General features: G+C 41.4%; 1 protein-coding gene across 8 annotated transcripts; it reads left to right on the top strand.

Moving 5' to 3' along the window:
- The first annotated feature begins 28,550 nt into the window (after positions 1–28,550).
- pbx3b (pre-B-cell leukemia homeobox 3b) lies at positions 28,551–87,194 on the top strand. 8 transcript variants are annotated; one of them, XM_035167003.2, is made up of 10 exons: positions 28,551–30,102; positions 30,744–30,817; positions 73,832–74,073; positions 74,944–75,134; positions 76,205–76,340; positions 77,127–77,156; positions 81,256–81,421; positions 82,024–82,101; positions 83,547–83,636; positions 85,515–87,194. In XM_035167003.2, the coding sequence occupies exons 1-9, from the start codon at positions 29,855–29,857 to the stop codon at positions 83,591–83,593; spliced, it is 1,212 nt and encodes a 403-aa protein (XP_035022894.1). In that variant the 5' UTR covers positions 28,551–29,854; the 3' UTR covers positions 83,594–83,636; positions 85,515–87,194. The 8 variants fall into 8 exon arrangements, with proteins under 8 accessions (XP_035022894.1, XP_035022893.1, XP_035022901.1 ...); XM_035167002.2 differs by having other exon boundaries at positions 30,738–30,817; XM_035167010.2 differs by lacking the exons at positions 77,127–77,156; positions 82,024–82,101 and adding an exon at positions 82,555–82,667.
- Positions 87,195–144,179: the final 56,985 nt, after the last annotated feature.

Below are 144,179 nucleotides of genomic sequence, written 5' to 3'. Positions count from 1 at the left end.
CAAATATATAAACTACACCATTCATAAATAATTCATTACGAAACGGCACAAAGCTTGTGTAGAAAGACAAAAACCTTAATGCTGAATAACAATTTCTTTTGAAACGTCTGTATTTAATGTCAAATGAAAAAAGAGCACAAAAAACAATGTAAAACCTGCAGCCACTGTGCTCTATATAGTATAACATTTTAATAAAAGCTTGCAGTCACCTGTAAACATGCTAACAGCTTAGCTTATTAGTGCGAGCTCAGCTACACCATAGGTCCTAAAGATGGACGGCATGAAGGCTCCATAAAAGTGAAGACAAAGCATCATAATCGCCGCCTGGTGGCTGGCTGCAGTATGGGTCAGAAATCCTGCCTCCTCCATGTTAGTGGATGGGACATGGACCAAACTAAAGGGTCAAAGTACACGTTTTCTGATATATTTGGTTTTAATTAGTTTAGTGTATAAGAAAACTGTGAAATGTCTTAATTGACAGCTCAGACTACTACACAGACTCCAAATGCACAAGATGGCAACATTTGTATTAGGGATATTTTTGCTTCATTCCTGGATAGTGGGAATAGGTGGAGAAGTGTTTTGCATCTTTATTTACAGTCTTAACCTTTCATACAAAGCTACATTTTGAAATAATATTTCCTTAGCCTTATAGCCATAATGTAATTCCCATGTGGATTGTGGAAAGAAAATTTGTTCACAAAGATGATTAGTAAATTGGACATCAGTTTGTATGAAAACATCCCTTTAGTCTTTCTTCTGAAGGGTGAGGGTACGGGGTTAAGAGCGCCAATGGGTTGCCCATAAAACGTGGGTTTAATGTGAGGGATAGCGTGGCCCCTTTCACATCACATGCTGAGTGACAGGTCAGCGTAGCCCTGGAATTCCCCTCGGCTCCTCCTCATCCCGGGACATGGTCGCCTCACTTGAAGCGGAGCGGGGAATAAAGGATCACCTTCTGTATTTTTTCATTAGACTTTTCTTTTGTTACTGAATACATAAATCCATTGTGGCAAGATGCAATATGTATCATGGCGCTCCACCTGCGGACGTCTCATAATGGCTGCCATGTCCCTCCAGTCAGGGATGATAAGTGAACCCCCTGTGAATGTTAATGATAGTGATCATTCTGAACCAGCCCGCCTCTCCGTCTTCGCTCACAGCCTGGGTGTCACACACAGGGTGGCAAGGTTCAAGGGACTAAAATGAAAACAAACACTCAGGGAGATATATAAATAAGTAAAGACGGAAATGAATGAATGAGGGACTGAATGAATGCACACAACAGCGGCACCTGAGAAAAACATACGGTAGCGTGGACAGATTCGCTTTTTTTCTTTTCTTTTTTTTTTTGTACATTACCTTAACTTATAAATTTGCAATTCCTGGCAGTATTTTGTTCCACGGTGCTGATTAATTATTGTGTCAGTTAATGCAAAAAGTCCATGCGGCTGTAATATTTTTAATTCACTGAGACTTATTTCATTATTTACAGGGCCGGTAAACACTGGGGAGCAGGTGGGTTCAAACAGATGTGGCTGTTTACATGACCGCAATAGTCTGGGCTTCATATCTGGTCATTGCTCGTAAACAGCTTTGACAACATGCACACTTGCAGGGCCAGACAAAGGCTTGACTCGGCTAATCAAAACTGACAATACTGAAATCACAATGAGCCCTTTTTCTATCAAGTGTTATAAGTCTAATGGGAGATGAGCTTAAGTATCCCAATAATCTTGAACAGCACCCGTGCAGCGCAGATAACCTGCAAGAACCGGGGAAGATTCTGCTGCCGGTTAACGACACAGGAAAAAACGAAAACCATTTGGGGGCTCGCAACCAATTTAATCACATTTCCCTCCGCAGCCGACGCTCTGAAACTTTTCTCCGTCGTGCGTCTGCCTCCTTCAGCGTTCAGCGGATTGTTTTGACCAACACAGCAGCCTCTCCAAGCAACACACCCAGCTCAAGTAACAGGCAGGGGGAGGAAAGCAAACACAGAGTCCATGCCAGCTCATCCCCCTCTCTGAATCTCACCGCTTCCTCCTTGTCTAACTTTGCCAAAGTCCTTGGAACTTGCCAAATCCGGTCATGCCTGCTTAGCTTGCTGGACTGATTGTGCCAGAAAAGAAAATAAGACACAGATGTATACAAACTCTTGGTGGTGCCAGTGGAGAGACAGCTAATGGCTTCATCTCGACCCTCCCATTGTAGCCGGGCACAGGTGGGGATAATTAGAGATCTCTCGCTCTCTGTTCAAAGGCGAGTTTTTTTCTTCTTCCAGTCGTAACAACCGTAAGGAGGCTATAGGGCGCTGGGCTGCACCCCCCCCCGCCCCTATCATCAACCTCCTCTCCCATCCAAGCCTTGGCTACTACTTCAAAAACATCACCAATACAGCTTCTCCTTTATAGTCAGTGACAACACATGAACCATGCCCACTAATGGTTTGTGTTGGCAACCGCGGAGGAAACTAAGTTTTCTAAATAGACACCAAAAAAACGTTCCACTCAGAGAAAATAAAAATCTCCATTGAGGACTTTCTTGTGTCATAGCAGAAGAGGAAACCGCAGGCAGAGGGACTCAGGGACTGTTTCATGGCCAAGACCCGTCTACTGCTCAAAACATCTTAAGAGTAGTGGAGATGTAAAGCAAAACAAATGTAAAGAAATAAAAAAACTTCTTTATATGCTTTTCAGCTTTTGGAAATCCAATACCTCTGAGTGCACCGTGAGAAACAGTTAGGTGTCTAACTCCAGATTGCTGCCTCATTTAATAATTTACGTTCCTGAATTCCAGATGTTTGAACAAGCGCCAGAGTGTGACCTCCGTGCTCTCGGTGGGAGACTCGTAATGAAATAATCCCGCATGAGAAATTCCTGACGCCCAGGAGAAGTACTGTGATGTAGCCTGTGTGCTTCAAAAAGGCTCGAAAAGCCCCCCTCCTCTGTTAGCCTGAGTGACAGCAGAGAGACATGTGTCTTCAGATGAGAGGAGGCGAGTCTCATTACGCCGTATTTGGTTGACACTGAGTGATTCAAGTGTTCCCGGACAATTCAGACACACTGATATAAAACACATTAAATGTCTTTCACAGCACTTTACCTGACACTGTTCATCTACGCTCATCTGTTATCCCTGACGAGCCGGCTTTAGTCGCTGCTTCAAGTCTGGGACCAGGACGCCGTTGAGGGGGGAGTATGAAGGAGCTGCCCTGAAATACACAAAAATATAAAGATAAATAGAAACTATCAGAAGATGAGATCTTTGGATGTGAAATATCAACTTTCAATTTTTCTTTTTAACTTTTATGATTTTCAGACTGATAATGTAATTTGGCTCATAAATATAATCAATTGTTGTCGTATTATAGAAATACACAAAAAAAATTAAAAGATTAAAAATCTGAACATTAAATCTTAAGATGGGAAATAGCATTTTTGAGATTTTTCTTTAACTTTTATGTGTTTCAAAGTTAAAATATAATTTGGCTCATACACATAAGGTCAGTGATGTAATGGCAATTTTAGAATACACAGCATTTATCAGTATGTTTTGGTGAACACTTGACAGACCACATGCAGATAAAATCAAACATCTTGTAAACGTAACGAAACACATCTGAGTGTCTGACATGGTAAACTCTCCCAAAAAACGATATTTGACTAATCATACATGACACGCCGTAATATTATTTTGACATCCTGCATTGAAGAAAAGGAAAGAAAAAAAACTGGCACAGCATCACAGACGGGCGTGTAGACGATGTACAGTTCCTGCAGGAGTGACAGGCATAGAGACGAGATGACACAGTGAACTGAGCAACCTGAACGACAATCACTGTGACACGGAGCATCTGCAGCCCAGTCGGGAGGAAGTGGAGGCTCCACCTTCTCTATACATATTCAGCGCAATGAACACGTAGCTTAAACAAACCGAAGAACAAGGGTTGCATTGTTCGTTTGCAATTTGTTATAATATGTGACAGTGCAATATACATGCAATTACAAATAATGTAAACAAAATAATCAAAAAATAAGAAAACTAAACTTCCCCCGAAAAAAACAACATCTCTGTGATTTAAAGTAAGTTCAACCATATTCATCACTTACACTTCAACGGAAGGTTCTGTCCCTTTTTGTCAGACGAGGAATATTCTCAAAACCCAGCCAACCGAAGCCAGCACCCGGAACCGACACTTGTAAGTCCGCAGTCAGGATTTGTTAGCCTACATCCCCTCTCTTTGACACCGAGGCGTTGATCCTCATTCCTGCTGCAGAGACTTTGAGGTGAGAGCGAGACAGGGATAGAGATACGGTGGAGGCGGTGATAGGGCAGGTGAGCGGAGAGGATGCCAAGCCCAGTGGTCAGCGGGTAACAGAGAGAGGGCGGCTGTCACATCCTGCTGACTTAGCCAAGACAGATGAGACAATCAGCAGCCCAAGGCCCGGACAGCTCTTCAACCCTGCCCGCATCCAGGGTTTGAGGGCAGCTTTTCCACAACAACTCAAAGCCGAGCGCCCCTCTCTCCCTCCGCTGCAGGGTGGAGGTGAGGCCACAGCTCGGAGACGTTCTCCAATTCTTGACATGTTAAAAGATGTCATGCACTCTGGGGCTGATACTAATTCTCAAACCCGTGTCAATATCGTTTGAGAAATAACAATGACTTTGTGTAACTGAAGCTGCCCTCGGACCTGTAGATGCCTGAGTCAGTTGCTGCAGACGCTCCCCAGAGTTTCTCCTGCCGACCCCTTTCGTAAAATTTCCAGATAGAGTCAAAGTGAGACCACATGAGAAAACAGCATATTATCAGGAGGATTCACCGCGAGCAAGTGGTTGATGAAGTTTCTAATACAAATATCTCGGGATGAAAAAGAAGAGTCATACATGTGACACCAACGAAGATGTCACACCTTTGGGAATTTGCTGTGAACAAAAACCTGTGATATCCGCAGTGGAATTCAAACATTCCTGTTGTTGTGTCTGACCGGAAAATCTCCTGCTGCGCTCTTCATATGTGAAAGGTCAGAACCCAAATGTGTGGACATTCTCCGGAGTTCATGTCTGAAAACGGCTTTAGTGACAAAGCCACAGAAAATTATCGCCAGCCTGCAGTGTTTTTTTTAGCCCAACAGAGAGTTTAGATTTCTTTCAGCTCATTGTTTTGGCTCATCGGCCCACAACTTAACCGTTTGATAAATGCTTGTCATTGACTCGATTTTCAGCCACAGCATGAAGCTTTGTCATTAGACCTCTGATAAACCCAGTGATTGCTTCCTGTTTATCACCACAACTGGAGAATTAAGTGCTTTATTTTTTCAGGATTTGGTGGAAACCAAAAGCAACAAAACTGGACGTAATCAAGAATTATTTGGTAATGTGACTCTAATGTAGTTTACATTAATCACTAATGTTAGTTTATTTGTGTTTTTGTTTGTTCCACCCATATTTGTAACCCCTTCATCACTTATGTCTATGATCTAATTTGAACCAGTGACTTCCTTTCTCATGGCAACAAGTACAACACATGTGCCAGAGCTGAAAATCATAAGCAAATGAGGTTTATGGGAAGGCTAGTCTTACATTTGAGAAACACAAAACATCCATAAAGGTGTTTGGACACAGCAGCAATGAGCGATTATCTAAAACTTTATCACATTCGATTTGAAAGTGACATATTGACATTTGAATAAATCGCACCTTTAAACAACTTCAGATGTATTACTTAGTACTTAATGGACAATTGGCATCACTGCAGCAAATGATGAGTATGTCCAAAATGGAAAAAAAAGTAAATAAAGTTTTGCTGTGTGTGTGTGTGTGTGTGTGTGTGTGTGTGTGTGTGTGTGTCAAACATTTCCTAAAGACCATGCTGGACCCCAGGCCAGTTTCCAGCCTCTCTCCTAATTGCATTGATTTTTAGCACAGTAAATCTCGTTGTGTCACAATCTGCACTCCCCAGGCATGATGAACGGCTCCGACGCCAGCCTGCACGTCTGCTCCCAAATTTGCTGGCTTAAAGTTTGAACTGTAATGGCGTGATTAATGATTAAATTAATTAATTGCTTAATGTATGCTAATTGTTTAATTGGTTGCCTGATCTATATAAGATCATTTATAAATGAAATGAGTAGATTTACAAAGTTTATTGATTAAATGTGACAATGAGTTATACGGCTGACTACCTGATTTGCAATTTTCCCAATTAAATTCACAAAGCTCTATAAAGTGTGGTTTTGCAAAGTGTGCTCCTGCTCAAGTGATCTACACCGGAGCTGACACTGCTGTACTTATTTATGAAATCAGACAGCTGATAATGATGCATTAATATTAATGCCAACTGTAAATTTTCATATTGCTCTGCAGAAACCAATCCAAGAACATTTGTCACTGTAAATCTATCTGTTTCTCACATTTTTAATGCAAATGAAAGTGGAAGTCCTCTGTAAGGTCAGGTATCTGCAGAGGAATCTTTTTTTGGTTCCGTGTGCCACAGGTGAATTATCTCGGGAAGTCGCCTGAAGGACAATTTTAAGGAAACACTCATGAATAAGCAGAACTACTATATGTATATTGACATTCCTGTTAAGTCTTTAAGATTTCTAAGGAATGGTTTTGCGTTTCCAGCCCATGAAGAGCATTGTGATGAGCTTGTTTTCTATTAAACACAAGCCGATAAAATACATCAGAGCATTTTAAACAAACTCACTATCCATATTCTCATCTTTATCATACAGGCAATGATGTACATTTGGTTTTCACAGCACTGATTCATAAGAGTAGTTTTATGACACCGCACTGATACACTCAAAGTGCTTAGTTCCTCTCAATAAAATAAAGGAATCCACAGAAACAATCACCTGTAGTCCACTATGATGACAATGTGCTACACTCCACTTCCTGTCTGTGAATTACCATTTCTGTTGTTTCTCCCCTGGGGGGGCTGCAGGACACGCAGGGATGTGGTGAAATATGGCGCTATGGCAACCAATACAACTGCCCCTTTGGGTGTGATAGTGGGGGGTCGTGTACGTGTTGCAACTTTATGTTCCAAGACTGTTAATGAACCACTGACCTCTGGCTCCAAGTGTTGCACATCCTGTATTCTTATTGCAGTAAAAACAGCTGTTCACTGCAGTGGTTGATGAATATACAATACAGTATATACAATAAATAAATACAAGGATAGTTAAAATATTCATGTATTAATGAGCTGTAATGTATCTTTATATTTAAAATATGATACATTTATTTATTATGTGTAATGATTATATATATTTTATCATTTGTAATTATTTGAATCATTGATGAATTACTAAATACAATTCAGTTTGTTCTTCTTCACAACCTCAGCACATTTATAAACAGCATTTAGATGTGATTACAGCAACATCCCTCAATAACAGTTTTTACACAGATGAGTCAGTGATAATACAGGTTTTTTAAACTAGCTGTTTATAAATATATGAATAAACATTAATCAGCACAAAGGAAGTGTTGATATACGGTTTATAAAGTGTTATCTGTGGAAAAAGTGCTGTAGCAGGGGATGGGATAGATTAACAGATATTTCAAGGCTAATTCCTATGACTCTTATTTTCAAAGAAAAAAGGATCAAAAACCCCAAATAAGCAGAAGCAATCATATAGTAGTAGATAGTGTGGGAGAACATGTGAACACTCACAGGTAACAGTGTGTATCATCTTTCTAAATCCTGCTCTTATACAGCAACAAATCTACAGCGTGATAAGATGAAGAGAAGCTGTCACTTCCCTGTCTGAAGTCAGATTCAGTCAGTAAATGACTCATCTTACTTTTTTACTGATGTGCACACATGTAAGCTTTTGAAATAAATAATGCAGGTGATAAATACAATGGTGGTCCAATCGAATTGTTCTAAACTCAGCACCAAATTGATGGTAAGGGTAATTTACAGAACTGAGCTGCAGTAGAACTGTTGACTCTGTGTGCGGGTACAGGGAAACTAGTGTCTGCTGGTGCTGTGGATGTGGATGGACGACAGAGGCCAAGTTTGCCAATCAGATGCAGGGACGGAGACTAAAACTGAAATTAGTGAGATTATCAAATTTGTAATAATCCACTGCTCAGGCTCTACAGGCACATTTATGTCATTCAAAGTAGTTATTCAACTTTGTGCACTCAGTTATATACAACCATTTATTAACATACTTGAAAAAATGTCTTTGACCTTCATCATACTCAAAGTGCTCAAAGCTGTGGCACTTCTGTACTCAAACTGGCAGGAAAAGCAAATATGATAAAGAAAAACACATGCTCAAAGGGAGAGAGAGTGACAGAGAGACCCAGACAGGATGAAATCACCACTTTGGCCAATTTGCAGAGAGTTGAGGCCAAATCGTTTGTGCACAAGGCAAACAAAGAATCCGTTTGTCTGGACAAACACTGCAAGTCTTTTTTCACGCGAGCGGATGAATTCCAAAAATGAAATCCAGGTTTTTCCTCTGAATTCAGAACTGCCAAGAATCCTACCTTTCAGACACATTCATCTTCCTCTTTGTCTTGTCTCTCACCGTCTGTTTGTTCTGGCATTCGTCAGCGCCATTTCTGCCATGGCCGTCACATCTCTTTGAGGGCAATGAAAAGCAGCAGTCGTTGTAAGGTGGAGGCTAAAGGTTAGTTCATGGAGAGAGAGTCTGGCACGTCACTGCCTGTGCGTCTCTCCTATAAACCGGTGTGTTCTGTATTGCATTGTGAGTACCGTCGCTAACGTGCAGCCAAGAAGTTCAGAAAACGACTCTGAATTTGGTGTCTGGATTTGGAAAAAGCTGACCGCAGAAAAAAAAGAAAGAAAAGAAAGCAAAATGTGCTGAAAACTGCGGCAACGGATCTGACACTAACACACCAACTGGGATTTGGTTTTATGGGATATAGAAAGCTTAAAGGCTTCAAGTTCATGAAGCTAAAATAACTGAAGAAATATAACCAAAAAAATACAAAAAAAAGGAATGACAGACATCCCTTTTGTACTTTTGCACTTTTAAATAGATTTACCTTTGCAAAGATCTGTCCATGTGAGAAATGTATTTTTTCTGTCTCAAATGCCTCATTAGATTATATCCATCCCGGGCGAGTAAATGAAGAGCAATTAGCTCCGTTAAATTCTCCAAAAGGTCACGATGGCAATAAAAAGGAATGATTGTGCAGGTAGCAAATGCTGCCTTGTCTTCATGAGAGGAATGTACATTTGCTAATGGCACCGTTGGTTCCAGGGGTTACATGGGTAGCTTGTGGTGAATTTTTTATTATTTTTTATTTTTTTGTAGCTTTTTGTAGTTCCTCGGAGGTGATGAATGGCAATGGGTATAGTGCCAGTAGCGATGTCTCTAGAAGTAGCTTATTCTGTGCTGCCAAGCATGATTTATGACAAGAAAGGGGAGTGGGGAATCTCTGACTTCACCATTTGCCCCGCTGCACTTTTCCATATCGTCCGAGAAGAGTTTGGGGGTATTGGATTGACACAGCAACTGCACACATCTGGTTTGGAGATATAGCCAGACCCCCTTTCAAGCCAACAACCGTTTTAAGGAAATAAGTGGAAATGGGAAAATGGAAATATGATGTGGCAAAAGAGGGAATAGTTTCCATGACAAATATTATTATTCCTCCTTTTTTAAAGGTCTCACTTTGTTTGCTTTTGAGAGTTTTGTCAACTTTTCCCCACCTCAGGATAAGAATAATGTGCCTGTGGGCTTTTCCAACGAAATGAAGATTAAGGGGACGATAGATCTTCTCAGCATATGATCTCACTCAAAGAAATACTGGTTGCTGACTGGTGGATATTATCAGCGACTAGGCCTGATTGAAATAACACAGCACTGCTGAGTGCAGGTTTTCTGTTGGGTGTGTCGACTGAAATATAACTGCGAGCTGACTGACGGAGAGATTTAAGTCACCTTTTCATTTATACAGCTTTTCAGATGGAAATCGTGTCAGAATGTGATGCATTTATGGCGACGGGAGCTAATCTAAATCATTATCGTTTTTTACAGGAAAGCATACATAAAGTGCAATTTCAAAATGAATATGTTTACCATTTCCATGCAGTAACCTTATTTCCACCATATACACACCAAGACAAAAAGCAACGGGCATTTCCCATGGCACTTTATTTTATTTTATTTTTACAATAAATTACTTATAATTTAAAGGACCAGATTGTAGGTTTTGCAGAAATTGAATGTAGTCATCATATTTAGGTTGTCTTCAGTGCATAATCAGCTGAAACTAAGAAGTGCTGTGTCGGTCTTACCTTTAGAATGAGTCCTTTATATCCGCTTTGCACAAAATCTACGATCAAATAAGCACAGTTATGCAGAAGCTTGAGTCAACAGAGACCTACAAAATTACAGTGATGAAATAAACAGGTAATTTGTTGTAATTGAAGTAAACTTTGTATTATTACTGCTACTCATATAAAACTTATAATAGAATATTTTACGCTTGCTTTTTTTGAAATTGCACTCACTCACTCTAAAGAGAAAAAAATATATGATAGAGAGGTAAAAAAAAAATACCTCAGGTGAAAGGCCTGATTCAAACTCATAAACATATGGTAAATAGAGGAACCTGCCAAAGAGCTCCGTGTCTGCTCCATAAACTTTGCACTTTAACAGATTTGTAGCATCACAGGGGAAAATGTAACCTCAGGCCATTAGTCCGTTCAAACAAGAGTTCAAGTTTTACTCTGGTTTGTTTTTCCCTCAACCAAGAAGCTCACACATCAACTGAAAAAGCTACAAACAATAATAAGGAGCGGTTATGATGAATTCAATGCTAATGATGCAACTTCAGTCCCAAGTAATTTCCTGTCGAGCATTTTATTGTTCAGACCTGCTTTTAAGGACCTCTGTCTTCCTAAATAATATTCATTTAAAATCAATGTGGCTAAAATGTTCAAGGAGGATTTTACCATCAGAGGAATAAATTAGGCATTCAGAAACTCTATTAATTTCAGTAGTATGCGGCGTCATATTTAGATTTAATAGAAAGTTTTTAATGAAGCAGATTGGAAAAGGGATCCTTGCCTCCATTACCACATGATGGATAACTGAGAAAGGTTAGCAGCCACTAATTAACACTCTCTTAAATTACGAAAGTACTTGCCGCTTTTTTTCCCTCCACCTTTCATTTTTTTCCCCTTAAATGAGATAAAATAATATTGAGGGGATGAGCGCTGAATCAATCCCAACCATAATTAAATATACTGATGGGGTGAAAGTGTTCTCCAGCTCGGGTGCTGTTTGAAAATGTTGCTCTGAGTTAAGCTCATGCGAGACACTTCTTCTCTCGATCCACCGGGACGTCTGTGTGATGGATACGTGCAGACGACAGATAAACGTGGGAGCAAAGAAATGTTTTTTTTCTCCCCCCAGCAGAATTTGCTTGTACACATTTAATAATTTTTGACAAAACAAAAAAAAGGCCCTTTTCCTTTTCAACTGACCAAACAATTTTCATGATCCTTTATCAAACACAAAATCAATTTTCAGTACTTATAAGTTCAGGATCTATTTCATTAGCTTGAAATATGCTTGAATGTTTTACTGAGTTTTATTTAATGGAACTAGTCACATTCATGATTTATGATGGATTATGCACCAGAGGTAGATTTTAGCTTTGTAGCCAAATGTATTTTAGCAGAATGTCAAATATAATGACTTCGTATCAGAAGTAATTATTGACATATATGAGGGTTTTTTTTCTGTAAAACTGGCAGGAAAGTATTTGATCACAATTGAGTCGTTATCAATAATTAAGTTGGCAAAGCTAACAGGGTAAAACGTCTCCAGGTCAATCGACTGTTTACTGTTTCTCCATAGAGGTCAAGGGTCAACTCCTAGAATATGATACATAGAAAAACATCACAGCAACTAATTGGAACAGGCAACTTATGGGCAGAATGGAACCCAACCAAACCTTGATGCTCGGTTTTGGATTTCCATAATTAAACTTAAGATGGTCATGGGTAAGCATGATAACTCATTTCGCCATGTGTTAGCCATATAACACTGGGTTAGAGTAAAATAAAAGACATCGAAATGTTGATAGTTACCCATCAAATTCAGAAATCAAGAAACAATATGCCAAACAAAAATATATTACATTTATTGAAGATTAACTTATAAACCAGTGTTTCCTATGTAACCCGTTACACCCGTTACCACCAAATTATCTGATTAGTGGCTGTATCTTCATTGAACATTTCTACAAAATAAAATAATAATAATTCAGATGCAATAACTTATATACATAATAAAATCTCATTAGGTTTATTACAATGACACCACACTATAATCAGAAGTCTTTGTATTCCATGGCAACTCTCCCTTTTATACCAAATGGGTAGAAGACCATTAAAGAGATTAACAGCGTGGCATTTTGAGTCAGCAAAGTCATCTGCTCCAAATTAATGTAATATGCAGAAAAAGAGAATGAGGCTTTAATGATTTCTATTTGTAAACTTTCGGAATATGCACTTTGCATAAATTTAAACCCGTCATATTGATTCTCCTGCAAAGTTAAGAACCACGCCAGAGACAGAAACGGCAACGGGGGTAACAGAGCATCTGATAAAAATAGAGGTCATAAGGTATTCTTCATTTCGCTGAGTACTACAGACTCGGAACCACTTGGGATGTTGGTATATAGGACACCCGCTGCTAAAACACCGCCATGCAGCACCATGATTACGACTTGATCCGTCCTCCGCTGAAAGCTCACGCTGGTGGAAATCAAGTACCCTGAGGCTTACAGCTTGCAGCCCAAGGCCTAAAAGGTAATAGCATGAAATATAGATACGGAGGTGACAGATGTTTACAGTGCGTCGTGAGATGGCATTGAGACACAACACAGTGGCTCCCTCCATTGGAGAGGAACCTGATGAGTGGTATAGAGAAGAGATGGAGTGATATAGGAGGTGCTCTGGCAGTGTTTGCAGGCAGATCATTAGGGCCCCTCTTTAACTCAACCCCCAGTGACAATCTATTGCTCTCCTCCCCTGTCAGCGAATCATTATGGTCTGATCATTAGTGACATCGCCACATGCCCATCACTCAGGCTGGTGCCATATTGGCAGATGAACAGCCTCTGCCCCAGGCCCACTAATCTGGAGTCTTCAGACAGCGAGGATGAAGGAATGTTCGCCGGGCGTCAAAAAGCACTGGACTCACTCTTTTCACTCACATCAAAGCTCAGAATCAGCATTCATAAAGGGAGCAATAATTAGTGTAATGAATGAAATGCCCAAATATTGTTTTGCATTTTAAAAACACATAAAGTCTCTTGTGTTTCACTCAGTGTGATCATTATGTGATACTGAGAATATGAGCATTTGATCCATCTGTAAAGCTACTTGAAGGAGAAGTTATTTGGTCTTTTATTTTAGTATTTACAAAAACTGTTTGACCATTTATCAGTAGTTTGAGAGTTCATCATTTAGCATTTGTACAGGGCAAAATAATGTTGCATGCTGCACGGTTCTCCTGGAGGACTTGGTTTTCAAGAGCTTGGAAAACTGGCATCTTTGCTTTACTTAACTAAAGTTTCCTTAGTTTTTCATCTGTGTGTCATCGTTACATTGATGGTCTTCATTCATTTGACTGGTGAAATACAAACAGACCCAAAAGAGAGAGATCAAGTTTAAGAGATAACTTGAGGACTGGTTTTAAGCCAGGTCATAAACTTGTGGTTTATGACACATTACACACACTGAAATAATAAACCCCCACACCACTGTAAATGCTGCCTTATATGGTAACCATGAATTATTATGTCATTGTTGTTGATTCAACTTTTTTGCAGTTAACGTGCAAAGAAATTGAAATCTTTGGTTACAGCTACTTCACACTTTTAACAACTTAATATGACTATCCTACTCAAAAATGAATATTGCACCTACTTCATTGTGACTGTCCGACAGAAATAAAGAAACATGTAAATTATCTCTGACAACTAACTGGTATTATGGTTTTCTATAAGCGAATAGGAAGCAGCACAGCTTTAATTGTCTATGCATTGTTTGGCTGCTTTTGTCTCTTATTGTTTCATATGTAACATTTGAAATAATGAAACAGTTACATGAAGAAAAAGCCAAACCATGCATCGCTGTTCATCGTGTGTTCTAATGCCAGAACAGAAAAAGTCATTAGTTTTCGACATAATATGCACGTCATGATTGATGTCATGTGGAGAAGCTGCAGAGATGCTCCCAGCTCGGTACTGTACGTTTGAAGATGATGATGCAATGAAAACAGAAATGCATGACCTCTGCTCCGTGACCTGTAAATAATTGATAAATCAATTTTCCTGACTGGAACACCAAATAATGAAGCAATGCAATTCTTATCAATTACGTTTTTGTCTTAATTGTTGACTTCACTTAGCACAAAGCAGCACAGCGAAACACCACGCCATTTTTCAATTAAAAGGTCCAGATGTTTTCGGAGGCTTCAGTAGACACAGGCAGTTGTGAGAAATGCTTTATCTGCATTGTAATAATCACTAGAACATCAGCTCCAGGCTGCATTTACATACTCATGTTTTATTCCAGCCCTCTTTCTAATGCACCGCTTAATTATACTGAGCGCAGACAGTGTCAGACCCCCATAGTCCCAAATTTATTATTGTTCTATGTGAAGCAGCAACCATCAAACCAAGCGCCCCTCACCACAAAATACCACACTCGTCACCGCTCGCACACGATGAAATACACATCGTGCTCTCAGCGCGGAGCAGATATCAACATCTCTGATTTTATGATCACTGGTCTGTAGTTTCTCATTTTCCTTTCTTTTAGATGGAAATGGAATGTCTGTGATATTTATCTCTCTATAGCAGAACAAAAAATATACACGTGTGGGCGTGTGAGTGTGTGCGGTAACTAATTATTCTTATATTATTGCAAGACCCACAAAATCACATGTTTTATTCACATTTCTCCACTAGCATATATTTTGAAAATACTTCCAACATCAGGAAAATGCGTTTAGCAGCACTAACGAGAGATGTTAGTCAGTATTGAGTATCAGTGTCTACTAGTAGTAAAAATGCTGGAAAATGACTTGTGTTAATGCTGTTTGTTTTTCTCTTTCACTTAATTGTATTATTCCTTGTGCATTACTTCAAGATACAGCAAAGTTCACTCTTGGGATGTTCAATCTATTCTATAATCTAACTTCACTATAATAATCTTAATCTACAAAGTAACTAAATCTATTAAATACGTAGTGGGGTAAAAAGTACGACATCTTTATCAGGATAGTGTAGTAGTGTAAAGTAGCATGAAATGAAAAACACACAAATTCCCCATTGGAATGAGACACAAATCAAATAGACTGAGCATTTAAATTAATTAAAAGAAAAACTCCTCATCCATTTGCAGAGTATCAGTGCAAGTCTAATTCAGGTACAAGATGGATTCTCACTTTGGTTTAATGTGCGAGATGATTACTCATATTTTCGGATAAAATAGACATATTGTGCACAGTACATAAAAAAACAAAAACAAACAACAAATAAATCCTGGAGCAACACAAGCCAACATCTCCAGTCTGCTAAGGTCACATGTTCCGTTACAGCGAGCAGACCCCCCACCCTGCACACCAATCCTACTGAGAACAGCCGAGCATGGAAGAAATATTCTTATTTAGATGAGGGCTCTGCGAGGGGCAGCGTATGGCATAACAGAAGAAGAATGCAATGTAGTATGGCATGCACCCAGAGTGACTCCAACACAGCCCCCTTTACACAAGGCAATCAAATCTGGCAGTCATGTGTAAAGATACTTATCTTCCTGGAGAGGATTTCAAGACCATATTTCGGGGCGAAATGGAAATCAATGCTGACAGCAGCTTGTCAGTCTTGTACACTCAGAACATCTGATCTCAATAGAGAAACTTCCTTGAGAGAAGAGGGAGTAATGAAGAGATATTTGGCGGCGAAAAGGTCAATCCCATATTGTAGAGTAAAGTTAAAACACAGCGCAGGAAAGATTTGCTCACGCTGTAAGTATTCGGTATCCTGATGAGGATGGAGGATTTAAGAAAACACACATCTCACCAGCATGTTTTCACAGACTTCACATTCTATATCGCCTCGGGCACGCTATTGCTTTTGTTTGAGATTTGGCACATTACATCGCTGCACAAATGAGACCCAACGCTGGTGAATTCATAAACAAATACCTCTCTTCTGATAGGGTTCCTGAGATATGCTGTTGCGCGGTATTCCCTTGACGTTTCTATAAATTTAGTGTCAAATCTAAGCACATTGTTGCCTCCTGGAGACTGATGAAATATGACAATACTCCAGTAATGAGAGACTTTGGCACGGACAAAGGCACTTCATCAACTGGTATTTCTGCAAATGTGGAATTATCACCCGACCAGCGAAACAACTTCACAATTCCGGCAAGCGGCGTTAATCAGATTTTCCCTCAGCAGAGCTGTAGTTCATTGTCATTGCTAATGGAGCCTCCTCTGCAGGTTGTTGCTCTTCACTAAATTAGCGTGAAGTCTTATCCCAAAAACATTGACTAATACTGCACTTAATCTTAGAAACTCTCAACTCCTGTGAAAAATCTCATCCGGACTGACACTGATGCATCGGAGCGTTGCCCCGCATTGCATTCATCATGTTCCTGACAAAATTAATCTTGATAGACTGAAACCAAATTACACCTGAGCTCGCACCCATTGCTCATCACAAACACTGAATAAATATTTATCGATGAAATGTGTGGTTTCTTCTTCTGCACGTGGTGGAGTTGTTTTTGTAAATAAAGATGGAATTAAAAAAAACTTTCAGAGCAAAATGCTGAATATTTTTTGCTGGTTGGACTCAAATTAGAAAATAAGCTCGTTCAGTGTAAAAATGTGGAAAAGGCCTGAGGGCAGTTTGTCAAGGTGGAAAACTTGAAAGTCTTTATTGAAGTGAAACAATTAAAAACTCAAACAATCTTTAAGCAAGTGTTTTGACCACCCTGGATGTCGAGTTATGAGTTTATTTATTTTTTCTTACTATTGTTCCTGTGGTTGCAAAAAAAGTGCTGCTTTTAAAATGTACCTGTACTGACATATTGTAGATTTACTCACTGTAACAGTAGAGGAAAAGGATAATTGTTTACTATTAGTGGCTGTAAGGATCCATTCATTAATATCTAATTAATATCTAACATTTCATTTGAGTTAAATGACACTGAATGGTGGGAATGGACATGATTGAAGTCTACAGGACAATATCTTTTTAAAGCTGGTTAACAACAAACATTGCAAATGTGTTATTTCTACTATATGAGTTAATATAATTCTAAATAATGATTAACCTCAGCCTTTCTGTTTATGTAGCATGCTATGTAAATGGTGTCTCTCTCCTCCCATGTGCGAATGGGGTGGAAAACACTCATCTTTAGCCCTGCCAACCAAAAACCGCTCACGTTATTTGTCTTCCAAATGAACTCATTTTTCACGACTAATTAAAACATGTTGAGATGAGGAGGAACATGGAAGAAGGGATGCATTTGTTTGAGAACTGCACAGTCATTCATTCCGACACGTATGTTTGGCTGCTGTTTAAAGCAAAGTGATGTACGAACACAGAGCAAGTTGTTGTCACTAATAGCGAGAGGGAGTCGTTTGTATTGTTGCGGCGATGCTGACGCGCCACACGGATTGGCAGGTCTTAAAAATATTGGGTGGTTGCCAACCTGCTCTGGCGCCACGTTTTAAAATAGATCATCCCGTCGCTTCTTTAATGTACCTTAATCTATTAGGTACACAGCAAACCAACAGGAATATTTTTAGATGATGGGTTTTATGGCTTTGTGTTTGTGATTAATTAAATAAAATGATGGCGTTCCACAAATCATCCCTTTAATTAGTCTGCGAGCGTCAGAGTGACGACGCTGCCTCTGTCTGAAGGCACGGAGACAGGGGTGGGGGTACCAGCCAGAGCTCCAGCAGGGGCCGGGGGCCGTTGGAGGGTTTTACAGAGGCGGGGGTGCGAGATGAGGGGGAGAGCCAGTGCAGCCCCAGGCAGCCCGAGCTGCACACCCAGGTGCTGCTGTCAGCTGGAGTCCTGCCCCAGCTGCTCGCCAAAGATTGATTTAATTATTTCCATTCCCTCCGTCCCTGCATTTCTTTAATTCTTTGTCTTACCCACTTTGTCCCCTTTTGGCTCCTCGCTCAGTCTCACCTCCGTGGTGATATGAGAAAGTAAAAACCCATTGTTGTCCAAACAATGCATCGTATATATATTCAGCTCCATACATGTGGTTCCATGCAAACACAAAAGCTCCCAGCAGCAAAATTGAAAAACCAACTCAATGACTCACGTTCCCTCACCCGGATTTTTTGACACTCGCATCACTTAATCTACTTCTTTTCATTCGCCTCATTTTCATACATAATGACGCAGATTCATTTTATAATTACAGATGTACTGTATTGTTACAGCCCATAAGTGCTGAAGGAGAATTCGGCTTCGCTCGCCGAGTTTGAGGTCGTAAGGACTTGTGTTATCAATTCTCAATGATTTAAATGAGTAAAGTTCTTTTTCTCTTATCTGATCTTTTAAAGGGCAATGAAAAGTCCCATCTTTTCACTGAACCCCGTCCTCAATCACTGTTAATGTTAACTCCATGTACACATAAGAGGGCTGATAAAGAATCATTAGTCTCGTTAATGGAATCGCAGGTCCAATCCCTCCATCCTTTCCTATTGAAAAGCGCTCCTCATTTCAAAGTTGTTCTGCTTTATTAAAGCTCATTACCATTTCTCTTTTAATAAGCACTCTTTAAAGTCATTACCTGCAGTGGAGTTAAAGGCTCAGCTATTAAAAGGTTACTTTAATGTGAATAATGGCCTCCTGATATACTCAAGTTAATTACTATTGGACACTGGTTCTGGTTTAATCTAATGCTTAAACCTTAATGAAAGATATGTCACCGTACAATGAAATGGCAAAAAATTGTTCCCGATCAACAGAACTATTGGTGCTATCTCTCCTCACACAGGCAACGTTCCTCCATCTTCAGGATCCAATACATTGGATTGCAACGTGCACCATTTTCTCAGAATATCAATAGACACACAGTTAGCATGGTTAATTGCAATTGAAGTCCATCTTATTAACGCCGTCTTCATCAATCTCTTTTTCTAACGCTACGTTGCAGGCAGTTCTCTACTTTTATTTCTCGGGCAATAATGTTAATAAGTAAAAGGTCCTATACTTTACACTTTACTGTTTTATGGGAAGTTTTGATCTCCTCAAGTCAATAAGTTCCACAAAAAAAGAAAAATCGCACTATAGGAGGAAATGAAATCGTACCTATACCCTTCAACCATGGTGTTAGCAAAAATAGATCTGCCCATAATAGAAATGTGTGCAGTCTACCTGGTAGCCTTATCACCTTTAATTGAGAATAGGAATAAATGTAACTATTTTAACCCTAATAGAACAAAGCCGACAGGGCATCATAACACAGACAAGTCATCCAAAATGAAACCACACCAACGACTTCTTTGACAATGGCTCAAAGCCCAGCACCAAACCCCACACATACAATTTCAGTGACTATATAAAGGAAATTAAGTGACATTCATATCCATCAAAACTTAGTTGAGAGTAAATCAGATGTAAAAGAAGAAGGAATGTTTGACTTGTATTCACGTAACTCTAAATAAATTCTATTTTTGCTCTGTGTCTGCCAGATTTGTAAATACTCAATGCTGCTAACAAGTTAGCCATTTAGAATGGAAAAGTCTGCTCTGCTCTGCTGTGTAGATAATCCTTGCAGCTATTGTATTAAATGTTACAGGGAATATAAATCAGTGGTATAAGGTATTTGTAATTTCTAGGGGACTGTGTTGCATCCAAGGCAACACATTAATGAAGAAATAAAGGTTTGTTCAGCACACATTTGCAATAATAAGTCAAAACCCTGAATGTGCCCCTTAAATTATTCACCACTCACAATTCACTCTAATCCTCACCCTGTAATATGACACCTTTGAACCCGGTGTTATCTCCCTCTTCGTGGCAGCGGGGTCAGATGATGAAAGCTGACCTCTTTGTTTCGGATTCAGTTTTTATTCACATGTGAAAAGCCTAATTGCGGTGATCTGCACAGAAGACCAGAGGTAAAGGCTCCTGAGAAGCATTAACCTTGAGATCTTGCCGTGCAGAACACTTTCTAGAGAAATCAGGGCTGCAACTTGGAGAAAAAAAATCAAGCTCTAATGTGTTTTTTCTTTTTTTACCAAGCATATATCAGGTGCTGTTTAATACAAGTAACCCACATACCTCATGATGCCATCAAAACAAAACCTGAGCACCTATCGTCTCTCATGCTCACCAACCTCCCGCCGCCCCTCTGAGGGGCTGACATACATAGACAGTAATTACTGAGTTTCGTGATGACACACTGGAAACCCCTCAAATCAGCATCTTTCTCTAATTCGCATATCATCACAAGAAAAATAATAATAGCCGCGATGATATCGCCCGTTAACAAATTGCAGCTCGTCCTAATTGCAATAGAGCAGATTCCTTTAATGTTTAAGATAGAGAAAAGAGAGCACATTATTCTCAAGCTCCATTTTATTTTTTCCTGCAGTGAAATATGTCTCTTATTCATGCACAGAATTAATGTGCGCCAAATGCACCACATTAGCATTTTCCTGTGATACGTTTCCCTCTTTCTTAAGGTCATGTGGCTTTAACGGGAGGCTTAAGTAAGACTCATGTGCATGTGTATGACCCATTTCATAAATCCCATTGCCTCCTCCGTGAGATAGTGGATACTAAATGTCACAAACCAGTGGGTCATCTAATCCCTTTCCCTCAACAAACCACATTGAAACAATTGTAAGGAATGAGCAGCGGTTGTGTTGGAGGGCTTCACTGTGCTAAAATACTCTGATGACAACAAACATTCTCCATCATGTCAACAAGAAACATCCGTGAATAGGTCTGTGGAGATGTGGTGGACAGATGTTGTTGCAGTCGTTGGTCTACGTTGGTTTGACAGATTATTTGCAGAACTTCAATGTATCTTTGAAGCCCAGGGGTCGCCCACTGCCAGCCGAACAGAAATGGCACTGTCAGACAGCGGATGGACAGGAGACGCGACCGGCAAAGAACGGCATGATGAAAAGACGCAACATTATTTCTTGATCAAGAGCACAAGGCTTCTGTTGAGCATCAGCTTTTAAGATCAAATATCGCTCTTGAAAACTGGCTGTAGCTCTGCTTGTGTGGACTTCATAAATATTGTACCGCGTGTTTCACATGAATGCCTTGCTAACAAGACGAACGGGACACAGAGAGACATGTTCACCTGGAGACGTTTGAAGAAAGCTGACAAATCTTGAGACTTCAGAGACACTAAAAATAAAGAATTTAGCTTTTAGCATTTATTATAATGCTCCTGATTACAGGGACCGGGGTTGACTGCTGAGATGAGCTCCCTCTTGCTTTCTTTTTGTTTTCATTTGCCTTTTTCTTTGAGCTCTCCATACACTTAAGAGAAAGACAGTTACTGGTGAATACAGTCACATTCGCACCGCTGCTTGTCACCACTCCAACATTACTCACCGTTGAGTCGTTAGGTACAATGGTATCATTTTCAATCTGGCATGTTTTTGTGGGAAACAAAGGATGACACGTGTTTGGAGAAGGGAAAAACAACTGTCTTGACTACTGACATGTGTGTCAGCGTGTCACAAAGAAAACATTAAAAAGTAAATCTACTTAGTTCAACAAAGGGACATTTCAGCTCATCTATTAAAGGAGTCTCTCCTTAAGAGTCTGAAAAGCAGTCTGTGCTTTGTTGATTTTTATGCAGCAGAAATATGTGAAAAATTTGAATCTAAATACGTTTGGATTCCACTTATTCGCATTCTTTCCTAAGACTTCGCAATCATTAAAGCTCAATGTTAGTCTTGACTCTGCGTTCATTTCAGCTGTATTTCTGACATCTGGAAGCTCACACATGCGGAGCAGTACCACTGAAAATCGTCAGGGGGCACTGTAGCAAAAAGGTCAAGCAAGACGACCAAGAATTAGCATGTCCACATGTTGCGATGTATTTAATGGCGCAACAGATCGCTTTTGCCTGTTTCATCTATGTCATGTTTGTTGTTCTCGTAAACTCTCAAGTGAATGTATTGATTATATTTTGATTGTGTGTGTGTGTGTGTGTGTGTGTGTGTGTGTGTGTGTGTGTGTGTGTGTGTGTGCTCTTGTACAGATATCTTTGTGAGGACCACTTTGAGCCTGCAACCAACGGAGTGAGGACATTATGGGAAAGTTAGGACATTTTGGCCGGTCCTCACTTTCTGACCCACCTTGAATGGACTGTTTGGGGGTTAAGACTTGGTTTAAGGGTTACAGTTAGAATTAGGTTTAGGTTAGGGTTAGGGTTTGAGTAAGGCATTTAGTTGTGGGTTAGGGTTAGGGGTTAGGGTGTGTGTGTGTGTGTGTGTGTGTGTGTGTGTGTGTGTGTGTGTGTGTGTGTGTGTGTGTGTGTTATTTTGTTCATTTACTTAGTTATTATTGATGATGTTGGATCATGCATCCGGATCATTCTGGCTATGTTTCCTCTCGTTTTGTGTAGTGTTGGTGTTTATTGTTAACATGAAAAGTGAGCGCAGGTCAGCGGAGGCGTAAGGACGGAGGACATGCGGCACAGTACAAGGATACCCATGTGTGTCTACCCCAATCCTGAAGCAGTGTAATAAACGTAGCATTAACTCTGCCTACACTCATACTGGATGAGCCTTAAAATGGAAAGAATAATTCCAGTGTGTTATTGGTACAGTCCGAATGATGCCTGTTAGCTTAGCTTAGCACAAAGACTTTAAACAGGCAGAAATGGCTCTGTGCAAAGGTGCAGTACCTAAGCTCAATAATCAACTTGTTATATTTGTTCAATCCTCACACAAAACCAATGTTTAAAAATTGAACAATAAACCATTCTGTCAGACTATTACTAATACTAAGATACTGTAAGCTAGCTTCATGTTTACCGCAGATGTGAGTTGTACGAACCTTTACATTTAACTCTCTTTACCAAAGTGAATAATTTACCAAAGTATAAAACTTTAGTTTTGAACTTTGTCACTGCTAAAAACATTGTCAGGCTTTAAAGTGAAATATGCATTGTGCCTCTTTTTGCTGCTGCTTCATTCATTTTTATCCAGATGTGGTGTTTGTTCACACGACACTATTTATTCATGCACCAAAAACCATTTTAGATAAGACGAGCTATTTCTGAACATTATACTGATACTGCTTATGCACTCCACTGAGAGAAAAAAAAGACAGTAGCAGCGTGCGTCCGTAAGAGCCTCATAAAAATAATGAAACCGACTCCAGAGGCTCTCCCTGCTTTCCAGCAACACTACATTTGAACTGTATGTCGACGAGGCAACAAAGTCATCACTATCTACAGCGAGAGCTTGCATTATGCTGATGAATGGAGAGCCCTGCCAGATTACTTGATTTGATAAGCAGTACAACCCATCGGTAACATAATACATCACAAATTGTTTTGTCAACAATTTATGATACCATTTATCAAATGACCATCGCAGTGGGCTGAGTTATGGTGTCATAGCTGGCATAACGTCAATACTCAAGCTGAGTTGAGGGCAGTCTGGCCACATTGATTTAGACACGCTACACTCTGACCTCTTCGGAGATTTTCTCTTCATTACCAGACAAATTGATGTTGAAACGAGAAAAAAGTTGTAAAATTTAATGTTTAAATCTTTACAATTAAATATATGAAGGAGATAAAGCAAATGAGATAAAGCCCCGAGTCAGTGGTGGGTACGGCTGCTGCAGTTCAATGAAGACAGCACATTCACATAACGGGGCCAAGGTTTTAGCTTTAGTTTAAATTTTGATTTTTATTATAAAGCATCTGATGCTCAAAATAAATTAACAATTCAATATTTATTTAAATACTTGTTGATAATTATGGTTTTAATGAAAATCGTGAATTTTTTCCTTCAGCTTCCCAGCTGTTTATCCACATCAGTGTCACATCGGTGACAGAGAGACCACCGTCCTCCACTTTTTTTCTCGCATGTAAAGTTTAACAAATCTGTCAAACGACAGGGAATTCTGCAGCGAAAGCACCGCAATTAAGGTCTGATTTCATTCAGCTCCCAGGAATCAATTTGGACTCCGGCCCTGGATGACAATTAAAACGTAAGACCTTAAAATGCCTCCCCCAAGTCAATCCGCGTCTCTGGTATTGACCAGAATATATGGCCCGTGTCCAAGCCACCACCACTCGCTGGCCAATCTTAAAGGTTACTGCAACCACTACATGTACCCACATTAACAGGACACTCACCTCTCTGGGTTTATGGCCTGTGTAATAATTTTAAGCAAAGAGAGAAGTGCAGTCAGTGGAGACAGTAACAGCGGGAGAGTCGAGGGAGGACAAGTATAGTATGATTGATCGCGGTGAGCAGTATAGCTGTGTACCTCTCACCTTCCCCCCCGATTACTGCCTGCTCCTGATCTCTCACATCTGTCTTGACTTCCTAAAGACACAGATTCCTCATACTCCTGGGATTAAAACTTTATCAAAAGGGTTAGGGTTTCTTCTTTTTTTTTTTTTAAGGAACATCCTGCTTTGTGTTTGTGCCGCTATACATGTGAATGAGGCGTCCGTTGGTGGCCAGAAGGGGACACACAGTGGGTGTAGTGTATTGATTTGGATGGTTATGGTTTAGGGAGTTTAAGCTTTAGTTATGTTCATCACCCGGATTTGCAAAGTCGCTGCATGTTACATTCACTCCTTGTCCCGTGAACGTGTCGGAGGTGTATCAACTCTCTAATTGTGCGTTTAACATTCTTAACAGTTTATTAGTTTACCTCCCGCACTAACACGAAGGGATTTAATAACCACAGAGGGAGTTAACAACACTTGTTAGCAGATACAATATTTCTGCATAATTATCTTATCTAAGCACACAAGTGTACGTGCATGGTGTTATATAACAAAGTCAATTTAGTCAAGTATTACCCCTTTCTTTGCAGATTAACAAACAAAAACATATGATATATGAAACATTGCTGCAGATTAAATTAATCTACAGTATATAGTGTTTAAAATGAGGTCATCCACAACCTACAGCAACGGGAACATGCTTATTATATATGCATGCATCAGTATTATTAAGTCATGTAAATATATATTAATTAGGCCATTTTAAATCTGCTGCATATGTTTAAAATAGTTGGAACTTTAAATACCAGCTCTGACCCAAACATCAGAATCTTTGAAGGCACCACTGGATATTAGTTTACTACAGGAAACCAAAGAGCAGATTCAACGTATATTCATATTACCGCTCTGTGCTTTTTTTTACCTGTTTGGCCGTAATCAAGACAAAGTGCATGCATGATACCAGCGAGGAATACCAGGAAATAAATAAGAATAAAGTATCCAAACCGAATAAAAGACTGTTCATAATTGGGTTAGTAATGTCCCTGGCACCGTCTGCTTCCTCCGATCCCCCCGAGCATCATGGGGGATCGTACAGGCGACATTCAGACCAGGAGCTACTGTGTCCCGCTGCCGCCTGACAGTTTGTACCTTCACCGGGGCTGCAGCGTCCTGTCACCCTCTTCAAGAACCAACTCCGAGGAAGGACTTCACGTCGTCTGCAAATGTTTAACACGCAACCATTTCGCAAATCTTTTAATGATTTGTGACCCCCTTTGTGGACAGCAAAATTGTGAAATCACGCACCCATAACTTCTCACTTAATCTGTATTACTCTCATCACAACAGAGCAAGCCACTCTATCAGTAAATGCTAATCTCCTAATTAACAAGCTAATTAGGCAATTACAGCTTTGCAGAAGGATGCCTAAATGAAATATGACAACACAGTCACTTTCTACAGCACCTGTGGGTCTTTTCAGATGTCACAATGAGAAGCATGATGACAAAGTGTTGTCTCTGCACTCATAGGTGCTTATTTCCATGCCTGGCTTCGCTCGTTTGTACAAATATTGTCATTTTATTTAACCTAATGCTCGGCACATGTGGAAACAACCTGTCAGAGGGTATGTAAATGATCCCTCGTCAAAGAAACTGAGCATTTTTAAGGACTTTTTTCCCCCTTTTTTTTTTTTGCAGCAGTGCGATTTTGGAAATGAAGTGCACAGTGGATGGCACAAGCCCTCGGTTGTGTAAACATGGTTTTTGTGAACTAGCAGCACCGCGGTGTCTTACTGTAAGGAGCTGTCACATACGGAAATGAATTATGTTGACATATGGCTGAAAACAACGGTGAATAGGGCTGCTATGCAATGCAATGAAGAATCATGCACTGCAACAGAGGAGAGGAGCCCGAGCTGTACCTTTGAGCCCTTCTTGACAGGTATGTAGTGTGACTTGACAGCTCAGTATTTCAATGATAAATGCAGTAGTCCTGGGACTCCCATTCACTGAACTCAAGAGTGTGGTGCTCCAATGCTTCAAGGTCAAATGAATGAGCAGAAACCACACAGACTGCTAAAGACAATCTGTAGGGTTATTTAAAAACTCTTGCGATATTAAGATTTCTGAATTTAGATTACAACACAGAGTCATGTAAACTTTGACGATTAAATAAACGTCCTCAAGTTTCCATTTTAATGGCAAACTGGACACTTGAGTTCTAATCTACAATTTTAATTAATACAGCATAATATATTCATTTATTTCCCTGTGCTCCTGTATCATAAATGTCCTGAATTAATGTTACGCATCATTTATTCTGGGACTCTGTCGTCAGTTCCTGGTCTGCAAATTGAAGAACAGACAGGGGGCAGCAGGGTGATGCTCTCTCAATTGTCTGCTGAGATAATCAGAAGCTGTGAAGGGTTATATGAAGCCATGACTCACTGTATCATGACTTCAATTAGACTTCTTTGAGTAAAAGTGACTTCCTTTTCTATAGATAAATCCTCTCACTCACTTCTGACTCGAGACGATGATTCACTTCCTAATGATCTATACATCACCTTGCACGAAACAAGACAAACCTTGTATCAAGGGAGCAATATTTTCAATGTGAACAATTTAGATTATTACTAATTAAATACCGAAATTAAATGGGAATTGAAATGAAGTGAGCCATGAGTAACGACACAGTTAAAACACAGTATACCTTATAATTACCGTGGAGGAATTAAACCGAGAACTTTCATATCAAAGATTTGGTTTGTTTTGAACAAATTAAACCCACATTTTTCATAAAACCAGGAGCTTTCTAACACAAAGCCTGTTCTCTTCATGTCTCCATGTGTGGGTTTGTTTTATTTTCATATTTTAATTGAGTTGATGAAGAACACTGATCACTGACAATACTGCACAGTGAAAACATTACATCCTTGTGTGTTGTATGCAATAGTAATGATTAGGATAATTTAATCTTCACCTCTGGATATGTTTTTTTTTTATTATATTTAATATTTCCATAAAAAGTGTGCTTCCCTCAGTGACTGCAAAAACTATATATGTATATCAGTCTGTATTTCTTTACCAGCAGATCAGCTTCCTCAGAACAAACGTTTCCCTTTGTCAACTACATCTGGATTCTGGTCCCTGTGTGTCTCGTCAGTGAACAATTTCAAAAAGAGAGTAATGAGACTGAAATTTAAAAATAGTGGAAAGTGCAGTTTCCATCCACATTTTCCAGTGATAATTCTGACGGTGTCTTCAAATGAAATCTTAATCTTTTCAGCCTAATTCAAAGTAAATTATCTCTCAATTACACCTAAGTAGCTATTTACGCTTTAACACACGTTTGATTACCTGGGGCCTGGAATTAGAAATTACATCCATGGTGGTTATTCTAATTCAAACACTATAGGACACTTCACGTGAAGCAGCACAGTTGTCCTTGTTCATGTTGACTTTATTTATCTTTATGATCATCATCAAACTCAAATACAACAAACCCCCCCTTCAGTCAAAAGTTCTGCCCCGAGGCCTGGAATGCCACTCCTCCTCCCTCGCTGTCTCTCTGTTACACACCAGCACCGGAACATCTAACTCCACACACTCTTTATCCCTGGGTTGTTATCATAAAATGTCCACGAGATGAAGCAAATCCCCATTTTCTTCCCCCTTGTCTTTACGAATCCACGATCTAAATGCTCATGGTGGAGGGGGGGGACACACACAGTATATTTGCTGCCTCGCATCCAGCTCAACAACTTGTCTGCTGCCATAGCAACTGCGGAGGAGCACCGAGCAGCGCCGCCTGCTTGTGCAATGGATGTCACTCGTGGCAACGGCCAATCAGAAGTTCCCATCCTTTTGTAGCAGCAGTGTGAAGATGGAGGGGGACGGAGGTGGGTGGGCCTTCGCCCTCATGCATCTGCCAGTAATAGGACGCCGGGATCGTCAGTCTCCGTCACGCAGGCACCTGATTGGTCGAGGAGCTTTACTTTCCAATAATATAAACATGTCTGCTGCTGCTGCTCGCCTGGCTTGAACCAAGGCTCGTTTTTTTTCTCTCTTCCTACAGGGGACTGTGCACTTCCACATCAAACTGTATAAAAACTCTCATTATGTATTTGCCTGAGCTGTTGCAAGGGCTAAATCTTCATCACTGCTTGTAGAGAATATGCACATAGCTGCACGTGCACGCGCGAGGAGACGAGGATACCCTGCTGCAAGCTGCTGCTGCAAGACACAGAGAGGGGGACCGTGCCGCGCGCTTTCATCAATATAATCACCATCCTGAGTACTAGCTCTTAACATTTTGTTTTTCGGTTGTTCAGGCGAGAAGTGACAAGAATATAGACCCCTCCTCTGCAGGGCGGAGCGTGCATTTTCATCTCCTATTTTGTATTCTTTTCTATTTTTTTTCCTCCTACCCCTGTTCCCTGCTCTGACACGTCTGCACTGAGTGAGTGGCATTGGCACACTGTCAATCGCTCACTACCGCTGCCATCAAACAACATAAAACACACACAGGCAAGAGGCTGGAGCTCATAAATTTCAGCAGGGCAAGATATTTTTTTGCGCATCGCCTTTTACGCACAGCGCTGTATCCTAATTAATTTCCTTCTTCTCGCTGTTGCTGTTTTTTTTTTTTGTTGTTTTTTTTTCTAAAACAGAAATCTCCCAACTTTTTTTTATTGCACATTTCATATTTTTATAGCCGCCTTGTATGCAGCGAGAATGTGTATTTTTCTAAATGCTGCCGGAGTGATTTCTGCACATTTATAGTTGGCAACACCTGCAAAGCCTAAGATTTTTTTTCTTATTTGTTTTTTTCCAACATTGGATATTTTTTTTTGGTTGCCGGTGCTTCACGAGGAGGATTTGGACATTTTTTTTTTTTCCTGGAAGAGGAAATGCGACCGGGATCCCTTGCAGAAGAAGAGCGCAAATAAATGAGAGATCACCCAAAAGGAGCGTTTCTGTGTGTGGCTGCCGTCAAACCCCAGAGAAAACCACAGACCGGCGTGAGGATTGCTGCGGGAAGCGATGGACCGACAGTTTTGACAAAGAAGTTTTAATAAGAAGAAGACGCAAACACGAGATTGATGCGTTTTTCTACTAACACAACCGCGCGTTTTGGCACTTATTTGGACCGCGCGTAAAAAAACAAAAAAAAACAAAGAGGACAGCGAGAACTTGGACACAAGATTTACGCGAAAAACATCCCTGCTGTAGTCTTCATTTAGAGAAAAAAAAAAACACAGCGTGTGTGCTCCTGTTTCGCTGAAGAAGCCCCACAAGCCGCGCACATCCCTCCAGTCTGCGGCACATGTTGTAGCCCATTTCGTATATGAGTTTTTCAATTTGCGTGGCTCAGTGCACAGACTCTTTAGCGGCTACTATGGACGATCAAGCCCGGATCATGCAGTCGATCGGCGGCGTGAGTCTGGCCGGCCACTCGGTACAGGGAGGCATGGTACTGCCGCCTCCCCACGGACACGACGGGTCGGACGGGGACGGAAGAAAACAAGACATTGGTGACATTCTCCATCAAATCATGACCATAACTGATCAGAGTCTGGACGAGGCGCAAGCAAAGTTGGTTGATTTATATGTTTTATTAACTTCGCTCTCTCTCCCCCCCCCACCCCCCAACCCCCCTAACCTCCATCCCCAGCAAAAAACGCTGAACGCATCATTGTTGAGTTGTGGCCCCTCTTTAGCTTTAACTCCACCATGTGTTACAATAGACTGGAAGTGGCTTTAATGATAATCTTACACCGAGGTGCATTTAGAGCTGAGGCACATGGAGAAAGTTGTCAGTGAGGGGGGCAGCAGCTGTTTATTTCAGCTGCATGTGTGTGTGTGTGTGTGTGAGGGGATGTTGTTCAAAAAGTTTACACACGTCCTATAGTAAATTCTTCACACTGCTGCAAAAAACTATAGAGGCTCAGTGAAAAGAAAGGAAATGAATCCCTGTAAACTCATGATGTCTTTTATTTTGTCATTGGCACTGTATTTATTTTGAAGCATTAATATTCATATTAACACACATGCTACTTTTATTTCCCTATGAAACTTTGTGCAAATACTCCTGAGAGGCCTGTGTGTTGGAACGTTGCAACTTACAGTGACAACTACATTTGATATGTTAAATAATCAATGCGGTCCTTAATGTTTAACATGTGATTGATCAGTGAACTTATTTCACTATTTTATCTTGTCTTATACTGAAACAGGAAACATGGACTGAACTGTCACAGAATGAAACCAGCACTCTTCAGCGTTCTCTGTGAAATCAAAGAAAAGACAGGTAAGGTCTTTGTTTTAAAATAAATAAATATATCATTTCACATGAACTTGGAGGAAATTTAGTATTGGAGCCTCGACGCGATACAGCACACAGACGTTTTAACCCCCCAGTGATGTGATGGCAGCCTGCATCCAGGTTACAGGGGACCTCTGCCCAAATGAATCAATCACTTTTTTTTTTTTTTTAAATATGTCATTGTGCCACATTGGAACAGTCCCGGTGTGACAGTAGAGGTATTTCTTTTGTCCCCCCACACTGAAGATGCTCATGTTTCAGTTTTGCGAGCGGTGGTTGTTTGGATTTGAAACAGAAAGTCGACTCCAGCTCTCAGCCTCTCTCTGCCCTGGCACTGAGCAGGATGGGGAAATCCCGCAGCATATGTTCTACATAGCTGAGATCACACACAATTCATGCTTTATAACCGCACGACGATTTACACGTCTTCAACATGTGAAGGCAGCTATACACCCCCTGTCAGGGATTGTATTGCTGTCGAATGCAGACCCTCTGTCTCACAAATGGACGGTGGATGCTTGGAAAATTCAAAATGCTAGAATCAGCTTGTAAAAAAAAATATTCTTTTATAATTTATTTATATTGAATATTGCACAGTTGCTCTGTATAAGCATCTGCAGATTTTTATGACGAAGGCTGAACACTTAAGGCCAAGTGTGTGTGCACGTATACACACATACACCACGAGACACCTGGAATTTATAGTTAATGCTATAAAGTGTGTGTCTTGTACTTTTGGTCGTACCTCAAACTTTGCTCCTGTATGTTTTTTTTCTACAATTTCCCACAGTGTTTATGGGGCATCTGATAAACTCCATCCCTTTAAATTCTTGAATACAAACATTGTTATAGTGTTAACATCTTTTTACAGATGATGTTAATTTCACTTCATATTATGTGATTGCTCTGTTCACTGAACAGATGTTTCGAATATTCTGGTGGCCACTATTTATTTTTACGTCACATGTAGCCTACATTTCTCAGCTAAAGAATAATGCGAATATGAAGGAAGTAACGCTCTGCCTTTCTGTGTAATTTTAGCAAACGTGACACCTCGTCAGATTTGTGACCTTTGTGCAGTTTATGAGCAAATTGGTTTGGGGCAGATCATAAAAGTTTTATGAACTTCCCCAACACAGGTGGCGTTCACATGGGCAGGCAGAGCGTCCACCGTGGAGCCGAGGTGCTCTGCTCTGCTTGTCCGCCTGTTGACTTGAGACAGAAACACAGAGGATGCAGCTCACACCTCTCGCAAGATGCCAGCTTTTACTTTGCGTCGTGGATTTTAATGCAAAATTGTTTTCCAGTGCAGAAGCATTAATTCATCTGCTGAACTTTAGGATAAAAAATACTGAGAGAAATGATTTATTTTCAAACTTAAGCAAAATGAACGTCCTGCTTTAATCTCTGCACGTTACTTAAATCGCTTGATTTAAAACTTAATTTGAATGTTTCTGCTGTGAAGTATACAGTGAATTAAGGAAAAAAACATAATCAAAATTAGAAAAAAAGTAATTTATGTCAATGCATGTTCATGTGTGACAGAGTGTGTATGTGCCGGGGAATGAGAGTGTGTGAGAAAGAGATGAGACGGGGAGAATAGAGGTTGTGTGTGTGTGTGTGTGTGTGTGTGTGTGCATGGTTAACCTGTGGTTTAGAGTCACAGCCTCTCCCTCTTAGCCATTGACAGAGCTCAGCTGGTCCGATGGCCTTGTTGACCGCTCTGTTTTTTTTCCAGCACACACACACACACACACACACACACACACACACACACACACACACACACACACACACACACACACACACACACACACACACACACACACACACTGATCCTTTCACAGGCTCCAGTAGCACCGCTCACTGTGACTCCCTTCGGTTCTTTCACATGCGTTCAGATGGCACAGGGGCCGCTGCCTATCAGCCATGGGACCCAGCGTTGGCTGAAAAAGACTTTTAATAATAAATTTGAAAGCGGTCCAAGAATCATCGCTGTAATTACTGTGCACATGTATCATGTTATGGAGACTTGCTGTCTGATGCGGACATAAATAGTGCGTCGAAGGTTTGGCTTCAAAGCTTTAGATGTGTTCAGGTTAAAAGTCATATTTTGTGATGACAGGTGAGGCCCATTTGAAATGGTGTAAACAATCTTTATGTTGTTGTTTTTTTTAGTTTTTCTGTAGCGGAGAAGTGACAAAGAGCATTTTCGAGCAGAGTCAAGGTGTTTTGGAAGATTTCTCGGTGCGTTTGGAAGTTTCCGGCACTCTTCTAACTGTTATTACAGAGCTACAGCACATTTCTGCATTGCTAATGTCCTAGAAGTATTAATTCACTTTGATATGCTAATTAGAGAGCATTATGCAAGAAATGAGATTAAGTGGCAGCATGAAGTCATTTGCCTGTCACTAAATTGAGTGTTTTTAGCAGGAGGTTTTTTTCTTCTTCTTGGTTTTGCATTTAGATAAGCTAAATGTGAGATTGGGTTGGCAAGTGGTGTTCTTTGTCCTTCAGTGTGTGATGTTTTTTTCTTTTTGGTACATACATACATAAAACTGGCAATTAAAATGTTTTATTCTCGCACGTCTCTAAGTGTTTCAGGACAAAGGATACGTTCAGACACCTTGTGTTTCTTTTACCTGCAGAAGACAATGAGCGAAGCGGCGTCTGTGTTTGCAGATGAGTTTTGCACTTCTCTCTGAGCTGGGTTTGTTTTATCCCGCTGACTACTCCCTTGTCTTGCTCTCATGCTTGGGAGTGAGGCTCGCAGCAGCAGCAGCAGCAGCAGCGGCAGCGGCAAGAATAACAAAGGTGAAAGATTACCTCCATATGGTATTTCTGACCAGGAAAAGAGAGGTTCTGTAGCAGGACTCGTCTTTGATGTGAGGTTTAATCAATAGAAAGAGATTACAGAAAACTATTACAGGCTAAATCACAGAGTGCCACGGAGAGGCTTAGCCCTCTCCACAGCTCTCTCAGCTGCATGGCGCTTCTTTTGGCCGCGTATTGACTTGTTGTTTTCCTGACCTTTGACTCGTCAGGTCCAGAAACGGGGGGTTGGAGAGGTAGGGAGGGAGAAAGAGAAAGAGAGAGAAAGAGAGAGTGGTGGATGCAGACTGATAAATGCTCTGGTGCAGTGTTTAAAGCACTGGATTAGGGAGGGACTATACGCTGCACAGCCGGAGCCGGTGTCGCCGTGTTTGATTTGGCTTTTGGAGACCGCCAGGCCATGCTTCCAAGTATGTGCATTGGTTTGGCCTCTGCTAAATGTAATGATCAGCCAGGAAAGACTGTTTTAACTAAATACAGTTCAGGATGAGGCTGTAATTAACCACATGCAAGGCTGACTAAAAGCATTACCTGGAGTAAATAGAGTTAGGACTGAGGAGGTAAGCATTTCTGAAATCTACAGGGAACATTAATTTCAATGTTCCCTGACAAAGTTAATGAGCCCTCTCATTCCAATAGGGTTATAATTATTAATATGAATGTATTATTATTATTATTATTATGAAAGCAGATGCAAGTAAAAATCCTTCTTATAATGCAGAAAACACAAATATATATTATTAGACTGTATCTTTTTAACCTTATAGGTTTTTCTTTGTGCTGAAGAAGCTCCAGTAAAAAACACAACAGAGAACAGAAAGCTATTCAGCAGCAGAGACAATTGACTTTGGCTGCTTTTTGTTTCACAGAGCCCCAGTGAAGCGGCTGCAGTGACTAGATAGTGTTGTGCCGAATGGCTCGGGCACAGCTGGGTTCCTGGCTGCCTCAAAGGCAGGGCCACTACAGAGCTTCCTCCTCTGAAGCATGAGGGGGACCGGGGGAAGACGTGGTTATTATCTAAGTAGCTCCCAAACACCCTCCGTTTCCTCATCAGCAGAGATGAAACGAAAAAAAGAGAGGCAGACAAAGAGGAGAAGGGGGTAAAAAAAACAAAGGCTTTACATATCAGTTTCATTTGGAAGGGTAACTGCTTTTGTGCTGTGCAGATAGATGCCTGTGCACCACTGGTGCCTGGTATCTGCACGTACGGCTCCTCAAATCTTTTTTTTTTTTTTTGCACGATGATTCAGTGCTGTCCCTCCATCTGCACACACGAGCACCCATCTTGCACACGTCTCTCTCGCCCCCCCCTTCCACCGCTCCAAGCGCTTTCTGCGGGCTCCTGCGCGATCAACAGCTCATAATTGTTTTTTGCACATACGTTATGCAAATGAGTCTTTATGGCAACTGGCATAACAATTAGCATCCTCCAACAATATTTTAGTAGGTTAATTGCGAAATTTCTGAATTGTACATCTGAGTTGTTAATTAGGCATGACAGAGGTGGTGAAATAGTTATCTTCAGGCGGTGGCAGCCAGCAGTGGCTGCTTTGGATGCAAACAGGAAGGATTGATTGAAATGAGTTTACAGCAGTAGGAACGTGGCTGTTGGAGACACTTTGCGTTGCCCTTTCTCTTCTTGTGGCATCTGTTTGTTTCATTGGCTGAATGTGAAATTATAAACCTGAAGCAGGGAGAGGAGGCAAGTGATGACCTGAGACGCTGAATAGAGATGTGACTGAGCAGAGATTTTTTTTTTTAAATGAGCTCTTGTCAAAACTATATAAGACCTTAGACATAGTTAAACCAGCATTTCCTTTTTTTTTGGGAGTTTGAACTGCTTTGAAAGAGCCTAATGCCAAAAACAAGCATTTTATAAATTTTACATTTTTACACATTTTAGATTCCATCAGCCAAATTTACAAAGTCTGATTTTTGGGAGCAGAAAATATATATTCTGTCTAATATTTAAACAATCCAACAAGCTGTAGTAATATATATATATATTTACATTTCTAATATGAATATAATTATTTATGTCTCATAATTAATATTATATAATTATTATTATGTATTTTGCTTGATAGCACTTTTGAACCGGTCAACCAAAAGTTGCTTATTCTCTCATCTCTCACCTCTTTCTATTTACAACTAAAAATACACGTAACATGAACTTTTTGGTCCGTCTCCTGTGTCGTGACGTTCGTTACCGTGTCACTCGGTGGCTACAGCACGTCGAACTCCATGGAGCCAGTTATTAGTGTACAAAGGGTTACAGTGAATGAGTGGTGCAAAGCAAGTCCTCTCTCAGTAATGACTCTGCTATTTATAGGTCTCTATTTCATTAGCTCTAGTGTTTCAGGGAAGAGTTTTCCTCATGGGACAATAGACACCACGATGTTCATTTACTCTGTACACATTACATGTGGACAACTAAATGACCCATCATTTGTGAGGGCAACAGCACTGAAAAACAATCCTGCTACTGCCACTGCTTTACCATTGGCTCATGTAAGATTTACTTTATTTAAACTCTTTTAAAGACAAAGTGTGTGTGTGTGTGTGGCGTTACTCCGACAGGTGATGGACTTCTGTAGATAACATGGTGAAGGAATTAGAGACAGACGTCAGTAAATGTACACACTTTAAAGCTCACTAATATTTTTACACTTCAGCCGTCTGTAGCTTGTTTCGCGACGAAAACTGAATAAAACATCGTTGTCACCTTTTCTTTTCTTTTCTTTAGACACGATTGTTTTCTGAAAGCAGAAAAAAAATCGGAGCTCTTTTTATCATTTGCAAGCCAGAAAATAAAGTCCTCTCTTCCCATTGTTCCACGTGCTATTGTTCCACATTTCATACATTAGAATGATGTATTGAAGGCAGAAATGGGAAAAAGACTGCAATGCAATGAAATTTTAATCAGCGTCTTCTGCCGCTTTAATAAGGCAAATAATTCTTATTGGCTGCTGTGTTAAGATTTCTAATATTTAATTCATAACAAGCCTTGCATTATTCTGCTTTAGCCCGAAGACAAGCTCCACTCTGCCTTTGCCAAAAGGCAGAAAAAAGACATAAAGGGAGGTGCAGACAGAGAGTTTTTCTTATCAGCTGTGGCATAATACCATCGCATTGTTTTGATACTGCCCGTGAGTTTAAATCTGTATTTAAAATAATTTCAAATAATTGCGTTAATGGAGCTAATGACAGACTTGAAACTGCTTTTTTGGTAATTTTGTCGTGAGTCAGTGTGGCCATGCACTAAGCACACACTCTTTATTTTCTTAAGTCCTTGAAGTTCATTTTTGTGTCTGAAGTAATGGAAAGATGGCGAGGGGCCAGCAGCTAGATGCTGGCTCATGTTACAGTGAAACTGCGGGCCCTGTTTTCGTCTCTCGGTGAAATGGCTTAATTGGTGTCAGAGCCCCAGGGATAAAGGCCTCTTGCTCTGAAACGCAGCCACACAGGCCCTGTCTTCCCTCAAACCGGGAGGACCGGCCGGCGTCTGCTGGTGAATGAGGACTAAGCCGTGGCATAACAATACCAAATGATGTTTGGGATGACAGAAATTAATATGCGCTTGCTCCCAGAAAGCTATGATTAATGACGGCGAGCAGGGGAATGCTGTCCCTCCTTTCGCTCCTCTTTTGATCCGGATTGAAAAGCAAAAAAAAAAAAAAATAGCTGGTTTCTCCTCTCTTTAGAAAGTGGAGGTCATCCAGAGTACATTACTGGTATTCTTCTCTCGCTCTTTCCTCAAGCAGGAGGCCGGGACGGACTGAGAGCCCGTAATGAATTTTGGAATGATTCACTAACATTGTGAGTCTGTGTATTGTCCTGTGGCGTGTGGCTCAAAGCGACACATACCTGTTTACCTTTGCAGAGACACTGCTTGTGATTCTAACTCTCATAAATAATAGTCTGAATATCACAATGATACAGTTACAGATATATTTTTAAATAACCCGATTATTTCAAGTGATTATTTGTACTAAAAACAACTCTAACTGATGTTATGGTGGTGTCCCCTGTTCGCATGAAATTTTACACACAACCATTGATTTCGGAGGCGAACGTGTGAACAAAATGGTGGTGTGCTGTAGCCATGATAATGATCTGTATGTGTTGTGTCCTAGGAGGAGACACATGAATATTTAATTGTGTCTGCTAAGAGAGATCCCCCGACCCTTCTGTTCATACCTTACTTTCTCTAATGCGCCTCCACCCTCCCAGGTACTTCCTCCTTAAGTAATGGAGAATTAAAGCGCACATTAAAATGATATAAATTGCAACGTAAGGGGTTTCTAAGGACATTTGTCTCCGCACAACGCAGTTGAAAATTCAAATGGCAAGTTTTGACAACGGACATTCTGCTGACACGGTGTATTTGCCTCACGTTGGCTCCTCAAATAAGCATTTCCTCTGTCAGGGTGATTGATATGTATTAAGCGTGCACTTTTTACATCACAGGGCTCTGGAAGATGGTGTGGCTGCAAGGATATGAGTTTTAAACAGTGAATGAGCTCCCCTCATATTGATCTATTTGTGTTGCCAGAGTGGCAGGTGCTATACGAAGAGTGTGTCAGCTTTGATTGTTTGTGTCAGTGATCCGAGCCGACACTGAGCTCTCTTACTGTTCGTCACTGCACTTGCTTCCTCTTGATGAATGGCAGCACACTGCACGGATCCTCAACAAAAACTCATGTCTGGGCTGTCTCCCAGAGCCTGTGAATCAGCATTGGTCTTCACGGATTTTTTATTTATCACTCATGTACACGTTGATTTTTTTAAAAAATGCGAAACTGTGGGACATCCCCAAAGTGTCCCGAGGGCTGTTTTAGGGGCTTCCAATAAAATGATGTAAGAGCTTTACGTGCCAATGTGAACATCAGCTGTTGAGGGACCGGAGGTGTGGTTGCTCTGCTTCTCTAAATATTCAAGATTAGTTTCTAACCTGTGTGGGTATGCGTGTGTGTGTGTGTGTGTGCGCATGTGTGATGGCAGGCCCGCGAGGTTGTGCGGTGAAGGTGAGGTGCGTGATGCTCGGAGCCTCTGTAAGTATGCAGAGCACGGCGGGCCTCTCGCGGGTGCTGAAGGAGAGCATGGAGTGGCAGAGTTAATTTATTTAATGACTGAGCGTCTTATATCTCCCCAGCCCTGATTAGAATCCATGCTTGATGAGGGAAGCGATACAGGGGTGTGCACTGCCCCTAGGCCCTCGCACGTACATTCATGGTTTTCTTTCTCCAGCGCCTATTTCCCCTACAACCCCCAACCCACCCAGCCCGATCCACAGGGTTTTGCAGAAGATAGAAAGAAAGAAAGAAAGAAAGAAATTTCCACTTCTGTCTGTTGCAATATTTTCTGATTGTGTCTCTACGTGTGATCATTTTTGTTGCACATGACAGGAAATGCAGCTCTGAGGCTGATTAAATGTGTGCATATGTGTGTGTGTGTGTGTGCATGTGTGTGTGTGTGTGTGTGTGTGTGTGTGTGTGTGTGTGTGTGTGTGTGCGTGCGTGCTCGGTGATAAAGACAAAGTGCTGTGGAGCTCTATGAACGTGGGAAAGCCAAACAGAGTGTGTCACTTTGGCAGCACGGGCTGTCAGCATTGGGGAGCTGCACTTGTAAAAACCATGACCTTCCTCTTTGCCAGCATGTCTCTTGCAGAGCCAAAGCGCTGCCCTGTAGATCTGGGCTGGCTGTGGGAGGGAATACAAACAGAGAGAGAGAGAGAGAGAGAGAGAGAGAGAGAGAGAGAGAGAGAGAGAGAGAGAGAGAGAGAGAGAGAGAGAGAGAGGACAGACAGTGGAAAAAAAAAACGTGAAGAACCATAATTGTGAAGGGGTGGTGGATGGTGTGGGGGGTGGTGGCGGTGCGGTTGAAGTAATGAAATACTTCTTGGAGCTATCATGACTGAGAAGGTGAGGGGAGGGAAAGCGAGAGGACCGGCGACGAGGGAAAAAATACTCCAAGGCTTCTAACATTTCCATGAGCCATCATCAGTAATGCCGCAGCAGCCTCACAAACCAGAAATTATTTCTTCAGGCGTCGCTGTCAAGTGTTATTCAAATAACACCAGCCTCACATTTGAATAACAGCCGACATTTTGAATTAATTAATCAGACAAGATAGTCTGGGCCTTTTCTCATTAGTCTACAGGTCAGGCTGGGGAAGATATATGCGCTGGTGATGATATACTTGTCTTTAATAGTGATTTATGGAGATTTGGGATTGTACTCGATTTGTCAAAGGGCCCAGCAGCAGAAAAATAGGACTGTGCATATTTCATTACCTAATCTTTGATATGTTCCCCGATGCTAAAAGATACAGTTGTTTAGATGCACAGGAAGCTCTTTTTACATGCACTCTCTGAAGAGGTGCACGCACACGCACACGCACACACACACACACAGGGACATGCACGCACACACACACGGACACATTTAATCTCGTCTCTTAGACCTCTCCCATTTTACTTTTCCTATGCAATTAAGCGAGGGCTGTAAATTATAACTGTGTCGTACTTTAATTATCATGGTGTAAAAATAGAGTTCCTGTCTTTGAGAGGATTTCATTAACTTACTCAATATTCCATGTCAGCTCGGAGAATCAGGCTGCAGCGAGGTCTGTGTTTAATATGCTCTGAATCCAGTGGGTTATTTACTGAGACGTTATATACATAAGGTTGAAAAGTGGAAGAAAAAATAAAGTAGGTTTACATATATACACAGAATATCATTTTCGACAGCTGCATTTGTAGATTCACGTCAGTGTAACCTGTTTACTGGCTGGTGTGACATTTTATTTTGGGCTCTTGCAGGTGTGTGTGTGTGTGTGTGTGTGTGTGTGTGTGTGTGTGTGTGTGTGTGTGTGGCCACGAAGGTGTAAATGAAAATATATATTTTTAAAAGGATAACTAGTGCTAACAATGTGGTTTCACCTGCCTTATTGGGTGTTACATTTAATAAACACATTCAGTATACCAACACTATATACCTATTTTTATTATCGTTATTATAATTTTTTTACATACACAGGTTTTAATTATCCAGAGTAGATGTGCAGCACATGCAGCATGCATTTGTGATTTTGTGCGAGACCATTTCTGTGTGTGTGTGTGTGTGTGTGTGTGTGTGTGTGTGTGTGTGTGTGTGTGTGCGTGCATGTCAGGAAGCTGCGAGCGGTTGCCATTCCGGTGAGCAGCCCACACAAAATGCACCAACACCAGTGTGACAAAACATTCAAATAAATTGCTGTCAGGCTGCCGAAACACCAAGTGCAGCGATTTTTATCTGACATGTGGAAGACCCAGACATGCAGTCCTGACAAGTAACGCCAGAGCACCTGTGAGAGACGGGCGATAAAATCAGGATGTGCCTGATCCCCGGCATAACAATACCTATCATTACTTGATATTATTACTCTTCTTTAAGAGCGAGCTCGAGATGGAAAGATATGGGCCCCTGTGTGTGTTGGCCTTTTTTTTTCCAAGTCTGGATAATAAATGATGTTAGGCCATTGTTTAGATGCACTTAATATTTACAGTTAAATTGAATTATGCAGTCTGATGGCATAACAACAAGTACTTAACTGGCATTCACATCCATGCACAATTGTTTATGGCTCAGAGAAAACTGCCATGTTTTTTTTTTTTTATTCGTCCAAGGTTAGGACATTTATTTATTGTGGTCCAGTTTCATTATTCACTGGTGTCGTGTTTGGAGAACACATTCCAATGCAAAATAATATTTTGAAGACATACATTTGAATTTTTTTATTTAAAGAATTTCTCATTTGCAATTTTTCCCCTGTATATTACACTGTTAAATGAGGTTAAATTAATTGTTTTTTCCGCAGTTAAAATAGAATTTAGTTGAAAATCAATGCACCTGCTGACACTGACTGACTTTGTTGTACTGTTGCGAGCAGCACAGGAGCAAAGATAAATACTGAGGAAGCCTGTGCTGCTTCACTTATTATCATTGAGTCTACAGAATTGACTCAGTAATTCTTAAATCCAATTGAGAAGCATTAAAAAATGCTTTTTAGAAACTACGAGACAAAGGACTCACTGTGGAACGCGCCATCCATTCTCTACAGTATTGTTATTTTCTCCCTTATAGGTTACTAATGAGGAATCGGCCCTCATTATGATTTTTAGGATGAGAGAGGAAAGCTTTTAATTAATGATATGTAAATGGTTCTGAATTGATTATGTTAGAATATCAAGAGAGATGGGTAGAAGCTGTGGTGTAATATATTTTAATTAAGAATTAATTAAAAATGATGGCAATTTTATAGAGGCTCACTGAAAATAGAAGAATTTATTCTCTGTCACAAGTAAATCAGCCCTTGATTAAATAAACAGACACATGCTGTATTAATTGAAGAGTTATATTTATACTTTGCCAGGAAGAATTATCTTGATTATTAAAAAAATAAAAAAAGAAGATCAGTGCGGTATGTCAGTGGTCGACCACAAGCTGGGTTCTCTGGGGTTAATGGTGATTTATCTCATTCCTAATTCATGAGATCCTCCTGGTCTGTGTTAGGTGGATCAATAAAGCTGTGTTTCCTTTTTGAATTCGGCGTCTGCTATTAGATTTGCGGTGTGGAACACAATTATAAGTAAGACATGAATGCGTGTTTTTATCACTTGTGGCAAGAGAACGTGCGCCGCCCCCCGAAAAGATATCAATCTGTTTATGAGGTAAAAAGATTTGTGTGAAAAAGATGAGTTGTGACGAGACGTGGACCCTAGTTAACCTTTTTAATTGCTATCTGCTTTCTTTCATTCATTCTCCAGGGCGGAGGGAAACACAAGGCGTTAGCTGCATTAACGGCGGGCGCCACTATTAAAGGGAAAGAGGTCTTTGTTTTCTGCTAACAGTGGCATGCATGCTCTGTGCTAAACTCCGCGATCAATGGCAGAGAGGCTGCTATCACAGCACTCGGAGCAGGCGTAGCTCAGGGGGGGGGAGGAGGAGGGAAGGGGGGTCCCTGGTGGTTCATTTTGATTGGAGCGCAGAGTTTTGTGTTGAAAGGCGAGGGAGAGACAGGCTGTTGGAAGCAAATCCCCGCGGATCAGTTAGAGCTTTGCAACAAAAACACCTTGATATTCCTGGGAACATTTGCCTAGCAAAAAAGAATGAATTTAAATAAACGGGCAATGAGAGAAAGAAATGATCTAAAGCTCTCCTGAAGGTCTGTGTGTTCAGAGAAAGCTTGTGTATCTCAGGCCTAGAATTAATTTAGGAGCCGCGTTTCAAAAGCTGCAGTGTAAAAAAAAAAGGGGGAAATAAGCGTTACTGGATTTTGTCGATATGTTGTTGCACATTCCTAAAGAGCCTTTATTTAAAAATGAAAAGGAATATATGTTAAGATACATGTTAAGAGATGTGTTGAAGACCAAGACAGTAAGGGCTGACTATGTGGCAGCAGTGAGCCTTTATGAGCTAACCAATCTGTTATGGGCGGCAGGGAGGATGTGCTGCTTGAGAGAGAGGGAGTGTTGAATGGGTTATTAGTCTGATTCCCCCTCCACACCAGGTCACATGTAAAGGCTGAGACACATCATGAACAGTCACATGTACGCACACGTCTAACATCTGCACACACACACACACACACACACACACACTAATATACACATGACGTGCAGCGGGGACACGCATTCATAAAATCATACATGGGCGCAGACGTGTGCATGCATGCATATACACAGTGCATGCACTCCGATGGCTGGCGGAGCATCTTCTTTTTGACACCTGCAACTAGTTGCAATACATCACTGTCAGGATCGCTTTCTCCACCTATCCGCATTTGCACGTTAGTTATCCGCGGAGGCCTTCGTCAAAAAAGTTGAGCAGTCTTGACATCAGCTCCCCGGTGGGAACAAGAAAAAGGTGAAGTTGTGCTCGGAGGTGCCGCGGCGGGTGTCATCAGCGAGCTACACCCTCTGCACCCAACAGCATCCCCATGACAAGTGAACAGAGAAATGATGGTTTAACGCACAAATATTACGCCACGGTTAATTTTGTAATTGACACGTGACGTGAAGTTCTGTAAATATCTTGTTTAGTTGCTGCCCTTTATCTCAAGTCACACAGAATACTGCACACATTGTATTTATGAATTGGATTGCCAGGGAATGACATAATAAAAAGCCAGGCTGAGGTTTATTTAGTTTAGGGCCTCTTGTAGTGAATGTATGTGCCTGTGTAATTGACAGCGAGTGGGGCTGTTGTAGAGGAAGTGAGGGCATGGCGCCTCCCGTGCGAGCTCACTGCGGAGACGAAGGAGAGTCTGCCAGTGGCACCGCCAGTGGCGAGCACCAACAGCTCCGGCCACGACAGAGAGGAGGTGGGGAGTAGTGGTGGAGGGTTGGAAGTGGGAGTGGGAGTGGGGGTGAGGAGTGGGGTCAGCGTCTGAACTGGCTGATGGGAGCCAGAACATGAAACAATGCCGGGGGAACGTCTGGTGGGTTCGCTGCACAGAATTACAAGCGAGGGAGCAGGCCTGCTGAGGCAATTACAGCTTAATGGGGTCATTTGGAAGGCAATTGCCAGGGGTTAATGTAGTATGGAGAGATGAGGTGAGATTGAAGTGAAATTTTTGGCTAGAAAATGTGTTCAAATGAAAAGCGAGCAGGCAGACAAGTCGCGCGCTGATGGGGTGGGAGGTTGGGGGAACTGGAATGCGGGCTCTCACCGCCACACAGATAGACGCGAGGCCTGGCTGCTCACTTGCGTGTGCACCGGTGCGGGCAAACGTGCATGTCCGCACAGGTGCTTTCCTTTCTCGACTTCTTCCGCACACTCTCCTGGTGTCTCCTTACTGCTCCGACCGCGAACAAGAGCTCCACTGTTTCACTTTGCTGCGGGAGGCAGACGTGTCGATGTGGTTTTCTCTTGTCCCCCATTACCTGTGATATCATTTTTCTTTATTAGACATCCCCGGCCACCAGGACACAATATATAAAGTATCACAGGTTGTCTTGCTGAGAAAGATGTGTCAGAGGAACTACAGCCGGCACCTTAGAGAATGGGGATAAAAAGAATCATTATGCGCTGCTACGTTAGCCAGTTCATTACCTTAATTGCCCAACATAATCCGGTGTTGGAAGGGTGCACTGGAGCTTTGGGAAGGAGGCTTTGCCAGGACCTCCTCGCCCTGGTCTCATCTCCCTGATCCCCCTGATCTGTAGCAAGCGGACCAGTCGTGCTAACGTTAAACTTTGATCAAAGCCAAACTTATTTAAGGTCAGCCATGTGAGATCCCCTGGGAGCGGCCGTGTGCGCTGGAGCAGACTGCGATACAGGAAGTAGTACAGCACTGTGCCTTGCTGCCGCTGCCTGTGACCGCGCTGGATCACTGGACAGCAATAGCATTATCATCAGCCCTTTCAAGTCTTCAGCATTTTTACGCGATTATGCTCAACAGTGGAACTTAACCATCACGTGTGGGTGGAGATTCCTTCAGAGTGTGGTTTCTCTCTCTCTCTGACCCGTCTCTGTCTTTCTCTCTCGCCCTCCCTCTCTCGCTTTCTGTCATCTCTGTGAAGTCTATTCCTCCCCTCTCCTCCCCTTCCCCTCTACACAGGGTTTTGGCCAAGAGCCGGCCACTTCACTGAGGCAGATTTTCCCAGGCTCCCCAAAGGCTATTTTACAGGATTCCCATTAGGTCTTTAGCCATTACCAATGTTCCAAATCATTTACAGAAGAATCTATTTACTTTATGTGGTAATGGATTCATTTGACATGGCTTGCTCTGTAGAAACTCAACATTTAACACACACTTTCCCCCGGTTGAATCCTTTACTGTATTCTCTACGTTCTGTTTATTTTTATCTGTTGCAGCAGCGGTTGTCTCGTTTTTTTGCCTCCAAATCGTCCTGACACTGTGCTCTCCGTTACAGTGCATTGCACAATGGAGAGGTGCCGGAGCATTGTGTCAATGCTGCAGGAAAAACAAGTATGATGCAACTCTGTTGTCATTTTAGAGTGACAAATAGACAGTGGCAGACCATCAGAAAGGGGGGAGAGAGTGGAATGGTGTCACTGACAAACTGCTATGACCTTTGGGGTCCTTTGGCCTCCAGAGTGCAAGGCACATGCAGTGTTTACCTCAGGTCAGCATCAGCGTGAACATGCTGCTCCCCCCCCCGGAGAGGAGCCCATCCTGTTGCACTCATCACATTTGAATTGTCAAAATCAATAATCAGTCAGAGAAACCTTTAGTAAAACTGGATGCGTTTGTCTGGCATATGATATGAAAGGGAGGTGCAGAGCGTGTATGTCATTTTACATTTTAAAATACTATTAGTGGGCCATGCTAAATCATGCTTAATGCAGAAACGCTCCATAAAGCAAAGCCTTTACAAAAGAGAAGCATAGCTCTTGAAACTACTGAGCGCCTCTCCTTCCTCGATTCCATGTCACCAAAGCATCCCATCAAAGCCTGCCTCCTTCCTGTTGTAAGGTAGAAAAAAAAAATCAATGCCGCAATCTTTTCTTTTTGCCTCCTCCAATCCGTAATTGAAATGGAAAATCAAATGAACGGCAAGCAGATAATTGTTTTATCAATATTCCCTGCCTGCCCTACAAGGGTCAGTGCAGAATGATCATGAGTCGGGGATATGACGAGGACAAAATGTGAAATTGAACAGCTAGGAGGCAATAAATCAGCCCTGACAACTAAGAGTGACCAGCATGTAGCTGCAGCAGGCAGCTCTCCCTTCAGAATTTGTCCTAAAGCTGTCTACACTAAATGGAGGGAATATTCATCTCATTATTGTTGCACTTAATATTGCTATCAAATATTATTCTTAGAGTCCAGACGGGAAGTCAAGGTCACTGGTGCTATTATTGTTGTCATTGTTAGTGTGTGATATTGAGAGTATAATAGAGGGCAAAGCCATATGGTCTGCAAAGCTTATGAGGAGGGCGAAGAATACATTTAGTCATTTGTTAGAGTTGAGGAAAGAAGTGGTTTGTGGTTTGGTTTCCTTTTGGCATGTCCATGACTATTACTGCTGCTTATAAATAGCTATTTAAGGTTGAACGCAAAGAAGGAAAACAGCCAACAGTAGCATTACCATCCTCATCTTCATCATCATCATCATCAGTAGAGCTTTTCTGACCAATAACAGATAGCGTGTAGAGTTGTTAGGTTTCACTGTCATGGTTTGTTTGATGGAGTCACAGAATATAAATGAAGAGATTCAGAAAGAATAGGAAAATAATAGATAACAGGTATTAAAATGTCCTGCTGAGCTTTGATAATCATAGACTTAAATGTTACAGCTATTTGTCTGGAGGTAGAGGTTTTAGACATTAATGCAGGGCAACAACTATACACAAAAATTGGGAATAAATCATTTGATTTATTTCTCAATTATTTATTTATAACACACCACAATGACATTGAAAGCATATCTTAGTGTTTATAATGAATTTGTTATCAAGTATAACTCGTCCTGTAGGCACATATTAGTGGAGGCTAATGTATTAACCGATAATAAATGATAATATGATAAAGCACTTATATGAAATATATCTCTGTTGTCAGTTGACACATATTCTACATTAATAACCATTTATAATGGTCCTACATTGTTTAAAACCACATTTTATTGTGTTGTAAAACATTTACTAAATGTTTGTATGCTGCTTATAAATGATAAATGAAGGATATGTAAGTATTACTGTCCAAACTCCAAAAATATTCTATTTACTAAGATATAAAAGAAATAGATGTGCAGAGTTCACAAGCTACAGTGAAGTAATGAGTTAAATTATTAATTGACTGTAAAGTTTTGCCTCTTTAACTTTCTGTCAATCAACTTATACATTAATAGCTAATGGTCTCAGCTCTACTATAATGCACACCAGCCTATTTTTGCCTCTCCTATTATAGTGTATGTCTTTAAATAAACCCATCATGTCAGCTTTCCAAGTGTTGTAAAAACTGCAGATAAAACAGTTGCCAGAAAATCGACATCCTAAATCATGTGACGTCCCTTCCCATCTGGCTCATCCACTTGCAAGGCATTGACAAAAATATGAAATTGATTTGGTTGAAGGGTGTTAAAGAGCCGACAGGAGAATGTCACAAACAATGAATGGTCACAGCTTGGAGGAAAATCAATGACAGAGGTTGAAGCCAGTCTGGAGTGCTACTTGGCAGTGTTACACTCTGCTCCTGAAAAAGAGCTGTCTCCTGGCCCTGGTTGTCTGATCAAAAGGAAAACTTGATGGGTCTAATGAAGGAGGCCACGATAAAACTGACAACGCGAATACAGACATTGTTTGACTTCAGTGCAGGTGGCAGCGGAATGTTTGAGAGTCGTTAGTAATTTCTGCTGCGCGACGAATTTCGATATCCGCACTTCATATATATGCAGGATTGCAATGCAGAATCGCTTGTAGGGCAAAGGGGGTCACCTTGCGGTTTGTGTGTATGCTAGTATGTACATAAGTGTATATTGTTTACTGTACAATTTTACAGTTGGCAGATATGTAACTGGATGAAGTCAACAGGTGAGAAAAACAAATGTCGGTATTTTGAAGTGGAGTGAATTTCACTGCGTAGACTCTGATCACTGGAAGAAGAAGAAGGAAAAAAAGCATTGGCAGAGTGTCTTTCAAGTGGACAAAGTGATGAAAATCCCCCCTACTTTGTTGGGATTGCAGTTGTAAGCTTTGCACCATATGCTACTTTCCTCTTTAGCTGGGATTATGCCATCATTATTGCTGATAAAAGCTGTTTACTGCCTTGGCTCCAAATCGATGCTCGGGGCGCTCTGAAACTGGCATTCCCTCTCCAGAAGAATTCATTCCATGCCAGCTGCTCAGGATTCAGCCCCCCTTTGTTTTAGATTTCACAGTTTTTGTGATGTTTATTTTCTATTTGGTTTTATGCACCCCACCCCGCCAACCCACCTCCCCTCGCACCCCCGCCCTCACGCATGAGGCTTTTTTCCCCCCCTCCATTAGCATATGTTTGCAACAATTTGACATTTACATTTGATTTACTTACAGCAGATTGAAGGTGTCTGAAACGTGCTCGCACAATACTCCTGGTGCTTCGGCGCTAGTTAACGCAGCGGAGACCGGTGCAAAGTACAAATAATAAGGCCTGTTTTCAGGTGATGTTTTCGGTTGCGTGGAGGCTTTGAATTCCGAGCAATATCCGAAAGGCTGCCTCCCTCACAGTGTTACCAATCAATGGCATAATCAGTCAATGCAGATTCAGCCCGACAGCCGTGTTAAGATAACAACTGGTTCTCATGACTATAGCGGCCCCAATGACCTTGTGTGCCTCAAATTAATAATGTAAAATCAACACAAGACAACCACCCCCCTGGTTCCCATGCAGACAATGATGAACTACCTTTTCGCCTTACCATCACAGGCCACTCAGACGAAGTCATGTTTCAAAGCATGGACCATAACGTCACTTTTTTTCCTTTTTTTTTTCAACTTAGGCTCCATGTCCCTTAAATAATGTCTCTCACTCTTCCTCTACAGCTCCCCAGTACCCAGGGAAATCATACTGATCAATATTTCTCATTTTAGAGCAACTGCAGCAAACATTCAAACAGGATTTACTGTAGCCCGCTGTAAGACTTTAATCAAGCTATAATTTAGATCCAATGAACAAAGAATTCTGCTGATAACATATGGAAAGTGTATTTATTTTTCGCTTATCTATCTATCTATCTATCTATCTATTTATTTTTCCGTTTACTTTCTTTTTCATCACCGCTGTGTGTTTGTGTTCATGCATTTGCCTGCATGCATTCATAATGTCTTCACAGGACATAAATCAGAACACGCTATCTCAGTACTTCTTTATATTGGTCAAGGGCCATTGAGCAAAACAGCTTAATGTGCCCTTAACCATCTCAGTCATGGCAGGAAGTGGAAAGAGTGCTGACTGGCTGACACCGGGGTCGGCACCCTCTGCAGTGTGTTTATTGTTTCATCATTAAAAGTGTCTGAATTTCTGGAAAAACACACAAGATTAACAGTTTAACAATTGTTGAAGACTTAAAAAACAGAACGGACGGGAATAAGACATTCTATTTGATACTTTGCTTCACAGTGTTGCAAGCCCAGAATTTACGGATATTTTAGGTTCAATACAAATTGCTAGCCTCATGGAAATAGTAAACTTTGTGACGAGAGGACGAAATTGAATGTGTAGCCTTTTATCATATCAACGGCTAAAGCTAGCGTCAGCATTGTAAATAGTATAAGGATAGTAACGCACCAAACTAGTGTTTTTTTTTTTTACTTAATACAACTACGTAACCTTAAATGACATTGTTTACAACAAGACAAATCTTAATTTTCAGCCTTTTGTATCAAAGGCTAGCTAACCTGAGAAACAGTCAACAATACAAGGCTAGTCTTTTACTGACCGACCATCTTACTGCGTGAAATGTTGACACATCTTATCGCGAACAAAGCAACTTTAAAAAGAGAGAACACAGCGAGGGATGAAGTGTTTATCTGGTCCTCTAATGCCAAGGTTTTGGCAGCTGATATTCCTTTAATACCTCCTGGGTATTGTGTAGCAGCTCCTCATTTATACATGACTGGCACACAACCTCGAGCTTAACCCCATGGAAGCAGCGCTCCCAAAGGTCCCAGTGGTTTGTCAAGCTCAGGCAGGATGTTTAGGACTGAGTGGAGCTGAGGAAGATCCATAATGAACACACAGAAACAATGTGAAACTGAAGATGGCTGCATTAAGGTGGTGTACGGCGGGCGGCAACTTTTTCTTCAGTCAATAGTTTTGCTGAATGCTGAAATCTGTGCAAACAAACATGGCCGCTGTGCATAACGGATTTCACGACTGGATTGGAGTACAAGACGTTTGGGTTTGACTTCTGATCTCCGTTTGAACTCCGGTTACTGGGCGCTCGGAGTTCAGTGTTGTTGTTCTCGTGGCAGGTGGTGACGGAGCATGTGTGGTCTCCATCACAGGTGTATGCAATTAGCCTGACAGCTAGTCCTGGATGACCATGAAATAAGACCCACCACCGTTTATGTGACTGTGCGTGTGCACGTCAAGGTGTTTGGCTGTTATGTGCACATACTTGTCACCAGCGAATATAAACTCCTGTGCCGCCATTAGATCCTTAAACAAAGCACCGCGGCGCGGCAGCAGCGTAAGATGCTGTTGTACAGCACACATGCAGACTGTCTGGGTCTTGTTGCGAGGTCGGAGAATCTGTGTGTCATTTATTCAGCCTTCATAATGGGGAACGGACTTGGAAGAGAAGAGAGGGTAATGTATTGGAAAATATCCCTTTCAGCACCTCAGCATTACTTGTCATAGGTCAGGCTTAAAACGTAGCTTGATACAGTTATTAACTCTAATCCGGGCATAAACACAAATCCTCAAGCACCAGCCCAATTAATAATTTGCATAATTAACATGCATTTTAAATAGAGGCTGGTCTTGTCGTTGCCAAAGCAGGGATGGGGGTAATTAGGGCTAACGGAGCAGCGCCTAGGGCCCTTACCCGCGGACGTGCCGCGGTTGTTTCCAGGGAAGGGATTGACAACAGCAAGACAAGCTCCCTCGGCTTAGAGTGAAACCCCCTTTGACAGAATTAATAGTTGACAAACTGCTCCTAAAGCCCTGGCATTGTTTCTGTCAGTTGTTTGGTTTGATGTCACTGTTAGACATTATAAATCAATAGTGTCAGGATTTAGTAATGTTTATAGCCAGCCATGGTTTATTATTTCATGTGACTGTCATGGAGAAATAGTATTTATCATAGCTGTCTATAAATTACTGCAGACAGACTGTTGGTTTACCCAAACCCACTCTGCTCTTGCAGGGCCCATTCTGACGTCCACTTACATATTTAGAGTAATTTATTTTCTCAGCCGTAGGCCCACATTAACCCCTCTCTTTCCCACACTCCTCGGAGACTTATTGTGGCTTGATTGCTGTGCCTCCGCTGACACATTAACACATCAGAAAAGCTGATCAAAGCTCGTTCAAAACTGCTTGTCGGCTCTATTTCAAGACTCGCCGTATTTCATCTGCGCATTTGTTTTCAAGGGGTCTTGGAAAACATGACAAGATTGACAGCGGCTTCTTTCCATGATTTTACGATATATATATATATGGTCAGCGGCTTGTCTTTCCCGGGTGATTATGTAAAGTCGGCTCGTTTAGAATCAACTAATTGTTAAGCGCTTAAATAAGAAAGTCCACTCCTGCTTAATCAGTGTCACACTCTTACGTGACAAATACATAACGCATCCATTCAACCTCCCGTCTTTCAATGCAACAAAAAACGGTCTTAACCTTTGCGTCAGTGCCACGCTCATCAAAAACAATTAGAATCATCAGCTTTAATGAGATGATTGATTAGTCAGCTCTTGCAGCATCGTGTCAACACAGAGCAAGAACAGAATCGCTGTATCCAGTGATTGATGCAAAAGTAACATTACTTACATTAACACATGGATTGGTCTCGTTCACCCCCTCCATCACGATGAATCCGTAACAATGAGACACTATTGACCAATGGGCTTTATGTATGAGCAGTCACCATTCAGGTGTATTGATGAGTCTCGTTCTTATTTCTTAAATTCAAATAAGCATCAACGCATGATGATGTGTATTCTGTGCTGGTGTTGTATTGTGTTTAACCGTTTTTAGTGTCTTATCTAAGGTTGTGTAAGGATTTCAGTGAAAACTAAAAAGAGAGGAGGGAGCGTAACCTGAGCTGAAGCGGTGATATTGATCAGCTGTGCCATCGACTATAAGGTCCACTATCAGCAGGGAGGTCATTAGTTACTCCTGTGTGCTAATTCATCCCTGGGTTGAGGCGTATCCGTTAGAATGCTAATTCACTACTATGATTTGACAGCTGGGGTAAAGAAAGGGGCAAGCAGGCTGCTGCAAAGAGAGGAGGGGAGGGGGCTGCGGCGGTGGCTCAGTGGCCCGCTCCTGTGTTTGGGTAAAGAGGAGGACTTCAGTACATGGAATGTGCACAGAGAAAAAAGGGGTGCGGAACTGACCCCTGCTGTCTTTGCCCCCTAGCAGTAATGATGTAAAAGAAAGATGACATTTGGTGTCCACATTTAACTTGCATTTGCAGTCCACTTGAGGGGTCCAGTATGCGTGACCTACCTTGATTAAGCCCGAGGCTGCCTTGGACTGTACCCTTTAGACTGAAACAAAAAGTGGAAGCTCACAGGAGAAAGCTGAGCCTGTATAATTGGGCCAAGTAGAGCTGCAGGAGGCAGCCGGGCTCCGCTTTGCCTTTTGTATATTCATGACCCCCCCGACTTGATTGATGGAAGGATAGCATTTGGTGACACTGTCATTTGCAAGTTGAAAAGGTAGTGCAGTGGCTGGAGCGGCGCTGTGGCTGTGCCTTAGAAGGGGCATCGAGAGGAGGCTCATTTCTATGCTGATGATATCCAGCCCCCTCTCATTTTCTTTGTCTCCGTTAGAAGGACATCTGCTGACAACACAGAGTTTAAAAAGAATCAAGTTGGAAATGAAAAGGAGGGAGAGGAACATACATCTGTGTGTTTGCATGTGAAAAGCACATGGGCGCACTGCGATTTTAATCAGCGCAAAAGTTTGCTGTTTGATATCTGCATAAATGTGCCTCACATTTCAGGGAAATGCAGCATTTTGAAGCAGATGGCTTAAGAACCATGTTATATCGTAAAGGGAAGACTCACAGACTGGTTTTGATGTTGGGGGCTTTTAAGTCATGCTGTAAAATAATCTGATCACTCAACAATTTAAAACAGGTATTGATTTTGACAGATTAAATCCGATCTCATTGGTATTTTTTTTAATCTAAACATTTAATACAGTGTACTGCATCACCCATGAAAACACCAGAAATTATTTATTTTATGCTGTTTTCAAGGCATCTACACTTTTAAGATTCAGGAAATGAATGAATGTTGATTTTATCCCATGATTACATTTAAATGTTATCTTTTTTAAGACCTTAACAACAGGAATACCCAAATGGTAAAATACATATCACTAGACATGGACCACTATAAAGACTTTCTTATGCTTTCAAGAACAGCATCATGTTTCTTGCCTTTAACCACAGGGCTGAGGCTCAACAACCTTTATGCACAAGCAGTAATTCATCTTAGTTTTACAGTGCGAGGACCTGCATGCCTCGTGCATTTTCCTACCATGAATATAAGGTTTACAATTTTTATACTGCAATTTTTATTGTTGTTGAAGTCGGAAGTTACGGTGTTTTGTTCCCTGTTCTTAGTCCTGATCGTGTCATAATCTTAAGATATCTGCGTCACCAAAGCATCCCCCCAGTCGTTGATTATTTTATTCTCAGGTTTTCCTGTCAGCGCTGGTACACAATCAATTTACATTTCATTGCATTCAAATGGGAATTCTGGAGGGCCGGGGTGTAATGGAACTGCACAACACACATAAAAGAGGCGAACCCTCACATTCCTTTTCTGCAGATTGTAAAGAATAAGTAATACTGCACACTCAAAAACAATATCGAAAATGAATATGCAACGTCTCTAGTGCAAAAAAAAAATCATATAAATGACATATAGTATTCTAATTATTAATGTATTACTGATATGAATGAGGTAGCTGCAGATATCATGATTTGGCAAATCAGTTGCCGACTTGGTCTTGATCTTGAAAATAGTGACATTTGACATCCGAAGGTAAATGAGACTCTCAAAGCCAAACCAGGCACAGATGTCTGAAGCTGTCCAAATCTGTTTCCGAGCACCGTGCTTTGAAAGTGTAAAGAAGAGAAGAGGGCTGCTGACAGAAATATCAGTGTCCCGGAGACACTTGTGCTATTCCCTCAGCGCTACAACCCACACTTATCAGAGCCACAATTTATAGCCACGGTGTGAAGTGTTCGCCTGCAACTCCCATCTTTGTATTTACACCAATTAGCACATAAAGTCTAATTACCGGGATCAAGGCAGCCAGGAGTCCATAAATGCAAAGCGACACGGAGAACACAAGTCAGCTGACAGAGAGGGAAGGTGACAATAAATAGGGAAGTATCAATTAGACATCAACGACGCGACGGTGCATGTGCGTGCTGGGAGGTGTCGCGCAGAGGGAGGTGGGGGTGTGAAATGTGCGGGGGCAGCGGGGTCCACAGAAAGTTTTGCAGGCTGTGGGGTCTCATAACTCACACGCTGACACACAGAGCGCTGACACATTTACTGTACAACACGTTTACATATTAACACCACGGCACAATCGGGTACTTCTCCTGTGTCTCAGTGAAAAGTAGCATTTATCACAGCACCGCGCTGCTCCTCAGGTAACAATTAACACGTACTAATTTGAGGGCCACGCCGCAATAGTTAAAAATAAGAAGAAATTAATACGTTAAAGATTAAAGACCCATCACAAGTGGGACAGGTTTGACAATTTAAACTTTTGTGTAATTAGAGACTAGAACAGATGAGAAACTCAATCCCAGCTGGGGAGGCTTCTCGTGATTTGAAATGGATCACAGACCACGCTTGATCCTCAGGTTAATCCCAAGAAATTGAACTTGATCAAAGACTATAGCAGTAAAAAAAAAAAAAAAAAAAGTATGACTCTGCACATTAATCTAACAAATGCATAAAACAGGACTGGCTCAGCTCTATAAATTAAACCCTGGCTGCAATAATGCTGATCAGGAGAAATCTTGCCAGCACTGGCTCAGGCCACCTCTGCATGTCTGAAGTCTTGTTATCCCCTCGTCCTGATCTGGAATGCTGTTATCTGTTCCCTTCCCCTTGTGCAGCTCGGGTTTTCTGCAGGATGGCCCAGTGATGGATTTGCAGAGTGGCTGTTTACAAGAGAGTGCAGAGCATTAAAGGGCTGCCAGAAGGTCCATTAACATAAATGTTTAAATCAGACACACAAACTTATGTCCCCAAAATGAAGATGTTTCCTGCATTAATCTGCCACATCTGCCTTTGGTCCAGCAATTAGTCCTCTCTAATCCAGTCCCACGTCTTGCTTAGTGACCCATGTAAAGAGAAAAGAAAGAAAAAAGACACGCAGGAGCAGATTTGGTGCAGAGTGTCACTGCTGAGGCAGCAGCTTTCAATGCTGCTACACCAGGATTCAGAAATAATTGTCAGTCTTGTACATTACGGTGAAGTTTGTGACGTTACTGTCGGCTCGTACAGACCCAGTGTGAAGCACCAGACAGTTTACTTCTTCTTTTTTTCCCATTCTCTATCAACACATGGCCCCACTGCTGATTTAAAGCCTTGTAAAGATGTCTGATTTTGAATACTGTTTGCATGCGGGGCCCAGGAAGACATTTCGTGCTCACCAGATTTACATTATGGCCATTATTATGATTTTATGACGCTGAAGCCTTAAGGACTATTTCCTCAAAAAAGCCTGGGAATCCACAGAATGTAAATATCTCCCTGCACTAAGTCTGAGTCTGCACTGAAATTACCAGACATCACCTGCCACAAGCTTATGTCTTTTTTCCACGAAAAGACAAAAGCTTCTCTTGCTCGAGGTTCATGACGTGTTTTTCCTTGACCCAACAATCAACCTCAGGTTTCAGAGAACTTCCCAGAATCTAGACACAATAGATTTCAAACCAATTTTCCAAGGATCGGCATGAATCATGACAAACTCTCCTGGATTTTCCTGTTCCTCACCTGTTTCCTGTGACAGCAGATTGAATGGTCTGATTCCTCTGCTGCTGAAATCAAGGATAAGATGACAGAGGAAGATTAGAGTGGAATTAGCCTCTGCTTATACGTCTCCCTCACTCAGCTTCATCTCCTTCCATTATCTTGTGTTTGGAGACATCACACCCGTTAATCAAAAAGTTACCGTTCACGGCGTGCACTTTCCTGTGTCTGCTTCACATCCGGGACGAGATGGCATGTAGCCGAGACTGGGAGTAAAGTACGTGAATTGATTCCCCTCGTCACCTGCATAGGCGTTTGATTTTGGGGAGAGTTATCGTTGTTTTCCTAAGTGTGGCGCGGAGATTTGCTGGAGGGCTGAGTGATCGATTCAGCCGCCTGGAGCATCCTAGTGTGTTTATACATGGCTTGTATGGCAGCTTTCATAAGACATTTACCCCATGATTTGCGATGAGCTTATGTGTGAATAATTAATGGCAATTAATCCTTAATTACAGTAATTAGGCAAGTCACAGGAAATTAGGCTGCAGCTGGAGAAGCCCCGTGCCTAGCAAAGGGAGGACTGGGGCTGAGAGAACGTGCCATTTAGTGATGGTGGAGCCATGGTACGATGATCGTGTGGCAGGCCTGCACCGGTGTGCTCGCTTGCCAGCAGAGATAAGAGTAGAGGAAGACACAGATGCTGCTGGCCAGTGATCCAGGCCCCTGCAAAGCAATCACAAGCTAAGAGCTCCAACACACCAATCAAGACCAACATATAAAAGTTCCTGCCAGTCAACCTTTGACCTTAAAGGCGCTTCAATTTCTTAGTTTGTTCAAAATTGCACGTTAAGAGGCAGCGAATAACCACCAATAAGAGGTCGTGACTGATGAGCTAACAGCAAGTAGTTAATGCTACGCACCCAGCTCCTTTTTTTTCCTCACTTTTATAAAACTAGATTTACCACTTTATTGTGGCCCCGGAGGCTGTGGAACCTTAACACCCGACGTGCTGTTAACACCTAGTTTATGAATGTGCCGTGGCTGGAAGGAGACACGGTGTGAGAAATATTTATTTGTACTTTCTAATAAAACAATTAGCCTGCTTAGAATTATTAAAGGAAACTACGGCGGCCAGAGTTGTTTGGTGTTGCTGATTTCATTGTTTGGTAATGGTGGGAGCGATTAGGTGGATCTGTTGTGGAGCAAAGACGGAGCAGAAGAATGGGGACGGAGCTCTCTCTGTGTCTGGCGCTCGGAACTCATTTGTGCTTTTCCATGCTTGCCTTGATGAATTTCCGTTTCTTTCTGCTCCTGTTGCTTTCAATTACACTCTTATTCACAATCCTAATTGATATGCCAGTCTCAGTGGATGAACCACGGACTTTTTACAGTCCATTTTTCTATTCTTAGACCAACGTTTTTTCCGTGACAAAGTGCGACTATGGACGTCACTTGTGCATTTTTAATTCTTTTGTTTGTTCAGATGAAAACACTATATATATATATATTTATATATATATATGATAACACATCACTTGATTTAATGCATTAACATATATTATTATTTGAATGCCAGACTAATTCCCTTATGGGGTCTATATGAATTATGAGGTTTTAGACTTTTCCGTGGGCCCTCTGCCGTCATTGGCCCCACGATCATCACCGCCTTTCATGCATTCCACACTTTTTCTTCTCTTTTTTTTTTCCACAGGAGGACTTTTAAGCTAACAGGGAATGTAAGTGAGTTGAGGAGGCATCCAACTGTGATATTACATTAACCCATAGAACTCGGCCATGTCTGTCAGTGACTGCAGAATAAAGAGAACATGCTCTGCTCTACTCCTTTAGCCTTCAGAAGTGCTATTAGAAATAATGAGGATTTATAGTAAGATAGAAGACGCTCTCCTTGCCCCTGGATTCTCAATAGCCAGTCATGTTCCACCACCTTAGCCAAATAAGGTTCATCGGTGATGCATGTGCAGCCATAGTAATATGATTAGACTATGCATGGTATCAAATATTACAGAGCTTCTCATTTCTGCTGTAGAAACAAGCTGGATGTTCAAAACTCATTGGACCTCTTGTGTTGCTTCACCATCGCTCTTGGAGGCTCCTGCTTAATCTATAACACAAGCAAGAGGCCTCTGGGTGGGCGGGTCACATTACCTGAACACCAGCAAGGCTCCTCATGGTGAGATGCTGCTCACAGTGACAAGGTCAGCATGTTCTACAGGCCCGGCACATATACACTCCTCACTATAAGTAATATAAATGAGGCTGCGTTAGCCGTAAACTCACAGCGTGTTGCCTGCGAGCTAAAGGGTAACTGCGCAAGAGCAACGCCTCCAAATCTCCTCGTGAGCAGGTCCGGCTACAGAATGAGAGATGGAGCCACTTGCTCGGATCGCGTCTCACACAGGCGTTCCTAGTAGATTTTGCCAAACATGGTGAAATTGCGCGGCTGAATATTTACACAGAAGAAAGTATGGTGGTTTCTTTTCCTCTCCGTGATGTGTGTGACAGTGCAACACTGGCATGTACAGTATCCACTCCCTCCATTGAATTTGTTGAGCGTGCAGCATTAAGTGGGAGCAGCCGGGCTCGTGTTGTTAGGGGCATTCTTGTTTCTACAGCGCAGTGTTTACTCACATTGGCAATTAATTATTAATGCAGAGGCACTGAGAGGTTACAGTGATATGGCGCTCAGGCTTTCCAAGCACTGTCTATATATGAACAGTCAACACAGTGAGAGCTTCAAAGCAGCCCTCTGAAATGTTTCAGACTCTCACGGAGAAAAGCTTATTACAGTTGAAATGTTTTTTTCGAGGAGCCCCAGATATTCTTTGTGAATGCCGTTGCCCGGGAAATATGGGGTATTTTTGTTTGTCTATATCAAGAAACATGTAAACAAAGAGACAGTCAGCACTTGCAGCTCACTTGGCGTGAGTACTGCCGTTCACAAGCGAGAACTTGTCTGTGCGGGGAGAAAAAAAAATACTTCTTCCAAGAAACTGTGAAGATTCGACAAAAAAAGCAAAGATGTAGGATTCAATTTACCAACCGAAATGTTTGTTTTTTTTTTTATAACACAAATCATGACACGTTCACAGTGGAAGGCTAATCAGTTTCTCCCGTTAATTTCAGAGATCATATGTCCAAGTAAGGCGCAGGCTGTGAGGGTTTTATTAAGGAGCCCAGAGATAAACCCCGGTTGGCAATCTGCTCTTTTTGAGGCGTCTTTGTTGCCCGCACAGCGCTCCTGATGACACCTCTGTGGATCTGCTAATGGAGGGGGGACCTGTAAGGCTATCCCCTGGCCTTTGTCTGACCCCTTTGTGGAGCCGAATTCTTCAGATGTTTGCAGGATCAAGTCACTTAATCTGTAGCACAGACTCGGGCCAGAAAGAAAAAAAAAAGAAAGAAGAGTAGAGGAAGAGGGGGGCAGACAAGCACCTCACTCTGTCTGAAGAGTATTCAGCGCACAGGGGTAGAGAACTGCAAATGTCTGCCTGTTCTGTTATGCACCATTGTTTCATACAGAGCTGGAAATAGACAGAAACAGTGTAGCAGCAGAGCTCTGGCAGCCAGTGTGCGTTTTATTACCGCCAGACCGTAGACTTAGACATTAGTGAATATGGCTCATTAAATGGCATGGAATGTTAGCATTTTACATAATTCCTCCTGTATCGTTGTTGTAAATGAAATTCTGTTTCTGTCTCCGACTGCACTCCAGTCACTCAACAGCCATTACGGCTTCCCCATCATGGCACTCCTTGAAAGCAGCTATCTATAATTTCAGGTCCGTGTCACACACATAAAAAAAGTGTTGCTCCGCAGGCCTAATGGTACGACGTGGTTGATGTGGAAAGGATGTAGCGCAAATAGGAGTAAATCTGGAGAAATGCTGGAGAATTAGGCGATGATGTATTCAGATGGCGAGGGAGACGAGGGTGGGCAACAAATATAAATAATGTATGTGGCAGGGCTCCGAAACATAAGCTGGAATTTGCTGCCGTACTTTTTTGTTCTCAATCACCTTGATGAAACAATCCCGAAGCAACGGCTGCGCGAATAAGACCAGTGACAAGCTGATTTTCCACCCCTGGCATGAGGCTGCTTTCTCCACTTAATGTTCTCCGATAAAGTGTAGCGCAGAAGTAAACTAGAAGAGCCTCCACTCCTGACACATGTGACAGTATTTGCATCAATTATGCAGTCTACGGCTGCGGCAGGAGGGAGCCGGCGAGAGAGAGAGGGGAGGAGATAGGAGAGAAAAGGGTTTGTGACAAGACGCAGAAGCAAAGAAATGAGAATTTCTCTTTAAAATGCATCTCTTTAGAAAATAACATTCAAGATCATTTACATGAAAGCGGCTGCGGCGGCGAACTCGGCAAAGCAGCGGCGAAGTCTGCCGGAGCATTTTGACACAAAAGACTTTAGCAAACAGAGTACAGTGTGGTGGAGGGTTCTTTGTCTCCTCCGGATTCTCTGTGTGCTGAATATCTACCCTGAAGAGCAGTGGAGGAGACAGACAGATAGAAAAGGAGGAGAGAGACGGGGTTGGAGATGAGAAGGAGGCTTGAGTCCCTCATTGTTAAATTAAACCAAAGTAGAGTAAGGTGAAAGAGGCCAAATAAAACCACATTTACACCAAAATTAGTGCTTTTTAAAAAAAGATGATTGACTCCTTTCCCATTGCCAGTAGAGAAGTTTACCTTTCTGTTTTTTCCCCATTGCGCCGTGTTCAACGTCAGGAACTTGAATCCGTCACACTGCAGACAAAAGCCAGATGTTACTGGATGCTAGTGGGTTTTTTAACCTGTGTAAAAGGAGTTCAAGTAAAAAAAAAAACAGTCCTCTGCAAGGCGTGGACTTCACTAGTTCCAGTGTTGATCTTCTGCAAATCAAACATTCAGAAGATAAGACCTTTGCATTTGATGATTCCACATCGTGCTGGCTAGCAACACTTGTATGTGACAAATGATATGAGGTAATGATTCCCAGCACAGTGGTACGCCTGCTTATTGGCTAAAGGAATGACTTTAAAACCGTGTAGCACTTTCAACAGGCTCCAGCACAGCATTTTATTTCACTGTGTCCAAACCTATTTCACATCCTAGTTAAAGAACACTTACAAATCTGCTGTGCCATGGTTTCTAACCTCTCATACACATGTGAATCCACACACCCACACACAGACACACACAAACACACACACACACAGTGTCACATCACCAGGCCTGTCACTGCCTTTTATCCATCGTCAACCTTCAGCTGTATGGTTTATCCGTAGTGACACTATAGCAAAGTGCTTGACTGCTTTTTGCCAACAGACTGCAACACTTTAACTGTACTTAGTCATGCATCATTATGGCAGACTCAAAGCGGTGTGTCTGGGAACGCCTGCAGATGGTGGAGGCTGAACCATTTGGAGAGGAAATCTCTGTGACAATGATGCTTATTGCATGAGTGAGGGTGTATGGACACCGGAGTGTATCTGTGTACCGCTGCAGAATAGAAAACAAAAAAAAAAAGAAAAAAAGAGAGAAGGCCTGCTGCTAATTCAACAGGCTTGAGAGAAAGCGTCTCCGTGCTGTATCTGTATGTGAGATATGATTTATGAAATCTACATGCAAGTCTTTGTTAGAGGGAGTCTTTTATGTGTGTATTGATCAGTCATTGTTTACTCCAATCGATGCTGACTCGGTGAAATGCAGCCTCTTCTCTGTTTGAGATTTAACCCTCTCCGCGCGGCTTTGTTCTCCTCTTCAAACCTTCCTCCCGCTGAAAATGTGATCGCAGTTACTGTCACTTGTCACTTTCTCTTTATTTCAACACATGACAGAGCTTCTACATTGAGTATTCTGCTCCTCACATGGGTATTTTTTTTTTTCTCCAACAGATCTCGTCGGCTATTGAAAGATAAATGTTAACTTCATTCAATAGAAACCTCATTCATGGTTCATACAAAGCTGCCGTCTTTATTCTTTAAGGAAATGAAGAAACCATTAGCCAAATATTCACTCACGGAGAAAGAGAATCTTATCTTTATTCCACATGACCATGCACAGCCATATTCCTTTTGACATCATTATGTAAAACCAATTTCTCTTTCATATCATTTCCGCTGCGCTGCTTTACCACATCTATACACACTCTATTCTTTATTACAAAGTAGGTGGCCTAGAGGAAAATATATGCGTTCGTTCCCTATGGCATAAAATATGCATATAGGTGCCTCATTTCATCTCCAATCTGTGTTATTCCTTTAAAAATTCACCGCTGCATGCAGACCCTCTTAAATATTTAATTTGACAACTTTTTAATCTGTCTTTATGAAATGATGAAGTAATAGTCAGCTGTCACGGAAATGATTGAATCATACGAAGGGATTGAAGTGACTCAGGTTGTAGGATTCATTATTTGGTTGAGGTGTGTTAGTGTTGAGTTATCGCATGCTAATTTATCTTCTATCGTTATCCATCTTTTCTCCAGCCCCCCCAGCACAGCGCAGAACTATATATAATATTCATGCATCATTGGCGCTTTGTTTACTGCGAATGCAAAGACAGAGCATTTAATTGTGTATCCGTGCTACTTGCTGCTTGTTCAAAGTCCTTCACTTCTTCTGTGCGAACTACAGAGCAATGATAATTACTCCCGATCTTTTCTTAGCTCTTCTGATCTTTAATGATCACAGATTATCCATCACACCAGCTAAATAATTAGCGGGAGCGTCTCGCGAACGAGCTGCCGACAGATGCTCCCGACAGCCACGAGGTGCACACGGGCTGAACGCCCTCCTCGGCGAGGTGACCGAAACCGGAGTGGTTTGGAAAACAAAACAAATAGATAACGGAGCAGCTTAAATGGATGTTCGAGCAGCTCCTGCTAACTCTGTGGCACCACCTCTGCCGGCCTCTCTGGCAATCTGGCGATGTAGGGGCCCCCACTGTGGAGCAGCATGGCACTGGGAGTTGTGGTAGCCAGTCCCCCCCATAGCCCCAGGCTGCCTCTACCTTTGGTACGCTACTCAAGGTTAAAGGGATCCCAGTTGGGTGTTTAACAGTGTTGCGCTCGGATCCAAATGGGTTTTTCCCCACCCCCATTTCTTTGACACTATCTGCACTGTGGAGGATGAACCTGGAGAACTACCCTGGACTGTTCATCTTCGGAGCCTTTTCACATCTACAATGCAGATCCTAGTTCACTCCTCCATCTGTAATATTTCTATAGCAGACCTTTAAATCCCCACACCTCTGTAATACCCGTATAAAGTAGCAGGGGTAAGTGATTTGAACCGTTTTACTGTGAGGATCTGCTGCTCGCTGTACGCGCGGCGCTTTTGCTGACATTCATTTTGAAACCACTCGCAGCACTTTTCGACTCAGAGTAACAATGCTGGGGGAAAAGTGTCTGCTGAGCTCTATAGTGAATATACCTCTGACCCAGGCCGAGGAGAGGGAGATTTATGAAATCCACATGTTTAATACATTTCATTTTGTCCAAGGGATTTGTATTGCTTACCACAGTATTTTAGGGTTGAAACATTCTGTATAGTCACAGCTTGTATTGTCTGAGGAGAATAAACCCTGTCCGGTTGTGGCTGCTGAAGATTTGTTTTATAGCGCCGCGTTTTCTCCTCACCCACATCAGCCGTGCACTGTCTGAGGTATTGCATTTTGTTGTGCTGAGGTGTTGGGTATACATGCCCTTAATCTTTAATGCATAATCCCCCTGCAAATCCGCTACATAAATGAAAAAGATAACCCCCATATCAGTGCAGTGACAGAAAATAAGATAGCTGGGTAATTTAATAAAGGATTGACGCCGGCCCCGGTGTGTGACCTCTGTGTATTCATTGTGTGGCGCAGAGCAAGTGTGCCACTGCTTGTAGAGGAGTAGTTTCTCCTATTGTGAGAAGCCATCCTGGGAGTGGAACATCTGTGGTGACAAACAGAATGCACCATATGGATTAAAGTTCAGGGAGGGTAGTCACTGAAATATTTGCTTTCCCAAAGTGTTGACACAGTATGAAAAAAAAAAAAAGGAGAACCATGCGCTGTGCTTCCCCGCTGTAATCAGGTAGCAGTTATCGCTGTGAAGTGTTTGCCTACTTAATGGTGTTTCCATTTTGTGCGGGTCTGTGTCATCGCCTGCCCATTTGGATCTGCCTGCTCCTGTATAGTAAGTGCTTCCCTACGCCGAGGCTCAGCATGTGATTCTTCCATGTTTGCTCCGTGAGCGAGAATCAACAACAGGGACCAACTGACGAATTGGGTGAGAGAGAGAAGTCGTCATAACGGCGGTCGGACGCTGCCGTGGGAAGCGTTTAGTTCACTCAGCCGCTGACCGCATCGGGTCATAAATACTCTTCCCAGGAAACACTTGTTTTACATCTAAAATGCACTGGAGTGTAATGTTGACAGATATGGCTTGTGACGAGTGATAGTCAGAATGTATGAGCGCCCATAATGCCGCTGTCAACCGCCGGTGCCAGACTGAAAATAAGCAGTTCACCTCTGTTTTCATTCAGGAGAGTGCAGCAGACAGCACCGGCTTCTCTGCGGTATTTATTGACTTGTTTTACTAGCCTGAAACAGGGTGCTTTTATACAGGCCTGCTCAGTCTTAAGACTCTCCAGACATTTACATTATTCCTGACTGAGTTACACACACGTATAAAGGAGCACGTCCGCAGGCGAGGTTAGATATATGCTCTCTTTCCACCTCGCTTTCCCTCTTACATTCATACACACTCGTGCACCACACTACGACCCCACCATTTTAGACAGTGTAACGCTGTTACTCCATTCTACTATTAACTCTGTGCATTTAAGGAGTGCAAATGTTTGCATTTTTTAATTGTGTTTCTGAGCATTCTGTTTTCCAGGCTTCAAATGTTCTATATATTTCAACACACATAAAAAAACCTTTTTCTCCTGTTTATGCTGAGGCTGATTCAGTGGTATGAAAGCAGATTTCACGAGGCTCTAAAAATCATCTTTCGCTGACTAATCTGCACGACTGCAGAGGAAGATAATGAATGCCAGCACCAGAGTCACAGCCGACACTGTGATCCCCCCACCCAGCCTAAACCTCCAGCAGTATTTACATGATATTTCATTTTAGAATAAACCTCTTTTCTCTCCCACTGTGAAGATATTGAACTCTTTCACACAGATGTCATCTTAACCAAAGCTTATTAAAAAGATGGACATCAAAGTTGTGGGTGCCCATTTATCTTATAGCGCTCTAATTGGCCACCACAGGCAAGAGAACAACTAACTCCAAAATAGAAGGTATCGAGTGATTGGGCTAAAGAAGAGGATGTCTAAAGACCTCTCAGTGGATTCATTGCCAATAAATCCTCCAAGAATGAAAGCAGAGCTTTTCGAGGGGTATGGAGTTTTTGCAAATACATTATGAAATGCGATATGCTGAATTAACTGAGAACTTATGGCCACAGGGTTCGGTTTCTTTGTTCTGTTTTTTGTTTGTGGCAACATTGTCCTGCGTCTGACCTGAGACTTCAGAGTTTTGAACATTAGGCTTGGCGACCAGAGGCGGTACTGTCTTTAAAGGTCACGCTCCATGTGTAGCCACGAGCGAGTCGAGATTACATTTCTCTAACTCCGTACAGCGCGCCGCAATGTTGTGAGTTAACCGTTCGCCACGGTGAATGAAGCCGATTCTTTAGCCAGAGTCGCGCGCTACTCCATCAAACACCACGCGCAGGCCTGAGGTGAATAATGTATTATGTTTTCCACTCAAGTGGGCAATAAAAAACACAAAAACAAAGTCATTAATTGCCCACATACAGTAACCAAATGCCATCAAGAGTCTGCGCTCTCATTAACCTGGCACCTAATTATCTGCCTCCAGTCTGAGTCCTGACAAGCCCCGCCGTCTGAACCCGCAGCTCGGTTGTGGTGCGTTGTGTTGTGTCAGCGTTTGCCAACCGAAGCAGCCAAAGCACCATTAGGTACAAGGAAGACAAAAGCTTCTTGCAGCAAAGGTTCCCTCCGCACACGCCGCCGCAATGTTCCTCCTGTTAATGCCTTCCCTTCCAATTAAATCTGCAACTGTTAATTATTGTAATTATGAGAGTGAGCCCCCCCCAGCTCCACCGCCATCAAACCCCCACCCCCCTAACTTCTCCCTCACTGGTGCGCGGAGACACTACGGGAGCTGTTGTGTTGCTTCGGTGACGCCTCGTCCATGCTCCAGTGAAGCCCTAGCAGGGAATTGGATGCGGAGGGGGACTTGGGTACACATGACAGGGGTGACGTGAGGGAGATTGCACGGTTCATCTTGGATAACTGGGCAAGCGAGTCACAGCCAATGGCCAGGCCTCCACTCTAACTCGTTAAATGGTGTGTAAAGTACATGCTGGGAATACTTAGCACCAAATAACCTTTTTTTGTGCTAACTTGTTTGCCAGGTATCGTTGAACAACAAAAAAAAGATGGAATATCATCTGCGAGTGTACAATAAAACTATTTAAATGAAATGAGGGAGATGATATTCTCCCAGCAATCATTCACTTATTTGCTTCGAAAACTCCACAGTTATCCCTCTGCTTTTCTCATGGTAATGTGAAACTCTGCTCTTGCTGTGCTCTTTGAGAGGCGCGTACGATGGATACGAAGTGATGTGTTGAGTATAAGGAGAGCTGAAAAAGAGTGGATGGCCGGCCGGCTGCCTGTTAAGTCTCTGCGTGTCTCAACATCCTCTTTGGCCTGCTTCTGTCACAAGCTGTTGTTTGGCCTGGACCTGATCTGCCCGGCTACTCCTCACGCTGCACTCTGCAGACCCAGCAGTAACCTGCAACATCAGGCTACGATTGCTTCCAGAAGCAGTTCTCTTGTTATGACACGAGTGTGGATGTGTTGGTTTTTTTTGTTTTTGTTTTGTTTGTGAGCTTTATCAATCTTTGCAAAGATGATGCACCGCGAATCAGAACGCCAAGCGCGAGTCTCATTCCGTGTTCGTAGCCTCAGTTGCCTCGTAGCGGTAGTCCTCGCACGTTAGCGCAGCTAGCAAAGGATTCTGGGCTCTACAATTTGGAGCTGAATTCTCTTCTATGAAAGACACTGAAGGAAAGAGCAGCTCCTTCTGCTTCAGGCAATGCAGCCTTTTCGTGGATACACTGCAAAATCTAAATGATGGACTGTCAACTCTCTTGCAGAAATGCCACTGCAAAGAATAATCTCTCTGGCAGTGGATCATGGTTGGCTGTATGCTACCAATGCCGTTTCTTTGTTTATGCGAGCATGTAGCCTTCACATGCACACATGCAGACACGGGCGTATGCACATGCACAGATTTTACACACTTACTCGTTCACACGCAAGAGAAATACAGAGCACATACACAAAATGCTTCAAGCCTAAACCCTTTCTTTGGAAGCATACAGTGAAATATATGGGATTAATAACCTGAATAGCATTATTTTTTCACCTCTAGCCTTTAAAATAATGCATGCTTGGCTTGGTGTCTGCATGGAGTTGTGCCTGTGTATATGCCTGGTTATCGGTGTGTACAAGACCTGCTGTGTGACCTGGTTTCATGCAATCTCCATCTTCTAATTAGGCGGCTGCAGAAAGGCTGGAACGAGAGGAGGAGTGATTAGTTGCCTTTGGGTATTTCATAAGTGGCTTTCAGTGCCACATTTGCATTATTTGCTTGAGGTCTGAATAACAAATCAGCCTACCTTTGCAGCAAATTGAGGCTAGCAGCTAAAGACCATTAATACATGAAATATAAAATGAAGCTGAGGAAAAGAAAGAAGCAAAACATGCTAATACAATATAGAGGGGGGTCAAAATGAAATATTGAAACACAACATGCAATAACTGTCTCTCAACTCGGAGGCTCCCCACAGCACCGACTAACACCATCTCTGACTTTTCAAATGAATATATTTTGCTCTGGGTTCATCATAGACGCGTGACGTCTGCCTGAACGACACACGAGGGTCTGAGCGATTGCGAATCATTCTGTGACCAGCGGACCATGTGAACCATGCGGCCCTATGTTGGAGCCCCACGCTGTACGTGTCCTGTAGGGTCAGTCAGTGTGCTGATCTGTACCGGAGGTCCTGTCCACTCATTTGGCCAGTCTCCCCAACCTCTGCGTGCGGCCGCCACCGCCAGGCCTGGTCAGCCATCACTAGACCACTTGGCCGTGTGCCCACGACGAGTCTTAGAGGGCAGGAAAGAAAGCGGGCACTCAACACGTCCGCGTATACACACACTCACATACACGACTCATGCTCACGCGCACGCACACACATGATCACAGCGAGTGACAGTGGCTCTTGTTTACCCGGCCCTCCCACCCTCCCTCGCGCTCCTTTCATCCTCTCCCTCTAGTCTGTCATGTTGTGTGTCACTTCCCACAAATGTCAGTGCCACCGTGGGACAGTGATTAATTTTGGTGTGCTTGGCAAAATGTCTTCAAGATGTTTGTTTGAGTTGTCTCTTCCCACCCCCTTACCCACCCCCGCTCCCCGCGCGTCCTGGAGTCGTGGGTCGAGAGTGGCAAGCCCCCCACCTCCTCCTCCTCCTCCTCCTTGCCGCCGCTGCTCACCCCCGCTGTCACAGCCTCCTTCTTTTTTTGGGGGGGGAGGGGGCGGTGGTGCATCATCATCATCATCGTCGAGGGACAAAGGCTACCTGAACTGACAGAGATCTTCTTTTCTGACCACAGCCACTTTTTGTCACTACCCCCCCACCACCTCCACCTCCGTGCGCTGTCTGTTTAGCGTGTGCTGGTGGTGTATGATGGGAGAAGTCTTGACCCAGCACTGGGGGGCTGTAACACTTCACTGTCAGCGTGGCTGATTAGCTTATCACTCACCGCACGGGGAGGAAATACATCATCATTCTAGACAGGGATTCCCCAGTTTAGGGTCCGTTCCCTGCCTCCTTTTGCTCCGCATTTAATCACCAGGCTCTCTGTCCCCTCCAGTATTACAGCTTCACCTCTAAAGCCAAACCTCAGTGCTCTACAGTCACAACATCCAGGTGAGCTTGTAGTGAAATCAGCTACAGTGAGAGTGAAAGTACAGACACATGCACAGACACTGATACTGTGTGTGTGGGGGGAGGGATGCAGAATAAAGCATCTTCCCCGAATTATTCTGATCAGCTCACTCTACAAAGAAAGTGAGGCACAAAGTGGCAAATGTGCTTTGGCTTCCCCACAGTGCGGTATCAGGTATGGTAATTACTCTGCCATTAACATTGGGAATACTTAATGTGTATTAATGTGTTAATGGCATGTTAATTACTGTACATGCTAGTGAGAGCCCGCAGGCGTTCTCTCAGATTCTTTGTGCCATGTGGATGTAGGCCAAGCTTAAAAAAGCCTTTAAGAACGTCGATGAAAGAGGATCCTTATGTTTCATTTGTCAGAACAAAAGATTTTCAATGGTAATTTGATCCAGCTCCGCGCTTCTGGAGCTGAAAGTCACTGATCCAGGCGCCACGACAAAGGAGATGATATGAAGTCAAAGGAGACGTGGAGCACGGCTGTAGTGACACTGGCCTCTTTGTGAAATAGATACTTTAAGCCCTCTGTAGTCTCTAGTGTGTTGCTTTGGCAGCGGGTTTTAATAACACGGTGGATTAGAAGCCTTGGATCATGAGTGCCAAGCCCGAGTTAAAGCTCACCTTGGATGAGCCTCAGTAACAGGCTAGATGCCACGGTCCTCCTCCTCCTCCTCCTCCACCTCCTCCTCCTCCTCCTCCTCCTCCTCCCTGCTCACAGCGTCTACTCCACAGCTTTAAGAGAGATGACCTTTGCAAATATTGACAGAAAATAAATTCTGTTTCGATTAGTTAGCTTTGGGAGACCTTTGCGGATCAATGCAATTAGATGAACAGAGTGTCGATACGTGGCCGGAGCCGTTCACTGGGAGGCACTGGTAAGGAGAGAGGCTGCAGGGGGGGGTCAGGGTTACTTGTAATGAACAGGATGTTTTTGGAGTCACGGTGTGTGTAGTGTCAAACCCAAGCAAAAATGACTGCACTGCATCACATCCTGCTTGCAGCATGGAACATTTCACCTAGAAAAGCATTGCAAAAAAAAAAAAACATAATAAAGAAACATACCTGGCTTCATCTGCACAGAGCAATACCTCTAGTGCATTTTGTGGCGTCTGACCGTGAAGCCGGCGCCGCAGAATGAGGTGAAGAAACCCAGAGCCACCCCTTCCCTCTTCCTCAGGCCACATTATCCCAGCAGGACTCTTGCCTTTATGGCTCTCTTGCTCACACTTCAGTGATGAGAGCAAACAAGAAGCGGGCCAAAGGTCAGCTAAACCCACAGAATAAAAGAGGGCACACGGGAGAGGTGGGAGGAAAGGAGAGGAGAGCGGGCCCAAGCAGTGCTTAGATCACTGCCAGGGCGTCAAGCAGCGAATGATGTACGAGACAACAGCCGCCAAACCCGGAAATGATTATAAACAGAGAACAGGGGAGAGTATATGAGAGGAAAGGGCTGCATTGTCTTTATCTGTCGAATTTGTTACTTCCTCACATCTGATAGAGGCGGTGAAACCTGTAAAAAATGAAAAGGAGAACCACCCCTGACTGATAGGGATGGATTAATCACAGTGTCTCCTTTTGTCTCAGCCACAGAGGAGAAATGAGGAACAATCATATAGGCAAGTGCTCCTTCCCCGGCTACTCCACCTGTATTGTTAAATGACAAATGGGGCTGATTAAGGACATGTTACATTATTACTACAATTTCAGATTTTTTTTCTTCTTCTTTACATCATTAAGTGCGTCCGGGTAATTAAGTGAGCCGGCATCATCGCAGTTTTGCGAAATAAGTAGACCACGTATGGATTTTTCATTCTCAAGTTCCCATCGCTCGCGGGCTTCACCAAGGTGACACGACTCCCGCACTTTCCCTCTGCACCCAGATTAATCCCACTTTGACTGTGGAGGTGGATTAGAGCTAAACTCGGGTGCCCAAACTTGTTTTAATACCCATATCATCAGACAAAAACAGGATAAAGATTTGAGCAGCAATGCAGGGCTCGAATGTGGCTTTGCAAGTTACTATACAGATTTGTCAACCACACAGCAAATTAAAGATATTATCTCGCTGCGGAGCCTATTTTGTGGAAGTTGTGTGATGATGCAGAGCTCAGACATTGAATCCACAATCCTCCAACAAAGGTGCACGTACAGAGACAGAGATACATGGCACCGGTTTCGAAGATAGTTTTTTTTCTATGGACCATATTTTCTTTATATACAGTTTTTTCTTTTTTAATTTTTAGCATTTATGTGCTTGAGACGGAGGCATCATCCCCTCCCTACATGTGCGTTATGAATGACCAGCCAGAGCTGCTCTGGCACAAACACACCCTGGTGGACTCCTGCAGGGCCGTCTGCTTCTCAGGGCAGCGCAGTAATCATTTTTATCCCGCTGATTTCCCAAATAGAAATGGACACGTATGATAAAAATGTCACGGCCACTCCACATGTCAGTGCACTAACAGGATTACATGTCACTTTCTAATGTCTCGCTCTGTTTTCCTTTGCCATGAATGGCGACATTATTGCGCACAGGAACTTTGAGGTAATATATGGTAAGAGACAAGTAGCTCTTTATGGCCTGTGATTATTTAGTTTGAATGAAACCAGTGATTTATGCCCATTTAGCTGAAAAGCCCTGTAAATTCCCTCAGCTGCATTTCCCCTGGATGTAGAGTGAGTGGAGTGAAAGTGACAACTGGGTTTGGTGTGGAAATGTACGCCGCGTCCCACAGTTATATTTAATATACCTGACATGAAAAACGTGCCTACCTACTTACCACCACCCACAGCACAAAGGAAAGTGCAGCCCGCTGAGCTTGGGCTGAATCAGAGAGAGGGAGTAAATACTGAATTAGGAAAATATGAAGCGTAGTGGCAGACAAACCACCAGCTATTAGAGCATGTTGAGATATGTAGCCAGGCATCTGGTGGGTCAACATTTGAATCATGTGGCGTTTCTTTCATGCCACACAAACTGGAATGGAAACGGCCGAGCCTGTCCAGAACGAGTGCTCTGGGTGGAGCTGTGCAGATGCAGTGTGATGTGGATGAGGGTTAGTGGAGCAGCGGCATATTGTCCACATGGATGGCTTGGCTCGGCGAGCCTGATGGAGCCTTGTCCAGCATCTCAATGTCTCCAACACAAATAGCCACATTCATCCACTCCTCTCACACCATTACACCTAAAAGACTCAGAGCCAGCCGATCCATAAATAGAGCCAAATTTGTTTTTCAGCGGCACTGCAGTCGAACACAACACCGACAGAGATGAAAACATCAGAGGAGTGTAGCTACAATATCATGTGCTCCCTAATTTCTTTTTTATTCAGGGATGGTGTTTGTAAGAAAGAGTGTTTTCACTCCTGCGGATGGAGTGCAGGGTCAGTCGGTCAGCGCTTGGTAAAAGGGCCTCTCTGATTGCATGCCTACTGGCTGGCACAATAGAGCCACTAATCTTCTTATTTACAATCCAGAGGCCGGCCATATCTTAATGAAGCTGTAATGAGCCGTTGAAAAGCCCTGAATTGCAGGAGGGATTATTGAATTGAAACAACTCTGGTAATCATAACGTTCGAGTAGCCACTCAGTATTTACTGCCCATTGAGCTACATTTTTATCCACTTATTAGACTGGATGGCTCAAGCTTGTTTTGTTTTTTTTCCTTTTTTTGTCTGATTCCCGACCCCGCTGTGTTTTGTGTTTGTTTATTCTCTGCAAAGCCAGGCTTTGTGGTTGCATTGCCAATGCATCCAGGTGTGCACGTATGCTATCTGCTGGGTGATTACGACTCGCTGACAGACTGGCGAGACTGAAAACCAGAGGAAATAAACAGCGGGATCTGAGAACAAAAATGAGCACTTAGCATAAAATGGACTCTGCACTAGTCTGCTGCATGTTGATTTCTTTTTTTCAGCAGCCCATTTGGAAGCACTGCAAAATCCGGACTGTAAAATAATACACAAGAATCAAACTCTACAGGCAAATTGAATTGAGGGAAACGATAGTTGCTTTGTGGAGTTCGCAGCGTTCTCTGTGTCAAAGACTGAGACACTTACTAGAGGTATAGTTTTCTGTTTAGCATCCTTTCACAGAGTCGAAGTGCCACTTCACCATTGAGCATTTGTCAGTTTATGGATGTTGCTGTCATGTCAGCCTTCCCGTACACACATTGTGCAGCGCAGTGTGTAAATAAAAGAGAGCAGGCATAGACAAGGGGCGACGGGAACACGCCGCACACACAGAAGGCACGTCTCACTTCACACCTGCAGAGGAAACACCACACTGTAGCAGGCTGCGCAGGCATAATCATTTTAATCTCACTTAACTATCCAGTCTGGGCCAATTTGATCTGTTTTATTTTCATTTTTAATATCAGTCCTAACATGCCCCTGGATGCCATGAGCTGACCCCGTGTTCCTGTTTGCTTTGTTGCTGCAGGTCTCAGCATCCGCGGTGCCCAGGAGGAGGACCCCCCGGACCCCCAGCTCATGCGTTTAGACAACATGCTGCTGGCCGAGGGCGTGGCGGGACCAGAGAAAGGTGGCGGATCCGCCGCCGCCGCAGCAGCAGCCGCGGCCTCGGGCGGAGCGGCCGACAACTCCATCGAACATTCCGACTACAGAGCCAAACTCACCCAGATCAGACAGATCTATCACACAGAGCTGGAGAAATACGAACAGGTAAGGATGGGTATGCTACACCCACCCCTCCATGCACCTTTCTGTATCTGAGAATATGTGAATGACATACATGCATTCAAACGGACCCATTGCTCTGTACGTGATACTCCACATTACTTCAGGGCAGCTTATTCCCTGCATTACCAAAGAAAATTGCAGCGTGTAAGTGTGACGGAGGAAAGTGTGTTGTCAGCCTGGGAAAAAAAAATTGCGCTGTGTTGTAGTTGATCACAGAGATCCAAAGGAGTGCCTTAATCATCTGTGTTAAATGAAAGTATGATCATCTCCTTCACCTAGCACTTTGAGCTCGCCATTAAACACAGAGGCATTATGGGTGAAAATAGAAGGTGCAACAGTGATGCCTCAGCAAGCCAGCGAGGTAAATTAGACTAATTTACTCGGCGCTCTCCAAGAGAGGAGGTGGGTACGTGGGGGCACGCGGCACTTCGCCTGGGAGTAAATGCATCTTTCTTAAGGGTGTTTCCAGGTTTTAATTATCTAAATGTAAATACTTAACGAATTTTACTCAGAGTAATGAGCTAAAGTGTGCACTACGTAAATGAGTTATTCTAATTAATCATGTATGAACCGGTTTAACGAAAAGCTGTTTAAATTCACTCTGCGTTAGGGCCTGGCCAAATTGCAAATCTGCATTCACAGTGTATTCAGAGATTGGCTTCACCTATTATGTCGTCAACGTAATATGTAGATGGTGCACTCACATGAAGCTGTCAGCAGTTTGCATGTAACGGTCTCTTTTCCAAATGTGAAAAAAAAAACGAGAGTTTTCTAAGTACTAAAAATCTCACTGCTGTGACTCAGGATATTAACGGAACTCACTTCTGCTGTTTTCCGTCTTTTCTCCGTCAGGCGTGTAATGAATTCACTACACATGTGATGAACCTGCTGAGGGAACAGTCTCGCACGCGGCCCATCTCTCCTAAAGAGATCGAGCGCATGGTGGGAATCATCCACCGCAAGTTCAGCTCCATCCAGATGCAACTGAAACAGAGCACCTGTGAGGCTGTCATGATCCTGCGCTCCAGATTCCTTGATGCCAGGTCAGTGGATTGTGTGTGTACGGTGTATATACCATACATGTATGTGTGTGTTTGTGTGTGTGTGTGTGTGTGGTATTTGTCGCTTCTGTATGACCCATATGTGAGCAAATCCATTGGGCGAGGTCATTTTTAGACTTTGTGCAGGTCTGAACTTTGTTTTCTGTTCCTCTCACTTTTTTCTGGCACAACCAGAGCGCTGCAGAGATGCATGATTTTAATTATGTCCACGTTCCTCACATTATCCTTTTTCAAGACAATCATGCCCTCACACCTGAGAGCAGTTACGACCAAAATGAAATGGGGACCGAGTCGAGTGCGTAATGGATGGCGGGGAGGTCATCAGCAGGTGTTGTGGATTACTCTAATCACTAACAGCGCGGCGGCGGCGGTGCAGTGTGGCGCTCTGCGGAGAGCCGGCACAAGTTCGGGGCCAAACAAGCCAAGTGGAAGCACATTTGCTGCCCACTGCCTGTGTGAAGCGCAGTAAACAAGGCAAAAATAAGCAAATGCTCAACAACATGATAAGTAGTGCCCTTGGGAGGGAAGGGGACCCAGATCTAGTTAGAGTTTGCCTGTTTCTACTGGAGATCCCTGGGGCTGTGGCACTTCAGGAACAATGCTCAACTGTGCATGCCGTGATTTCTATAATGTACCGAGATGCACTCCGACTGGGCTCTGCGCTCCATCACGAAGCCCACCCATCCGCTGCACTAAACTCCACAGATTACACGCTTGGACTGGAGATTGGAGACCAACAGACCAAATTAAACATTGTATGTGTTTTCGTGACTGTGTGTTTGTTTGTGTGTGTGTGTGGGTGTGTGTGTGTGTGTGTGTGGTTGTGTGCTTGTCACTTTATTGGTTGAATCTGGTCTTCTGTGTGTTGACGGGCCTCTTGGAGCAGGACACGATATTCTGCTCCTGAGGGCCCCTTAGAGCCCATTCCTCATTATTTTCACCATTTATGTGTAAGATTGATTGTGCAATTTGTGCGATCCAAATGGATGAGTTAATGCTGGTCCCCACTAATAGGCTTGCCCTGCCTTTCTCTCGTTTTTCTCCCCACTCAGGCGGAAAAGGAGAAACTTCAGCAAGCAGGCGACGGAAATTTTGAACGAATATTTCTACTCGCACCTCAGCAACCCATATCCCAGCGAGGAGGCTAAGGAGGAGCTGGCCAAGAAGTGCAGCATCACAGTTTCCCAGGTGGGTAGTGCTCATCCTATAACAGTAGCTGGTGGGTAATCAGTGTGGGGAAAGGCTAAAGCCTAGAGGGATAGTTACCGTGGGTCACACCACTGAGACACAATGTCCTTACCTAACCTTGACATTGTGACTGCCTAATGATGCTTCAGTCAAGGCTGGTCCCAGTCAGTCAGAGCAGGGCCACAGGGAGGGGAGGCCTATATCATCTTGGCCTCAATCAAAGCACTATGCTGTCCTTCCTTAGCCACCCCAGCGCTGGGTCCCCTGCCATTTCCCCCCCTCATTCCCATCCACCATGTGTGCTCTCTCTGTTGCTCAGGTCATAAGCTAGAAAGACAAAAAAACAAAAAATGGCATCATCCATTACTTTAAGAAAAGTCTGCTGCTTCAAAGCACCAGACAATACTGGGAATTTATTTGTATGGTTGCTGTTCAAGCGACCTGGCGGGACTCTGCTAATTCACAGTTATATTTTAGACGTAAAGATGCGACTTTGCCACTTTTATATATATACAGCACAGCCTCCTTGTTCCTGAAGGCAATATCTCTCACACCTAACCCCCACATCCAAAGTATTATTACCCTGTGCTCTTTTTTTTCCTATTGCTATGATTGTGACTACTATCTACGCTATTGTTCTGTGGTTGTCCTCATGAGACACAATATCAGAGAAACATGAATCTATACAATAATCTGCAGTGTTTTTTTGCTGTGTGGGGAGGGGGTATATTGAGTGTAGTCATGAAGAGTCAGATACTGTAAAAGCCCATTCTTTTTTGCCTTCAGGGGGTGGGAAGCACCATCACAGTATCACAGGTATGTCATAACTTCTCCTGATCCACTGTTTTTCATTTTTTTGTATCTCGTTTTTGTTTATGTATGTAATAGCCTCACAGTTTTGCCACTGCACAGAAACTCCCTCCCTCACACTGTACTGGATAAATGCTAATGTCATCCTATAGAGTGTAAAGTTTTGAACTGACATTTCTAAAAGAGACGGCTGTGAATTTTCAGCATTTACATCCTAGCTTTCAGTCACACGACAACACAGACTCTATCTGGTTGATCCATACTTTTGCACTACACCCATGTTATCGCCATATTATGTGTGTACAAATGTGTCACATGAAATATTTCACTTTTTGGCTATTGTTTACCACATTATTAATTTATTTTTTTGTTTGTTGTAGAGCTTTGACTAATTCTGTGGTCTTCTGCAATCCTCAAACTGCACTCTGAGTTTATTTACCCCCACACCCACCTCCTGTTCACAGTGTGCTTTGTGGCAGGTAAAAGAAAATGTCCACCGACCCTCACAGATGGAGCTCCGGTGTGTTTTCTGAGTGCCTCGCAAATAAATAAAAAAAAAATAAAAAAAACAGGCCACTGTATCAGTTCCCATGAGAACAGATCAGCCCATGCAGAAATTAGAGGGCTTTTAAAAATTCACTTGAACTCATCTCGGGTCCCATTTGCGGCGCGCTCCTCGACAAGCAGAGGCCAACGGCAGACGCTGTTATTGACTTATTCTTAGTGCTTAGGCTCATTTTAAGTGAATAACAAAGCCGGCTGCTCGAGATGTGGCCGAGCACGCCATAAGTTATCCCTCGCCGCGCCCCGCCCCTTCCAAGAGTCGCAGACCTGGCTGGCTGCGGCCTCACTGAGTGCTCAGCTTAGTCATTTCTTTTTTCAAACAACCCCCCCCCAAAACTCTTTGCACAAGCAGTTCATTAAGTAAAAACCATCCATTGTGAATGGTATGCCAATATCAGTCTGCAGCTTTGCTCAATACATTGTCACTGACGAAACTCCCTGCATCATTTTAGCAGGGATCGTTTTTAAATGCAAGAGGCGCAGTTGCAGAAAACAAAATCTCTTTACCTCAGGAGATTCCTGCACAAATCCACAAATCCACTTTATTCATATTTAAATGCTGCAACCTTGAATGAATAAAAAAATCATTTAATGTTTGAATCCTGGTTGTTTAAATAGTGCAATGAGCTATTGGCATCATTTGACGTATTAAGTGTTGCTCACCCTAAATGCAGGATGCCGTCTTATCCCCTTTGTCACGTTGCATGTTTCATGCTGGGCTCCTGAATGAAGGCATGGGATTGGATGGCTGTGGTCTGTGTCAGGGTTTACAGACGCTTCGAGTGTTTGCTATAATCTGTGTGAATGGCTCAACATTTGAGCCAAACGCCAGCACAAAGCTTCATTTACATTATTTCGATTTGTAGACATTTTTCTCCTGAGCGACACTTCTCAATATTTCAGCTCAGTGAATTTAGAGAAGACTTGAGCTCTTATTCATTATTGATGCCGCCTTTATAATGGATGGTATCGCAGCCAGCGAGACCACCTTTGTATTTGTTATTTAAGGCTTACGGCGTTACGACCCCAGATATATTGAGATCATAGACAGATCATGCATTGCCCTACATCGACCGGCGAGGAGTATTGACCTGAAATGGGGTGAAATAGTTTGAATTATTAACTACAGCCTCCGCAGCCTCTCCAGTGGGCAGCAGTGAAAGCAGCAGCAGCGTGTACTCGCGAGCGGTGTGCATGGTCATTATACAACCGCTGCCTCTGAGGCTGCTGATGTCAGGTAATTCAGTCTCACAACCTGGTTCTCAACCGCACAACACAGGAGTCAATTGAATGCATGGCCTGCCACGAGATAAAAGGGGAATTAGTTCTGTAGATTGGGTTGTGCTCCACACCTTACAGTGCCGTGCATTTGTCCAATATTTAGGTAAACCGGAGAATCACTAACTCCAGAGTTCAGTGGGCAGGAGAGGAATGTGTGTGTGTGTGCAGAATGGAGAAGGGTGGTGTAACGTCTGGAGGATTTGATGCCAACACTGCTGAGGCTGTCCATGCTTCTAACACCATGCAGTGGTAGAATACAGTCATAACACACTCCATCACCGAGGACAAGAGCAGAATAAAGTAAAAAACATGATTCGCGGTTACTTTTTCTTAAAATAACATGTCAAGTTTTATTAAAACACATAGAATTGCTGCAGATCACTGACGTATAGGGTAAAAAGTAAGTGTAGATCTGCACTTAAAACACATGCACAGTGTGTCTTCATGTGCAAACAGTGCAGCTGTGTAGCTGTTTAACACTGTCTGCGTGGACATATTGTTAAATTAAACAGACTGATGAGCTTCACACAACGTGTCCTATGGTGTTCTCCGGGTTTGTGGGCACTTTGTGAGCTGTCTCAAAGAGTGAGGATATTGTATCTTCTCTGCTTCTACAATCCACTATAAGCAGGTTAAGTAAAAAGGATGATGGCCAGGGCTTTCATTGCTTCCAATTAAACCTTGCTTGTTAGTTTAACCTCTAGGTAAACCCATCAAACAATTGATGTCAAGGAAACCCCGCCAACAGTGGGCCTCGCCTGAATGGTCATTAATTTTAATTGCCTAGATATTAAAGATTTAGAGCACAGAGACGTGCGGGATAGAAATGATCTGATGTCCTGCAAATCCAGTCAGTTTTCACGCCACGGCATTGGCGGGCTGCTGGGGATATTAAAATTTAAGCACATGGGTGGAAATTAAATAAAGCGTCATTAGGGGCAGCTGCACTTTGGCTGGTCCAGCCGTGGGGCTGCAGGGCCTGAGAGGGGGGCAGCAGCAGCAGCACAGCGACAAGACACTCTAATTTATAGGACCATTAAAAACAAGCATCATCTCATTATTATTCCACTGTTATTGCAGAGCCAGCATTCACACATAAGGCTCACCCCTCGTACAACTTTTCTGTCTGACTGATGTTGGACGTCATTATTACAGTTCTACAAAATTCGCATTTCCTACAGCTCTAACGATAAATACACACCCAGATTCAGACATTAATGGGAACTCAATACTTCCCCGTGCCTGAAGAGTTCAATTTGACTTGGGTGAAATATTTAAGTTTAAGTTTTTTTTAAAAACACATTTTCAACTAACACTGCCAAACCAATAATCTGTGTTTACTGCTTCACACGTCTGCAGGTCTTTACTATCCAGCTCCAGTTTCTGATAATTACAAACTCAAGTTGCCTCTCGAATCACTGAGCATGCACACACACACACACACACACACACACACACACACACACACACACACACACACACACACACACACACACACACACACACACTCACGCACACAAACACGCACATGTTTAATAGCTGTTTTACTGTTTTGTTACTAATCGCAGTACAGCTACATAGGCCAACCATTAAGGGTGAATGCTCATGAAGATTTGTATGCATGCTTTAATTTATATTAGGACTAGTAATTTAAAATATGAACATTTAACACAACATGCTATGTTTTCCAGTTTTCTCTATTGGGTAAAATGTTATGTTTAGCCTTATACATAACAAACTTATATATAACTTGCAATCCGCTATATTGGCCCCGAGTTAAACAATTGTACATTTATATTTAAAAAAAAATATTCTACATATATATTTACATGAGGTGTCAATCACCCAGACTCACTTCACTGAAATCAGTGATACATCTTCAGAGGGTAAAACATGAACATTCATATATTTCACAGAGGGAAATGTCAGACTATGTATCCTTAACAACCGAACCTGATATGAGAAATATATATAATACATTGACTTTAGTGTGTGAACAGTAGGAGCCCCTTGTGTTTTAGTTTCGTCAGGAGATCTGAGAGCATGTCGTGCTCCCATCCATGAGAAGACACAAGTGGCTCCTGATTATGGCTTAATTAGCTCGTGTACCCGGCGGACATTATTCTGCAGGGGCTGGGAATTGGGTACTTGATGGACCCAAACATGACATCTTGAAACAATCACACTGCTCAGTGCACGGTGCTGTAGCTGCCTGACGTCTGACTCCTCTGCTCCTCCTCCCTCTGCTCTCCCTTCACAGGTATCCAACTGGTTTGGCAACAAAAGGATCCGGTACAAGAAAAATATCGGCAAGTTTCAGGAAGAAGCCAACCTGTATGCCGCCAAGACTGCTGTAAATGCGGCACACGCTGCAGCCGCTGCAGTGCAGAACAGCCAGGCCAACTCCCCTACCACACCTAACTCCGGTAGGCACTCCTGCATATAGACAACAAAACAATAAAATAAAAAGATCTGCCCTCTACCTCAGCCCTTAACCTGCTGCCTACATGCCTCACTCTCTCATGCACCATTCACACAGGCAAGAGTGACAGGCTCTGCTCCCAGCTTGGGGATCACAGTGTCTCCTGTCTATAAGACAGTTGATGCCAAGCAAAGTCATGCATAAAGAGGCTGTTCCTGACTTGTGAACCGAGAACACGTGTATTTTTGGCAAAAAAAAAGAAAAAAAGAAAAAATAGATTCCAGAATGATACCATGGGATTTGTTTTCCCCTGACTTCCTGTCAGCTTCCTGTCATTTGTAATGCAACCGTACGTAGTCCCACTGAGTGGTAGTCTTTTTTTTGCACAATACAGAGAAATATAATTGCCGGTAGCATTTAACCTAAAGTAATATTATTATATTTAAGTGACATCGTATGCAGACCGTATTGAATAAGAATGGAATAAAAAGCAGAGCCTGAAAGGGCATGTTTAGTGATGAGATGATGTAATGCTGAGTTAGGACTAGGTTGACCTGCGTCGGGATGTGGTAAGCTTATGAAGTGGTCCCTTTTTCTTGCACCCAGGATTCCAGATGAAAGATGAAGAGTTTCAGCTGGATTCTGCAGAGAGCAAAAACACTCTTTTAAGCAACATGTTTACTGGTACTGGTCTTTTCATAAGCTTCTTATTGTCCTTGTCATTTTACCCTGTGATACTGTACCTCCCTGCCAAAGTTAGACTGGAAGTAGGTGGATGTGGAACAATTGGGAGCTTAAGCTACCAAACCACATATAGAACCGGTCCCTTTTGTGTCATGTGATTTTCATTTCACCCGTGTCCACCGCATTCGTAAGAAAAAAGATCATCTTCAGCCCCTCTGCATATCGTCCTCCTCTGTTTGTTTCTCTCCCTTCCCTCACCCCTGTAGTTGCTTGCTTTATGGGAGTCTTTCTTGCATTTCAGTGCATCTGTCTGCTTGAGTTGGGTCTGTGTATGCGGACACATGCGTGTAGCGTGTGTGTCTGCGTTATTTGTGTGTGCGTGTGTGTGTGTGGGTCTGTGCTTTCCCTATAAGGCCTCTCCTGTATTTAGCTACTTACATCTTCCCTTTCCAGGTTCTTCAGGTTCTTTTAACCTCCCAAACTCTGGGGACATGTTCTTGAGCATGCAGAGTCTGAATGGGGATTCTTACCAAGGGGCACAAGTCGGAGCCAATGTACAGTCACAGGTAGGATCAACAAATCAGGGACAGTTCCTGTCTACCAGTGCAGAGAGCTGTCCTTGTCTTGCCTGTGTACTGAGCCATCCACAGTGCAGTCTGAAGCACATTCAAACAACAACAGAAAATATGAAAAAAAGAACACACTGCTCAGGGGACGGCAGTAAAATTACCACAGCGAGGCGTCCGATAACAATCCATTGACCACAGTGTTTACTGACTATTTAGCTTTGGATGGAATATTTTGGCAGCCAAAATATAATCCCACCCCACTGCTTTAATGCCACAAAGCAACTTCCTGGTTATTGCTCCAAACATTTAGCGAACGCATTTGGCTTTGACTTGAGCTCTTGGGTTGGTATTGGGTTTTTGGTACTGTGTTTTCCCCTCCCTTCTTCCTGTAATCTATATTGCTGTCTTCCTACCTCATCCTGTTATTGTGTGTTGTTGACGTCTTCCATTTTGTAAGTTCCACGCAGCTACACAGCCCACACACAACCATGCACTTGTGAAAAATAGAAGAATCAATGCTTACTCATGATTATGACAAAAATTTAATGTCATATTAAATAGCCATAGTGTATGTCACATTATTATTATGTATGTTCTGTTTTTTTATTTGTATTATTATTATTATTCCATAGCCACTATAGAGAATGTAATAGAGCATGCTGGTAACGTACCGACATTACTTTTATTTTATTTTCATTTTTTTTCATTAGAAAATCTCTAAGCTGTGTGTGACACATGTGTTTGGTAGATTTGCTGTCTCAGAAGTCTCTCTGTGATTACACGTCTCTGCTGCTTCACCGAGCATGTTTACAGTTAGTGTCGTACTGCAGCGAGACACCCAGCTGACCAGCCTGTCCGCCTTGTCTGTCCCCTCAGGTGGATACCCTGCGCCATGTTATCAGTCAGACGGCAGGATACAATGATGCTCTTCGGGGAAACACCATGTACAGTCCACATGGCTTAAATGTAAGTAGAGGTTCTACTGGATAGACTTGTAGATTGCTGGGACAAGAGCAGTGTGGAATTAGTTCAAATATTTTTATATAATTTATTGATACAGTCCATCGTATTGCATTGCAACAGGGGCGGATCCAGGGGAAATCGGATCGGCCCCTAAGGTGGCCCCGTCCTGTTGATAGTCTTAAAAGAATAGTCACTTATTAAAAATACTAAATATGACAATTTCTAAAGAATTATTATTTTCTAAACCTTTTTAAGAACACAGTGTGCTTGAACAAGGAACCATTTTCAAAATATATTTGTGTGGCTTTGATTAAAGCTATAGAGCTAACAGTGAACAAGGAATGACTTGAATGTGCACCTGACTGAATCAGGAATCGTGCATGGATGTTGGATGTATAATTGGCCCCTCTGTGTAAACTGTGGCCCCTTTACGGCCCCTGATTAAGAGAAATTCCTCGATCTGCCCCTGCTTCACACCCAGTAGATAAAATAGAAACAACCTTGCATGTGTGAACTTCCCAAATCAAATATTAGATATTGAATCTTGTCCCTTTTTCACCTGATATGAACAAAAGTAGAATTACTCAGCAGGGAAATGAAAGCTGCAACCAATAATTTCTTTGACTCAAATCAAAAATGATGAAAATAATAGAGATACTGCACAGTATCTGTTGCATTTTTAGCTGTTTTGAAATGCTTCACAGAATTTCTCCCTTCCCTTATCTCCATGATAAAAGATGAACATGTGATCGCCCGCAGCCCCTTCCCGACATGAATTCCATCTTCTTTGATGAGATTTGATATGGCGCCTTTTTGTAAAGCAGAGCATAATCTGGAGCTATCAGAGTAAAGATTAATTTCGTTGATGAGGGAGGATGAAGAGAGAGGGAGAGGAACAGTATCAGACAGCTCTTTCTCTCTCTCATGTGTTTGCTCTTTATATTGTTATGCCTGTTGGGTGAAATGCATATATACTCACTCTAATGCTACTGAAAGCTTAAGCATAAAAATAAGGCATTAAATTACTGCTGGAAATTAAAAAAATATTTCTGCGAGGGGGAAAGAACCATCTCATGTAAACAAACAGTGGGGGCTGTCGCCAGCGTTCGCTGCTGTTGGTGTCATTTTGGCTTTGCTGACGCCTTATTGCTATAAGCTCTTTAGACATGTCAACTCCTCACAGGATCAAGTGTTTTTCACTTTCTCACAAGGTTTCTCACTCTCATGTGCAGCGCCGACCTGTGCCTAGTGGCTCACCACAGCTCAGTGTGATCCCAACGGAAACCTGAACCACAACACACACGAGAAAGACGAGGAGCAGAACGAGCGAGAGGCTCCTATTTTGTAGCGACAACCCGGAAAGTGCCTTATAGATGTATTAGCATAGACTAACCTTTAGCTTTGTTAGTGGTGACGTACAGGGATCCAGTAAAGGCTAGGTCACGCCTGGAGCAAAGCAAAGTCAGGCTGGCTAAGACTGGCTCTCTTGGAGAGGCCCTGCCCTGTCACTTCCACTCAGCTCTCCCCACCTCACCCTCGCCCGAGCCCTCCCTCTTCTTGACTGACAGGAGAATATGTAGCGACAAGCTGTCGGCCACTACAGGAATCTGCTTAGACACTGATTTTGGGGAGTGCTCCCATTGGTCAGGACACGAGACAAATTTGTTTTCAAGAGTCTCTTTGCTGATGCTGCGGTGAAGCAAAAGGATGCTCGGAGTCAGGACTCAGTGCATTTGCTGCATTTTAATATCAGCTGACACACTTTGTTCTGCTTCCTTTCCATTTCTGGAGTGTTGTGTTACATTTGGGTTGTAACATTGTACCAGGCTCATTTTACAGAGATTGCGATTGTAATCTCAACCTCTCCCATTTGTGTCCCAGGCTAATGGGGGATGGCAAGATGCAGCGGCTCCGTCTTCTGTAATATCTCCGACAGAAGGACCTGGAAGTGTGCACTCCGATACCTCGAATTGATCCGCCATTAATGCATCTCCTCCTCAACCTGGGCATGGACTCTTTTACTGGCTGACCAACAGCAGAGCATATTTAAAAAAAATCACGACAGATTTTGTTTTCCTTTACCTTAAAAATGTTCCACCACCACGCCACACGAACAGCATCCTCCATCACAGACACCAAGTGAATCCTGATTGTTGATCCGTGTTTTCTTTCTGCCTTCACACATCAGCCATGCCCTTATTTGATTGTCATAGGAGTAAGCACACACAAATGTATAAATAAAGAACAGCCCTCAGATGTTACTCAGCAAACTTTCTCTGCTCTGAACTCAAATTACTGGAGGACACTTGTGTATTTAAGATGACATTTTAAACGGCCATTTGTTTGATTCTTGATTCAATTACACCTCTCCATTTTGATGATTGCTTTCTCTTCGCATTCTTACAGTACGTAGATTTAAGCAGCGGTTTCTTTTGACTGTAATGTGCTCCACATCTTGTCCAGCAACTCAACAATGCTAATGTTGACAGCTCAATGGCAGCTTTGTAGTTGCGTTCAAGATTTATTTTCGCCTTACAGCCCCATACATTAGTACCAGAGAATGACTATTCAAACTCTGGAACATAAAGAAGTGTAATTGATTGCTTGACTATAACATGACACCATTCCATATTTTATAATTTGATGTTTAGTATGTACATATGTAAACATTTTTTTGTACTGCTTATGGAAATCCACAAATCCCCCTTACGGTAGATCATTCCTTCATGGCACAGGAGCAGGCCCCCATTACGCAGGAAAAGTTGTACATAACATAGCTAAAGAGTAATTATACATCCCATCCGTCGATCCACAGCTTTATTACCTCATTCAAATTCACACACACCAATAATTTCCAACTTTTCTGTAGCTTAGAGTGCTCACTTACTACCTCTAAACAAAAATCACCACATCATCCTTTCTTTTGTCCTTATTTAATGTTTTTATGTAGTTATTTTTGATGACATCTTGTAACACTGTAAACTCTATCATTCTCTATGTAATCTAATGTATATTTTAATCTTTTAATAAAATACTGTTGCGGTACTGCAACTTAAAAAGACAAAAATATAAAAAATGAAAACGATAACAATATTAATACCGTGACGAAGAGATGTGGGGAGGGTGTGGGGGGGGCGAGGTTACTGGTCTGTGGCTTTTACGACGGGGGTGCGATGAACATTGTTGATAAATTAACGCCAAACAGTGAAACTGTTGTAAATACTAAAGAAAAAAAAACATTTTGAATGTTGCTCATCTTGTTACTAAATCATGCAAAAAAAAGAAAAAAATCCCTATAAAAACTGTAATGCATAGAGGTTTCAGTATTCAGAACTGTACATTTCAAGCTCTGTTCAACAGAGTTCAAGACTTCTTTTCTCTCTTTTCTATTGTATGTGATTCTGAAACTGAAAAGTCATGACAGATGATTTGTGGCAGTGATTCTAATGTATTAAAGATGTTTAGTGTTACTTTCTAACCAGACTACGCCCTGGACTGAAAAGTCTTCCTTGTGGTAGTTGTGTAATTTCAAACATGAATAAACCTTTTGCTTTCATGACAGCAAGGTGTGTCGTCTTTCACGTTTGTCGCACTTTCAGTAGAAACATTCACAAACTGACAATAAAACTATTTTAATTTGGACGTGCTGCACCTCGAATATTAACGCTAGACTAATTGAAGCTGCAGTTTTCCTCTCATTAATGAAAAAACAGTTTACTTTGTGTGTTTTTATGAATATCACATATATTTATTCACACTCATTTACACAACTCAGTTTTAGGCCTTTGCTCTTATTTTAACTGGTGGAGAGAAGCTAAAGACTTAACCTGGTTTGCAGCTCCTGTGCAGCTGACATGGTTAGTGCAATTAACTGAAATGTCAGCCACTTCTAATCCAGGCTATTCTGTCTGTCTGTTGTGGAAAGGCTGCCTTAATGGATCATTGGTTACCAATTCCACATGGAAATTGACATCCATTTATTCTCATTTCCTCGGCAGAGTTCTTCATTCCTGTCTCCTCCCGTGTCCAGTGTTTGTGTCTCTCTCCTTCATGGACCCTGCTGGATCTTACAGTGTAAAAACAGCCGAAGGGCCGAGCGTTTGTACAGTGCTGCAGATACAGGAGCTTATTTAGTACTTTTGTGTGTGCATGCCGGTGTGCACGTGTGTCAGTGTTTCTTTTGATTTCAACATATGAGTGCAGATGGACGGGAAGAAGAGGAAAGAGATGTAACAGCCTAGCACAAGTTTAATCCAAGCGCAATGCACAGGCGGTTTTCCCGGGAGAGCACATTTGTCCACTCAACCAGTGCAGAACTTCATTGAACACCTTTTCTGAGGAAATCATATCTTTATCCTGATATAATACACACCCATGCCACAGACTTTCATCCGACACTGCGATTTCAATTTAAAACGAAATAATGTTGCCTTTGAAGAAAATCAAAATAGAAGCTTTATGGTTTTTCAAAACTACCACGCACTATCACCGTTTTTTTTGTCAGGATTATTAATATTGATTTGATTCTGCTTATGGGATTTTTATCAACGCATCACCATTGTATTGTTTAATATTAACTGCATCCACATGAGTTTGTTCCATAGCAAACACTTCTCTGATAAAAGTGAATACTCATGCAGACAGTATTTCCTCTAACAAAAGCATTTGGAGCTCAGTCCTGCTGTACTCTGCCATTTGGGCTACAATCTATTTGCTCCTTCTCCCTTTGCAAATATACATTTGCTTCCTCTAGTCTTCAACTGTTGGACTTTAAGTACTGCACTTAGAAATATTGGCCTCAGAACCTTTTAAATAAAGAAGCTGCATTTTCTAAGATTATGCCTATTAGAGATTTTCTGTAAGGTTCATTAAAGACTACATTTTCTAAGTAAAAGTCACCACGAAGAGCATGCATCATTAAATATGGAAATGCAGAATTATATTAGCAATATGCACCAAGCTAGTGCCAATTAAATTAGAGAAAGATATCATTTATATTATTAAGGTAGAGTTCATATTAGATTAAATGGAAAATGTAATTCTTTCACGGTTTGATTAATTGCTTATAGTCAATTGTTCACAGAGCCATGTTATACTGCATTTCAATTGAGAGATTGTTTATATTAAAATGTAAAAAGCTGTAATTGCATCACACTATTGTTGAATTAAATTGGTCGGAGATTAAAACTGAAATTCACAAACTGGAATACAGGAGATCTATTTTCCACTCTTACATCTGACTCTATGCATTATTCAACCCCTTTAAACATCGAGAGCGTCTGCAACTATTATAATGTTCATGTTAGAAATGATGGAAAACTAAAGGATTTGATTTCAGAGAGTGATATTTAAGTTGTTCCCAAGACAGAGAACAATATGTTACAGCTGCGATTAATGACTGGGACAGACTGTAGAAACTTGAAAATCTTATAATCAATGTTTTTTTCATTGGAAAGTCGTAGGCAGGCTTTTCTTCAAACAGCGCCGCTTTCAGTTTCACTTCAGCTGATACTTTTTACAGGCTTGTGATCATTGTCGGTCATTGTAAATTGTTAATGATTGACAGTTAAAGTTCCCTAATGCATCTGACTTAAAAACATAGAACAAATCGCACAAAGACTCAAAGTGGAGAATGTAAGAATCATTGTTCACAGCCACTATATTGTTGAATATTTTACATTCGCAGTGTGATACAGTATAACAGGACATAACTCAGATAAACTGTGACTCATGCCTTATCTTTAAGTGTTGGGTTTTATAATAACATGGATATTTTCTGTGAGGTGTTTATGGGAAGTGACAAGACTGAGCTATATACAAAACATTTGACTTTAAATCCCCCTTTAAGCAATATACGCACTATTTAAACATTTAGTAGTTTGTAATACTGTAATCTTATTGTCCACAGAAACACATTTTTTTGTGTTAGTTGTCAATTAACACAATTGTAATTGTCAATAATTCTAAAGTCTCTTGTGAAAATATATTTGATATAGTTATGTGAATTATGTTAATGTAGTTATATATTGTTATTATACATATTCACTTTTATCACAACTACAATGAAGCATTTTATAAACCATTTATTAAATAGGTATACCACTTATATATCATATTTATTAAACAGGGGAGATGAAAGTTTTTAGCAAAAATATATAAACACTGGTGAGCATAATACTTTGTAATGATTTATATCAACTACCAGTAACAGAAGGTGGGAATTGTTTATATAAATCTCTCTGCCTAGTTATCTGACCCGTAATATTTATTTTGAGTAAAGTAATGTACTTCTTCAATTTTTAATCAATGTGCAACCGTATCTGAAATAGAAATGATATTCTCTCAGTGTGATGCTATGATCTAGAATTATGTTTATTGGCTTTAGTGTAATGTCCACGTGGATTAAAACATGCAGATAATCGAGCAAAATATGTTCTTCTTGTATATTAAGAAACAGTAAGTTAGCTTTGCTGGTGGTTTTCTGCAAGCAGCATTTACAGAAAAGAAAATCCACTTTTTAAGAGAGACGGTTACTAATCCTCTCTTCTTGAATACCCCATCTTTGGATAATAGTTTTGCTTTGTTGGAGTGTACAGAGGACAGAATGCTCCGAGCCAGAGACATGTGTTCGTACAGTAGTTTAATTCACTGAGCAGGAGCATCATATAGCCGACTCCTGCACTGATCTCCTCAGCAGCACTGACTTCTATTAAGAGGTGAGTTCTGAGTGTCCTTTGAGCTTAAAACAGTGGAGTTAATTTAACATCTGATCCTAACTCCCCTTGCACTTTAAAAAGCTCAGATTTCCTCTTAACCCATCCACCCATCTCCAAGATTGCTTTAAGATTGCGCGAAGACCGAACCGATGGTGGCTTATCATAGCTTGTTGGGCAGAGGCAGGCGTGTGAAGGCTTGTGACAGGAGACAGATGTTTGGCTTACCTCTTAGCAGACGCATGTCAGCAAGCAGGGGCCTTTGTGCTGCTCAAATACACTGACACCAAGTCACACAAAAAAATAGAAAAAAAGGCAGAAAACAGGGGCCGTATCTGTGGTTCTCTCCGTCTGTCTCTCCTGCGAACACACGGCGCACAATGAAAATCCAATAATTATATCATGCGGGTTTATTAAATCGACGGCTACTTTAATCCAAGGTTTGGACCTTTCTAATTTAGCTTCATAAAGACTTCATTACTGAGCCACATATGTCACCATTCACTTAACTGCACAACTTACAGAGCAGGTGCAAGTCACGCAGGCAGATGATAGATGTAGCGTATAGTGTGGAGCACTGTTTCACATAAAGACACTAAAGGCTCAAGTGCTGTAAGATGACAATGATTGTGGTGACGGCTCTTAGAGTCGTTTGATCTATAGACGTCTAGCATCTGCTTTTCATCAAGTCTGATCTTCTGTGGCCTCATTTGATTTTTTTTAAGAAATAAAAAAGTTAAAAAATGTGTAATTTCTAAAAATAAAAAGGATAAATATGATGAATAAGGAAATATTGTGTTTAAGAGGCATGGATGTTGTATGTTAATGTAATTCAAATTCATGAAATCCCACAGTACAGTACCATTGGTTAATCTGCCTGTTTCCATGTTAAGGCTGTGACTAGAACAACATGGAGGTTTTCCACATACAGATGTTTTCTTTCCACAACTCACTGACTTTTATTATAGTTCAATAACTCAACTTAGACATGAAAATGAATCAGAGGAATCTAACCACACATCTTTTCATGGAAAGAGCAGATTATTATTTTATTACTTTATTGAGGGGGTGCTACCAAAGGCTTTGTTGTTTGACTGCCTTAATGTGAGTTGACTCACAGTCACATTTTCAGAAACACACAGCTCTTATTTAACAAACAAAACAACAAGCAATCATTGCTAATATATTACAGAGTAACAAAACTTCTAAACAACCCAGAAATCCGTTTGCAAAGTGCATGTCAGTTGTCATCAAGAGCTTGTTCGAGCCAAAAAGAATATATACGAACTTTACAGGCAACATATAACATCAAGTTATATTGTTACTTAAAGGTGCTCTGTGCAGTTTTTGACCACTAGGAGTGCTATTGAGCAATCTTTGTTTGTAAGAATGGGTCTCATTTTTGGTTGTGATGTGTGCTCCCAGAAGGACTAACATGCACACAAGTGACACTATTCACACTGGATTTACAGCAATGAATCAACAAACATATGAATGTGCTAACAACAGCGAGTAAATAAAATAAGGAGACTGTGAGTTTGGAAACATTGATATAACTGATGGGAATATCGTAATATCGAATATCGTAAGTATTGTGCAATTTGAAATATTTCAAACATTGTCACTGAGTGCTGTTCAGGCTGCAATTTTCTGTCTGAACCTGTCTGAGCCAGAGAGAAAACGAATGGGGTCGGGTGTCTACTCACTTGCCTCAACAAATGTCTAAGGAAATTAATTCAACATTTTGTTCGACCTCAGGTGCACCATGCTCTTTTAATTGTTGTTGTAACATACACATCATAGGCAAGCATCTAATTTTCATCATCTACCTACAGTGAATGGTTCTGCAGGAGATGACAAAGTATTATGCAAAATATCACTGGCATTGTCTTGACTTCAAAACTATAGTTTAAAATATAAACCGTAACTAACTGTGTGTATCGGTTTTAAAAAAGCTTTATAAAGTCAAGGACGATACTTCAGGAAGTCAGTGGGTTTTAACTGTGAATTGTTGGTGTTGTTGCACAGTATGTCAGCCAAGAGTTGGGAGAGTGAGTCCATGGACGATTGTGTAACTGTTAAGAAGGATGGGAATGCTTGATTAGATCCGAAGGGCAAGGTCAACCGAGTGCTGTGTGGCAAGAAGGAAGGGTGATTCTGTGACTTATAAGCAACAAATGTTGCTGTATTATTGAGAACACTTATTAGAAAAGAAATGTAGCCCTGGAAATAAAGAAGGTGCTGTGGAAGTTTGGATTTTGATTCCTGGAGACATTTTTACCCCATTCATGTCTTATATATATATCAGGAAATATCTCAAAATAATTGATTCAGAAAAATATTTTAACTAATGCAATAGCGATACAAAAAAATCTTCTTTTTATTCTTGTCTTTTTAAGTTAAATGTCATTTAGTTTAGTACTCACCAGGATTTTGTCTCATCCTCGTCTCGCTCCCAGTATTTTTGTCTCTGTCTCCCTCTTTTCACTTGGATGTATATCCTGACATCCAAAAACAAACGATCCTGCTGTCAACGTCTGGAAAAAAGATAAAGGGGCTGAGGCAATTTGTTATTCAAGATTAGGCGAGTGGGTCATTGACTAAGTATACCAGACAACAGACCAAATTCATTTACAAGCTCAGAAAAGGTATAAAGTGACAAGTCTACCTAAAGTGACAACATGTTCTCTGATGTTTTTTTTTCCACAATATAAAATGTTTTGTTAAATATCCAATGCTACATGTTCAAGTGCTGGAGATGTGACGATTCAAAAGAGGACGGCCACATGCTGGGCATCATTATCAAAAGCTTCTGCAAGTATTCAGAGCAGCATTGAAGTACTAAAGGAGCTTTACAGACAGATTTATATGTGAGGTTTATAACCTGGATGTTGTTTCTGCAGTAGCTGTCCATGTGCACGAGTCTACAGAGGACGGAGCAGTCATTTGTTCTTAGTGCAACTGGACCCAGAAATGAGTCCACTATGGAATTGCACCAAAGCCATTGTCTTATAGCAGCAGAGATACAGATCATCACATACAGTGTTAGGATGCTTCATAATGATCTCAGTGTGTCTCTTTGTCTTCATGAGGCTTGTACTGGTGGTGTTCTGTTCTGTGTCCTATAGTGCGTCGCTGTGGAGGCTTTTCCAAAGAAAGTATATCATGTCACTATATACAAAGTCAGTGGAAAAAGACAAATACATGTGAATCGACCAATGTCACAATGTCACAATGACACCAAGACGCACACAAACTAGTTGAATTATTTTCATTTTGAGGAACAAATCAATGCCAGGGTTTTATTAAACTGCCTCATGAGAGGAAAAATTAGATGCTAGCTAAACTACAGCCAACGTCTCTCTCATCGGCTGCATATAAGTCGATCGCCACCTGGTGGCTGCCTGCGCTCCAGGTCATAAATCCCAACTCCTCTTTGTAAGTTAATGGGACATGGACCAAATTAAAAAGTTAAAATACTTGTCAAAAACATTTTTTCTCAAAGCCGGATTTTGCTATTTTAGTTCTTGTTCTTGTTAAAGCGTTTGAAGTAAGTTCGGTTTTAATTAGTTATTTAATGCTATAAAAACAGCGTGAATTATTGTGATTGACAGCTGAGACTGAGTAACAATTGGTCAAGCATGTGCATCGGTGTGACCTCGATGCTTCGACTCAATCTCCCGATCACTACTTTGGCACAGTAGATAACGATGCGAGAAAAAAATTACTTCAATACAAAGAAGAGCACATATTTATATATACTGTATATAAGCTGTATGCTAAGCTAAGGTCAGTGGCTATTGATTTTAGCTGTACGTGTGATCTCCTCATTTCAGTCTTAAAACCTTGATCTATTGCTTTAACTGTGATCTTGTGACTGTCATGTTCAAAATGATTATTTAGAACAGACAACATGTTTAATGAAAATGAAATACACACTACTCCATTTTTTTAACAAATGAGTGCATTGTTAATCGGACTGAAATCGATCCAAACCCTTTATCCACCCGGCTGCTTTGATTCTGATAATTACTGATAATCGAAAAAACAACTTATTTTTCCGAAACATCTTCCCTCCTGCGTGTACTAGTGCAGCGTGGCTATAGGCTACACGCTGTAATGGGAAGTCGTTAGCTTTTGGTCTGATGCAGTTTGTTCTCAGTCCCTCGCTGCTACATTTATATTTCATATCTTATGTTTCACACTGTATTAACAGCTGTGGCTTGTTTTTGCCATCTGCAGACAATTACTTTAGTTTACTTGGCTTTGTAATAATAACATGTTTTCTCCTTGCAACTCTCTCAATAGACAACATACTGCAAATTCTTGACAGGTGCTGAGGCATTTGCTCGGGAGACATGGTGAGGAGGATTATTACTGCATTATTTAGTTCTCCTGAAATAAACAAACACATTCCCTTCCTGGCATCATGTGCAACTATCAAGTCAGCATTGTGTTTTGCATCGCTCCGGCTCAGAGCAGCCAATTATGATTTCTTTGACTACCTCGAACCTCGGTGCCCCCTCTCACCTCCAACAAGACCCACTTAGTGTCAAATATTTTCCCTTCCATACCCTCTCATTTGCTCTGTATCTCCTCCTTTTATGACCTTTTTACATTCACCTTGCCTTGTATCACCTCCTTGCTATCACCACAGTGGCTCAGGTTCCGCTCCACAGTCTAGTTTCAGTATAATAACTTGACACTTCACATTGCATTAGTCTTAGTCCCGACAACAAGGTTATGTGACCTATAGTGTCAGAGAGCATACACCATACTTGCCTGGAGTAGCTATTTATCAAGACAGCTTTGGGCCACCTATGATTCAGAGCAGAACAAATACAGATGTGAGGCGGTTATACCGAGGACATATTTGTCCAGCGACCAGAACTTGAGCTCGCAAACACCATCGCACAGGTTTCTCTCTCAGGGACTTGCATGGGATTTTTAATCCTATACAAGTCAGCAGGATGTATGTCATTACATGGTTAATGTAATAAGAGCATTATTATCCAGTCTTTGAAATTACATTAAAAATAATTTGAAGAAATGATGAAAAAACAAATGTAATAATTTACTGCTGATTAATTAAGGCATGCATTTATCCTATTTTTCCATTAAAATCAATTTATGCTATGGTCAGTTTTTAAATAACATTTCCAAGACTTTCTGTACATTTACAAGGTTTTAGAAATATTAAAACATGATTCCACATATGTACCTTCTACCTTTGACAAAGAAAAATAAGCAGAGAGGCTACAGCCGTGTGTTTGGGCCCATGCACTGTGGAGAGGGAGACCTGTGCTGCAGAGAAGGAGGCTGACAATGAAGCCTGAGGAAGTCATTAGGAGACCAGTGACCTCACTGGTGCAGAGCTCAAAAAAAAAAGCTGCCCACCGGCATGAAGTCATATTTTACATGCCATCAGTCATCCAACCACCCCTGGCTATCAAACCTGACGAGCACACACATATTGACCATATGAGAATATTATCACGAAGAGGATTTGTAGTCATTTCCTTTGTATTGCGCGAGATTCCTGATCATTGCTTTTTGGCTTCTTTTCACTTTAATCTGGTGGTGTGTGAAAAAAAAGTGTCCTTGGGTAACGTCCTCCACCACTAGTGCACATCTGGTCTTTGTAACCATCTCCAACATTACAACTGAACATGAAATTGTAATTATTGCCTGTCTACACTTAAGACTGTGAAGCTTTTACTCTGCACTTAACACTCACAGTCACATGTTCTCATTCTTAAAACTATGTGTTTGATTTGGGTTTAGAGGATGCCTGCTTTAAGTTTAACCGAGGTTGTACACAACATATAATAAGACGTCATGTGATGAAATCTGCATATTTGTTTTTCACTGTAAGTTGTAATTACTGGATCACGGCAGATTTTCCTACATTTCTCAAACTTCCTCTGAAACTCTTCTCCCGAATTAAACGTGTGTAATTCTCCCTTTTCATAATCATCCTGGGATCTTGTTGTAGAAGTGTGAGGCACGTTGATATGGAGTCTAGAAGCTTTTACAGTATACATGTGAATTTCAGTTAACTCACCAGGAGGAATGTGAAAACATATTTTGTATCCTGTGGCTGTGGAAGGAGCTGTCTGAAGTGAGAGAACTGGAAGACTCTTTTCTTTTTTTTTTTGTAACCAAAATCCTGTGTTAAAAACTACGGGGCATTTCCCACTCGAGCAGCTCTCACAAAAGTTGCTATTAAATTGCATCATGAGGATTTCAGCATTTATGTACAAGAGATGTGCAGGATTAAATTGGATTATGGTGATATTTAGTTACCCAAAGTGAACACATGTATAAAGTATATATATTATATTTTGTGCGCAACACAACTGTAGAGCTCTTTTATTTGTTGTTTATTGTGTCATTGTTTACTGGATGTTTGTCAGTGCATTTCTGTATTTTGAATTTATTTTGAATCGCCCTTAACCAAATTGCCTTTAGGATAAATAAAGTTGTATTGTATTGTACTGTATTTACACACATTGTATTATTTTGTTTTACTGTTTTGTTCTCTTAGCATCTCCCTTTGCATTAGTCCTTACAATGCAACATCATGCAAGGGTCACCAAGATAAAATGAAACTTCCTCCATAGCCTCGGAGAGCAACTGTATGTTGTGGATACAGCAGCATTTTGCCAAACTGACACTGACTTATCACGATTAAATCAAAGGAAGAATAAATGTAATCTTTGTGGTATACCAGTCAGAGGCACTGGAACAACACCCTGTTCCTTTGCATTCATGAGCCTTTCACGTTTCTCTGCATTAAGCTCCAGTGTGCTTTGAGAACCAACACAGAAAGCAGAGGAACCAGTGTGGCTACTATGTTGATCTGCGCTACAATCTGCACCACTGTGCTGCATAATTTATTTTATTGCACAAGAAGTAAACCTCTATCACTCTTTCCACACAATCGCAGCCTTAGTAAATGTGTTTATCTTGTTTATTGCTCTCTCTCCCTCCCTCGCTGCCCCCCCTCTCTCCCTCCCCCTCTCTCCCTCCCCCTCTCTCAGGGTCTCTGGGGTCCGAGCGGCCCCTGTCTGCTTCCTGGTGGTGTCTGGGAGCCCAGGTCTATGAGGCACCAGGATCATTTTCCCTCTGTAGTTGTTGTCACTAGCATGGACCCGGCTAATTCATCTTGTTAATGGCAGGTGGGTCAGTTGAGCGCTATAATTGTGATTTCCGTTTTTTTCTCCTCCTCCTCCTTCTTCTTTTTTTTTTGAGGCTGTAGTTCCTTGATCTAATAAAAACAGCAGAAGCAGGTTTAAAAGAAGACAGCAGCCCTATACCTGCCACCAGCATTTTCACTATCTTGTTTTACAGTATCATTAAGTAGAAAATACAATAGTACTTTCAGTTAAGAAAAGAATCAGAAATTGTGTTTCTATATTTGGGTATACGATTATAAATACTCGAATAAGCTTTTTCTTATGTAAAACCACGTAAAATTACTTTCTGTATTAAAGATAACATACTGCTAGGAGAAATAGTAAAATACTCCTTTCACAATATATTTAATGAACCCTGTATGCTTTTTAAAGAGTTAACAGATTCCTTTCAGAGTTACCAGAATGAAGTCAGCAGTCAGTCGGAGTCACTGGGGCATGAATCTCCAGAGAGCGCTGGACATGGAATGAGCCCGGGCTGATTTCAGTCGGGAGGAAGGTCGTCACCACACAAATGAAAAACATGAGAAGTGGTTCAAGGTCTAATCAAGTCCTCAGACTGCACTCACTGGGAGCAATTAAGTTCCTCCCTCTCCCTCAACATAGGTAACCAGATCCTCCTATTGACATTCTCAATAAAAGGTCATTTACTGTATGGATAAAATGATCAGCCTCCAGTGCCTGAGAACCTTCCAGCATAAAATGAACTAGAAAATTGTGGTCAGAGGTACAACCAAAAAATCTGTTCTGTACAAAAATTGGGAAGGACTTAAAATCGAAGAAATGATTCACTTAAAATAAAAAAGAGGTCTGCATTGGAGAACTGCTCGAGCAATAAATGACTGCGCTGTGTATTTTCAATCTACATGCAGGATCTTCACTGCATGAATTTCAAGACCTTGGCACCGAGTCCAACCCGACCACAGGAATTCATTACCATCATTGCTGGTCTGACACAAATTAAGTCCTGGTACTTTCTGTCTTGCCGCTCCGACCACAATACTTCATCATAAGTCATCCTTAATTTGTATGGTTGTCGCAGGCACTTGTTGTCAAGTCTGTTAGCTCGCAGCTCTCTTTGTCAAAGCCTGTCAGGACGGCACGAACTGGCAGGGAGAGAGCGACGTGGTTTTCACACTCACGATCCCACCTAGAATGCCTACGAAACACTTTTTCCACAAAGAATGACGTCATAGGAGAAGGAATATCTATGTGATATTACCAGAGACACAATTTTATACAGTCCAAACTGAAACCCTTTTATTCTCCTACTATTCTATCTGTGTAAAAAGAATCTGGTCGATCATGGATGCACAACCGCTTCATTGCAGTTAAACCAGGTAGAATGAACACAAAGTTCTCTAACGTCACTCTGCAGCATAGACTGTTCATGAAAAGCTCTGCACACAACTTCCAGCACACAAACAATTAAACACGACAGTCTATTGTGTAACTGTTTTAGGAGGACTCACTAATGACAAGTAATAATTCTGTAAGTAGCTCCGAGGATCGACACAGGTCAAGCTAACAGTCCATTCCAAACAGACATGTTTACTCTAGTTTTAGTGATGAGAGAAAATGTTTCACATATTCTTCTTTCAACAATCAGGAAGAATCAGCATATCTCTGTTTCTTCTTTGAGCATGTTTCACTACCTGCTCAAATTAAATGCAAATTTGAATAAAGGGTGCAGCTGAATGGGGTCAAAATGTTAAACGGGGTTGTTATTGACAAAATATAAAGATTTAGGTGTGACTCCTTTATCCAATCTCCTAAGTACATCTAGATCATCTTGAGCTCTTACAAGGGAAATGGAGCAACATACTGTATATTACAGCCTTTCTTGTGGGCAGCTCTTTAGGCGTCAACAGCCTCGTGTCCATACAACAACACATAATGGGATGAGAGGGTTGGGAAACCATCCCCCCTTTGCATTTAGACCAAAGAACTGACAAAGACAGTGCTTAATATTCGAATATTCTGGGAAGAGTTAAAAAAGCTTTTCCTCACCATACGGTAAAAACACTGCACTCCAGGACAACATTAAGAGGAAACACAAAAATCAGCAGTAGGAAAAACAAGAAGAATTTAAATGTGTGATTGTGGGGAGACAGCCGTCATTTCATTTGAAATTCTTCTGCTGCCACCCCTCCATCTCTGTTAATTATTTCCACAGCAATACACAAAGTCCCCTGGGCTCTTTACCAAAAAGCAATAAACACTGTATCACACTGATTCACCAATTGGCAAAACAACTGTAAAAACAAAAATAAAAGGAACCAATTAAACAGAAAACCAATTTGCCCCGCTTGGTAACACTTGAACTGGTCTGACTGTATTTTAATTTATTACGAAAACAGTTCAGACTTATGGGCTGTTTATAAGTCTCCCCGCAGCGATAAGAAGTCTGAACTTTAAATCTTAGTGCATCTTCACTTAGTTTACAATAATAATAATAGTAAAACTCTATTTCTATGGCACTTATCTAAACAAGGTTACAACATGCTTTACAGAATTGTAAATACAAAATTTACAAGACAAAGCAAAAAAAAAAAAAAGAAAGATAACACAATAGAAAATATTAAAAAACAAACAACATGCATTAAAATCTGTTATAAATCAGGCATTTAAAGGCTTTCCTAGAGAATTTATTTTAAGCAAGACCTAAAATGTACTATATTAAAATGTTAAACATCATATCACATGCTGTAGAGCTGCATTGGTGCATTTTGTGGACTACATCACACTTTCTGAGAGATTATTTTCGAATAATACATTTTATGATAAGACAGTAGTGTTAACTTTACATACAGGAGACCCATGGGTACACAAAGGCTGTTTGTTCCCTTACAATGACTTTTGGTAACATATAAGCATCGATACTCAAGTAGGCATCAGACACGTGACCAAATTCTACAGGGGACAATATCCATATTCTCTCCCTAGTTTTAGATTATTCAGTTTCTTCACATTTCATTATTGCTGTTTAGTAATTTTAAAGTAATTTAATATGGAAACAACAGATAGAGCATCAGGTTCATGTTTTCATGGAGCACTACACAGTTTGGCACCAACGTGCAAGATCTCACAAAGCATTTATTACATCGGGGAAACTGGTTTCTGGAGCAATAAAACAAATTCAGTGTTGCATGTAGTATCTGCCTTCAGTTGGTGAATTAATGTTTTACATTATTGGGAAATATTTCAACATATCCTGATTCTTACAGTTACAGTCCACCTTTATGCACACAGTGGAAACGCAGCCACAGGAAACAAAAGACTCATGTAGAAGCAATTCAATGGCAGATATTCTTCATTGTTTTCTATGATTTCAAAACACAACCAGCAGCACAGCAGGCAGTGTTGCGGCTAATACAAGGAATATTCTGTACTCTTTTTTTTTCTGTGTGTAAGTGAATTTGGTCCAACTTCAGAGTGCTACACGCCTTGCTCTGGCTGGGCTTTCTGTAGCAGAGAAATCAATGCCAAGTTGCCTGTTTACCAGTTAGCACTCTGGTGTTCCTCACATTTGCAATTGTTCCAGTTTAATCACTGTGCAGGAGGATCTTGTCTGTGTGGGTTGCAGAGAGAGAGACAGGCCATAATGGAGTCATAGGGGCCATCATTATCATTAGCATTTATGTTATGTTAATAGAGTATGAACAGTTAGAGAGAAAAAAGTTGTTCATTTTAGAGGACTAGTTTTGGGAAATATGATATTTCAGGAAATATCTCTTTCATGAATGTTAGATGAGAAGAGGGCTACCCCTCTTAAAGCTAAACATAAAGACTGACAACATGAGGCTGGTAGTCTGGCTCGGTCCGAAGTCAACATAATCCATCTATCAACTGCAGTAAAGATCTGTAAAGGTGAAAGAAATTTAGAAAGTTTGCTGTCACGGACAGATTGTTTACTCTGGAGAGAGCTATCCTAGCTCTATGCCCTATTTCTTGTCTTTGTTAAGCTAACTGCTGGTTGTAGCCTCATATTTATTTCCCATGCATATATGAGACTTTTCACCTTCAGCAAAAGCAGAGCATTGACATACTTTTGAATTGCCACACTATTCATTCAACATTCAGTGTAACCTCGGCCAGTGGGTGTCTCTCAGTGTATCAAGAAGGTAATGTATTAACGTTTTATTCACGTTACGAAGCAAACGTCAATGAATAATTGTGATCCATTATGAGTGACCACTATAAACAGCAGAGGAATAAAAACAACTTGCAGTGTGTTGTTTCCTCGTCATACGTCATTTGACCCAGAAGTTTTAGCAGAGACGGGCACTATAAAAAGGTGCCCAAAATGAAATGTCCTTTTAGATTCATCAAACATCAACACCTTGTGTGTGGTATTTACCAGACGGAACAATGCAGCTGAGTCTGTTGAATAAGTAAAGAGACACTACGACTAACACGCTCATTTTGGCACTATCAGCAGTGAATCATGGCTGTGATGAAGGGCTGTATTTATCTGAGAGCGGGGACTTAAGAGGTTTATCAACACTTTCGTACATCCACCGACTCCCTTTGAAGTGGGACCCGTCGTGAAGACGTGAGGAACAAAAATTAGCCAGAAATGCTGGCGAAATCGTCACCCTGTAATTTATGGAGTCGAGCATTTCAAGTAATTATGAGGTGCTCCTATAAAACAAGCCCGGCTGTGAGGTCTTTATATGTTTATAGTCCATGTCAACCGTTTTTTTCTGAGCGGCTCCAGCGGAAAAGCACATTTCAGCAAAAGGGTGTCACACCCATACATCTTGTTATGTGTTCATAGTGCTTACTTGCAAAGTGCCATTCTTATTCATGTCTGAATGGGCATATGCCACACAAAGGGCAGCGCACACAGAAATGATTTCAGTGCAGAGCGTTCACGGTAAGTAGCAGAAAAGCAGTTGTACTGATGCATTGACATGACATCAAAGCAAACCTTGGCATCAACACGTAGCTGGCTATCTTTGGAAAGTGATGATGATCTTAGCGGTGCTTCTCTTCCACACTGAGAAAGATTGCAATGTACAGCCGTCTGCGCGCTACATCCCATTTGACATGTTGACACAGTGGGTCCTTAAAAGTGCATGTGTCAGGAACTTGGAACTAATAGTGCAATGTCTAACTTCCGAAGATTAGCCAAGCAATGACATAAGCTGTGGCCGCTCTGGTGTTTAGAAGCAGCTTTTTGAAAAATGTGTGTGGCATTCGTACGTGAGGAGAGAGAAATGAAGGTGATGGGAAAAGCTCTGCAAGAGTGGAAAATAAGTGAAATGTAAGTCATAGGTAGCAATATTTTGATAAAGTAATCATGCTTCAGGAGCAAACCTGGGACTCTGAAATCAGCCTTTGGTGATTCCGCGGAGCTCCTCTGAACATGGCAGCATCAGATTTACAAATTGAAAATCATTAATAATTCTAACCAGGATGTGATAAATCTGGAATCACTCCCGATGAACCTGGACACACTTTCATAAATCAAAAAGATTACTTGGAAATTTTTTAAAATCTGACGTCAAAGTGTCAGGCTTACTAATGGTTTTTGTAGATCCCTTACCATGATATATCATTAATCTGAGATACATTTGAAGTGTGTCACCGGGGCAAGATGTGATCCCTCTAATATTAGGAATATGCCGGTCTGTGTCAATACAGGGGCTAGAAAGGATAAAAGCAGGCGGGAGGTGGGGGTTGCTGGGGGAGTAAGTTGCCGTGGGTTACATTTTGATAAGGCAGTTCAATGAATATTTCAAATGACCATACAGCAGCAGGAACTGAACATCCTTACATTTGAATGTAACAACTGTTCTGCTGGTGATGCATCATGATAAGGGTGATACCGATGATGACCATGCAAGGCAGTCAAAACAGATAACCTGCTGTAGAAATGATAATGTATTTTAATGCAGAGCAAGTGTTTCCCTGCTAAATCCACACAGAGATCTCAGCATCCCCCAAAATCCACATCACCGCTGAAATACCCTCTTTATTGTGAGAGCAGCGTTACTGAGACTTAGGAGTGTGCTATTGTGAAGATGGTGGTATTGACCGTGATGGTGAACAGGGCACCTCTGTAATCTAAATGTCATTCACTGAAAAGCATCTCCCACACAGCCAATGGCTTTCATCTGAATGTGCCTCTAAAAGATTCAATTACTTTTTCTCTCCTTCCATTTCTTTCGCCCTCTGATCTCCACCCTCCTTCCCATGCACTAGTTGCTTATCTGCCGTGATTATAGTCATTACGGAGCAGCCGTGTCTGTGGTGAGATTTCAGCAGGAGCAGACACGCTCAGCCAGCTGCCTCTGCAACCAGGTCCCGTTTAGTAAAGGGACCTGCACAAAGAGAAAGCTGGAGATATTATGCTGTGTGTTCCAACGACTCCTTATTGGCTTACCATAGATCCTTATAGTTAGATCATAGCAAGAGAGTCAGCGATGATTATGCATTCTGCACCATATACTCCATAAACATTATTCACATTAACATGATTGCCTCCATCTGCAGAACGGTATAAACATTGTTTACTGCGGTAATACACCGCTCAGAGTGTATTTCCTACTTTGCTGAGGCAAAAGAGGAGAGAGGTGGCAGCCTGGGGATAGAGGGGCTGTATCAGCCAACACAGCTGCTCTTTTCATGTTCAAAATCTGTTTCTCGCACGTCTCCGTCTAGGTTTCAGGAGAGGGGGTGGAGTTTAAATGTGATGGAACAAAACTCATCTTTTGACAATGACATCAAAGGAAGATGGCTTCTTTTGTGTTTGAAGTGGAGCATGTTTGAAGTGTTCTGAAGACAGTGGAGTGGTAGGGCAAGTTCATTGTTGCTTCGCTCTGGGGATGATTATCAGCTGCTATCGGCGCGTATCTCTGAAACAACTGTCAGCATGACATGTGAATAATGATCTCCCTTTTTCACCTGCTGACACCTAACCAGCTCTGACACCTAAATACCTACAGTACTACTAGAGTTCAGACAGACATTTCTTCTCCCTTTCTTTGGCTGCAGCTTCACGGAATCCTCGCGAATTATGGCAAAACTTAACCCACTCTCCCGCTTCGCATTTTTAAGGACTATACACAGTGAATTGATGGTTTTAATACATGATATTGAGGTTGAATGCAGATATAGAGATTTAAATTATTTTATTAGACTATTTGTTAACAGTTGAAAATACCATTCACTGTATGTAAGAAGAACGATGCACTATCCAGAAATGAAGCCAGATTATCCCAATTATACAAACGCCAGTCTTTACAGTAGCAATCAAGGGATGGAGCTGCAGTATCGGTATCCTGCCAATACATGGGCTCGACCAATCAATCATGGTAAGCTGTAGATCAGGACTTTTCTGTTTCTGCCAATGCGCCATTGGATAACATGGAGGAGACCAATGCTGCTGCCAGCCAGTAGGGGGCAATCGGGATGCGTTGGCTTCACTTTTGGGGAGCTGTCGCTTTATTAATTTTTATATACAATCTATGATATCATGTTTATAAATGGTGTATGAACAACTAATGTTTGCTTGATAGCAGTTTAACATAGCTGTGATCATACTACACAACCACATCTCTTCATTAGTTATAATCACATCTTTGTGCAGCTTCAAACACTGCACACACTTCACACATGTAGAAGCACGTAAAAGTACATGAAAGTTACATACAAGCTGTAACACACTGAAATATTATTCTAACATTGCTACAAGAATATTTGTTGAGTAAAACCAGGAACCTTCACATAAACGTGGACATGCCTGTTTCAGGTATAATATCGAGACAATGCAATAAATGCACAAATAAATACTTCATAATATTGTGTTATCCTAGTCTACCCTTAAAGGACACCTAATTTAAAGTGTGCATTTCGTATGCTCTAAAAATGATCAGATATGCGCAGTTATACATTTTAGTTTATAGAGAGTTTCATGTTGCTGAGCATGAACGTGCATCTATGCACTATGAGAACATGTTCCAACGCAAGTCATCATGTTTGAACATTCACTACTTATATTAAAACTGAATGTTGATGATGATCAATCTCTTACTAAATCTTCATTTTTTTTGTGTTTCCAAACATAAATATGAATAACGGTTGCATCACAAACACATTATATCTCAAATATAAATATAAACTGTGTCCATAAGAAGTAAATGTGGAGAATGTGGAGAAAACTGAAGACCTCTATAATTATATAATAGATACAAGTATGTAACGGGCTGCCTTACAGTGACAGTTAATATACTGATTATGAGTATTTCATGAGATGATTAATGTCACAAACATGATAATAAATTAACATTAATGATTAATTATTAACACATGAATAAAACCTTAAATGCTCTTTATCTCATTAGTGTTATTACACAGCCATTATGTTATATGCTAGACTATGTTATCAGTTTTTATTGTGTCTATAAACACTTAAAATTTTGCACCTAAGTACCATTAGTGATAAAACATTTACCCAGTGTACGTATGCTAAACAGGAGATATTATTATTATTCAGAAGCATCTATTATGGATGAACATCATCCACTTTAAACATATTTGCTTCTTATATCAAATCCCATCACATGCACATAAAGTACTGGCTGCAGCAAAGACCATGTTTCCCTTCTCTCTGTGATAACAGCATGAGTCAGAGAGCAATGGCTTACACTGCCCTTAAATATAAACCAGTCTGGGATATTAGCTGCTATCATATAACTGTGTGCCCTTAATGGTTACATTAACCTAGTAAAATAGACAAGTTAACAGTCCTCCCAATATGTGTAGTGAGCTCTAGATTTAGTTGGGCCTCTAAAATCCTCCTCCGCTAACTATTATTGTACATGGGTTGGCAGTCTATAGTCCAGCCTGTAAAATCTTTCAGGAAGGGTCATTAAGGATATTTCATTATCTCCATATTGCCAAGGTCAGGTTGTCCATATATCCACTTTACGGCTGCTAGGGGAATATGCTGCGACTGTAGTATAATAGACCAGAAAATGTCCACACCAGGAATGATGGGAAATCAATATTGGGCCCAGCTCATCAATACAAACCCCATTTTCACAAGCAGGAAGAAGGTACTCGGAGAAAAAAATGTTGAGGAAAATAGATCAGATCGGAGCGACAGAATGAAATAAAACAATGTTTTATTGTTAATAAAATGTTTGTTTTTTTGGTGTAGTACACGCCGGCAGACTCGTCACAGAAGAGGTTTAAACCGGTTTGGCTTGATTTTGTTTTAATCTGCCAGCACTGGATCAGGCAGTCCATAAACGTCCCGGCAACAGTCATGTAACCACGTTAAAGGAGAAAGAAACATGGGTTGTGACAATGATTTGCCCCATTTATTACGGCAGTGGCAGCCAGGGGCCTCAATCTGCCTTTGGTTTGTTAGAAGAATGTTGATGCCTTCAGTTTATTGCAGGGTAATGGCAAGAAGAAATGTAGGATGCCAACAAACAAAGGAACGTTTATATCATTACCGACTTAGGGGGGGATATGTGGTGTAAAACATTCAGTCATTACTGAAACAATTCCACCGTCATACTCACATGATGTTTGACACATTTTTACAATCTGTTATTTGTGATCAATCAATTAAAGCCTCGACATTAATCATAAACATCACTCTCCGAGGTCTACAGATAAATACTATTTAATATTATAAGGGGATTATAAGTACGTGCAGGCTATTTGTTAAATGAACAGAGCAGAGCATGTTGTGGTCCAACAAGGAATTTACAATGTGCTATGGTGGAGAAAAGAGAAAACAGCCTGTGGTTGTTTAACCAGCCAGTTGTAGCCTTGGGCGTTGTTTGTTTATGCAGCACAGCTTCCAACAAATGAATATCACAGTGGCAAACTGATGTTGGGGGGAAAAAAGCCAGGACTCTGCATACAAAAGCTCCTCCGTTCATTTCCAATCAAGCACTAGCATCACAACAGTTTGAATAGTTCAAGTTAGCGCTATTTCCCCACAACATAACACGTGAACATATGTATTTTGCCCTGAAATGTTGTTTGACACAAACACTGACTCACTGCTGTTACTGTACAGCAGACACGTTGTCTTTGTGCGAACATTACACATTGTCTGCTGCATGGTAATGGCTTATTGACCATGTATGGTGTAATGAGACCTTGGGTGCAGGGGCAGCCATGATATATGAGGGTGAAAATTGGCCTCTGCTGCACTGATGACCTAATTTCAATATTCAGGGACTTGGGGATGGAAATGACACTTTTCACATTTAAGTGCTTTGTGTTAGCCCCTGGCTCATACTGTACCTCTGCCTAATCCCGGTCCAGAGACAGAACCACACGCTGCACGCGGAGACCGAATACCGCCTGATACGGACCCTTTAAATCACAACCATTCATTGCTGAACACAGCCAGGTTCTGCACCCCTCAACCGCCGGGCAGTGTGCACAGAGAGGGAGCGTTTGACTTGCTCCAGGAGTCACCTTCATCTTTTTCCGTTCGGCTGGCGTGATGCATGCATTCAAGAAAATAAAGCAGAGGCAGATTCCAAAAGGGCTCTGTCTTCAGAGATAACCTTGAGGATGTATGGCATTTAGCATTCCGCTCAACCCCGGTCATGGCTTCCTGAAAGCGGTCATGGCTTCCCTAAAGCACATATTTTGATCCCTCGCCTTGCGTACCTTATGTAGGGAAACATTAATACCTTTTCATGCTAAATGGGGGTTTCAAATATTTTTTTCTCTCAGGGTAGGGGCTTCAACCTGGAATTTAAAGACTGTCACCGCATGTTAGGGCACAAGGGGGCTGAAGCTCGATGACCTATTTGTATTTCTGTCTAGGGGAGGAGGAGAACATGAGGGTGGGGTATATCGGGGAAGGTGGTGAAAAATGCAGACTTATTTATCATTCATCCTTCATTTTCTCGTGTATTAGTGAGTGGAGGTGTCATGTTTGGCACATGGAAACTCTGTGTTCTGCCAAAGAGATGTGACGCCAGGAGAAATAGGTGTTGTTTTAACCTTGAGCCTGATTTAAGCAAACATGAATATATTATGTGCAGTATCCCTCATCCCCCCGCTGACGTGCTCGCACTGTATTCTTGCAATGCTACTGTATATTAAGTGCAGTTTTTACTGCAGACAGGAATATGAGCTGTCAGGTTCTGCACAAAGGACAGGTGAACCACAGCATGGCAGCTTCACTTTCTTCCTTGACAAGGGGGAGAAAAAACCTGGAAGGTGCTCTGTAAGCTATAACAAAAACTAAACAGAGATAGATAGATAGATAGATAGATAGATAGATAGATAGATAGATAGATAGATTTTCACTCACCTGAAATGCCATACAAGAGCAGATGGGACAGTGTGCTGGGAGCTACTGCCACGTAGTGTGTGTGTGTGTGTGTGTGTGTGTGTGTGTCTGTGTGCCATGGGGACAGTGCAGTAGCTCATGGTGCTCCGACAGGTCCACTGTGTGTGGTGTTCTGCAGCATCAGCAGCCGGACAGGGGCCAGACGGTGGATTTATGATGCCAGGGAGCGGAAATGACCTGCTTCTGTCATTGGGTGTGTGCCCCATCACGAGAGGCCCTAAACTATATTGGCACAGTGCTGACAGACATGTTTGTCATCCAGTCAGTTTTGAAGATACCAAGCACGGGGTATTACTCCTCTGACAAGCCCCTCCACTCAAGTCTGAGTGTCCGCGTGTGCACCCTGTCCGTCTTTTCTGCTTTGCTTTGCTGTATTGTTTTGTTTTTGGTTCACATCAGCTGTTTGATCATTAGTCAAATTACACCTCATTCCTTAATAATTTAGAAGTAATAAAGTATACAATAGAGAGTTGGTATATTATTATAGATGTATAATGGCTATATAATCATAAGTAGCAACTTAAAACAAGTAAGTTTAGAATGTTATTATGTTAATTTGTAATTAGACAGTTATTATCTTAAAATGTAATTCTTCGTTATAAACTAATGTAAAGCAGGGGATTGATTAATCCTATAGTGTATACAGTGTATATAATATTCTAAACCATCCTTATTCAACTATAATCAATGCACATACTTTACAAACTGCATGAGGAGGTGCTGTCAGCTTTCAGTTTTCAGTGGAGTAAGTGTTGCATGAACAGTGACACCTTCTGGTATTCTAAAAACGCCAAGTATGACTGGATTCAAAATTTCCCTTTCTACCCATTTGACCTTGATTCCATACAGCATCACACAGGCGGGAAATAATCATCAGTCACTAAAGAACTACTCATGTTTTATAAAGAGACAATCCACACAGCGGTATTTCAGGTAGAGAATGTTTCAGGTAAACACATTATTTCTTTTCAAATCAGGGAACCCTCACAGAAAACTATGTCCACATTGAGTCCGACTTAGCATTGGGAATCAGTAGCTAGTTAAGCTAAATAAAGTATAAATGGAGACTGAAAGTTGGAGCTCTAGTTGAACACACACACACACACACACACACACGTATTAATATCACCATTGTGGGATTAAATTATTTTGGGGTGTAATGAAAGTCACATGGACATCCTGTTGGAAATAAAACACATATTTTTCTGTTTTTAGTTTAATTAATAAGCATCTTAAAGACATTTTGGAAATTTCATCTTAACAATTAGTTGTTTTTATGTCATAATGTCAATACAAATCTATTACTTTATGCCTATCTGTGTTTTACCTAACCCATGCATTCAAGAGAGGACAATAGCTAATCACCTTAGCATTTGTTATTTAAAGCTAATTTCTTTGCATTCATTTTGGGCCATTTATCAGGAAGATCTATATTAACCCCAATTGTATTTGCTCGCTTGTGATGCAAGTTTAACAGACACTTACAGAGAGGCACACAGTGGTAAGACCTAAGAGACAGCTGATGCAACTGGGAGTTTGTGATCATTGCAGGACTGTCACCACATGCACATAAAACTGGGAAATATAAAGAGATATCCAACTAACACGGGCAGCGCAGAACAAAGACTGCCAAGTGCATAATAAAGGATCCAGCTGTAATTTAATCATGATCATATCTTAAATCAATCTTTTGTCAGTGTGAAATGGATGAATGATGCTGTAACAAAAGCTATCTCACAACAGTAAATCACTTGATCAGCTCATTTAGGAGATGCACACCATTTATTAAAAAGGAGCACTTCATTAAATATTTTGGACCGTGTCTTTAATGGAGGTACAAACTTCCAGCTGATTTGTAGCCTGTTTTGGGCATTTAAGTCTCTGACCTACTTATGTGATTTACACAGCAGACACCAAATTCTGCCTCTATCCTCTTGAACTTCCAAAGATTTCCTCCATCACCGAGCAACCATCCACAGAGCCTTGCCTCACCCATCCACTCCAATGAATATTTTATAAAGATGCAAAGATTTTCCTCCTTCTTAGTGTGTAATCAAATGCACACAGTGCTGCGGGGATTTAAAGGAGAGATATAAAGTCACATCTTAAGGAAGAAATCCATTTTTCTCTAGCCTTGCATTCATTTTCAAATCAATGCCTCTCAAGAGACTGGCTACTGGGATCACACACACATGCATGCATACACACACACACACACAGCTGGAAACATTTTCACTGTTATTCCGGTCTTCTGATATCTAAATGCTGTAGACAGTAGCAATAATGGACTGCATAGGTGCTTAGTATTCAGAAGGATATCAGTTGGGCTTTACTGAACACTTACATTATGAATCATTAATTAAGAAAGAAAAAAATGGAGTCCATAGGGCACATAGTACTTAAAGGGGCAATCATAGATTTCTCATAGATTTCAGTTCTGGTTGATTTAGTGACATAGCTGTTTAATACCACTCGTCACAGAATTAATAAATTATTTACATTTTATAATATATTAAATGTATCAATATTTCTTCTGACATCATATGAGTGAAGGTGATCTGATTTTGTGTTGCTGAGTTGTTGATCCCGCGGAGAAGTTGGAGGTGTGTAGCGTCATGCATGTGTGTCAAACTGATCCACCTTTAAAAAAAGGCTGAAAACAACAAGTCTTGTGCATTTTTGATGAGTGATAGCAGTAAGCGCTAAGCTCACTGGCAAACACATGGAATTATTTGTGACTCATGATAAAAGTCAACTTGGGATAGGCCAGTTAAATACTTTTACTGTGAATCTGTAACCGCAGTTTGGTTCAGTTTGCAGTAGCAGCAACTTGTCCATTGCATTTAAGACTGTATTTGAAGATTGGGCGGTGTGTCCCCACTTCCTCCCATTATCAAGAAATTAAGCGAAAATATCTTGGATATAAATGCTGCCATCTTGCGCACATTGGAGCAAGAGTCTGCGCAGTAGTGATCAGTGGATGGAGCTGAGGTTGCGAGGTCCTGCTGATGGGCTCAACTGAATCTATATCGCAACAAATAACAAATTAAAACCGATAAATGAACACTTGAAAAAACATCACTGTGATAAGAACTAACTAAAAATGACGGAAAGTATGAGAACAAAATTATTTGATGTGTACTTTTACTTTTTAGGTTGGCCCATGTCCCATCCACTGACATGGAGTAGGCAGGGTTAATGGCCTATACAGCAGCCAACCACCAGGTGGCCATCGAGTTGCATTGGCTTCACTTTTGGGGAGCCGCCATGTTGTATGTCTTTATAATATACAGTCTATGGTCGCTACAATTGGAAATATAAACAACTACTAAATATTGCAATACATCAGTGAGCGATCGGCTCAGTCACCTTATGACTTAAAAGAGATATATTTAAATGAAAAACTTGAATGTATGGCCTATACACGAGGAAAGAGTCCTGGTGTGATATTGTTATACAGTAAACACCAAAGACAGCCTCGCAGCACTTGGTTCAGTTTAGTTTTGAGTGACTAATGTAATAACTTTTCTCATTCTTGCTCAGAGTCGATCTTAGTGATTGAATTTTACAATTTGTTTTAATTTTACTGATTTAATTCTACATTTGAGAAGGGAAACAACAATTAAAGAAATATACTGAGAGGTGATTAATTTAATGCTCATATTTTTCTATAATTATAATTTTTCTACTGAGCTGTGCTTCCATTAGGGTAAATTTAATGCCCTTTGAATATCTGATACAGTGTTTTTTTCTTCCTTGGAAGTGTTGGCACAGTGTGCAATCCATTTGGGTCCTCTTGTTATTTTTATTGTCATGTTTGAAATGCTGTAATGCTGAACTGTTTTAATTAGTACTCTGCACTTTATGGAGATCATTGTTCACGCTTGCCTAATTATGTTTAGATGGCCCAAATCTCCATCAAAGGAAACCATTATCCTACATCGATGGTGAGGCGACGGGATTCCATCTTCACCCCCTCGACAAGGCTATTACTGCTCGGCTTTGGCTTGGACACGCTAAATAAACACATCAATTTCATAGGTCTGGAAAGTTAGAGATTGAGGGGATATTGTAGTTATCAGCTGCGTGTGCGTGATCCAGATACTGTACTGCACATCAGTGTTTTTGTGTTGGCTGGATCGACCAGTACAGGGCTCCGGGATTTTCTCTAAAACCTTCTTCTGATGGGGAAGCAGCCGAAATAAATCAAGTGCTGTCTTTCCATTACTTACACATTCCTCAGTAATGCCTTCCTAATGGTGGTATTTAAAATTTAAGAGCAGTGGGGGAGGGGTATGATCAGTGATGTAGTTTTTTTCTTTGTTTTTTTTTTTTTCTTTTGCATGCATCCTTGCCTGAGAGCTTAGCGAATGTGATGGTTTCAGATTTGATTAGGCAGCCCAGGGGCCTCAGCAGTCCAGCCCTGCAATGGGCCAGCAGGGGCCTTGTACAGGCGTCTCATTGCTCACCATGCCTCAGTGGTGATGTACACATCGAGTGTGACCGCCCGCTTGATTTAAACAGCAGTCCAGCCTTGATGTGGGAGTGTGCTCACTCAGTGCAATATTGTGGCCCATTCATCCCGTAACCACTGGACATTGGTCTCTGCCAAATACGTCGGGCTTGCCACCACATTTGTGTTTGGAGTGAGTGAATCGATGAAGTACGAGTACCGTGAGACTTCATGCTTGTGCGCCATGGTCCCCTAACACTGCACAAATCAAGTTTCAACACCGATAGGATTGACAAGTAGAGTGTAAGAGTGTTAATCCAACCCAATAAGTTAACACTTTATTTAAATATGATCTTATTAACTGTCTTCCTTGTTTATGTTATGCCCTCATCTCTTGTAGTATGCAGAAAAGTAGGCTAGCGAGTAGCAGCTAGGTAGCCCTGGTTATCAAAACTATGCTATTTTGTACAACCTTTAGTCTGGTATGACCAGTGAAGTGATGTTTAGCTCATATGAGCTTTACATAGGTGTAACTGACAGGAATGAGTTTGCTAAATCCTCTCTGCAATATAAATTAGCATGGTTAGCATTTAGCCAGTCAGTAGATATATGGGTTTGCAAAGAGTTGTACTATATCACATTCCTAATTTACGACATATTGGTGCTAAAAGTGGTGTTGTTATTTCGACTGATGTATTTTCAAAGTAAAAGCTGATTGCCTGAGAGTGTGCCTTATATTTCCATTTTCAGTTTTCTACTACATTCAACCTAGTAAGAGTGTAATATTTCAGATGCTACAATGGAAAAACCTCCTTAGTGGATAATATAGAAAACAAAATCCTTTGATAAGAAGTAAAGAAGTAAATAAAAAGATCATGCATGTTCTCTTTTATAAAGCGTATCATTGCACTGCATCCCTACAGTCTGGACAATATGAGCTTCACCATCCAGTGATGTCATATGAATCAGTTTACATCCAGGATTTGGAGATCTGTTCATTCTTACAGTCACACAATGTCATACTGCAAAGTAAACCCAGAACTTTTACTGGAGAATGGCTGTGGGAAACTGTGATAATGTTTAACTGACTGAAGTAAATTTGTCTCATGAAAACCAGCATCGTCGTGTGGCTGTAGTCACCCAGTGTGTGTGCTCATGACTTACATCCAGTGAGCTAAAAACAACAGAAACCATTATTGGTAAGATCATGCATGTTTTCAACACTGCATTTCTCACACACAGCTTGTGTCCTGCCCACGTACGAGGGTAATGAGGAAATGGACAATGAAGATATTTGTACGCTTTGATTTTAATGTCTTATTTGTCGCTTTGCACCAAACAATGATTCTATTTGCAATTTAGTGGCCTTGTAAACTATCCCATCACACCATTCCTCTATGTGGGCGCGTAAGCAGCCATGTGAGCATTGAAGTTATATTTAGAAATTCAATTTTTTTTTCTTTTACTCACACTCTCAGCCTACAGGCCTTTGCTTTTGCACAAAATGAGCAAAGTTATTTTCATTTCCTAATGGTCACCACAGCTGAAGCAGTAATGAGCAAGGGCCGAGGAGGATTGTTATTTTCTTAAGGATCAAATTAAAAAAACAGAAGGAGAGAAAGAAAGAAAATCCAGAGTAGTTCCATCATTTCAAAGGGGAAGCCTAGAGGAGAGTCTGCAGTTCATTAGTCTACATGCTTGGTCCTCCTGGTCCTACATGGTGAGGGAATATGGGTGATAAATTGTGCATCCATTCACTTCCACAGTGCAAGTTGTCGTTAAAGACCCAATCTGGAATTGGAATATAGTGCCACCTTTGAGATCCACCTGCTGCTGTGGCTGCATTTGTATTTATTTTCTGGGGCTGGAGACTTTTATAACTCCCAGAGAGAATGGCCTGAGTTCCTGAAATAAAGACTACCAGATATGTAATAGCCTTTAAATGTATTTTAAAGCTACAAATGATTTAGCTTCGTGCAGTTATTAAACAGTAGGAAAAATTGACCTGGATTACTATAATAATTATTTTTTTCTTTGAAATACTGTTTATAGAGAAGTAACAGGCGGAATTCTTTATATTACTCTGATTTATGTTTCTTGAAATCTGAAATGTTTTTGTGCGACATAATACACACAAGTCATGTGTGTATTCAGAACATCCATAGGGATTTAATATACTGCACCTTCCATTACTGAACCTGGTTTCGGTGCAGCATGGCTCATTGAGATTGCTTGTAGATACAGTCTGCGATGCTTGATTCCCTTGAGGCCACCGCTGTTCATCAAACAGAGGTAAAGCTGCCAGGTACATGATGTAGTTTTCACAGTTTTGGAGTCTTCACTGTGTCGCTGTGATGAAGGATGACATGTGAAGTATGACATCATGCTGGTGGGCAGCTTTTTTGAGCCCTGCACCAGTGAGGTCACTGGTCCCCTAATGACTTCCTCAGGGTTCAGAGCCGGCCTCCTTCTCTGCAGCCCATAGGGTGACCCCCACACACACACACACACTCTCTATGCAGCACAGGGCTCATCCTACATGAGCGGCTCAACGCTTGGCTAGCCTCTCCGCTCATTGTTGTTAATCAAGAAATGGGAGGCATAAAGATGCAGCAAGTCAGTACATGCATGCCCAGTGGGGTCCTTTTTGTCAGACAGTCAGATGAAGCCGAGTGGAAAAAGCCTCTTATACTGTACACACACACACAGACACACTACACGACTGTGTACGGCAATGATGGCTACCACTGTGTCTGAGGCAATCTTATGTTCAGCTTACATGGATATAAGCATTTGTCCTTGATTTATAATTGGATACAGTTGTTGTACATTGTGATATCGCAACAGCTCTGAGATTAACAAAGCAATACATTTTCTTCACACTTTATATTTATTCTGCGTCCATGTAATGGACCACAGACCGACAGTGATTTTTTTTCTCACTGCTTGTGCATCTACAGACAGGATGAGAGGCATGTAAATCAGGCAGCCCATGTACTTCTTTAATATTTAACATAGGTTATTAGACAGGGCAAAGATTTGACCCCCGAGCGCTTCTGCACATCACATGAATAACTAATGTTGGCTGATTATGTTAATCAGTGATACTAGGCAGTGATGACCAGGAATGTAGCATCGCTGCAGCAGGAAAGAGCTATAATCTCAGACGCATCAGAGAAACACAGCCCGAGCCCATCATTAGCTCCAAAGCACAGTGCACAGTGTGCGCAGCGCTGGGTGATTTACACTTCACATGCTCAGCTTGAATTTCCCTTTAATATGTATACTAGAGATAAACATGCTGCATTTGTGAAGCTTCTAGCTGTGATCTCCCTTAACAGATAATCAAATATTTGCATAATGATTAGAACACTGAAGCTACACCAGGCAACTCTGCACGTCGGCAGCTGCAAGCGGCAGGCAGCGGAAACTGGAAATGCTAAACTTCAATCTCCAGAAATCATGCAATGTGGCTGGAGTCAAGGCAAACACTCCATTTCATGGTAGCAGTCATGCATGATGGCAGATTATACCAAAGACACAACAACAACCAGATTATCAGCGGGTCAAACACTTATAGTTACATAATTTAATTATTTTTTAGTTCATGTAGGTAGATACTGAACCTTGCCAAGAGTTTTCAGTAGAAAATACTGCAAAATTTACAGCGTAAATCCCAATTATAGTTTGGATCGGACGCCTCTGTTGCTATGCTACTTCTGAAAGCAGCTTCCTGTACAATTCCTCAGCGTGCGTCTGTGTGCATTCAGCAGTCAATGCTGCTCTGACACTTTTATCATATGACTGAGTGAACTTCAGGCGCATTCTACATTCTTTCTCAAAGACAACATTGCTGATTTTAAGAGCTTATTGCTGCGTCATAAAGAAAGTGCCTGTCTGTTCCCCTGTTTGTTTTGAGCCAAAGATAAAAACATACTTTTGGAAAGCCATTTAGCGCCAGCGGCGGGTTGATCGCGGCTATATTCCATTCCCATCACCAGAGTTCTTTGGCCTCCACCATAAAGAATTCCAACGAGACAATTTTGCGCAGTGTGGGGTGAGCTGACAGGGAGTGTTATTAAAGCGCAGGGTGCTGACCGCTCTCAAAGTTATTAAAGTGCTGTGAGATTGTGTCTGTGATAGCCCTGCCGGTCGGGGTGTCCTTCACACACACACACACACAGGTGCATTACAGTGGGGATGCGGTCATCGCAGAACGGGGGGGGTTTGAGGGAGGGGAGAGGGGGTACAGGACCCACTATGGAGCGCTGTCATTGTCTTCATTCCTCCATTAGCGATAACCATAGTTAACCTCTGGCTGAAGATTCCCTCCACTGTAAGTGTAAATAATTCAGAATTATAGCCTCCCAGCATTTAGAAGCTCAATTGTTCTACAGAAAAAAGAGTCAACAACATGGAACCTCTTTAAAACATAGGATATATGATCACTTTAAATGTAAGCCTTTTCAACTTGAAGGAGGTGGATAAGAATAATTTGGGGCCCTTGTTGGTATTTCACTAATATCTGTCAATATGCATCAAATACATAATATCCACATACAATACCATTCTAAAAGTGTCTTCTCATCATTTCAGAAAAGACAATGCATATATTACACTTGGAGAAGAAATGGCAAATACTACAAAATAAAGTGTACCTTGTGCCAAATTACCCCAGATTATGTTTCCATCCTAATGTAGGACTGAAACAAAACCTTGTCAAAACACTGGTCAATAATATTCAAGGCCAATGTCTATGCCCATGTTTGGCCATTTCCATAATGATATTGGTTTTACTCTGGGTAAGCCTATATAACTGCATGTTGTGTGGAAAATCAAACAACATATCAAAAAGTATGCTAAACATAATACTATAATTACATTATGCCTTTAAAATTGAAATAAATATAGCATTACAAGTGCGAGACTCCTGAATAGCGATTGGTTTTGCACATGTATTGTGCTTAAATGTGGATTTCCCATTTCAAGATCATCCCACATTAGTAAATCTCTTCTCTCCTACATTTCAAACCACATATTTCAAAGTGGGTCGAGTAGAAATTGACTGAAAGTATGAAAAATTACATCAAACTTGTTTTCACCACTCTATAGCATATTTTGATGCATGAATATACCATATATGCCAGCATTGCTTCATTTATTTTGACACATGGCACCACTTTGATGTGTGTGGCGTAAACATGAAGCTATTGCTAGCAGACAGTTGTAAATAACCTTAGCTGTAAGACTGGGCAACAGCAAACCAGCACATACAAGGTTTCGTTTAACGTTTTTTTTCCCAGTATCTCTTCAGCAGGCACAGCTAACTTTACGCTAAGGCCACCAGCTGCTGGTTGTAGCATCATATATAGATTTTAGAGTCATATCTGATTTCTTATGAAACCTTTTGCAAGAGAGGAAACATATGCATTTTTCTCAAAATGCCAAACTAACAATTTGTGTTCCTTTATTCTTTTAGTAATTCTGGTGATCTTAGTGCTAGCAACGACAAAATGCTTTTTCCTTTGTTTGTTAAAACATCAACTTCAACAAATTATCGACTATAATTATTCCAATGTTTCATGTTAATAAAAGGGAAAGACCAAGCTAGCAAATGTTTAGAATAGGAACTCTAAGGTTTTATAAAGAAGCATACTGTCTACGTTGGTTGTTGAACAGACAAAACATGATTTTCCACAAAAAGCTTGGCAACATTTCTTGAGATAATATTTGTAAAATTTAAACAGAGCAAAAAATGATACTCAAACTAAGAAAGCTTAAGACTTGTTTTGCAGTAGACCTTAGGTTCAGCCCCCAGGTGAGTCTAAGATTTCACTGCCTGTGTAAAACGCTAAGCAAATGGGAGGAGGGCTAATAGACTGATTCTGTGGGTTTTAGAGGAGAGGGAAGAAGCCTGGAACATCAATCTGCTGTCTGCTCCTTCTCAATCTGTTTCAGCTCCACTCTGACATGACAGCATGGGGGACTACAGCCCTCGATTCATCACTGGGTCTGGAAATAACAGGACACCTCCAGTTTGTCATACTAGATTAGTCTGTGGCCCGTAACCACTGTCCTTAATAGAGTCTCCAGCGTTTCATCTGAGGTGTCCACTCGACCACCACTGTAGACCTCAGGGGGAACACAGAGGGTGTATCGACATTGCTTGTACTGGCTTATGTGTAAAGTGTGTTTCGCTTCCGCTGTCGAATCGATACAGAACCATTCCCAGCTTCTGCCATTTAAAAGAAAAATCTACCCTGAAATTTGGGAACCTGCGATCACAGGAAATTTTTATGTGGGAATTTGCACGGATCATCAAATGTCAAGAGTGCCCGCATTGCAAGATTTTTCACACCCTCAGAGAAACTGAGGCACAATTCTCCAGGGACCATAAGTCTGTCCTGCACATAAAATCAATTGATTGTGATCCATAATATTTCTTAATTGGTGATTAGCTGTTACTTTGTGGATCACAGGTCCTGGCAGCGGAATTAGCCTCGCTCTTTAATAACTGCTCGACCAGCCGTTGGGGAAAGTGTAATGGACAGCGCAGGTTTAGGCCCGGACTTTGATACAGTGGCTCCTCGGCGCCTCCCCTCCTGACCTTGACTGGCAGTATGGCTCTTTGAAAATCTAAGTGCCCATCTTACAGTATGCCTGAAGCAATTTAGGAGTCCATACACATTCATATAAGTCGCACTTATTGATTCTTTTTGCTGCTGTTCACACGCAGTCTGGCAATGTAGAGTTTCAATTACCACTATGTGACCTGCCATTGTCTGGGGGGAAAATGTGATGCATGGCCAAGGAATCTTAAAGTTTGAAGGGGAAACAAAACTGTGTATTCGGTGGAGAGATGTTTTTGACCTTGTACACATCATTCAAGACTACCTTGTCACTTCTAAGAAACACAAGTGTCCAGACTTCCGTGCAACTCTCCAAGTGCACTGTCTGAAATGCAATACAAACTTAAACTGCACCAAAAACAGATCAGCTCGTGCTTCACCTGAAACTCATTGATTTCTGGATGTAACTGTGTCAGTTTTTTTTCCTGTCGACATCCTGAGTCAGGGCCCCTGATGGATATACGCCTGCTGCTGGTGGGGGGTTGCTTATTTAGACTGGGGTGATGTGCATTGTCTCCGGCTCCAGAGGCCGCCCCTCTTCCTGTTTACCTGGAGTCCTTTGGGGTTGAGGTTGAGCTGAAAAGCCCAGTCGGAGCCAGTCAAAGGGAGCGTGGCGCAGTCTTGACCCTGGCGCTCCACTCATTGTGTAGTGCAGCGGTGTAATGAGGCCCTGTGTGGATATTGATATGACAGAACAAAAGGCCAAGGTGCAGTAAGGACAGCAATCCACACGTTTCACACCATTTGTTTTTCACACCGTATCCATCACATTAATGGGTCACCTTTCTGTGACAGCTCATGATTACCTGCTTACCCATGGAGAGAGAAGGGGGTGAGAGAGGGAGAGGGAGGGAGAGAGAGAGATAGGAAGCCTGCTAGTGAGAGAGAGAGAAAGAGAGAGAGAGAGAGAGATAGGCAGGAAGATAGGGAGTGAGGGTGCTCCAGTACTGAGGGTAAAGGGTGAGTCGGGGTTGGAAGGGGGCTCGGGGATTGGGGGGGGTTGGGAGCCCGCTGCCATTTTTTTTATTCTTTCATGAAGATTGGCTCCGGCCCTGTCATCATCCCCACAGAGTGAATTTATGACAGGTCAGCTCTCCATGTAGTCACCTGATGGATGGAGAACATCCAAGTTTATTTGGGGCATTGTGGAAATGGCCGGACAATTCCCTAAAGCACAGAGAGATATTTCTTTTCTTCTCTTTTTTTTTTGAATGCTTACATTCACCAGCAGAGTTACCGATAAAGATTATTATCCATCGTAAAAAGAAGAAAGAAAGAAGAAAGAAAAACAAACAGTATATTCTGTTACTTTGTTTTATCTTGTTTGTGAGATTTTTTAATCATCTAGTTTATGAGGAATTCTGAGAGCGTAATGCATCTATTATCCCTGCTAAGTGAATAATTATTGGCAATAAAATACTCGAGAACAAAGGTTTTTTTTCCCCATTGATCACATATCTTCAAATGAAGTTGGATATTTGCTCTGTTTTCTCTCCATCTCTCTGTTGATTATTGCCCATGCATGGCTCATTTGCCACAACGTCCAGCAATTTCTAAAGCTGAAAATCTTGACATGGATATATTTTATTGCTGCAACAATGAGTCTGCTGCTGATACTTTGAGAGGGAGATTTATACCGAATATCAATTTCAGATAATGAAGGTTGTTTTGACACCGGCTATGGCCTCACTTGGACGTTACAGACTATTGCAGAGGAATACTTAGGTTTGATTTCCAAAAGTTCCACCCCAGTTTGGCTTGAGAAAGTCGGCAGTGCGGAGTGAATGCATAAGAGTAAGTAAAGTATTTTGTTGCATTTTAAGTTGTTGTTTTCGCTTGAATCTTGCAAATATGTTATGTTCAGCTTGATCTGTTTAAACAGCTTCTGCACGTGAATATGTAGAATCTGTAAGCGACAAGATTTTAGGGCCTGGATCCTTCCGGCTTCTGTTTCTATAGTTTGACCAATCGGGTTTGAGCAGGCTTTGGGGGCTCGCAGGTAAATAGTCCACGCGGAGAGCGAAAGAGGCGGAAATGCATCAGTTATCGTTTTTTGATGTATCTGCATTCATATTCAGAAAACTCTTAGTAGAGACTAGCCAAAAAGTATCGTAGTTTGTGTTTTGTGTGGAGAAACGTCCGACTCGTGTGGACTTGTTGGACCGTAAACAGTGGAAGGAAAACGGAAGACGGAGTCTTGGCCCAAATATCCGCTATCTACACCGGGAAGCCCAAACAATATTTGCTGTTCCTCCACAGACTAGTTTGTTGTTGGTGATAGCCAATGGGCTCCCAGATTGTGTTCTGCTTAGCTCAACAGCTATTCATGCTTTCCATGCCCAAAGCACCGCCACTACGGTGTCATATATGAAATCTTAAGTCACTTTAGACAAGCCTTTCATGTGACTTTCGAGTCATTGCCAGGAATTGGCAAGATCCCATTTTATGATAAAATAAGACTACGGCTATGTATCTTTGGAAAGGCCTTAGCTCAGCATATCAGGTGAGAGGCAGGGGAGGATGAACGAGGAGAAAGAGATCACTTTGTCCCAAATTAAAAGTCAGAGTGTCATCTTCCAGTCTAATTGCCTGGAACCATTATTGGACGCTGCATAAAAAATTGTGTCTGCATATGCATTTATTTAGTAATCCATTGATGTACTTCACTCCAGTCATAGTCCACGGGGACCAGAGCCCAGACATGCAAACATGCTGTTTTTTTGTATGAATGGGGGAAGGATTGCAGCTTCCACTGCAGAGAGACAGTTTGCCATATGTCATAGCACCCAGCAGATATGAGGTGATGGTGTCAATACATCTTGCATCTGCCCAGTTGAGGCTTACTCTGCATTACGCTAAAACATGAGTTATATGAGTGGAACAATGCTGCGTTGGGCCGGGACGTAAATCAGAAAGGAGAGAAACTGCTGACAAGTTTTGCTATTAAAAGATAATTGTAATCAAGGTGCAAGACGAGCAATGAAGTGGTGATAGCAGATAGATAGACAGCTGCAAAAGATGGATTGTTTTAATTTGCACCAATTAAATTGAAGTTCACTGGATCATCTTCCTCAATCTTCATGAATACTTGATTTTCTGGCCGCTACAAAGCTATTAAAAAGAGTGATTGGACTCTAACACTTGGTATACCATATTTTATGCTATACTTTCATTAACCCTTTGAAATGATACTTTTTAATAAGTGGCACTAATAGACATACCACTAGGACATTGCTGCATGCATACTGTGTGCAGATTATTGCTTTGTGAACAATACAGCTTTGAGATTAAATTGCCACGTGACCCGTAAAGTTATTTTCAAAGATTGAATAAACACTTTTGAAAATTTTGGTTGGAATACAGTGATTATACAAGATTGCTTATGTTTTCTTACCGTCAACAAACTCTATGAACTGACAAAAACCAACAATGCAGTTGTTTCTACCCTCGCTGTGGTACTCGGTGGGGTCACAAATGGATACATACAGGTTCCTTCTCATACAAGTTATGTAACTTCCTTTAACAGCTGGGCACCGTAATTGGTATGAATCATTTGTTGTAAACTGATGTTTTGGGACTATTTTCTTCTGTGGACTAATACACATTGGCCCACTTGTGAGTATTCACAGCAGAGTTAATTTAAAATAAACTACACTTCCCGCATTGGCTCATTGATGTGTTATAATACATTTTAGGACATTAACTGAGAAAACTGTATCAGGGCCTGACCACACAGGCAATACTTCAATAGTATTGATCATATAATAATTAAGAGAATCAATTAATCATTGGTTTTATTCCTTTCGTGGCATTTGCAAGAAGCGAACTATAGAATATCAGCAGCCTGGTTCTTCAGCACTGAGCAGGTAAAGGTTTGTCTCTCTAACGTCTCACTTAACAGCATATTGAAGAAATTACAAACCTCATCAGCCGTTAGCAACATCGCTAGAGGGCCAAAGAGAAGAGAACGTAAGTGGTCATTATAATACCTTCCTTATGGTTATCACACGGATGAGAAGAACTTAATGCTGCTCACACACACATTCATGCCCACACACACACACACAGAGGGAGAAGCAAGAGAGAATAACAGTGCAGAATGTATTTCAAGTAGTAAGAAGTTGTTGCTCTCAGTCTGAACTTTCTTGAACCCCTTCAAAGAAATAAAGTTGTTTTCTCCCAAATGTTGATCCTTTTACTCTGGATTAGCACATTTTAAACGTGTTTTTATGGCCATTTTAAAAAGAAACGAATGAAAGCATCAAATATGTAAATGTCTGAAATCTTGTCATCCTCTCTTAATGGTAATGTCGTCACTTGTAAAGGTCACACATCTTCATATTTGCTTCTAATGTACAAACCTGCTGTATGTTTAAAAAAAAAACCTCAAAGGGAGAACTCAGACCCTTCGGCGCGGCCACTTCATGTATTTAAGGAAAAGTTATTTGGTATTGGCAGATGTAAATTGATGTTGTAAATCACAGTTTCATACACAGGGAAGGCAGCGAGTGTTGTGAGGGTGGCGAGGCGTTGCAGCGGGGGCTGGGAGCAGCGTTGCGCAGTGTTTGCTTCTGAGCCAGACTCGCTCCGAGGCAGGGGTGATTAGTGCTTGTCGGTAATTTGGCAACCTTGACCATGCAACCTTGCTAAAGCTGGATTAACATTTTACCCCGGAAAAGCCAGAGACGCCTTAAAACATGTTCCATTTTTCAGCTGCGTATTATGAGACAACAGCCTACAGAGGCTATTCAAATAAGTGCCCATAGAAGGCTGCATGAGCACTCAAGGAGAAACTCTTATTAGACTTAAGCATGCTAAGTGTCAGAAGAATGTGGACATATCCATCTGATCGCTCACTGAAAACATCACAGGCAGATCACTTTACATATTGAGAGCATGTAGGTCATAGGTCATCAGGCAGGGTTCATACACAACTTCAACATCTATTCAATAAACAGCAGGAATGATATGTGCAGGAATGAACTTGTGTCAATAAATACATGAAGATGTAATTAATAGGAAAGAAAATACACCATTTACATTATATTAAACAGCAGCTTTTACTTCATTCTTTGTTTTTAGGGACTGAATACAAATCATTGGGTGATTATTGACTTAATACTTTATTATTAATATTTTTGATTATCAATATTCAATAAAAGTAATGCCCCCACAGCCAGCAATTTTGATATTTCTTCTTGACTTAGGCTCGGCATAGACTACATGAGTTTTAAAAACGTAGCATCATGAACATAAGCAGAATGTTGGCAACTTTTTTATGTCACATGTTCCTGATAAGTCTTACATCACTGTGACTATTCTTTCTGTTAATATATATAAAAAAATTATAGATTAGATAAAAACCGTGACCGATGCTGTGTTCAGTCACTAAAGACCCTCTCCCGCTCTCCCAGAAAAATGAGGACCACCCTCCCTTGATCATTTTTTTCTCACAGTCTCATAAGTGGCCAGTTTCCCATCAGCCTTTCATATTAATTGTTCATCCAAGCAACCTTGTATTTTCATTACGATACAAGGTTGTCTGCTCATTTCCAAGTGCCCCTGTGTTTTCTGACATTGTTGTATCTGAGGTAGGTGGTACATCGCCCTCCTACAAAAGGCTCAGGATTATTATTGAGCCCCTTTATCTTTACTGTAGCTAAGTTGTTAATTAGCTAGACCTTGAATTAGATTATTTGCATGTCTGAACAAGGGCTAAGGTATTAATGCTCCCTCAGGACAGACTGTAATAACCTCTTCGGTGGCTCCATGTCCCAGTGGAGGGGGCTGCGTGGACGCTGGCCCCTGGAAGGAGGGAGAAAGCATAGCCATTTCATCCAATTAGCTGTGGATTATACTGCTCCTCTCCCTTTGAATCCTATTTGCTGTGATAAGGTGTTCTCCTACAGGGACAGAGCTGAGCTTTGCTATCAGGAAAAATGATTAATTCACAACCCACTATTAAAATGCAGTGCCTTCCATTTCACACTGTCTGACATAGGAGGAAGAAACAGCTCAGAAATCAATACAGGCACTAAACAACCACACAGGAAAAGGAGAGGTTGGCCAAGTAAGAAAATACCCCTAAGAATATAAGAAAGCGAGCCGCATTTCATTCTACACATCACACTTATACGGCTCTCCATGGTATGCTATGTCCTTGAATTATTCAAAAGCTTCTAAACTGTGGGAATGGTTTTAAGACTAATGTGGCACAATATCACGGCTGCGGATGTTATTGCATTGTACTGTGCAATTTCCACAAATATTTATCTCTTTCTTCTGATCTTCCCAAGGGCATGTATTTTAATTTTACAAATCCATGCTCCCCTGCAACCTCTTTGAATAACCAACATGGTCACATACAGTATAGGCACATTTTTTGTTACAGGTATTCGTGTCTTGTCATGCTCTTTAACTGCGATAGGTGTGGACAATCCAGAGTCCAGATTTATATTTTCCGAGCCCTCCGACGCCGCACAAATGATGTTTAAACACCCAGCACCTAGGGTTTAATTAAGTCCCTCTAATCGTGTTCCAATCAGAAGCTTGGACTGATGGGCTGGAATTCCTGATGTGCATTTCTGTCAGTCTTAATTGGATAATTGATTGCCAATTTGAACCTGGCCACACACTGCATACACAATAAAGCGCCTGGCCATGTTCCTTGAGGATTCATTTTCCATCCGAATAAAGATGCTGCTTCGATAGGCACAACCCCAACTATTGGTCTCGCTGAAAAATAAGCCCCGGCTGCTGATGTAGAGTGGAAGTCTACTTATGAATGCCTTTTGAATTTCTAAGTGCGTGAACACAGTTTTTGTTTGTGGAGAAGCATTTGTATTGTCTCCTGGGACTCGAACGCATATGGAGCCACAAGCAGCTGAATAAAGCAGCTGAGGTTTTTGATGTTTGGGTTTTGATGTTTTGGTAACAATGATCTTAAAATACTACAGTTTGTTTACGTGCTAATTTCAGACATGGATGTAACATGTTAATTACCACACTTTGATTTATTTTCACACACACTCTTTGCATGCACTACATAATTTAACACAACCTTAATGACTTAAATCTCTTGCTTTACCAAGGATAGTACATTTGACATTGCAGATATATTAATGTTGTCTGAAATTAATGTGTTGAATGGAGTTAAATGTAAAAAGTAAACTAGTGCAAAAACTTGTGTATAGCAAGCAACCTATAGGTGGCATTTAACATGCTAATTTACACTGTTGACTTTAATTGATCTCCGACTGTAATAGATTATTTTACTTCTTCGTATATGTGAATGAGGACAGACAAATTAAAATGTGAAGAACAACATCAGATAACTTTTACATCAGACTGTTCCACAGAGTAGAGTCAGTACCCAAACACTCACTCAAACACTACTGTGTTGCACTGCGTTGCATCATCCAGGTGTTTCTATTTTTTCCTCAGTGTGTTTTGTCTTTGTATTTGTGTTTTGTGAACGCAGCAAAAGCCTTGAGACGATCAGAAGGTGACGCTGAGAGGGTGAAGAGGTGATAGAGAGCGACGAGGAGAATGTTAATGTTGAGTACGGATGTGAACGATGGCTGTGAGGGGATTCACTGATACAGAGACAATAACTGGTGCTGTCAATATTTTCACTTGAACTCGAGATGCCCATGGCTGACCTTTCCAATGATCATGTGACACACACTTCGTTATAGAATTAATTGTGATTTGAGGTGAGCCAGCTTTTAGTGTTTATGTTGTTTCTATTGCAGTAATATGTCAATATTGTTTCATGATATATGATATATATATATATATATATATATATATATATATATATATATATATATATATATATATATATATATATATATATATATACATACATACATACATACATAAACACAAGAAAAAATTCAAATTGAAACTAGAATGTCACTCATTAGGGCACATGCCTCTGCCAAGGCCCAATAGTCCCTTTAAATTTAAACAAGCTGCACCAAAGTACACACACTTGATTTTTTTCATCAAGGTCCATGAATTATTCCCTGGGAAATCAATGGAAATGTCCCTATCTCGCAATGTAAAAGAAAATGAAAAAACTGGATCTGCCCCCTGATGCAGATCCGGAACCGAAGCTTAATGACTTCTTCCCTGACCGCATCCTTACGCCAAGTTTCATGATAATCCGTCCTGTAGTTTTTGCGTAATCCTGGTAACTCACAAACAAACTAAAATGAAAACATAACCTCCCTGGTGGAGGTAATAAAAGACAAAAATGTAAAATATATATTCATTTTCTCTTTAGGGCAGAAGGAAGTAAGTTCTTTTAAAAGCGATGAAGTCATGGATCTTTACGCATTAACCATATGAAATAGCAACATATCCAGATCCCGTCACTGAATGACAACATGCTACGATAATCGTGACCAGATTTTCCAATATCTTTATGCAGTTAAACACAATTTTCCTGTCAGAGAACATTTCTGTGGTGCATCTGAACAACAATGGCTGATGGGAAACAGACTTGAGGAGCCGCCGCAGCAGCGAGCGGATCTCCTCTGATGTTACCCATCACTGACCACGTCGCTCTCTTCAAGAACCACGGAGCATTTGGTTCCATTTAACCTTCCCCGCTGAAATGTGGGTTTGATGGCGTCCTGGGCCATGGAAATGTCACCTAACGCACCACAATTCAATAATTTGTAAGAATAACATTTTCTCAGCTTTTTTACCTCAAAGTGAAATTCTTTAAGTTGAAGGTGCCACAATGTTTTGACAGGCCAGGGAGAAGGACTGTGGAGGCCCTATTCTGTCTGGACAGCCACAACTGACACAGAGACCCTCTCTGGGTGGGCTCGCACTCACTTCTTCTTTCGTCTCATCTATTCTACATTTCCTGCACTGTTTTCTCTCAAAAAATGCTTTTCTCCCCTCCTCTAAATAAGAATTCTTCCGCCAAGCCAAATGGTGAGGGGAGAATTCTTCTATTATAGATGGCCTTTCTCAGCCCTGTAACCTTCGCTACAAATTTTAGCACTTAAGTGCAACACATGGTGGGATTAGATATTTTGGCCACCATTTGTACAAAATGAAGTTTCTTTGGAGTCTCCTTGAGACAAGTGACCAGTGCAGGGCAAAGTGAAGGCCTTATCAGTCACCCCACAATGGTGCCACCCCATGAATTATATTAGGGATGGATGTGGCTCACCAAGTCACTGCATTGTGGACCATCTGGGTGACAATAAACATGTCGCCACATGGGTCCCTCCATCATTCAAGTCCAGATAGCGGATCTGGACCTTAACTATAGCTCACTATCTCCTGGATCTCGGCGTGACCTGTTAGAGAGATGGAGGTGAGGCTCAAGGATATCTCTCAGAGAGTCTGCCCCAACACCAGGAGGTTATTACAGCCAAGCTGGGGGGAGGCAGTCCGTCTGTCTCTGGTGCTGCCCTCTCTCCTTCTGTGTGCGTCTGCCTTCTACACACAGAGAGGAGGAGTTAGTGAGAGAAGGTTGTTACACAAACACATGGACATTTCTAAATAGAGGAGCATTTATGGTGGAAGGGTCAATGTCCTGCATTCTGCTGATCCAAACTGGGGCCGCTACCAAAATAAATGATTTGTTATTGTTTTACCTTTGCACAATTAGATGTGTAGCTATTGTTTACAGCAAAACAGTTGACTGTAAAAGCTTTGAAACATATGAAGTCATATGATTAGTTTTAGACATGTATTACCAACATTATTATTCTATCATATTATTCTGGGTATTTTCTTGTTCAATACTCATTATCTTTGAACTCTGTTTTGGTGCCCACACACTGCTGAGAGATATAAAAATGCTCTTTTAGCTGCTTAATGTTCCACCATTGCTATGTTCCCATGTTCCATGTTTAAAGGCTTGTTATCAACTTTAGCTGTCTGTCATTTGTTATTAAAGTTGCTGAGGTGGAAAAAAGAGCTGAAAGAAGTTTCAATGCTTTGTTGAGCTAAGAAGAATTGCTATGTTTAGTAAACATTCCCTTAGTGCATCACAATAAATGACCACATAGAGTAGCCATGAAAATATAATTAAAATACGATTGATAATAGTAATTTTATAGCAGGGACATCATCACAAGTTATTGGTGGATGTCCTATAGGTGTATTTAAAAATGTGAATCCTACTTTTGAGATATAAATATAAAATGTGTTTACCAGGGTTCAGAGTATTTTTCTTACCATAGATTTGGTCTTAGATTGGTTGGTGATTTAAAACACAAAATGTACTCTCTGGTGGGAAATTAAGCAGGGATTGATCAGATCTGTGATGAAGTGAAGCTGTAAATGTTTGGGTCCTAAATGTATTTGACTCTGGCTGCTTTGCGCCACTCGTTAAAAAATACTAGTGTTTGTCCTCATTTTCCCTGTAAAGTTTGCCACCAATGAGACAAGACCTGGACTGTTCTGCAGTGTTATATGCACAGAAAGTTTCTGTGGTGGTAAGTCCACCTGTTTCAGTTAATGAGTTACTGAGACGAGGTCTTCTCTGCTCTTCTTGTTAATGGAAAAACACACAAATGAATCATTTGCATGTAAAAGGATTCAGTGAACTCAAATAATGTGAGGTTCCACAAATCTGGCGTGAGGAGAAATCGGTTAATTTGAGCTAACATGCTAACGCCTTGATGATGGAACCTGAAGTGAGGCTCAAATGAAGCGTGCTAAGGGCAGGCAACACAAACACCGTGAAAGACCAATGAGGAAGTGTAAAGTGAGGCATAAACAATGGCATTTAATACAATTTCATAAGACCACTTATAGCACATGACAGGGGCTCACATGTAATCACTGTAAGTGGAGACGGAGATGGGGGCTGCGGTGTCGTCGTCACGACGCCAGAACACTTCTCCATGACACGTCCCCTGCTTCTTCTCATTAATCCCCTAAGCTACATTCATTAACGGTCACTCCCTTCGCTCAGCGAGCAGCACACTCGACTGAAGTCACACTAGCCATCACAAAAATAACCTGCTGCTGAAATGCGAGAGGATAATTTGTTATAGCTTTCCATTCCTGATATTTCAATTTCTGTTAATGAGTAAACATGGTTACTTTATTATTGTGAGATTCAAATGGAAAGGGGGCTTATACATGGGTAGGATCCAGGTCTTATCAGAATATGCATATTTAGACAAGTTTGAAGAATGCTGGGATAGAGAAGCATGTCCCTGTGTTCCTCCAGACGCACAGTGATGAAAAATGTTTTCTGTTCAATTTTGAGATTTGGGGCATTTTGGCTTCCATACCATGTTTTTTTTTAGATGAGGGGATTGAAAAAGTCCAAACTACACATTTATGTGTTTAATTTTTCTGCAATTTGTCCATTGGTGTTAGTAGATTTCTCCTAAATTAGAATTTGTTTAACTTTTTTGTCATTGTCTACATTATCTTATCACATGGTTGTCATTGTAAAGCTCTCTCTAGGTTTTCAAATCCAAGAATAGTCATTTGCTGTCTATCAGCAACCGACCCAAGTGCATACTACACCTAAGCACGGACTCTTATTGGCTGCAATTATTTTTTTTTTAAAATATTTTTTCTCATACTTACTCAGATTTTATACCTAGCCTAATTTGTATAATATTTTATTCCCCAAAACTTTTTGGACAGTATTTTATGATTGATGGAGTGATAAAAAGAAATATCCAAAATCGTCTTTATAAAAAAACGATCTCTCTTATATGTCAACAAAATTAATCAAGAAACTTGTACCGGGCATTATCCATCTTCAGATCTGTTTTGGAAATTAATGCAAATTAGAGCATGCTTAATTAGATATTATCTAATTAGCATATTCCAATCTAAAATTTCAGAAAAGTTGTGATAGAAAAAATAATTGCCTTAATGTAAGTAATCAGCACGGGACGTTTCATGGTGATGTACATTAGTCGTTTCATTCTTCACCTGTAGTGTGTCGTGTCCGGAAATTCAACAACAGCTGACACTGAAGGACAGTTGTGTGCGGATGGCAGTCAGGGGGGACACGTACAAGAGAAGATGATAAATACTGGAGATTTACGGGTCCTGTGAGTGTCAGATGCACTGTGGAAATAGTGCTGGGTGTGCTGTTATCGAGATGGCCCAGTTAGTGGCTTTTGGTGGATCCCCTGTTCTGAACGGGGCTGTAGTTTCGGAGGGCAGCCTTTATGGCTCACCAGTGCACTGACCACAGCCCATTAACTCAAAGAGCCTCCACAGGAGCACTGGAGCAAGGAAAGGGGCCGTGACCTGCCCGAGACCATCTTATTACTTTAACACATTATGTCTCCCACTGCGATCTTTTTATTTAAGTGACTTCAGCAGAACGCATCATCTCAGGCCAAGTCTGGGACAGACAGGGGCTTCCAGACGAGAGGCGAGAGGAGGGGGTCAAATGATTTATTGGAAACGTCTGCTATTGGGTCTCATGGAAAAGGGAGTGCAAGGATGGACAGTGAGCAAAAATGTGGGGGGAAACAGTTAGTGATGAACATGACTGCAATGGGAGCTGTTTATGGCGCGGTGAGGCCGAGCTGACCCCAGAACAGCTCCTGGGAGGATTCTCAAGTTCTCACTGATGAGCTTTTGCAGCCCTGCGATGGCCACATGGCCCAGACAGTGAGGAGCGGAGTGAACATGGGGTCTGGGGGGTTGAGGGAGTGATTTATTTTACCACCATGTCACTCTTTATGGGCCACACCACTAGAGATGGCCTCAAATGTTACTGTCCTCAGGAGGAAGATCAGCTCGTTTTGCCTAAGTGTTGCAGCAGCTCAGACAGACTTACTCACCTCGTGCGCGCCCCTCCTCGCTCTGTGTGTTTGCGTCAGCCGGAGTTCACCATTTCAGGGCAGCTGACACACTGTGTATCTCAGAGATGCATGAGGGAAGTCATAGGTTAAATTACAGCAGTGCATTTAAATCTTGAGATCTTCCCATTACAAAGAGAAGAGGTGTGACTAGTCCGACAAATTTCTCCCTAATTTTTAATGAAGTCATCCGATATGACCCATAGTCTATCCACAGAGGACAACTCTGCACCTCAGGACTTTTTTCTACAGGAAATGTTCAGAGCTGATGTACGACTTAAATTCAGGAGATCAGAGGTCACAACCTGCCCCAAAACCTCATTCATCTTGATAATCGAAATCTTTCTCTAACTTGGTAATTTGTTTCAGAAACTGTTTTATTCATATTTGTTAAAATCCTCTTTGTGTCCCGTCGGGCATCAATAAAGAGAGTTGTCTGAAAACAAAAGTAGCAGGAGCTGTAATAAACACGACCAATCATTTCATTCAGACGGTACCTGTCTGAATCTAACCGACCTGCCTGCCTGAGTGCACCCTGGCTGAGCTTCTTAAGCCGGAGAGACAAACATCGCTGAACTTTTTTAAGGCGCCAATGAGAGGGGGTGGGATGTAACGGGTGCATGTTTAGCCTGCTCTTGCTAACTTTTCCAGGAGGTGTATTTGGCTACACGTCTGGTTCTTAGTAATATGGTTATTACAGAATGTAAATACATTGAATGGCTATTGCTTGAAATATACCGATTTTCTTTAACTATACTAATAGGCAGTAGTGTAGTCTGCTTTATTTTGATCAATCAGTTGGTTACTAGATTGTACAAAAATACTGAAATAATGACGTAAGGCTACAGCTTCAGGTGTCATGTTCTCAAACTGTTCTCTTTACGATGTTATAAAACCAAGAAACTAAGATTAACTTCTGGAAGCAACACATACGTACTTGAAAAATCAACAGAAACTCTTTAACAATACTTTCCTGGTGATAGACAAATCTATTGATCAGCTAATGAACTCATCATTTTAGCTCTGGATTAAATCTCATATCATTGTTATTGTCTGGCGATAGGGTTTAAATTCATAGTGTAGATTAGTGAGAGAGGAAGCTAATACAACTGAAAGGAGTCGCTCACAATATAAAACTGAATATTTACACCAGTTGTGTTCTGGTTTCCTTTGAGCCTCCAGAGTTCACACCCCCCTCCTGTAAGTGCAGGACATATTTTCTGCTCAGAATCTTACAAGGCCCCTCAGGTTCATGACATGGGTCACAGACATTCTACTATGGCTGATTTATTCCAACCCATTAGGATTACAGAGACAAATCTGCAACCCTCCCTTTTTCAGAGGCCTTCCCCGACAACCCACACATCAAAACTACCATTACGTTCTTGTTAGTTCACACTGCCGATTAGAGAAGGGCAACATAGATTCATGCCAAGGGCTAAATGTGTTTATTCTAATTCCTCCCCCGTTCCCTGCTTTGTCAGAGACAGACACCCACAAACATAGAACATCTGAGCGGCTCCAGCAGCTCACTTCAGAAGGACTCAATCCTTCAGGAAGTGGAAGTAACCGATTAGATTATGTCATTGCCACAATCTGTTACGAAAAATAAACACTGGGCCTTTTCATTAACCTAATGAAGACGAAGCACGTTGATGAGCTCTTAAGTCAATTAACGATATTTAAAAACAGGCGGTGCAGCCCCAAGGTAAATTAGCATGCAGAGAGTGAGGAGGACCCAGGTTCAAACAAATTGTGCGTGGAACCCTCTGGTTCAAGCCGCTTGACTCTCTCTCCCCTAATGTACACCCCTCCTCTGCCGCTCAAACAAGCTTTCATTAGCCATAATTAACTGCACGCGTTCTGTCTTTGCACTAGCGAGAGAGTTCAAGTTGAGACTGAGGTTGATGAGGATGCAGAGGAGGATGCGCCTCTTAGGCTACATCCATACTACTACTTGTTTAAGAACAGGGTTTTCGAACTAAAACGATCTCGGCCCACACAAACCTCGTCCATACCAACACGCCTGAAAAAGCACACCACGTGATCGCTCACGTACACTGGGCATACACATGCTGGTGTAAACAGGAAGCATTTGATTGTAAGTTGTAAAAACAGCAACGCTACAAACGAGAAGCAGCAATGGTGAAAGTAAAACGCAGTTGCGTCATTTAAAATGTAACTGGTTACCCATGTTGCGTTCTACACTGGTAGACGTGGTTGATCTTGTTTGTTTTCTTCTGGAAAGGGGGTCATGTGATAGGAGCCTGACGAATCAGCAAAGGTTACGTCGCGACCGGAAAAAGTATCTAATCAGCAAGCTGTTGTGTTTACGTCATCGTTTCCAAACATCTCCGTCTCTGTTCGTCCAGAGTAAAAAGCAGCACTAGAGTTTCCAAACTAAAACAGGGCTGGCAGCGATTTCTCTGTTTAAGCGGATCTAAAACTCTGGATTAAAGTGGACGACAGACGTATGCGTAGTTGATGCATTTTCAAACCGAAATCGTGTGGATGTAGCCTTAGATGAAGACTGTTCTCTGTGGTTTGATGGAAGATTGAAGCAGTTCAAGAAAATTCCAAGATCAGAAAAAAGCAGAGTCTGGTGGTTTTTACACACAGAGCATCTTGACTCAGAAGTCTGCCTTCTTTGTTTTCACTGCTTTCTTCTCTCCCCCTTTTTTTCCCAGTAAACTTGTTTGAAATCCTCCTGGGTTTTAAACCTCTCCCTCTCTCTCCCTCCCTCTCACACGCTCGCTTGGTCTCTTGGCTGCAACAAGGTCTGAAAAGATTGCAGTTCATTTCGACCCACGGTGGATGGAGGCCTCATTTAGTGGCTGCTGGCAACTCAATCAGGCTGCCTCACACTGATGAGTGAGTGACTACTTTCAGTGCAGCCAGTCAATATGTGTCTGCCGTGATAGAATGTCAGCACCCGTGCCCTGTGTTCTCCTGACCCAATGTTATGGCTTTTTTATTTTGTCTAATCAATGATATATGAAACAACACAGACACATTTCAACAACAGATCTTTTCTCTTTTTCTTTTTTTTCCCCCCCTCCTCGCATCCACGCGTTCGCTGCAATTCCTGTCCCTGTATTTGCTGGGATCTTAAGGATTAAACGAGCAGTTAAAATGCTGTATTTTTCATGGCTTTCTGGATGAAGGTAGATTTCAATATAGATAGAAAACAAGCAGTAAACAGTGATCCGCTAAGAGTGATCCAAAAATAATCTCTCTATAGACTTCCCTCTACAGTGATTGGCCTGAGTCCGGTGCCTTCAGCTAATTTTGAAAAAAAGATTACGGTGCATGAGTGTATGATGAGAAATACAGCGTGTCGATATTTCCCTCTCAGGTTTGTTTATGCTGTTCTCTGTGCTGTGAGTACGGAGCAGCCCATATTTTGAGGCTGGTCAGACGAGCCGAGCTCACTGTCCCCTGTGTCCTTTATTTCACACAGCCCACTGCACATGCTCTGCAGTCTGCCGACCTCTTGACCCGCCTGTCACTGTGATGGCCTCTGTTATCTGGAAGTAGTGATTTCATATAGACGCTCTCCCTCACTGCTCGTCTGTTATTGAAAATGATCATTAGATAGATTACCCCAGGAGGAGTGCGAGCAGCGTTCTTGAGAACAATATTTGACTTAACGCTGAGATTTATTTTATTATTTTCTATACATCCTCATCTATGAACAGACATATAGTGATGCGAGTGGGAATTTGGATAGTGTGGGGTTATATATAGATATATTTCTGATGGTCAATCATGGTGATAAGCTGAGCATCAGCATGTTTGCCATAATCTTACATGCATTTTTCTGTTTGTTTTTTTAATTTAGCACATATAGTGAATAAAGTACTTGTCTGTTTACCTGATACATGTCATGAAGATCATTAAAAATTAGAATATCAGTAGAAAGCAAAAGTTATGTTTCACGTTTAAGCAGCTGTAAAATATCACAGACTGAAGTTACAATTAATATTTTCTTTCCATTCATTCACCTTCTGTTGTGCTATTACATCATATATGTGATACAGTTGTCTACAATAACCAGTTTCAGTGCAGCAGTCAGCAGGAATCTTAGTACAGTAATTATTTAGTAAATTCACCACCACATTATCAGTTTTCATATCCTCCATAGATGCATGTGGTGTGATGTCAAACCTTCTTAGCAGAACATAAAAGCCAATTTATAATTAATCTTTCATGCACTTTAAGCTGCATCACTACACACTTAAGTAATCCTAACAAAAATATAACTGGTTATTTGAATTAATTGAAATCACTGGCTACTAAAAGGGAAAACATGCTCTTTGCTTTGCTCAGCGGTAATATAAAGATTTAGTGATTTAAAAAACACTGTATTCACATCTCGTATTAACATGTGTACCCAGTGTCAACATTTGGTCTGATCACTCTATCCGGGGCACGCTGTATGAAAACATCAAACTGCAAGAAAGAGAGGACGAAAGTAAGATGGTTGCCATATGTGATGATCTGTTATGATGTCTTCTTGCTTTTCCATTGGTGTCATCTTCAATCCATCCACAGCAGTCTTTCAAACATGAGGACAGAGGCGAGGACCTCTCCGTGTGCTTACAGGCTAACAGCTACTAGCTGCTGCTACCTCACTGGTTAGGAACAATAACTGCAATAATTATTTCCAGACATCTAGTTGTTGCATGTGGACTGACAACGCAATTGCATTCACACTTGTGTTCAGTGTGGTGACAATGTGTGGTTAGACTGGATTGGATCACAGTTTGTCCTCAAAGCATCCGGGGTGCATTTATACCTGTAACTCCATGTGGTTACAAAGTCTTTAATTGTAATTCAATCAACCAAAATACATTTAAATGTCTGGTGTAAATGTGTGTCAACTGTAAACTCTAAGAATTATGAACTTACGTGTTTTGTAATCTTCCAAAATCACTTATTTTACTATCTACAAAAAAGTTGTTTTCTTGCCCAGAGAGCAATGATGACTGCAGACATGCAGGATGAATCAGAGTAGGTCAGAAACCTGCATGAGAGACATGTGTAAGAGGAGGAAGAAGAGGAGCAGTGAAACTCCCATCAGTGTCCAGCAAGATCGTCAGGTTACCACATGCGTTTAAGACCACAGGCATTATAATGGAAAGAAAAAACACTTACAAGGCAAATGAAAAGTCCTTAGTGCCACAGATATGTCATATATCATATCATATCATACGCTCTAATAAGGAAATCATCTTATTTATACCATCTGAACTGGATACATATTAGCCAATCATGTTAGTGAACTGATGCAAGTGAAACCTTGTGCATGTGCAATACAAGTACGTGTGAATGTGGTAGGAAAAAGCATTTTGAAGCATATTTTTTAATCAGATTTGAGTGGTGATTGTAAACATTTATGTTCTAGTGACCATTGAAAGTCAAATTGTAGCTTCGTCCCATTCAATGAGATAAGAGCCTGCTCTTGTTATCCTGTAACAACTTTCCTGAGGTGTTACCAAGATGGCTGCAGAATGGAAGTAATCTGTTCAGATGTTTATGCACAGTGGGTTAATACTACTGAATCCACATAAATTGGTCTGAGATATGAGTGCATTAAAAAGTGCTGTAGATACCTGACATGAGGGACCAAAAAAATCACTCTAATGGATTGAAGATCAATCAACTTCCAAAGTCATCCAAGGCTTTTTTTATGGACCTCCTGCCTTCCTCGCCTGTCTCCTTCCGTGTGTCTATCAGTAGATGCATTCAGCAGAGATTTTCAATTTATTTCTAATCAAGCTTTATCTAATATTCTCCCGACAGGCAATTAAAAATTCAAACTACCCTGAAAAGCCATTGCTCACTTTTCACTCTCACCCAGTGTTCATTTAAGAATGTTATTTCATTAAAAGCGCTTGTTGATGAGTTTGAGGTAATTTGCAAGCACATTTGATTACCACGCTCCGCACTCACCATCACCATGTTCCTCAGGTATTGCCGGGATATTTTTTATTATTATCTGACTGAATATTTGTAACGTAAAAGTGCTGAAATACGACTGCGTACCATCTGCAGTTCAAGTTAGACCGTGGCTCCTCCAGACAAGACAAGGACAGCACCAATGTCCCATGTACACCATTTCATTTGTCAGCAATGTTGCCTTTAGAAAGTACATCACTGTCACGCCTGGTGCACTACTTCACCAGGTTTATGACCAGCCATGCACAAACCGAATCCTCGGCCCACAAGATAGAGCTCTGAAATGGCAGCAAATAATTTCAAAGGGGGAATTTGTCATTACGAGTCATAATGAGATTCTTTGTTTGGTGGTGTGAGAAGCTGCAGCGTTTTAGAGCCTCATAAACAAAATGCCACAATGTGCTTTTCTCATCCTAAAGGATCGGCCACGGGCCCTTTTTATTCTATACATCATTCCAACTTGTTTATTTAGAGAATAATTGTGTCCTTGTTTATCCTCTCAGGAGTGAAATAATGTGGCTGCAACTAAATTAACAATAAGTCCGGGGTCGGTTTGGATTCCTATGGAGTAATCACTGGATGTTAAAGCTTGTTAAACTGCTGGTTTTATACTCAAGATGACAGTCGTAATCTGGGCTTTCTTTTTGTTTTTTCCCCTGATTTAATCATTTATCAGTGAAGTGGTATAATCGTGCATGTGGGAACTGTCACTGAAAACCAATAAAAGCATAGATGGGTGGATGGATGGATGGATTGGTGGGTGGGTGGGTAGGAAGGTAGGTAGGAAGGTAGGTAGGTACAGTAGATAGATAGATAGATAGATAGATAGATAGATAGATAGAAAGAATCGAACAGTCTTGCCTAAGTTACTTTGCTTCTTTGATTTTCATGCACTGCTCCACTCAGCCGTGACGGGGATCGCAGGGGCATGCAGGGCCTGCAGCTAATGTGAAATAAATGCCTGGAAGGGCCTTGATCAGTATGTGCTGGAGGTGCTTGAAAGAAGAAGAAGGGAGAGAGGAAAAAAACACATGGAAAACAAACCAGCCTTGAGTGCTGCACGCTCTTCTCTTATTTGGGGCAGCCATGTCCAGCAGTGGATTTGAATATGCATGGCTATATCCCAGCTACCCTTGCAGCACAACTATGTGTCCAGGCACGAGCCGCTTTTCAGAGAAAGAATATGCATGCATCTCATTTGAATACGTTACAGCCCCTGTCATTCACAATAAATACACGTCCATGTAAAATATTTATTGAGTAAATGATGGTGAAATAAGCCAAAATACTGCATCTGACACAGACTTCTTAGAGATCCTTCTCCTCTGAACATGTTTCTGTTAAAGGGACAGAGTGAAGGAATAGAGTGACCGAGTAACAGTGACCATCCAGTTTAAGAAGGGCTCCCCCACTCCCCCATTCATGTTTTATGTTGACGATTCAGAAAATCCTCACAAAAAGGGTTTTAAGCACAGAACCAGGCCGACCAGCTGAGTCGTGGTCATACAACATTTGATTTGGAGTAGAAACATTTTTTCGAAAAAGAAAAAAAGCAAACATGCAAGAGTGTTTACATAATTATTTTTAGAGTGAAGGCACCACGTATCCCATAAACCCTGGCAAATGATCCCATATACATAGAAAACAATATGCTAATATTAGCTACATGAGTGAACTAACTTGGATGGTAAACATAATGAAACGCTGAACGCTTCTACAGGTGAATATAACATTGTCTCTAAACCGTGGTAAGTCTGGTCAAATGGGGATAGCTCCATATATTCCTCATGAAAGTTATATCGCTGTACATTATAAGATCTGATATCATTTAAAGAAGAAAATTATTCTTAAGTTATATTCACTTAAAATGCAATGATATTTACTATAATTTGTCGAACTTTTCCAACTTAAAAATGGCAAGTGATATTGATTTGTTTTTTATACGTTTTGTCAGTTTAAGTGAAACAAGTTGCCGTTATAACTTAGATAAAGAAAGTAACCACAACCAGGAATTGTTACTTCACAAGACTATTATTTTGTCTTTTAGAAATTGACATTTTAAGCCAATGACAATAAGACAACTTAACAACTGTATTTGCAAACCCTTTAAATCTATATTTATAAACCATTTACAACTATATTTTAAATCTATATTATATCTAGCATTTCTCTTAAATCTTTGCCAGCACTATCAATTTTGTGGTAAATTAATTTCTAGATTACCGAGGTCACATCTTGATGAGTATATCTGCACGGCCGTTTCCTCAAATCCCTGTTGAACACTAAGCGAAGATGGATCTGAGTGTTAGTGATGAGGCTGATCTGAGAGAAGCCAAGTGTGCACATTGTACCTCCGAGCCACAGGGTTTCTGTGGAGAAGTCGACTCCAGTCCAAGCAACAAGTATTCGTATAATACACTACTTGTAAGCCAGGGAGCAGGAGACCTCCAGTTTACATCTTGGAGACTTGGAAGGTGGCAACATAGTGGATGAGAAGCTATCTTCCTGGGTCCCTGTGCTAGACTGGCTAATTAAATACTAAGGAAGGAATAAAATCTTAATGAGAAACACAAGCTTGTTGTGGTGTTTGGCACTGACCAGCTCCCTCTTATTAGGTGTACTTGCCCATATGTGCTTGGGTGAAGTGCCCATTAGAGCCTTCCCTAATGGATCTTCATCCATGGCACTGAGATGCTCGCGGAATGTACATTTCCGCAATTTCCGAACTTGGCAGGTGAGAGGGCCCCGCTATGAAATTTCTTAGCCACAATAAATATTTTATGCAAATTAAAATTAAATTCTTTGCTTGGTTTAGGCAATTTCTCCTGTAAGTAGTGTATCTGTGGAGGAGATTACAACATTTGCTGGTTTGTTTATAATTTAATTTTTTATGTTGTGGCTGGCGGTGGGGAAAGACAGAACACCTGTGAGTGTTTATAATGTCCCATCTCCCTCACAGCTGCTCCTTTTCAAAACACCTCACTGGTGCAATAATTTCATAAAATTTCATGATTTACCATCTGGTAGACTGAGCTATAAGCACATGCAATAAGCATTTGTATGGCGCCGGTCCCAGAAAGGTACAATAACTGTATATTTTAACTTAATGGCTTTTCGGGGCATGCAAATTTCCAGCGAGCAGATTGCAGAGATGCTACAATGTAAGTCTGGTACCGTCTGTCTGCCTCTGTCTCTCCCCCTCACATTCCCTCCTATACAGTACATGCCTCCCCTATCATGTGCTATAAAACATCCACACGCAGCAGCAGCAGCAGCCCTCTGTCGCCTCTGTCTGCGGCTGTGAAGCAGCCCATGTCAAAATCTATATCAGACCGCAGAATGAGAAACACAGTAGGAGGTAAAAGCAGATTATTTTCCTTTTAGCAACTAATGTCTCTGCATTTGGGTAATTAAAATGATTACTACAACAATTACACCAAGTAATTAGAAACTAATTACACTGGCATTTTTTGTGATTACAGGAGCAGATGAAAATAGTGTTCAAAATTAAATTCATTGCATATTCATGGAAATGAAATTAAATAGTGCTGGGTGGATGAGATAATAGCGGCTCGGAGAATGGCGTTCCGAGGGGTTTGGGGAACCGTCTGTGGCTAATGCTCTGAACGGGGCATTTTGTTAAATCAGTGATAATCTTTTAATGGCCTTAAAAGAAGTTCATATTTTGAATACTGTCAAGTGCACTAAAGAGTGTGATGCGTTCCTTTTTCTGCCTCTTCTCCGTGACTGCGGGAATGATTAAACCTTTCAGCTGTACGGCACAATAGAAAACATTTAATCATTATCTGCCCAAATGAAGGAAGAAGCAGGAGTCTTTATGCCTCCTTTATGTTGCTTCATGCACAATGATTAAATTAAATATCCATTCCTGAATTCATTTTTTTTTCTGTGCATCATCTTCTTTCTCTGCGAGCCCATCCTCTCTCACCTCCCCCCACCCCCCAGCCCCAACCCCTCCTACCTCCCATCTATCGACAATAGTCAGGGCTTTAGCTGCTGCCATGATCGTGTAATGAGATTCTTCAGATTAAATAGATTTCCTGTTAAACTTGGGGCTTGGTAGATAGGGTGTCAGGAATGAATGGTTATTAACATTTAAATATATCACGGAATGAGAGAGAGTGCGGGTGCGAGTGAGCGAGAGGAGGGAGGAGAGACAGAGAGAGGGATGGAGGGGGGAAAAAAAACAACAATATGAATTTTTCATTGTTATCGGGTATGGATTTTCCTCTTCACCAGATTTCTTGTAGGACCTGATGAAACCAAAGTAATTAGAGAGACACAAGTGGGGCACCCAAGAGCCATTACAGCAAACAGAGCTCATTGTTTATGGGGCAAAGCCAAACAGCTTCACTGGTTAGAAAAGTAAAATGTCCAGTCTGTGTTTTATCTGCTATCCCATGTCTGTGCTGTAGATTATTACACAACATTAACAATGTCTATTTCTCTCATTGGTTTGCTTGTGATGGGACTCGTAATAAAATTGATGGTCTTGCGATCTATCACCATCTTGTCAGGTTTTTTTTTTTTCTACTCACTTCATATTTCACCATTCCTCAAAGAGTGGATGAACCCGGAGCAGGAAATGAGAGTGATCGTACTTCAGGATCAAAACTTGACTATGATGGAAAATGACAGCATTTGTCTTGGTTAATGCCACAGAGGAATGATAATAGACATTAATACAATGTATACAGAGCAGGGGTAAAGTCGCGCAGTGCAACAAGAGGCAGTAGTTCATCATATGTCAATGTCTGGAGTGATATGGTTCTTGACATGTGTGGTTCATTCATTCACTGACAGTTCTAACTTTCAATTTGTTTATTTCTTCCAAAAGTGAAAGTTTAAATTGGGTATTATCTTGTTTGTTGGCTTCGCTTTATTTTAATTTATTCAAGGTGGAAGACTCCCCCGTTTCTGTCAAACATAAGGTTCTTATGACTTGAAAAAATAATCATGAGATTTGGAGAATACTGTTGAAATAAAAATGCTATTTTATGAGAATAAAGTCATAATTTGAAAAAAAAGGAAAATTACAGGAATGGAGTCATTATTGAGAATTAAGTTTTAATTTAACAAGAATAAAAGTTGTCATATTACAAGAATAAAGTAGTAATCTAAAAAAAATGAAATTTGCAATATTACAAGAGTAAAGTTGTAATTTAATGAGAAAATGTTTTTAATAACCAGCGAGGAGAAATTGTGCTCTCCGGAGTTTCACTTAAGGATCCAAAATCCCCAAATTAGCTACCAATCTGATTGTTTCTTGAAAAACTACCAAAAACCCATTGAATATAACACAGACGTAACCAATGATAATATTACAGTCGACCATTTCCTTTTCCACAAACAAGGCAATTTCCTCTCTGACTCTTTGTTCAGAATAGACTCAAAAGTCTTGATACTTACGATAT

This window comes from Hippoglossus stenolepis, chromosome 9 (assembly GCF_022539355.2).
Source record: "Hippoglossus stenolepis isolate QCI-W04-F060 chromosome 9, HSTE1.2, whole genome shotgun sequence".
Taxonomy (NCBI): Eukaryota; Metazoa; Chordata; class Actinopteri; order Pleuronectiformes; family Pleuronectidae; genus Hippoglossus; species Hippoglossus stenolepis.
The sequence above is the reverse complement of the archived record's forward strand: the minus strand, read 5'-3'. Positions and strand labels throughout refer to the sequence as shown.

Excerpts from the sequence above, each read along its gene's own strand:
- pbx3b (XM_035167010.2), top strand. The coding sequence starts at position 29,855 with ATGAGTTTTTCAATTTGCGTGGCTCAGTGCACAGACTCTTTAGCGGCT. Across the intron at positions 30,818-73,831 it reads TGAAATCAAAGAAAAGACAG|GTCTCAGCATCCGCGGTGCC; the intron begins GTAAGGTCTTTG and ends TTGTTGCTGCAG. Across the intron at positions 81,422-82,554 it reads CCCTACCACACCTAACTCCG|GTTCTTCAGGTTCTTTTAAC; the intron begins GTAGGCACTCCT and ends TTCCCTTTCCAG.